The sequence below is a fragment of the Sciurus carolinensis genome, chromosome 15 (assembly GCF_902686445.1).
Source record: "Sciurus carolinensis chromosome 15, mSciCar1.2, whole genome shotgun sequence".
In the NCBI taxonomy this organism is placed as follows: domain Eukaryota; kingdom Metazoa; phylum Chordata; class Mammalia; order Rodentia; family Sciuridae; genus Sciurus; species Sciurus carolinensis.
The window spans coordinates 77147100-77291278 of NC_062227.1; the positions used below are offsets into that span (position 1 = coordinate 77147100).

General features: G+C 39.9%; 1 protein-coding gene and 1 long non-coding RNA gene across 4 annotated transcripts; one reads left to right on the forward strand and one right to left on the reverse strand.

The window, feature by feature from the left end:
- Positions 1-9063: 9063 nt before the first annotated feature.
- Neto1 (neuropilin and tolloid like 1) lies at positions 9064-114851 on the reverse strand. The gene is made up of 11 exons (XM_047526631.1): positions 114561-114851; positions 112573-112626; positions 112198-112335; positions 105556-105804; positions 48979-49020; positions 48733-48860; positions 38225-38453; positions 17072-17185; positions 12584-13139; positions 11541-11615; positions 9064-10692 (listed from the first exon to the last, which is right to left on the reverse strand). The coding sequence occupies exons 1-10, from the start codon at positions 114586-114588 to the stop codon at positions 11555-11557; spliced, it is 1599 nt and encodes a 532-aa protein (XP_047382587.1). The 5' UTR covers positions 114589-114851; the 3' UTR covers positions 9064-10692; positions 11541-11554.
- Positions 114852-115062: 211 nt separating this feature from the next.
- On the forward strand, positions 115063-119628 carry LOC124965613 (uncharacterized). Of its 3 annotated transcripts, XR_007105209.1 has the most exons (5): positions 115063-115306; positions 116049-116188; positions 116708-116875; positions 118410-118540; positions 119473-119628. It is a non-coding gene; the product is annotated as an uncharacterized LOC124965613 (long non-coding RNA). The 3 variants fall into 3 exon arrangements; XR_007105208.1 differs by having other exon boundaries at positions 116049-116875; XR_007105210.1 differs by having other exon boundaries at positions 116049-116870.
- Positions 119629-144179: the final 24551 nt, after the last annotated feature.

The following is a 144179-nucleotide window of genomic DNA, read 5'->3' on the forward strand; positions in this document are numbered from 1 at the left end:
CTTACAGAAATCACATGTCTTACAGAAGGTCACAAATTACCAGTGATTCAAAGGATACTGGTGATTGTGAGATGCAGGTGAATTCGGTAGGAACGTGGAATTAAATGTCACTACCTGGGTCCTTTCTTGGTGCATCAGTGCCAGCTTGACATCAGTGTGGTACAGGAGCTCTCCAAGTGCTGCATGAAGGGTAGTTTACACAAGGGGAGAAAGTCATGGAGTGTGGACATTTCCACTCAATTACAGACTGATGCTAGTATTTCTTTTTGGCTGATCTTGACCCATAAATTTATGAATTATAAATGAATTTATAAGTTACCATATGTAACTTAGGCAGACCAGGTACATCATGCTAAAAAGCATTCCATAGATAAAGACCTATCAGGAGTTCCAAAGAGTGTTTTCAAGGAGAAATGACTGTGGTCTTTCTTTTGTTTCTAGCGTGTCTTCTTTCTCTGTTCTAGCTGGGTAGAAGGGTGAGTTTCAGGTCAGAGGCTAATAATACTTGGTTTCTCACTCATTTGAACTCAGGAGGATGTGGATAACCAACAAGAAGCACTACAACTGAGTTCAAGACTGTGCATTCTGTGGCCACACTTTCAAGGTTAAAACACAGGCCTGTAATTTATTAGTCACATGATCTTGGGAATTCATGTGAATCTTGGACTTCACATTCTCATTTGTAAAACACAGCTAATAACTACAGCATTGTCCTGAGAAATAACTACATAAATATCTGTAAGGTCCTTGTTATTGTGCCTCACACAAACTGAACATCCAATAATTGGCATATGTGGAAAATTCTTCCTTGCAAGGCTGAGTGTTGCTGATTGTCTTTATTTTGAGATCAAGATTGTTTTTCTTTTTGTGCCTTCAGAATTAGCTAAATTTCATAGATTTTCTAAGAAAATAGGAATATGTACATATTAGTATTATGCAAGAATTCAAATTGGAGAAATGTCAAGAATCTTTTTTGTATAAAATGAGTTTAATCATAAGAAGTTATAGTCTCATCTGAGTAAGCTAGAAAAATGAATCTTTCCCCTTTATAATCATAGACTGTAGGAAATCACAATTTAAATAGACCACAGGCTGAGTCAGAATCATTCAACTCTATCAGCCACATCTGGTAGTCTCTCTGTTTGCCTAAGATAAAAATTTGATGGTGGCTGATTTTGAATAGATTAAAATTCTTATCACCAGGTGATTAGGTTTAAAGTCATTCCTTGTGTAAAACTGAGGTAGTATATTTTTAAATTTCCAAGCTCTGTGGCTGATTAGTTAGAATTTCAGTTATTAACCCTCCTCAGAAATGCTTTGAAACTTCTAATGCCAGGGTAGTCTCCAGGTTCTCCTAGAAGACAACAGCAGGTCCATAATTGGATGATCATTTAGAAAAGTATTTTGCTTTTATAGAATAAAGTCTAATTTAGAGGCACATACTAGTCACTGTGAATCACATCTGAATTAGGAAGTTATCTAAAGCTATGTAAGGAATATCAGTTGGAAAGATTCACTTCTTTCATGTCAAAGTCATGCCCTTGAAAAATTCCCACAAGAACTGGACACCCATTTATGGAAAGAGAATGTCTGCTCATTATAAACATGTATATTGTTGTAATATAAAACCAAATATCTCATGGTACAAAGCTAATAGTCCAGAAATAATCTAACCAAATCTTCTTTCTAGTGCAAACTTTAATTAGACAAAATTGTATGTTAAACAAAAGTATCTCAGGGAAGTATTTTTAAATGCTCTTATGAAGGAAAACAATTCCACTTAAAATCCATCCTAATCCTCCGGTCTGTAAGAAAGAGAGCACACAAGATATATCAACAGAGATATTTTAATAAATGGAATCCCGCACACATTGGAGGGCTGAAGAAAACCAACAAAACAAAAACAGAAAGAACTTGAAGGTAACACAGAGATAATAAGCTATAAAACACCTTAACCCCTTAGTCTGGAGGAAATAACAAAGGGGAAAGTTGCGCTCTGCATCCAGTCTCTCAAGCGGTGTCCTGCAGAGCAGGACTCGAGCCACCGAGGGGCGCTCTTGGTGCTGATGCTGCAGGTGCTGCTGCTGAGCTGCATCCACAGAAAGGCTCTGTGTTCTCACTGCCCTTCTGTCCCCTCTGTGACCAACCCCCTGATGAAAGGTCCTGAGGCATCCAAACCAGGATCAGGGAAACCTAACTGAGGTCAGCTGGTAAAAGAATCTGTGGAGTCCCAGCCCTAGTGGTTCAAAGCACAGGGAGTTCCGAGGTGAGATGGGACATCTGGCCACTTGGCACAGTCCTTTAAAAGATGCCTACATTCAAGAGACTAAAGAATAAGCACTGGTCTGATAGGTAGAAAATATCTGCATATTTTGTGAAATTCTCAACACAAGTGGGAGAAAATGTTTTGCTCTAGAAAAGGAGTTAGAAGAGGAAGCATTTTCTCCTGAAAACATGAACCCTCTAATATCCTCAATAAGTGTTAGACTTTTTGTAATGAATAATGATTATCCTTTCAGAAAATTAGGCAAATATATTATATGAAACATGTTGTCACAGGACACATCTTGGCAATAAGGATCAACTTAGAAAGTGTCTTTTAGAGACACTTATTCATAAATTTAGCTTATATGAGAAGATAAAAAGTCAGAATTCCCTATGAATTCTAAATATACTGAATTGATATGCACTTCAAGTAATTCAATGTAAATGTTAATCTAAATTTCTTATGCTTTAAATCTTGCCGATTTTTGCATTTTAGCTACAAGTTTTGTTTAGAAAGCATTTTAAAAAATTTTTAAAAAGGATTTATTATTTTATTTGTTAATTTAATTGTATGGGCTGCAGTGTAGTAAGTGTGATAAGTTAACACATGTACACAGTATGATGATAAAATCAATGTAGTTGACCTCTTCATATCACAATTTTTAAATTTTTGATTGACATGCAGTAATTGTATAGTGGGGAGCAATGTCCTATGTCAGCACACAGACACAATGAGTACTGATCAAATCAGAGTAATGAATGCTTCCATCTCCTTATCACTACTTTATCTTTGCAGCCTTTGAACTAGATTGTGAATACTAATCTTATTCAGATTTCCTCTTTGCTATGGCATTCTCTTTCATCCATCAAAACAATGGATGTGCACACCCCAAACCAGATGACTAGGAATGGAAAAATAAATAAGTTCAGATACAGTGTAAATTCATAGCCAACTGGTATCACTAATTAATCTAAGCCAGATGTCAGGATAGAGCTTCTGTGAAAAAGAAACCTAAATATTTAATTGTTCCACTCATTTCCCCATTTATCAGACACACATTGGCAGCCGACTGCGTGTGGAACAGCGTGCTTGTGCAGGATTGTGCAGATAGCTGGTCCCGGTGTGTGTCGGCGTCATTTCCATGCTGGATGGGGCATGGTCCTGTCTTGAAAATCCCTCAGAAATGGCGGCTAGCTGCTTTGTGTCTTTGGAAGGTGAGGTCTTTCCTTAATTGTTTAAACCCATGGGATGGCAGAAGCAGAAGGTGACATTCCGCCGGGAATGCCTGGTTCACAGGCGTACGGAGTCTGACGTGTGAGAGACACCTGCCCATGCCGCATACAGACTGGCAAAACAGGCAGGTGCCATTGCTGCCCCGCAGTCTCACATCTCATGCTGTTGGTTTCTGCACACCCTTTCTGGCTCTGAGGGAACTCCTTCATGAGCTTTAGCCTGCTGTTTTACAAATAAAGGTGAAACTCAGAGCCTTTGGCAACTTCTTAAAAGACACATACGTAGCATGAATTGCACCTAAAATTTGAATTTGAACCACTGGAAAGCATTTTCATGGTAGCATACCACACTTTTATATCAAAATCATGAAAACGAGAATGTGTTTTTCTGCATTGACGTGATATGTGAATTTATGTAAGACAAACTTTCTGTCTTTGGAAACCAGGATTTCCTTTCAAGTGTTGCTATCCTTCTGTGTACTTGATAACTAAGGTTTGGGGTTTATTTAAGAGGTTTGGGGTTTATTTAAGAGCTTTGGCATTCAATATCATTCTTTGAAGATGAACAGCACCCACACCCCAATAACAGGATGCAATAGAAAAACAGTGCAGGAAGTGGCATTCAGGTGAACTGAGAATCACTGGGCTCCAGAGGACTGCATTCCACTGGAGACAAAAGAAGCCAGAAGTTATTCTTCATCACTGCTCTCTATAGAGGAAATATTTGTTCCATGTCGATTAAAAAATAAAATGCACACAAGATTTAGGAAAAATGATTTATTTTTACAATGCATTATAGGGTATAAAAAATATCTTCCAGTGCATGATAATTTGATCCTCGTACACTCTAAGGTGGAAAGTGGAAAGAAGGTGCTATAATACATGTTTTACAGATGAGGAAACACAAAACTATGGGGTTAATATGCATGAGTATCAACTTCTCTCAGTGAAATGCACTGGGCTGAATATTGATGGACAGGTGTCACACATTGGGGAAGAATGTTGGCTGACTTGCAGTTGGTCAGCTTGGTTTCAGTGCTGGGTTCACCACTTATTGTACAACTTTCCTCACTTATCAAAACTTCCCTGTTTCCTCATTTGTACAATGATTTTAGACACAATAACAAATATTATTATTACTACTAATATTATTCATTGAATTACTAAGATGACCAAGGAAAAGATGACATGTAAGACACTCAGAATGGTGTTTGCTTGTGACACTCAATATGTTCACCAGTTAGTCAATCATAACCATGAAACAATAAAATAGAAATAAAAATAAATAGAAAAATCAGACAAATACTCTGTATTCCTACCCATTCATCATTAGTCTTTCTCATGTCTTTTTTCTCCATTGGTCTAATTTTCTATGGTTTTTTCCACTCGTCAACCAGTTTGGCAACAGTATCTTCAGAGGATTCATAAGCCACACTTTTTGAAAAACTTCAAAACAATCCATTTGAATAAAGGTTAAACTCCTTTGGCTAAGCACTCAACACAAGCAGAAAGCATGCTGTGAACTCCTACCTATTCTTCTAACTATATTTACCACCACCCTCCCATCTCCTCCTGTGTCCCAGCCAACTCAAATCAACGATCTTCCAAGACTACAGCTGCTCTCATTTCTCTGGGTGGAAATTCCTCCCTGCCTGCTGTTGGACGATGGTGGCGCTCTTTGAGACCCCCATAGAAGGCCATTCTACCATGCCCATCTCCATCCTCCTAGGAAGTTATTTGCCCTGTTTCTGCTACTGACTTCTTGATTGTAAAACATCATCTGTACTGTTTTCTCTTGGCAGTTACATAGGTTCTATCTTCTATAGAAGACTTTAGAGCAGGAACACAGGGATATATTTTTCAAGATGGCAACATGGAAAATGTTCCTTCTGTAGCTCCTTAAAGCCCCCTTCCTCCTGTCTGTCCTTGTCATTGTTTTCCCCACTCCCTTGTCTCCTTTGCTTTCTTTCCCCAAGTACCTAGGAAGAGGTCTGGCATAGACATTACTTCAACTCAAAAAAGTCTGGTCATATTGAGGCAAGTTTTAGAATAAAGAGTACAAACTTTGCAATGTGATATGAAAGAAATGTTTCATTTTAAATAATTTATATGTTTTGTTATCTGTCCATTTAAAAATTTATGTCAGTATTTGTGACTATTAAGAGAGAGACTGAAAACAATGTTTGAAAGAAGGAACCACTGTAAAATAGCATGCTTCCGTGGTTGGAGAGAAAAGGAGGACAAAAAGAGCAGGTTGAATGTACAATCACTGTGGATGGAAGGAATGAACTAGGGAGTAGGACTTTCTGGAAGGGGCGAATTGGGGAACAGGACCCTCTGGAAAGAGTGAATTAGGGAACAGGACCCTCTGGAAAACACTCAAGCCATTGGCAGAAGCCTGACACAGGTAAAGTTTACTCTTCCTACCCCTAGGAGTTAAAGACCTGGTAAGACCATTAACCTCCTTGAGAACACGCAAGGACATACAGAACCTGAGCAGCAGGGCACTAAGGAGTTGATAGGAGTGTCTGACATCGGCCACCTCTGCTTTTATGACACTGCTGGAATTATCTGAATAATACGATCAAGTTAGAGAAATGCATAGTACAATTCAAACATTCATTCCTAAGAAGAATTATGATAATTTTAAATTAACCAAGGGCCTTGGATTCATGGAACTGGGTTATTGATTTAAAAGATCTATGGCTATTTAAAAATATATCTTTATCTGCTAATTTATTCAATCTTTTAAAAGGGTGTGGGAAACAGTAACTACATAAGGAAGAGGTCAGTCATCTCCTCAAGTCCTCCATATTCCTTTATCTACTGAACAATTTCCTGGCTGGGCCTTTGTGTCATCCTGTGATGAACAGAAATGAGTCGATGGAGGAAAGTGTAGGTAGAGAGTGAACTATCAGTGGAACTAGACAGACTGAACTCACTTTCCAATCATGTCTTTTAGGATGCAGAGAACTCCACACATTCCACTTAGCTTTCCTCCAGAGTTGGAATCTGATGTCATTCGTTTGCATCCTGCAATGCACAAGTTTCATGATAAGCTGCTATCATTTATTTTGCTACCAAAACATCTGTGCACTGTTGGCCATTAATAAAGGGAATGGGAACCAGGATCATATTTCATAACTTTTTATTATATTCTGAGGCCAAAAAAAATCCATTCATTGATTTTGTTAAAATGCTATAAAATGTCAGGAAACCCTGGCATCCTAAAGGGAAAACGTAGAAAAAGTTAATGCAGTAAACTTAGTGAATTTTCAAGGGAAGTCAAAGGCCCAACTTTAAAACATTGATCTTCAATTCTGTTTATAGCCACATTTAGTTATCTAATCAAATCAAATTGTGGCAAATCAAGTATCTCATATGTGAATTTTGAAATCTGATGCATCAGCTGGCTTGTATGTAAAAACAGATGAAAAATAGGTTTCGAACTCAGCACACCAACCTTGAGGAGGAGAACAAAAATGGGCTTGAACTGAGGTACAGAACTTAACTCAAGACTTCACGGTGTTGCAACATGAGCATGACATGCCACCAAGATTTTGCAGTGAATCCAAACATAGCAGAACGGAGGGCTTTAACACACTAAGAGTGGGTTAACTTCAAGCATTATTGGAAAACATTTTGTTAATAAAACACTCAGAAATAGGAATGATCAACAAGTAAATAAAAATGTTCAACATCTCTAGCAATTAGAGAACTGCAAATGAAAACTACCTTGAGATTTCCTCTCTCTCCAGTCAGAATGGCAATTATCAGAATACAAGTACAACAAATGTTGGTGAGGATGTGGGGAAAAGGGAATGCTCACACATTGCTGGTGGGGCTGCAAATTGGTGCAACACCTCTGGAAAGCAGTAAGGAGATTCCTCAAAAAACTAGGGATGGAATCATTATTTGACCCAGTTATCTCACTCCTCAGCATATAGCCAAAGGATTTAAAATCAGCACACTATAGTGACATGGCCACATAATGTTCATAGCAGCACAGTTCACATTAACTAAGCAGTAGAAATAACTTAGATGCTCATCAACAGAAGAATGGATAAAGAAATTGTGGTAAATATACACAATGGAATGTTACTCAGCCATAAAGAAGGATGACTTTATGATATTTGCCAGTAACTTCATGGATCTGGAGACTATCATGCTAAGAGAAACAAGTCAATCCCAAAAAGCCAAAGGTCAAATGTTTTTGCTGATATGTAGATGCTAACACATAATAAAGGGGTGGGGAGGGAGAAGAGAAGTTCAGTGGATTAGACAAAGGGGAATGAAAGGAAGGAAGAGGAGATAGGAATAGGAAAGACAGTAGAATTAATCTAACATAATGTTCCTACATACACATATGAAAATATCTAAGTGAATCCCACTATCATGCCCACCCACAAGAATGGGGTCCTAATTAGATTAAGATATATTCCATGCTTGTATAATTTTATCAAAATGGATTCTACTGTCAGATATAACTAAGAAGAACCAATTTTAAAAAAATAAAAAAATAAAAGATAAAACACTCAGGTTAGCATATTTGAATTCACTTTATGAAAAAATATAATTGTTCATTAAAATAATTGATTTAAAAGTTTTGTAATGTCTTCTCCCTTACCTACAGGTGTCCCCATTTTTTTAATGTAGGCAAATGTTGAGATTCAGATGATGAGGTCTGAGGAAGCCATGAAACAGGAGTTTTTAATATAAAAAGAGATTTCAATAGTGCATTTTAAATAGGCACACATCCAGGGGTCTTCAAGGAACTTGCCCCAGCCTGGCTGGAACATTGCACCCCCAAGGTTCAGGACCAGGGACAGCGGAATGCCTGCAGGCCCCTGTCCTGCACAGTCATGTCTTCTTTCTGATGAGCTGGTGCTTATGTGCTGTCACACAACTTTAGCATCACCATGCTCGAGGCCCATTCTTCACCTGAAATATTTTTATTTTCCCATGGAGCTATTGTGTTCTAAATATATGCAAGTTATCCATCTACCATGAAATTCAATTTAGTTTGATGATAAAAAAATTGAAGTACCTATTAGTGGATTTCTGGTACAAATATCTGTTAAGCAGAGAATAAGCAGATCAGTAACATTCTGCACATTTAAAAAGAACTGGAGGGGACCGTCATCCTGTGAACAGCTCCAGGATGAGCAAACGGTAAATTGTTCACCTAATTTATTTTCCTGTTTTCATTGCTGTTATAAATAAAAAGTCTAGACATGTATATCATAGTGTTAAGATTAGTCACTCAAAGCAGAAGAGGACTTATGAAGATTCCTGAAGATCCAAAACTAGATAAAATATGGTTATTTATTTAAAAATAATCTTTGGTGCATCAACTTTGAAATAAGGGACATAAAAGCAAGTATGGTAATAAATAAATGCCATGAAAATTTTTTAAAAATGGTAAAATTTTATCACAAAGAATGGGTAACAAAATAGGTAAAATAATAAAAAAAATTATCATGTTCAATACATTTTTCTATTCACCAGTTTATCAAATTCAGGGAAGTGATTATTTTTGTCGTTTTTTCAATAAATACAAAGAATTCAGAATTGCCATATTCTTTGATTCTTCTATTATCCAATTATTATATTTTCCACTTACTTGTTTTTTTTAAACATATATGAAACGGACTTCCTAACAGGGACATGTGACATGATTTATCTGGGTGATTTGTGATGCCTGCCTGAGCTGCCAGGTCTGAATTGTGTAGACCAGATTGCTTTGCTATTTGAAGGTCAGAATCTTTTATGCTGGAGAATAAAGTAGTTTTGAAAATTTTGAAAGCAGATTTATAGTCATATTGGTTCTTAAAACTCATTTCCAAAGAATATGCATTTAATATTTTTAAAAGTTTCCACTGACTAAATCAAATATGGAATGTGCATACAATTCAGCAGTGGTTAAGTACATGATAGGGTTGACTTTATTTGTATAAAACACATCCTCATCACTAGCTTTTGAGTGTTATGTGTGTGAGGACAAGAAGGACTCAGTGATGCAGTTCAAGGGCATGAAGGGCCTACGTTTTTAAAGTGCATAAAATGACTTTCCTCTTGGAAAAGGAGAATGTAGTCCATAAAATTCTAGAAATCAAATATTTGGGCAAGTAAAACTCAATACAGAAGAATGTCTTATGCTCTGAAAGGTGGAAAGAACTGATATAAATAAGCCTGTCCTCCTGTAAGTCAGTTTTGATCAATGTAACAGAAGAAAACATTTCTCTTAACTCAAGTTAGGAAATTATTATACATTTTATATATCTTTATATAAAAACGTTACAAGTAGCAAGCATGTGACACAAAGAAATGGAAGAGTAACAGCAATATTTGAGAATGCATGCTTTTTACAATGTGTCTAATAAAGAGGATATTTTCCCAACTCAAATATCCAGTACTGACATGCAGGGTATTTCTCAAACTGTCAATTCAGTCATATTGCTAAGTGCCTAGTCAAAAACATCTCTATGGTAGGATATGAACGGTGAAATACCTGATTTCAAAAGCTGTTTTTGAAACTTGGTATCTCCCTTTGATATAAAACAAAAAGGAAAACAGGGGAATGTAGGATAGACAAAAAAAAAATGAAATTTTTCTTATTGCAATCTAGTAATTGGACTCATGACTTTTACTGTGTTTAATCATAATAAAACAATAGGCGTGTAGTCCATAAGACCTCTAGCTGGTGTTTCCATGGTCCACATTTCCACTTTCCTCTGTAGCATGTTCAAAACCACTCAGGAACGCACTATTCTCAAGAAGTCTATATAATGAAAACAATTACATGTAACCGAAGGTTCGTCCAAGGTTGTGTTTTCCACACATCACACAATGTACAATTACAGAACAAAGACAGAAACAACACAGAAACAAAAGTGAAACCCACAATAAAAATAAAGTTGGGATCGTCTTAATCAGGATCTAATTTCTTCTTCAAGTTTCCAGTAAATCTCAAAATGTATTTAAAAACTAAGGAGCACTTGGTGGCCAGCAACCAAATTACGAAATGAGCATATCATTGTGCAGCGGGGAGGTCTTGCCGAAGGAATAACAAATGTCTGTAATTCTTAAGTTTGGATAAAGGCAGTGGAATGAATTTAGAAATAGGTCCACTTTTCACAATTCACTATAGAATTTTCTTTTCACAGTCCCCATGTTTGTATAAATAGTTCTTTTCTGAAAATAAAACACAGTTAAAACATTTTCTCCCAATGAAAAATGCAAGCAAACATACGAATTTATCAAGGTAGTACAGAGCATGGAAATGCATTCATCTAATGCACAGAAATAGTGGATAAACTGGAAGAGTTCTAAGGAGACCAGTAGTTTAGCAAACTTAACTGGACATTGATAAAGACTTCTTCAAGTGTCAAAGATACAACCACTGTGATATCTGGTGACAGAATAGATGTGCACACAGACGACTTGCAATGATGGAACTTTTACATCATCAAGGATTCAAGTTTTAACTTACAAAATTGGAATGACATGCTGCATTTAATTTTGATGAGATGAGCTACACATTCATGCAAAAATAAGAGTACAAAAACGTCATGTGCGCCAGCAAATATTTAGTGTTTTGGTTATGAATAGAATATCACCAAGTTACATGAGTAGTTACTAGTTTTATATATTCACTCCAGTTTTCAATAAAAATAAATATGATATTTTTGTTTTGTAAAACTTGGGTTTCTTCTGGTATTCCTTTAAAGAAAGTTCCTTGCTTATAGTATCTTTACCTTAAAATATGTAAAATTATCAACATCCTTTTAAATATCACTTTAGGATCATGCTTGCTGGTAAGAAACCAAGGTTCATTTTAAAGTTAAATATTCTAAGAATCATTCCTCCATTAGCACTGTTATGTGATATCCATTATATTTCTAATTATGAAATGCCATGAAACACATAGCCCAAGAAATAATGAGTAAATGTCACATTCCTGAAAAACTGCAAGACAATTGCAACAAAACAAAACGAAACAGAATACAACAGAGTGGAAAGGAACCAAGGGTTTTGCTTACCTTGAGTTTTCTTTTTAGACCCTAGTTGTGTTGTATTCAGATTCATGTTTGCTCAGAGACCCAATGAGGCAGAACCTGGAATGTTATGGCTATTTCATTCAACAAAGTAATATTTGCACAAAAGTAAATATATGCATACTGCTATTCACTGAAAACCATTTCTAAAGCTTGTAAAACCCTGGAAGTGCTTGTTTTACATCAGCATGCAAAACATATTAAATCAACTAAAATATTTTAGATTTTGAGAATGTATAATGAATGGAGACAGTATGTCAATTTATAGAACAAACTAAATGCTAGAAAACATGCAAAACATGGCTTAAGTAGAATGGATGTGGGAATTTAAAATAATATTTTCTAATTTTAGGTTCTCTGTCTTCATAACTTTTGCTCCTCTTAGGACTGATAATAAAACACAGAATATTGTATGTAGTGTATGTATATAAAGAAAATGAATAAAATATTTCTACTCATTGCTACATTTAAACACAAATGTTTAGTATTTTAGCATATCATGCTATTGTGAGCAGTGTGTATTATAAGTATAATGAGATATATGCAAAAAAGTGTTTTCTTTTTCATAAAAATGTAAACATATTATATTGCAAAATGTATCATTTTTGCATTAAAATTATTCAACAAGATGAGTTAGCCATCTTGGTAAGGCAATAGTTTCCAGATATCATTTTATCTTAAAATATACGAATATTAAAGGGGGTAATCTTTGTGACCATGTGGAAATGAATCAGCAATATAAATCTGTTACTAATTAAAAGTCAGAATTTTTTCAAAAATAAATACACGTATAGAAATGCTCTGTCTTTGGTCTGTGCACACGCGTGTGTTCACACACGTGACATATCTTGGATGTGGGGGTTTCAACAGAGCATGGGCAGCCCTGGGAAGGCAGGAGGGGAGCTGCTGAGACCCTGGCTGAAGCCGTCACTCAGGGGGACTGAAATATGAAGACAAAGAAGCATGACACACTCTGAGAGGTTCAGTCCTCAGGTTACAGTGTCATCAAAAAATCAATAGATACTGACCGCTGGACGGCTTTGTCGTGTCTGGACAGCCTGTGGCTCGTGGTGGGCACCTCCTCAATCTCGTCGATGTCACAGGCGTCAGCGTCTTGGGAGTAGTTGTGTTTCATGACCAGGATGTTCCTTCTGCTCACGGGCGGGCCTAGGGGCTTGACGGGCTGTGCGGGCATGTCTGTCAGGATGGAAGCCTCCCTTGTGCTGAGGTTACTGCGGCTGCCTTTCGCGCTGGACAGCTGGGATCCACAGTGATGGTCGTGAATGCATTTGGAAGATGACCTCCGCAGTTTGTGGTAGTTCTCAAAGTCATCTGCCACATCTGCAAAGTCAGCAGCAGCTCCTGTCCCTCTGAGGGTGCACAACTCATAGTGCGGAGGCTCGAACACCTCCTGGAAAGCAGTCTGGTCAAAGTCTGACTTCCTGGGGACGTATTTTTTACGGGGCTGTTTGATCTGTACAATGACAGAAATGATAATAAGGATGATCACAATGCAAGAAGTCACGCCAATCACAGTCCCGCTGGTGTTGGTGAGCTGGTCCAGCAGGCTGGCTTTCCTCTTCTCTGCAGGTGGGAGAGGGCGGAGACAACAGACAGACAGGAGAGACAATCCACCACAAGTTAACAGCATGGTCAGAACACGTGTTGAAAACTTCAAAATCAAATAGGCTGAGCATCGCATTTTCACAAGCTTAACGCAGCAGAAGAAAATCTTTTAAATAAACAGAAGTTCTTACTTTTTAAAAGGTCCTAGCTTCTAGCCCTAAAGATAACCATCCCATTGCCCCGCATCTCCACAAGTGTGTACACGTGTGCATGTATGTATGCATATTCATACGCACATGTACACAGATATGTGGAAGAAATATGTACAAATTCAAAATAGCATAACAATGAGGAATGAACTGATAATTTTCCAAACTAGATTCTTCCTTCTCTTGGTGATAACGAACCTCGAAACTCCAGTCCTAGGAGCATGAATGTATCTGAATCATTCTGTATTTATGTATGGCAGGGACAACTAAAGTTAAAACAACAATAATATTCTGATACCAAAAGAAAATCCAGTTCACATTCAGGACAGACATTTTGGGGTGGTGGCATGAGGCTCCTGTGGACTCTTTCCCAAATTCAGTGATCATAACTGACCCAAATGGTGGCAAAGAGATGATGGTTTAAGTTCTGGTTCAGCCGAACGCTGCAAAACGTCTTGGTGGCATATGACAAACGAGATGCATTTCCTCCTACAGATCTGCTAGATTTCTTTAGGAACAGGGAGCTCCTGTGGCACTGAACCAGCACCTTCCACCCTCAAATCATCATCTCTCATTAGAGATGCTTCAGAGAGGCACATGGGAGTCCTATTCAGACCAGAGTACAGAGGAACGGAAATCACACTCTCTAAAGAAGGGGAAACAATGCAGAAAAATGAACAGTGTGAGAAAAGTGACCAGGACTCAAGCATGCTGACGTGACGGGGATTCAATGGGGAGGAGAGAGAAACCAGAGAAACACCCCGCCGTGAAGCATCTGCAAACTCCAGAAACTTGCTGAGAGATCTCATGTCCAGGCTCAACACAGTCCAAGCAGGACAAATGTAAGAGCACCACACGCAGACAAATAGTGTCGAAAATGTCACAAAGGTCAGATCAAATGTAGAAATGAGCAAGGGGAGACAAAGTCACATGGGAAAGGATCCCCAAGGGGCCACGACCCGATTCACCAGTGAGGCCAGCAGGTGGTGTGGGGACATACATAAAGTCCTGCAGACCAACCAAGGCTCCCCACAGCTAAACACTGCGGACCAAAACCCAGACAGCACAGGTACTTTAAAAAGTGAAATAAAGACATACCAGGTAAACAAAATGAAAAAGAATGTCAGTGCTAAGCTGGGCACAGGGCACAGGCCTGTACTCCCAACCGCTTGGGAGGCTGAAGTAGGAGGATTGCCGGTCCAAAGTCAGCATCAGCAAACGTGAGGCACTAAGCACCTCAGGGAGGCCCTGTCTCTAAACAAAATACAAACTAGGTCTGGGAATCTGGCTGGGTGGTTGAGTGCCCCTGAGTTCAATCCCTGATACCAAAAAAAAAAAAAAAAAGGAAGAAAGTCAATGCTAAAGGAGCTGCCTTAAAAACATAGTGATGGAGGTTCCTTGAGTTAAAAACATGTGACCTGAGACAACAACAAATCCACATGAAAAAATTAGACACAATGACTTAAATAGGAAAATTATACAGCAATAAAGGAAATGAAGGAAATAATGTTGGAAGTTCAGCTGCATATTTCACCCACATTCCTCAAATTGTTTTTTAAAAAGGCAAGGTTGTAGGACATATAATGGTATCGCTCAGTCTGTAACTTGCAGAAATGTAGTATATTTGGTGGTGATAGTAAACAGGGTTGGTAGGAACTCAACTGTTAGTGGAGTAAGGAGATTACACCAGAGGATAATAAGAATCTGTGGAAACAAATGAGGAGTCCAGAAGTATTAGGTCAGAGGAGTTGTACCACAAATTATGTTCACAGATACCTGCTGTCCTTCCTTCTCTCAAAGTGAGATATAAAATCATATGCATTAATAATTATTGCAATGAATTTAACATATATAGATGTAACATGTGAAAAATAGAAGCGAGGACAGAGCTGTACAGGAATACTTTCCATGTACCTCACTAGAATTGTTGGTATAAATCTGAAATATATCCTGAGAAATTAAGTATGTACTATAAACCCTGCAGCAACCACTAAGAAAATTAATCAATAGTACCTTGAAAAACTACTTAAAGTTAAAATGTGACTGTAGAATATATTAATTTATGTAAAAGAGAAAAATAAAAAATCTAAGAGGAGAAAACATGAGATATATGGAAAAGAAAAAATTATAATTGTGGATAAAAATCCAACTAGACCAACAGTATTGAAATGGGAATAGATTAAACAACTAAAGGAAAAGGCAGATATTGTTAAAGTGGATTAAAAAAATAAGTACCAACCGTGCATTTTAGAGAAAACAGTGCATTTTAGAGAAAATGCTTTATATTCAAAGACAGGGTCTGAGATCAAAAGGGCAGAGATACAACCCTGTGAAAGCCAGAGTGACTGTCCCAGTGGTGAAGTATATTTAAGACGAAATGGTCACTAAACACGACATCATTTTATAGTGGGAAAAGGGTCAGCCCATCATGGAGTCATGACAATTACAAACATCTACGGACCCCTCCACCAAGCTAAAAAATGCACATGTCAAAAGCTTTACAGAATCGAAGAGAAGAGCAGAGGATTTGAGCATGATACTTAGAGGACTGCATGCCTTCTTTTTTTAATAATGGACTAGACATGGGAGAAAATCAAAAGGACGAGAGAAGACTTGGACATCTCTGTCCTAATCCCGTGAGACACAGCAGTATCGCAGTCCCCAAAGTCAGCAATGCACATCCCTTTCAAGGGCACATGGAACATTCTTTGAGGCAAAACTGTAGGCTAAGCCCAAAACAGCAGAATTGATCAATTAGAAAGGATTGGAATGATAAGAAGTGCATTCTCCTTTCACAAGAGAATGAATCATAAATCCAAAGAAAGGTGTCCTCTGGAGAGAGTGGGTGTGGTCTTTCCTACTCTCGGGTCCAAGGCTCCTTACGGTTATGGCCACAAACCCACCTTGGGCAGAAGTCTGGTGGTGACTACTGCTCATCTCTGGTGCTGCATTAGGACTGGTCTGACAATACTTATCTTCTCATCTACTCACAATCGGACAATTATCACCAGCACCTCGTTGTCAAAGCACTTGATACTGGGCCTTTCTTTCTAATGGACCTGCCATTCTAAATGATTCAATGAAGCAACGGCTACTCAACACTTCGGCTTACAGAAAGTATTTTGGTAGATAACACTGAACTTTTCTAAGCATAATAGAATTGTTTGCCTGTTTATCTTCCTTTGATAATTGTTTAAGGAACCCGGTTTAAATAAGAAATCTTTGTGAATAGGCGAGAGATGGGCCAGGGACACTGGTTACTAGTTTCATTGGAAAGAAGGAAAAGCACTCTGGTAACAAAATTGAAGTGGAATTAGGTGACTGGAAGCAATTGAAAATACCAGTGCTCCTTCAACATATTTTATCACTAGAGCTCAAAGGGCAACGAAGACAAACTGGAATAAATGGGAGGTGTCATCATGGATTAAAGGGGTACCAGTTACGCTAGGGAGGAAATGCACTGTGCTGTGAGCTCCCATATCCTTTCCGTGGCTCTGCAGACTCTAACAAATGTCATTAATGGCCATCCCAGTATCAAATATCATCCGGTATACATGCATAAATTAGGAAATCTCTGGATACAGCACAAATCAAGGCAAAGAAAATTGCTTATAGTTGGTTATATAAAACACATGAAACTCACAGAAGCCACCATATGCTCTACTTTTAAGTCAGATGCATACAAACTTCCTTCCCACTTCGTAGGAAGGGGATATCACATATTTCAGGACCAATCATTACCTTTACAGTGATTTTCGTCCCAAGGATACACACAGTTTTGGAGTCCGTTGCAGACCAAGGTATTGTTAATGCACATGTTACTATGGCAGAAGAACGTGTTGCCTTCACAAGGAGCTAAAAACGAAAGAACAAGACAGAGAAAGAGAGCTGTATCTTAGCTCAGTCGTGAAGCACTCACACTGCAAATCTAAACACAAAAAGATCAGAAGGATAATTTGCCAACAAATCAAGGCAAAAAAAATCTGTTATGTGCTACTCAGAAGTGGGGCCGCAGCGGCCATTGTCTCTTGTGTGTTCCTCTGAGGGGCTCGGTTCATAAGATGGCATGACACCTCTGCCATCAATAGTGCCATCAGCAGAGGGGTTCTTGCTTGTTTTTAAGTCGTGCATTAGTTGAGCAAAACCTGTATGCTGACCACTTGCGTGAATTATTCTTTACAGTGGAATTCCACGTGTATGAAGTTAGTTTCATTAACCACAAAACCACTTAATTGCAATCCTAAAATATTTTGAAAAATGTGCATCAAATAATAATGAGGAAATATTAATAAATCCATCCCTGTAAAGTTACTAAGGCATATGAAAAAAAAAAACAAGTAGGTCATGGGTATTCAGAATCAAGAGAAAATTAATCCTGAGCAACATAAAAAATATATTAATTTAAATTTTATACACACACAAAATAATGACAAAATTAGCCCATTATGCAAGTATTTTACACATTCTAGTGACAGTGTATAATAACCATGGCCTCCAAATTACAATGCATATTTAGTCACTGTGAGGTATAATAGGAACTCCAAGAAAATGTGAATTACATGGAGGAGTAAGGCAAAATGATTTTAATGTTAAGAAAATGTTTCTTTCATGATTAGAATAATGGCATGTTTAAAACCATCTCTACAGTAACTTTGCATTGTAGATTATAGTAAACAGAGAATCCTTTAAAACAAACTTGTTTTCACCTCTAATCACTGCACACCTCAAAAGTTGTAATCTTAATTTTTAAATATAGTTCTGTAATTCTTATACAGATAGACATCCTAGAAAAATGTATGACACATACCAAATACACAATTTGTGATGATTAGTTAACCGAGCAGTAAAATTTTATTGCTTGATTTTGCTGTGATGGGGAGCAAACTCAGGGCCTCACGCTTGCGAGGCAAGTGCTCTACACTGATTTGTACCTGCAGCCCAGTAAAGATTTTTTAATGATCAAGATGATCTTAAAACTGCAGTCATACATAATATTTTTTTCATTTTCTAAATGATTGCATATGTTTTACAATGTAGCTTCCTTAGTGTATTTGAAAGATGATTCAAAATGGTCAGGAAAATATTTTGCATAAGGCAACTTGCTATATTTTAACACTTCTAGAGAAATTCTTAAAGGAAAGGCCTCAACTCCCAGGAGTCAAAAGAAAGACAAGGTTACCATGGACGTAGACACAGTGCCTCCTGCTGGCTTCTGGACCAGCCCCTCCCCACATAGATGGACTTAAGTTCTGGGTAAAGGGTGTAAAATATGTCATAGTCACTTGGAAAAAAATATGAAAGAATGGAGAATATAGTCATTGTGAAAAGAACAGTCTCATACCTGGCTTTGTATTGGATTAGTGACTTGTTAAGCACTATAAAAACCTGTTACAATGTAAAATTTAATAATCTAATACATTACTGCAAAAATCTGCTTTTTAGTATGAAACTAAATTTGAATTTCTGTAGCCAACCATAATTGTTTTTGCAGAACTGATATGGTCTGTTGAGAAAATAATGAATGATGTCGAAATCTATACACGAAGTATAAAGGAGTTGTCTGCAAACAGGTTCCAATAACTGCAAAATGGTTTTGTGAAAAGCATGACAATTCACTACAGTGATTTCAGAAGTATAGACATCCAGAATACCTGTACAAGGACATAAACATTTATTGATCTTCCATAAAGAATTAGAAATTATTATAATAATTATCAAATAGAATGGGTTAGTTTAACATTTCTAAATATATAAATTTAAGCAATATTATATTCTGGAATTAAGTGAAGCCCAATAGTACGTTGTTAAAAGCACTGAAATTTGAATTTCAAATAATCCATATTGATCTTACTTGTTTCTGTTACTTCTTAGTTGTGAAACTGTCGATTAATGTACTGAAACCAGTAACCAAATATTAGTGGTTTTACTGACATTCAATAGATTATCCAGGAATGCCAATAAATCACATTCCTGGTGCTTCTGGTCATTAAATAATTTTGCAGATGTGCCGGTTTAATTGGAAATCATCATCGCTCTGTTTTGCATTATTTTAGGTAATGTTTCATATCTTTTCTCCTTTAGTTTTGTTAATTTATAGATTTGCTGGGCAAATGACAAAAAAATATATATATATATACATATATATATGCTTATACTCACACAAACAAACACACACCAAAAATGCAATTACCTTTCATGGCTAAACACCAGATCTATAACACTGATGACTATGAACAAAAATAAATTTTGCCTTACAAATAGGAAAAATATAATTTTACATTGTTGTCTAAATATTGTGAGATGCTCGGTATACTTCTCTGATGAATATAAACAGGCAGTGGGTCCTTCAAGATTCTCATCTCTCTCCTGCTTAAGAACTCAAAGGGTACTTTCTGCTGACCAAATCAAGCTCACAGGAGTATTGGTCTCATGGGACTCTTAAGCATCTGCTGTGGGAACCCTAAAACTGCAGCCCCACTTCACAAGCAGAGAAAAAGAAACTGATTTGTTAAAATGCAGTGAAATAATCTAGTTGGCTAAGGGAATGACCTATGTATAAGATTCCATTGCTCCTGATTTAAATGACCCTTAAGAGAAAGTGCTCATCACGACATTGCCAAAGGAGTCTTCCCTCGCTGTCCTTGCCTCCCTCATGGATGGGCATGTGTGCATGGTGTAAAGTGTGCTATTGGGGCTGTCCTTTCCACTGTCACCTAAATAAAGCTCAGCCTGGGGTGGAAAGTCCTGACAACAGGACAGAGGCCGAGACTCGACCTGCAAGCACGGAAAATGCTTACGCTTTGGTTTTTCCTTGAGCAAAAGCAGGCTTCTTAGACTGAGCAGTGACGGCATGCCTGGAACCTGACGGCCAGTCTCAGCACTGCCTCTTTCAAACTCCTTGCTCTGGAGCTGGCTAAGGTTCCGTAACTCAGTTACCACACCCGCAAAACGGGGGAAGGTAATGCTGACCCAGGTGATTGCATTATGTCCAGCATACAGTGTGGCTACATAGATGCACACATGGGCATATTTGTGAACTGTTTGAGGAGAATATTGCACAGAGGCTGTGAGTCAGAGGCTCTGAGTCAAAATGTCTCATTCTGAAGCGTGGGCCCAGCACTCCTTAGTTATGTGACTGAACAAGCATAAGCTAATGTTTAAATTCCAATTTATATCTCTCTGATGGTGATAATCTTCACCATAGAGTCGACATGAGAATTAAATGTGATAACCCTCTGAACACCATAAAACATACTGTCACACTGAATATGATAAAGGTTAGCTATTTTTGAACTATTGTACTAAGAAACTTACCAAATATAAATAAAACTTTACATTGCTGAGGAGATGGATGATACAAAATTTAAGTGACTTAATAGTTAAGTGACTTAACTTGTAAAGTAGGGAATGTTATTCACAGACCCTGGCATGAGGATGAATAATTCAAAGATATGATCAGGGTGACCCTGAAACTAAGATGTGCTGGTTTAGTTATTTTTATATCCTGGAGGGTATATGTCTTTGCTACGATGCTGTCCAGCATTAAATACTATGACTGGATTCCAAAAGAGGAGCAGGAAACAGAATTTATGCCTATTAAATGACTTGAAAATTGTAAGTTTTAGCATGGGGTTATGCTACTTAGTGGCGGCAAGGTTTAACTGCTAAAGATGTTTACTTTTCATATTCCATCGTTAACAGTTTGACAAGACCATCAAAACAACTTGCATTCTGTAACATCAAACTGTAAGGCAGATATTCAAGTCTCACTTGGAAAGACATGATAAGCAATATTTAGAACGCATTTTGGCTTGTTGGCTCCAAAGTTTTCTCAAAGTGTTAAGTGATCCCACAGAACTGAAGCATGGTTGAAAGTGCCAATATTGTCTTACAATTGTAGTAACAAAATTGTTCAAAATTTTCAGAAATTGAATGCATACATCCAAATTTTATATTTATAGGTACTTTAACTGCAATTTCAATGTTTCGGTTTAAAATGTCTCCAGTGATTATTTATCCACACATTTCATAACAAGTTCTTTGGAAACACAAAATTTAGCGCAGCATTTGGCTCCAGAGGGGAAGAAGTGTATTGTAAGAAGGTGAGACCAGGAAATAGGGTTTGGATCTTTCTTAGAGTCAGCGGCAAACTGAAGGGTTCGGAGAAGTCATGCAGCAAAGAAACCTGTCCAACCTTGTTTAATGTTTAATCCAAGTAATTCTAATTTCACTTGCTCACCACATCATAGACAAAAGAAAAAAAAAGTTTTAAACTTTAGGTAGTATCACCCTTGTGTCCCCAAATCATAATGACAAAATCCTTCATTCTTAAGGAGATAGAGAATAGTCTGGGATATTATTAAGACATAAACCTGGGTGAAAAATAAGGGTATACTTTTGAAAAACTATAAAAACTCTTATACTCTTATAGAAGTTTTATAGAAAATGCGAAGTCAAAATGTGAGTAGTAGCTATTTCTAGAATTTACTCATCACACCATATTTAGCCCTTTTCAGAATTTTTGATATACACATATATACATATAATTAAAAGTATATGTATAAAGACATCCATGTAGTTTTATGATTGGAGAAAATCTCTTGAAAGTTTCATGAAAAGAATACCAAAGGTTAATCAAAAATATCAATTTTTCTCCTTCAGATATTTTAGTCTGCAAATGTTGTTTTCACATAACACCTGTGCTCTAAGAATAGCTGAAGAACTTAAAATGTATTTCATTGTTGCGTGGCTCTGGTTGTTTTTACTTTTATCCACCCCCCTCCACCACCACTTGGATTGTTTTTAAACTTCCACCTGTTCCCACCGTGACCACAAGGTGGCGCCCAGACACTAAATTTCAGAGGCAGTGTGTTCAGTCCATTAGGATTGCTAGACCAGGCTTGCACCTGTGACCAACCATGTTTAAACCCACATACCACTGACTCTTCAAAGAAAGAAACTATTTAGCAGGAGACAACAGAAAGAATTTTGAGCATACTTTAATTAAGAAGGAAGGGGAAAGAAAGCTGGGTAACCAACATACAAAATTAATTAAGGAAGTTTTACATAGTGTGTTAAATCAAGAATCATAAAACACTCATCCTAAAATGCCAAACTGATCATGAGCACGCCTTGTTTCCCGTGTTTGTCTGTTATGTTAGTAAGTACTGTTGTGAGTCCACAATTAAAGGGCTTTGTTTATAATTGATACTTGAATGCTGATGGCATTAAGGCTTATTCTATCTGGATTATTCCATTCTCTAATTTTAAAAGAAATCCAGAAATTCACTAAATAATATTCAAGAACTATTAAAACTAAAATTGAAGTAGAAGGGATAGATTTCTCTCTGAAACACTGATAGTTCAAATGCCTGTGTTTGTGACTAGTAAAACTATCTATTTGTAGATTAATTTAAAAACTCATAACGCTGCACCAAGAAAATCTGCAAGTGAAGGGGATATTTTGTATCATGGTCCTAAGACACCACTGATCATCTGAACAGGCACAAGGGCCCAGGGTCAGATGAGCCCCTGGCCACTCCTGCCCATTGCTCTTCCCACACATGGCTTCCCTCCTTTCCTGATCCCCTGAATTTCTGTCTTCTACCTGCCTGCCCACGTGGGCACAGCACACTCTCCACACACACACGCACACACCACAAGGCCACACTCACTGCCTTGGGTTCTTCTTCTGCTCCTTTTCTTTCTTCATTTTTCATTGTTTCCTCAATCGTAAGTTGAGTAGAAATTCTACAAACACATGGGGAAGCAGGACAGGAAGTCGTTTGGAGAACATTTGCATATCCTTGCTTTATTTCTGGGATTCACTTATTTTTTTTTCTTTTTTTAGTAATTGAGGATTGAACTCAGGGGCACTTTGCCACTGAGCTGCATCCCTAGCCCCCTTTATATGTTATTCTGAGACAAGTTCTCACTGAGTTCCTGAGGGCCTTTCTAGGTTGCTGAGACTTGCCTCCAACTTGTGATCCTCCTGCCTCAGCCTCCCGAGTCGCTGGGGATTAAAGGTGCCCCCACCGCACACGGCTGGGATCCACTTGGATCAGCTGTGTTTATTCAAACTTCCTGAACCTCAAGATGCTGTGTAGGCTATTGCTGTTTTTGGGTGAGAGGTATAAACAAAGCTTCCCAGTGTTTTAAACATGTCAGTGTCATATACAGCTAGGTAGTGAATTCACACTACATAGCAAAATCTCGCACACCCGAAACTCAATCCTATTTATTCACAGTAATTTTGATCCATTTAGGTGACAGGACGTGTCCCTCTGCCTTCTGAGGCCACTTTGCTGGTGTCTGCAGATGTCAGATTCCCAGAGCCACCTTGGGTCCCTTCTCTTCTCCCGCCTCGTCCTTTGTGTGATGTCCTCAGCTGCACTCTGGGCCCACGCCCTTGGCACTCGGCTCTGACTCATGTCTGAGAACCAGACTTGCCCTGAGCATCCAGATTCCTTCTTAGCATCTCCACTTGGAATTCCAGTTACCGCCCCGCACGGAGCAGGGTTCTGGGGCCACAGAAACTCATTACCCCCTGCTCCTCCCACCGCCCTCCCCACCTCGATTCTTCCCCACACAGACTTCCTGGGCATCATCAATCCAGGGTCGACCGTCAGTCATCCCTGTGGGCTGGGGATTTTCCGAGTCCTCTCTTCCCTGGATAGCCTGTGCCACTGGCCACCCCTCTTGCCTCAACCCCAAGCTCTCATTAGGATCTTCACTGCTGCCACTCAGCACGGCCACCTTAGGCCAGCGGGTCTGCACGGGGTCCCTGGAAGCCTTGCCAGACTCTACTCCACGCTGGGAGACCTCGGTCCTTGCCGACAGACTTACAATCCAAGCACCTCCTACCCCCTGGAGCACAGTGCTGTCCATCCTCAGGCCCCCGACTCTCCTCCACAGCTCAGACATCACCAGCTCAGGCAGGATGGAGGCACCTCGTCCCCGCTGCCCCACAGGGACCCCGGGTGGCTTCCTCCACAGCCCTTGCTAGGATCCGAGTTTTCCCTCTTTCATTAACTTACCTGGGCATTGTTTGCCTCCTCCGCTAAGACCAGACCACAACAACCCGTGCCGCTTCCTAGGCGCTTAATGTGCGCTTGCTGGCAGGCCCCGTATCGCAGCAGAAATGCTGCAAGCAGCACACTTTAAACAAAATGCCACCCTCTCACTAGATTTGACAATGGTTTTGATTTCTAAGGAATTTCAAGTTTTCTTGACAAATTGATGGAGGAAAATAACTGAAATATTAGAGACAGAAGTGGTAAGTAATCAACTCATTGTGGATTTTTCCAACACCAAAACCCCGGATGAAAAATGTACAACTGGGCTGGGGTTGTGGCTCAGGGGTAGAGGTCTAGTCTAGCATGTGTGAGGCCCTGGGTCCTGGAATCCTCAGCACCACATAAAAATAAAGTAAAGGTATTGTGTCCACCTACAATTAAAACAAAATATTAAGAAAAATGTACAACTTGCTTTAATTGTCACGTTTAAATGAGGTGTTCTCACTATAGAAGCAAAAATGCTAGAAATTATTAAGTATATTAGGCCCCACGTTGCCCCCAAAACCAATGTTCAGTTTTTTCCCCAAAACAAATGGAAAAATTTTCCCTGCCACCATATTTTAACCTTTGCCATGGCCCTCAGGTTGTGTAATTAGAAGAAATGACATTCTATTTGAAACATGCTGAGAAATTTGAGGTCAAAATGGATTTGTGCATCTTCTCTTCGCGTCCTGTATCAGTTTCACATTTGTTTGGAAAAATCGATATCTGTTTCCAAAATGCTGTCCTGCAATGTGACTAATCATCAAAAATATTCAGCATTTTCAAGTAAGAATATCTTAATCTCCTTTTATAATATGGGAAATTCTGTTCATGAACTGAATTTAATTTCACATACAATTATTAGATTCTTCCTCAACCATGTACTAAAACCGCATATTCCTGCTATTTTAAAATATATTATTTTAAGAAAATAGAAACACATCTTATGTGAAAATTATATTCTGCAGATAGAGACAATTTCTTTCCCGTCACATGGTGTGAACCACATCACGAGTTATCTTTTCCTTTTTCATTCCAAGAAATGACTGTATATTTTTATGCTATCGTTCCTGCCTTGGGTCAGCTGCACCATGATTTATTCCTTTTGTGCAATTAGATGCTGCAGTTACAATGAGGAGGATCCTGAATTGCTTTGAGTCTGCACTCGGATTATTAGCAGGCCGGGGACTCGAGGTCCAGGGTTTGTTTAGGTGGCTGTTTTATGCATGTAGGCAACGCTTGGTTTGTTTAGACACATGGTTCTTATAAAGGTACAATATTTGGTTTCATTGTTCAACATGCCAAGATCCAAAAGGGAACTTGCAGTAAATAGAGATGAGAGCCAAGCATCAACAGACCACAGAACCTGGAGTTTGTGATTCTGTATGCTAATGAATCAAGATAATAATTTTCTATCTCCATAGAGCAAACCTATCGTGTGTATTTTCAGTGACTGATATAAACTCAGTGGCTGCAGAACCAGACTCAGAGAGCTCATGCATATTATTCTGAGGGATCCCACCAAAAATGACAAGAACCCAGCTACCTTGATCTTGCGTATGGGGTGCCTTGCAGGACCACTCTAGAGCAGGCAGCATGGCCAGGGGATCTTCAGCAAAGGTCCCACACTGCTCAGCTCTTCAGGGAAGAAACACGGAGCCTACGTTATTTAAATTTAAATGAAGTAATTGTTTTCATCTAACAAATCACTTGGATGAATTGACTAGTTTTATGTATTTCATTAAACTATGTGTCTAAGCACATAAGCACATAGATCTTTTTTTTTTTTTTTTTTAGTAATTGGAGTGAAATGACAAAGTCAGTAAAAGTCCATCAAGAATAAGAAAAAGAGAGAAGAGAGAGGGAAAAGGAGGCTCTGGTTCCTGGCAGGTGATGCACTTCCAAAGCACTTTCCTTCCCTCAACAGCCTCATTGCATTTGGAAGTAAGAAGTGTTAACTATCAGTCTCAGTGTGCTGTGATCCTGCTCGCAGTAGACAGTAGTCGCCCCTCTGTTACCTCTTCCTCAGTTCCAGACACATGCATTTGAAACTTTACCCACTGCCGTGATGTGTCCACCATTTTCTGGAAAGGGAACAGAGCTCTAAAGTCTAGCAATCACATGTGACACAGGGGCAGATCTAACTGTGGCCCTGAGCGTATGCTCTTAAAGTTCTCGTCGTCCTATTACAGATTTTTTAAACAACAAACCATTTTTTAAAAATAAATATGTAGTTTTGATTTGCATTTCTCTTATTACTAGAGATGTTGAACATTTTTTCATATGTTTGTTAATTGCTTGTAGATCTTCTTCAGTAAAGTGTCTGTTCATTTCCTTAGCCCCTTTGTTGATTGGGTTATATGTATTCTTGGTGTAGAGTTTTTTGAGTTCTTTATAGATTCTGGAAATTAGTGCTCTATCTGAACTATGAGTGGCAAAGATTTTCTCCCACTCTGTAGGCTCTTTCTTCACATTGCTGATAGTCTCCTTTGCTGAGAGAAAGCTTTTTAGTTTGAATCTATCCCAGTTGTTGATTCTTGCTTTTATTTCTTGTGCTATGGGAGTCCTGTTAAGGAAGTCTGATCCTAAGCCAACAAGTTGAAGATTTGGACCTACTTTTTCTTCTATAAGTTGCAAGGTCTCTGGTCTGATTCCGAGGTCCTTGATCCATTTTGAGTTGAGTTTTGTGCAGGGTGAGAGATAGGGGTTTAATTTCATTCTGTTGCATATGGTTTTCCAGTTTTCCCAGCACCATTTGTTGAACAGGCTATCTTTTCTCCATTGCATATTTTTGGCCCCTTTGTCTAGTATGAGAAAATTGTATTTATTTGGGTTTGTGTCCATGTCCTCTATTCTGTACCATTGATCTACCTGCCTATTTTGGTGCCAATACCATGCCGTTTTTGTTACTATTGCTTTGTAGTAGAGTTGAAGATCTGGTATTGCGATACCCCTGCTTCACTCTTTCTGCCAAGGATTGCTTTAGCTATTCTGGGTTTCTTATTCTTCCAGATGAATTTCATGATTGCTTGCTCTATTTCTGTAAGGTATGTCATTGGGATTTTAATTGGAATTGCATTGAATCTGTATAGCACTTTTGGTAGTATGGCCATTTTGACAATATTAATTCTGCCTATCCAAGAGCATGGGAGATCTTTCCATCTTCTAAGGTTTTCTTCACTTTCTATCTTTCTTTAGTGTTCTGTGGTTCTCATTGTAGAGGTCTTTCACCTCTTTTGTGAGATGGATTCCCAAGTATTTTATTTTTTTCGAGGCTATTGTGAATGGGATAGTTTTCCTAATTTCTCTTTTACCCAATTAGAATGACTATTATCAAGAACACAAGCAACAATAGTTGTTGGTGAGGATGTGGAGGAAATGGTACACTCATACATTGCTGGTGGGGCTGCAAATTAGTGCAGCCACTCTGGAAAGCAGTATGGATATTCCTCAGAAAGCTTGGAATGGAACCACCATTTGACCCAGCTATTCCACTCCTTGGCCTATACCCAAAGGACTTAAAATCAGCATATTACAGAGATACAGCCACATCAATGTTCATTGCTGCTCAATTCACCATAGCCAGATTGTGGAACCAACCTAGATGCCCTTCAGTTGATGAATGGATAAAGAATCTGTGGTATACATATACAATGGATTATTACTCAGCCATGAAGAATGATAAAATTATGGCATTTGCAGGCAAATGGATGAAACTGGAGAATATCATGCTAAGTGAGATAAGCCAATCTCAAAAAACCAAAGGATGAATGATATCACTGATAAGTGGATGATGACACATAATGGGGGGTGAGAGGGGGGACAAGAATGGAGGAAGGAAGGACTGTATAGAGGGAAAAGAGGGATGGGAGGGGTGGGGGGGAAGGGAAAAAATAACAGAATGAAACAAACAACATTACCCTATGTAAATTTATGATTACACAAATGTGTACATTACTCCATGTACAAACAGAGAAACAACATGAATCCCATTTGTTTACAATAAAAAAAAAACACATATGCAATTTTGTTTTTGGAAAATGTTGACCTTAGTTTTAAACTTCTAAACACATATCCATTTTAAAATTTCCAAACATATATTCAATTCATATCAATATAAATTATATTTATCTTTGGGGCACATTTTCCTTTTGTAGATATTTCTGGAGTAATGAAATAATTAATTTTAAAATAATTCCTCTATCTAGATGAGAACTTCATAGTAAGTTATAAGGTGGACATGTGTTTAGATGCACCATTATCAATGAGCATGGTATACCAGCAGGCTTCAAGACAACCTAATTATGGTTTCCATAATTTCAGAAAAAGAACTCATCACTTAATAAAAGAAGAAAGAGTAGAAGAGAAATATCAAACTTCCTGTGGTAAGATGAGCAATGCTCTCCCTCAGGAAGTCCCCGTGCTCATTACCAGAGCCAGTGAAGTTACTGCGCCTGTCCAAACAGCCTTCACTGGTGAAATTAAGGCCTTCCAGGTGAAGACTTTTCTGGGTCATACAGGTGGCTCAGTGTGAGCAGTAGAGGGAGAGGGAGAGAGGAGGTGACGGGGACAGGGATGGTGCCACAGAGACAGAATGGCTGTGCTGTGGTCATGGAGAGGTGGCATGGACCAAGGAGACAGCCCAGGGAAAACACAAGGGACTTTCTTCCCCTCCAGCCCCTACAGAGATGTCAGCCCGTGGACAACACACTTCTGGCCCATGGAAACCCATTTGAGACTGCTGATCTCTGGAAGTGGCAGACAGTGAACGGAAGTGTTGTTTAAACAACTGGATGTGGGTTACTCCATTACAGGACAATAGGAAATGAACAGACCACGAACACCCAGGCTGGACGCTCTGGTGATCAGAGCGTTGACTGGCCAGCCTTCTGCAGAGGGGCAGCAGCAGCCAGAAATGCTAAAGTAAAAATGGACCTCCCCCGGGGGGACAGCTGCTGGCAACCAGGAGTCTCTGGCAACTCGTGTCCAGACTAGCTGTGAGATGTACCCAGGTGACATCTTCTAACTCTTTCCCTCCCTACAATGTGAAGATGGAGGCGAGGGTGTGCTCACTCCGTATCGAGTGGGAGGTCAGCGCTGCTGCTGCTGCTGGTATTCTCGGAGGTCACACACTCCAGGGCCCAACCTCAAACCCATCAGAGCCTCAGTTGAGTGTGTCTCAGAAGACAAGTGGAGGACGATTTCTACTGCAGCGAATTCAGAGTGATTTGTCAGTCTGAGATAATAGGTTATTAGATAATAGGTTATTAGATATGTCCTTAGCTATTGGCCTAACTAAAACTGTACTGATCACTTGTTTTCTGAAACCATAAGAGTATTAATGATCTCAACATAGAAAATAATATGTATGATCTTGTTTTCTCAGACTCAATGCATCCAACTAGAAAGTAGTATTTCTTGATTCATTTTTTTACTGAAACATACATATTCATTGCAAAAGCACAAAAACAAGAAAGAAAAAGAAACCATCATAACCTAAAACTAATAACTGTCGATATCTTAATTTTACTGTCCTCTACACACATGTTACATGTGTAGCAGACTCTACATACTACATATTTATCAGATATATGTTCAGTATATTGGTGATGATGACGTGTTGACTTCTCCTTTCTTGTAGCATCTTGTTTTAATAGTTTTAGGCCAGCCTTCACTTGCCACATCATCTTAATAATGAAGTCTGTGTTGCTCCCAGGACCACTTAGCCAAACCACTGTAGCAACTTCCATTTTTCCCCATTATTTTAAACACACCCATCACATGGTGTATACTCTTAGTGGTTGATATTTTAGAGGAAGAGGTGAGACCCCACTTGGTCCTCTCTCTGTTTTGTAATTCTGACACCTAGTTCTGCACTGCTGCTCAGGTACTTCCACTTTCCCACATATTTGTAGGAAATATGCATGTTTTCTTTCACCTTGCCCTGCCTTCTCCAATTGGGTATTCCATCACTTTGTTAAAAACACATGAAAAGGCAAGAGCATCATGATTTGACATAATTATATGCAATTTTGTTTCCTAGACAACTGGTCATTTTTTAAATAAATTTTCTTTATAAATTAATCTTTTACTTCATTTGCCTCATTCAATATGTATTCTTTAGAGACTAAAAATTTACTTCTTGCCTGAGATTTATCTTGCCAGTTTTTCTCCAATTTGTCTTTTCCTTAATAATTTTAACTACAATGTTTTCACATTAACATGTATTTTAAATTTTCTATATTTGAGTAGAGTGATACTTTCTCTCATTCATACTGTTTTTATGTCTATTTTAAGAAAACCTGACAAGATATGACACACATTCAGCAATTTCCCCAACATACTTTGTGTACAATTGAAGTTTAAATCTATCCATCTGGTATTTATGCTCATGTATGACATACATAAGTAAATATTTCCTACACCATTAAAGTGATCTTTATCTTATTAGGACACATCAATTCATAATTTTGATGTATTTAGACCTATTTCAAGATCAATTTACAACCTAGACTATATTATATTTGGTAACATTACATTCTTTAGTACATAAAATTTTCTTTATTTGGTGGAAAACAGAATAAATGCAATGCCTTTTGATCTTAGTAAGGACCCTGAAGTTGTAATTGTGTTTGGCTTCAATTTTTCTGGATGAAAAGCATTATTGTTGAATAAATATTATTTTTGTGAAATATTACACTGAAAAGATTCATATTTTTCCCCTCTTCTCTATTTGATTCTCTAAATAAAGAACTCTAAATTGAAAATGTGATTATTTATTTTTCCGTAACTAACACAGAGTCATCTTTTTCTGTTTTGTTCTGAGAGTGGTTGCAAAGATAAACTTGAGCAGATTATTGTCAGCACATTTGGTGCATATTCTCGAAGTATCACTGAACATGGTGCACCAGCACATTGACATTTTAAGTTATCATCTGTAAATTTTTTGTTTAAGAGCCATCAAATTTAGTTTATTGAGTTTTATGTAGTTATTTCAAAGTTAGAAATAAGCATTATCCAGGACAGAATGCCAACTTTGTAAACAAGGATCAGATGGAGGGCTATACCATGTTCTAGACAGGAAAAGAAATAAAACTAAATGCTGATATCATAATCCATCACCTACAGAAGAGCAAAGATCCAACTAGACAAGTGCTGAGAAAAACTCTCTGCTAGCAGGAATTCAGCTTTGTAGAATAAAAAGTTTTATTGGGTAATTACTAAAGTCAATGAGGAAGTGTGTGGTGGGAGGTGAAGAACAGAATACCAGATATAAATGAACATTCTGCACAGTGAGTCACACCCTTGCATTGAATTTGAATGAGTGTGGTTCAGTAGCACGTAAGGAAAAGCAACCACCTTATTCAGCTTTGTGTATCAACTTCTGGGTGCTCAATTGTTTACAGAGCAAATGTGAGTGGAAGAAGAGAAATAACACAATGAAAAATTACTGATGGTTAGGCTAAGAAGTTAATAGTAGTTGCTCGACTTTTAGGATCAACTGATGTTGGAGTAGTTATTTTTTCTTGTTTTTGTACAATTAAATCTTGCCACAGCTTACAAACTACCAAATTGAGATGTAGTAATATATTAATAATTAGTAATATATTAACATTTTTAAGTAATATGTTACAACTGGCACTTAGATCATTAAAAATCCACATCATTGCAATAGGAATTGGTTTCTATTACTGAGTCATAAAGTACCACAAAATTACTGTCTTAAAATAACACCCACTTGCTATCTTGCACTTGTGCATGTCAAATGTCTGGGTATGATTCAGGTGAGTTCTTCTTAGGGCTATGCACTTTAATGTCAAGCTCGGGTTGAGTTCTCAGGTAAGCATGGGAGCTTCTTTGATTCCATTTTGCTGGGGGAACTCGGTAGCTTAGGATTACAGGACAGAGGTCCCTGCTTTCTTGCTGACTGCCAACTGAAGGAAACCCCAAGCTCTTGAATACCACCAGTGACTCCCTGCCTCACGTTCTTCTATGTAATGTGGCAGTTTGTTCCTTCATGGCCAGCAGGAACAGGCAATGCAATGCACAGTCCCTCTGATTTCTTCATCTCTGGCTTTCAGAACTTCTTTTATTGGGAACATTTGGTTAGGCCGGACCCACCAGGATGGCTTCCTTTTAGATTAATGTAAAATCAGCTGATGAGGGACCTTAACTCCATGTGTAACATCACTTTTGTCATATAACATAACATGATCATGGAGAAATAACCCGTTACTTCCAGGGATTCTGTATCCAAGGGAAAGACTGTGAGGCTTGTACAACCAGGATTAGAAATGTTGGGGTTGTGAGAGAATTCCCATCATCCTTTCTACCAGTGCTCCATCATACATTTGCCTTTGCACAGGGTTTCCATGAATACCACTCTGTGATACATTGACTCAAAGCCCAAAATTTGATATAAAACCCCTCAGCTTGAGGTTGAAAACCTTATCATCTGAATCATCTAAACCCTGTGATGAGACTCCTGAGTGTAATCCCTGAGGATTCTGGACATTCAGAGTAAGTTTCTTTCCATGCATGGGCATAGGAAACTAAAGAGACAAGCTCTCTGGCCCCCAAAGTCCCAGCACATTTTGGTAGGCAGGCTTAGAATTCAAAAGGGAGAATGGAGGCAAAGAGGAATAACTAGGCTATCATTCTTTTGAAATCCATGAGGAGAAATGTTGATTTTTCTTGATTATGTTTTGAGTTCCAGGAATCATCCTCTGTAGCTCTGGGCTCTGCTGAGTTCTCTTATAAAAGGTAAAATGTATATGCAGCTGAATGGTTTTATCAGATTGCTTCATTTTAGGTTTCTGACAACCCTTTTCATTTGCCTCTCTGTCCCTTTCAATCTAAGTTGACAGTATTTTTGCTAAAATGGTTTTCTTAAGAAGCTTGTAGGCCTTGCTTGAGATTCAGTGCGTTTTGCTGCATTAAACGAAGCCACCCCTATACTACACCCCTATACCTACTTTGTAATGGTCCTTTCTCTGGGCTCCTGCTGTGAAGGCTGAAGGTGCCCTTCATCCTTCTGGAAGCCCCCTACTTTGATGTAGAGGCACAATTTAACCTCTTAAAAGCACAATTGTGTTGCTGAATACTGTGCTTTGATGCTTCCAATGTTTCAGCAAAGCTTGTACAGCCACAAATTCAGTCTCTTCTCTAAGTCACACTTTGAGCAAACAATTTACCACCATGGACAATGGGCGTTTTCAAAACCATTTCGTTCTAATTCCTTTTTTGCATAATCGCTCCTCCTTTGGTTTATCTCTCCCCTCTCACATGTACTATAAGCAGCAAGAAGAACTCAGGTGACACTGGACACCTCACTGGGCAATGACTTAGCTCTGCTGTCCGTGTTCTCCAGCTGGGTTTGCAGCATCCTTGCCAGACACTTTCCGGAGCACTATAGAACTGGGGTTCCCTTTCTCCGTTTCTGGTAACACACTCTGCACTGCTCTCTGGGCCCTGAAGACCCCGCCTGTCTGTCAAGGAGCCCGGGCTTCACCCCTCATGCTCCTGGAAACACCTCTGAGTGCTGGGGCTTGAACTGCTCTTACACCCGGTGTTCATTACCGCAGTGGCACTGGGACAAAATGTCATGAACCAGGCGACTCAGAATCCACAGAATTTCATTTCTCACAGAGCTGGGGGCTGGAAGTTCAAGATCCAGGTACTACAGATTTGGCCCCTGTGAGGTGAGGGCCTGTTCCCACTGACTCCTGTCTTCTCACTCCACCTCACATGGCAGAGGGCTTAGGGGTCTCCCTCAGGCTCTTTTGTCATGGGACCGTTCCCATTTCTAAGGGCTCCGACCTTGTGAAATGATCACCTCACGAAGGTCCCACCATCTCATACTCTCGCCTTGCGGGCGAGTGTCTCCACATACGAATTTTGAAGTGACAACAACTTGGACTAAATATCATTTATATTATTATTCATTATATTATATCATATTCAATTATATATTATATTTATATGTTATGTATACTTATACATGGTTTGTATGCTTATTGTATACACATGATTTGTTTACGTATTGCTATGGTTTGAATGTGGCTTGCCCTCCCCACCACAGGACTCAGGAATTAAACCCCAGTTTGAAGTAGGGACAGGGTGGAAATTGAGTGTGACTATGGATTTTAGAGGTGGAGTCTTTGAGAAAGGGTTAGGAGTAGATAAAGTCAGCAGGTTGGATTAAATCCTGGTGACTGTAGAAGAGGGGGCGAGACCAGAGGGTGGGCGTGCACACACACCAGCCTGTTTCTTGCCAGGCGATGCCCTTTGTGACCTGAGGCTCTGCCAGCACCAGATGCAGTGCAGACTTTGCTTCTCCAGAACTGTCAGTCACAAGTCTCTTCTCTTTACGACTTGTGCAATCTGTGGTTACTATGTTCCCAGCAAAAGAAAACAGGCTCACAGGCCTATCTTCACCAACGGCAAACACAATCACCATCCGTTAACAGTAAAAGCATAATTCAAACTTCTTTCTTGGCCATAATATTGAATAGAGCAATATAATCCATGGAATTTTCAATTTGCTCAGTAGAGGCCCCTTGCTTCCTCTGTAAGGATCCTTAAAATGATTCTGAACCACCCATCTCCAAGCTGAAGCACATCCTTCTTGTTTTGAAGTCTTCAACCTTACCAGGAATACCTCCATTTCAATGAATAAAGACCTAGTCTATACCCACACAGTTCATAACACCAGGATTCCATCTTTGGTATATATAAAGATAGAAGTTTGCACAACTTTAGCCAATGAAGAAGAAATGAGACATCATGATAAAAAACCATTGAAAACGCCCTCATCTGTTTAGCATGCTACGGCAACACGCCACAGCTCATCAACAACAGACGTGCTGCTCACAGTTCTGGGGGCATGGCGCCCAGGGCCAAGGCCCGCACAGACTGTGTCTGGCTAGTGCCCATTTCCTGGCTCACAACTGGAGCTCCTCACTGCGCCTGCAGAGCATGGACGAAGAAGTGAAGCAGCTGGGACCCTCCATCAGGGCACTAACCCCTTTCCCGAGGGGGTCTGCCCTCGTAACTGAAGAGTCTCCCGAACACCTAAAGCCTCACATCGGTGATCACATATCCAACATGCAAATTTGGGGGAAACGGATGGTCAGACCACAGTAGATAGCATGACACCAGGGGTGCAGGAAGTTGGGTGGAGGCTTATGGCTACCGTACGAGGTGATCAAGAGAACGTCATCTAATTCTCCTTGCCCAGAGTGGTCATTTATCCACCGCCAGGCACATCAAGGGTCAGGGTTCCTTTTTCCTTAGGCAGGCAGAACACAGTGGCTCACTCACTCATAAATCTGCCCACTGGAATGACTTCCAGAGACTATTTAACCTTTTAGAGTCAATGGACACATATGATACGCATGTGGTATGGTATAATTTGCCATTTCTTATGTATGTAGACTACTAAAGACTCATAAAATTTAATAATCTGTTGCAGAGTTCAAAGGGACCACAGATATTACCTATCTTTGTTCTGCTATCCAACAACTAGTAGACCAATCATGCTGGATGCAGGTGATGGTCCGTTTCCAGGCTGAGTCACTATGCATGGCCCCATCCTTCCCAGACACCCATCAGTTCTTCGAGCTCACAGCTCCTGTGCCCCAGGCACTTCCCCTCCAGCTGCACTCAGTAGCTCCCTGTGATCTTCCAACACTGCTCTTACCTCTGAGCACTAATTCGCATGGCCCAGCACACGTCTGTGGTAGTTATCACAGTCTGACCCACAACATAGAGTCTAAGATGAGCACGCCTTCTCTCTGGAGTCTATGACTCTGGTGGCTCCACATCTCTGTCAGCCTCTCCCGGTTGACTACTCTCCTCATGAAAACCCAGAAAAGACCTGACTGCACCTTTTCCATTTTAACCAGTGCAGCCTCCAGGAGCCCACATTTTGCACTACTACTGCTTTTCCTTAGTACACAGCTTAATGATTTTTGTTAACTACGACGGAAGTTTTGACTCACTGAGTTTAAATGAACCTTAGAAATCCTAAGAGTCGAGATTCCTCTATGCTTTTGTTCAGTTGATTTTCAAATATAACAGATTTTTCATTTATTCTTAATGCATTTTAAAGTACAGTTTTTATAAAAATTGCAGATTTTTCATATTTAAAGAGTCTAGAGTATGTCTATCATCTAATACATTAGTTTGCCTTCCATATTTCTGCCATTTAAATTAAATAATGCTTCTCAAATGCTGGTGTCCACAATGGGTAAGAATAGTGAATAAATACAGAACCCTGTGGAGTTGTTAAATCTAGCCAATCAACATATATATTATCTCACGTAGTTTTTGTAGTAAAACAATATTCACTACCAGCATTGCTCAAGAACAAGATACATTGCTATCAGCTAGAATTAACCTTATCACAATTCGTATATACTTCAAACCATCATGTTGCACATAATAAATATATAAAACTGTATCTGTCAATTTAAAGAAATAATGAAAATATTTATTAAATTTCAAAAAAATGGTTAAGAAGGCACATTTTCACGTGACTGTGTGTGTTATCACAGATACAAATAAAATAATTTAAAGTAGACATAATCCTAAAACCCCTCACTAAAAGCCTAATTAAGTTTGGTAGCGCAATATATAGCAAGATATCAAAACTGTTACCTCTAAGATAAATTAGTTCATATTGTGGTTCAGAAATGATTATATGTTTTTAAATACCTTACTGAAATAAAGATACACTAACTGTAACATGTTACTCAGCTCCTGAAGTGATAATGTGGTCATAACATGCTGTTGGAATCTTACATACCATTGGGAAGGATACTGATCAACTGGAGGATGGTACCAAGTTTTAAGGAGACTGAGTGACATTCAGTAGTTCTGATGTCATGAAATTCTCCAACTGGGCAATTAGTGGGAAATTTAAGGCCAAAATTACGTATTCATTATATAAAATAATTGTCTATACATTTGACACTTGTGAATTTTTTTAAAAAAATATTGAGACTGAGGATATAGCTTAGTGACAGAGCACTTGCCTATTTAATGTGAAGTGCTGGGTTGCAAAAAAAAGGAAAAAAATATACTATCCATTGTGCTTCTGACAATAATAAAAAAATCTGTGAAATTTCAAAAGTTTTTATGGTCTTTTTTATTTAGACAAAAGTGTGTATAGTTTTGAAATAGAAAGTTTTTATTCTTGAAAGCTGAATTTCTCAAGATTCTCATGTAAAACACGAAATGCTCAGTGTTTCTGAGATCTTACAAAAAAGTCTATTGATAGGATTCACTATTTGTTAGGATACAATTTTCTAACATTGCTGCAGTGGGTCACTTTGAATATCACTAGTGGTTTCATCGACTTCTCCGAAACTTTTTCTATTTACTGTCTTACCAAGCAATTCTCTCTCTTTCCATCCTTTAATTGTGACTCTGGAATCACAAACCTATTTGAAATAAATGGGACTGCAAGAGAAGCTTACTAAAGTGAACCTACCAAATATTTTTATGCAGCTTTTTAAGATTTAAACTCAGACTTCATCAGAAGCTGCTGCTTCAGTTCCGCATGCTTCGCAAGAGCTAAACCAAAGACAAACAAGATCCATCATTTCCCTGTTGCATAGTTCACTCTCACGACAAGGCCGTGATGCCACAGTAAGTCATCAGTGTAAAGTGTAACTCTCTTTGGCCAAGGAACGGAAATCTCAGTGATTTAGTCACTTCTTAGGGAACACCCTGCTGTGCTCAGACTGTGTGAAGAGAACACTATTAAGGGTCTATGAGACTAGCATGGTGTGACATGTTTGAAGGACAAACAGTCAAGTGCAGAGAATCTTACGTTCTTGAAAGGATGTGAACAGCATCTGGAACCGGCTGTTCCGACTGCCCTCGTCCGCCCACATACGGATCACGCCCAGCCCGGTGCGCAGCATCACGTCATTAGCCACCGTGCTACAGAACTTAGCTTTCAGATCCTCCACGGAACTGCTTCCATCATACACAGCCACGAAGTTTCGTTTGCATTCATTTGAATTCTGCATCTCATAGTCCAAGAACCGTAAGTAAATCTGTAAAATAAAGACAAAAACATTTTTTTCATTTTGAAATGTAGATCAGAAAGTACCAGAACTTCCTATCTCCTTTAGTCTCACAAGACAGTCTTGATTGCAATCAGTCTTATTATTTTCCTCCAGTGGAGAGCAAGAAGATGTACAAGTAAGAACAAATGGTGTTGAACATTTTTTTCAAATATTATTTCTTCTCTTTACTTAAACGTATCATTTTCCTTAACTGAGTATTTTTAGTCAAATTATCCTTATCTCTTTTCCTCACTTATTTGGAATCACTTAGTTTTGCAAACTTCTATACTTCTTTACTTTGGTTAGGAAAATGATTTTTAAATATTCCTGATGCATTCTTGTTAAAATTCCACAGCTTCCTTTTACTGGCAAAGACGATGGGGACAGAAATACTTTGTGTTAAATATTAAAGGAAAACAAAAATGGTTTCAAAGTTCTCTAATTTCAGTGAGTTGACATTATTTAAGACAAGTACTGCTTCATTTTTTAGGTGCAGTACACCAACAACTAAAAATGGCAAAGCTGGTCTATACCATTCTCACCCCACTCGTGTCAAAGTTTTTAGCTAAATCCACATAAATGAACGTTAAGTTAGCATTTAATGATTAAAAAGCACGTGTGACCAATGTTATGTTTTTAACACTCTCAACAATCCCATCAGTAGCTCCTATGCAATCCTATGCAGATGTGGAAACTCAGACTCCGGAGGTGTAAACTGGAAAGTAGTATTGAGGTTCCTCTCACATCCAGTCCGTCTTCTCCCATGTCACACTGCTTCAGACACACTGGTTCTGGATCTATAGACATTATTTGATTCCATACCAGCATTTATTCAGAATCACAAGCAACTAATTCGACCAGAGATAAGTCTATCAGAAAGTTCCTTGTTGGTTCCTCAGTCAATTCTGCAATCTCCACAGCCTGGCCTCTCGCTTGGACCCAGACAGCACGGAAGGCCTTGTGCATGCAATGGTGAGCATCAGGATGAAGGCCAGCGGTGCTATGTGTGCCCATCAAGTCATGACACCAAGACACAAGGTCACACTGCAGGGATTACACGAAGAAAGGCAAAGCATCGCTGAAAGCTTTGGCACGGTGAGAGGGCACCCGGAAGGTCCTGGAATGAAAGGCAACCTTACAAGCTCTCCCAAGGGCTTGGCTTCTGTTTTTTAACATGCTTGCCTGTAGGCTACTTCACCCTGAATGTGCTCCTCTTGATGTAGCATGGATATGAACCAAGACATGCATTAAGTTAAAAATACGGATCTTTCCTCCCTCCGCATGCATTTTATTATGTAACTTTATTATGTAAACACTGAATCTCATGATAACTTCCACCCGAATCTGACATGTTCACTCTCATTTTAAAATTTCAGTATCTCGATTAATAGAGATGAATCTTTTGTACTCAATGTTCTTGTCCATGAGGCACAGCCCCCGTTAAATTCACCTTCAAAAACCTGTTCTGTCCACCAACAGGTGACACTTGAATATGGTCTCCTACCCAGCCTGGATGTTTGCAAGGTACAGACCTTCCAGTCTACTCCCAAAGGTCAGGTTAGCCAGCTACATTTCTAAGTAATAAATCTAATATTCACATCTCCTCAGCCAAAATTTTGAGCTGTCATAAAATAAAAACATTTAAAAACCATATACTGGCAAATTTGCCCCCTTCTTATGTCCCCAATTTACACTTATCTGTTAAAATGTCATCCTATTTGTATATAATGTTAGTTTCACAACTGGCAGCACAACCTCTTCCAGTATCTTCCTAATTCTTCAGGGTCTAGTTCAATTCCTGCATGCCTGGTGAGGAATTTTCTGTGATGCCTACTCCCTAAACCTAGCAGAGTGTTCCTCAGCACCCTCTATGCTACATTATGATTTTGAATGTACTTTAACCTGAAGTTACAGGTGATACATTCCTTCTGCTAAACTATGTTCCCCTGAAAAGCTGGGGCAGTGCTTTATATTTTCATGCCCTAAGCATTCAATTGTGTTGTGCAAACACTAAATGCTGAACAAAAGTTTTGGAATCCACACAACACAACTTGGTCAATTTGTGTTAGTGTATGTGATAATATGGAACAATGAAGTCCACGATTATGTATAACTAAAATGTACCAATTAAAAAAGTTTAAGATGAGCCAGGTGACTTAATCCCAGTGACTCAGGAGACTGAGGCAGGAGGATCACAAGTTGCAAGCCAGGCTCAACAACTTAGCAAGGCCCTAAGCAACTTAGTGAGAGGTTCTCTCAAAACAAAAAATAAAAAAAGAGCTGGAGATGTGGCTCAGTGGTAAAGCACCCCTGGGTTCAAAGCTTGGTGCCAAACAAACAAACAAACAAAAAAAAAACCACGAAACAAAACAACAAAGCTAAAAGAGAAAAAGAAGTTTGAGAATGTGTGTACTTGCAAATGATTAAATAATTAGAAATCCTGTTTTCTATATCGACTTCATTTGTTCAACATTCATCAAATATAATCATCCTTTCATTACATAGTAGGAAATTATTTGAAATAATGCTCAAAGCAAGGCATGGTACAGATTGAAAGCATAGCACAGTATTTAAAACCGTGCTCCAGTCCTGCAGGAAGCTGGAAATGCATTTTGACATCCCCAGCGAGGACATCCTAACACAGCTTTGGAAGAACAAAGCAGAGACACATGAGGAATTGGATGGAAATGAGCACCAGCCGAGGACCCTGGAACTCAAGGCACGCTGCCCGGCAGCAAGGTTTCTGCATCTAGGCGATCGAAATGCTCAGACTGGTAGCCATCCCCAAGTTCCCAACTTCTGTGATGATGAGTTTGAATCAACTGCCATTGCCACAGCCACCTGAAAAGTACACGCCAAGAAAGCCTGCCTTGTCCTTGTGCCTGGGTTGTCACTTTATTTTAGTCCAGTAAGATTACAAATATTTGCTCACATAGTCCATTTGTCTTCTATCTTTCCAACATGATCGTAAGCTCCTGAAATATTCTGGAGAATTCTTGCGATGTCCCATTTAAGGAGGCATGTATCCAAAAAACCTGCATCCAGGTTGTCGCCAATCTCTTCCCTTCTTTGTCAAATATCCACACAGATTCTTTAAAAGAAGGGGTTTGTGTGTGTGTGTGTGTGTGTGTGTGTGTGTGTGTGTTTTGTTTCCCAGATGACCCTTCCTAGAAACCTGAAGCAAAGAAGGCAAAATAACTTGTACCAGATGAATAAGTAAAGCAATGCGGGGCCTTGAATAGGATGGAAATTCTCAACTGTGGTTTAAGATTCTTCTTGCCACAAGACCTTGCCCTCTTCTGACTAACGGTAAACACAACAAAGCGCAATAAAAATGTAAACTAAAGTTGAGGTATTCTTATAAGATAACAAAATTTTTAAATGAAACAAAAAGTTGAATAAATCCATCATAGTCTAAAATAGTATGCAATAAATCCAACATAGTTTATCAGCACTCATAAGAATACACAATTTCAACTGAAAAAACAAACTTACCACTCAGATGCACACCCATGGGGTAGTGAGGCAGTCTATTGTGCTCTGGGATGGGCGGTACAAAATAATCATTCTCTCAGTAGTTCTGAAAGCTATGGAAACTAAATAGAAGGAAGAAGCCCACTGAGGGCAAGACACTTGAAGTAACTGAAGGAAAAATTCTTAAGGAAATCATTTGACTAATTCAAGAAAAAACACACCTGATGTTTTCAGGACTAATGTGTCTGAACAATTACTTCAAGTTTCTTATACTCCTATAAAAACACATCTTGAAATTCTAATTTGTTATTAGGAAAAGAAGGTTTACAAGGTATGTTGATAGTGTACTTCTGACAGTGCACTGTTCTCTCAGTTCCCTAAGCAACAATAGACTCTTACTCTAACCATTAAGAAGAAAAATGAGTTTAGGAAAATTAAGAAACTTTTCAAAGTGACTGGGGCCCTTAAACAATGGTTGGTTTTAAAGTCAGCTCTGCTTGGCGTTTAGCTGCTCCTGATCTCACTATGTAAGCAGCCTTGCAGAAAACTTAAAAGAAGGCTCAAGATGCATATTCCAGAAAGATAGCTATACTCTTAAGGAAAACAAGCTGTAGTAAAAACAATAACCAAACAAAGATAAATAAGCAAGCAAAGCAAACCATTTCCATTTTCCTAAAGGGTCTAAGAAATACGTTGACTGTGCAAACATAAAAGAAATTCATAGATCGGAAATGTGTCTCTTCAAAATTGATATCTGTATTACAATTCTTTAAAAATAGGATGGTTTAAACAAGAATGCCACCTTAGTTAGAAAGTCAGTTTCTAACTGACTTTGGTTCCTGTGTTGTCACTGACAACACTGGAAATCTCCATATTTTCTGTGAAGTGACCGACTTGCATTTGTAAATGAAGTACAATGACTGCAGCGAAGTCCCTCCTATACTTAAAGGGCATTTTTAGTAAGTAGAACACTATTTAGAGAGGAAATGAACAATTAACATCACTAGATTTTATATAATCACTTCGGAAGCATTTTATGCTTTTTCTGAACTTCAATTTTTATATCATATAGAAGAAGAAATAAAACAAGCCAGTAGGGTATTGGCTGTTCCAGCCCAGAGCTGTCAGTGCAAAAGCTGAATTCCATCATCAGAAGAGGTGACTGTGCTTTTCCTCACTAGCCTTCATATAAGTCATATGAAATTCCGCCCTGTGTTATGATTGGAGTGACTGTCTCGTCAGTTTAGATCCGGTACCATAATAATGCCAAGGGAAAGAATTATTTAAGGTAGCAAATGATAGAAAACTCTTCAGTTACTTGGCTAAAGAAAAGAGAAAATGATAAACAGAATAATATATAACTCTTGTAAAATAGTCAGATTACAATCTCTTCTCAGTGAATCATTTTGATACATTCTTCTTTTTAATCAATCAAAAAGAGTTGGAGCTGACAAGATGATTTATTGAACAGGACATGGGAAACCAGAATATAAGCCATTTCTAGAAATATCTGTTTTCCAAATCACACTAATATGGAAGGCAGAGTCCTGTTTTTTACACAAAGCAAATAAATCTATCCAACAATTTAGTAAGTAACATATTGACAAACAAAATTTAATACCAACTGCTCAGCCTGCTCCTGCCCCTCATGGTCATAATGATGTGCAAACAATAAATATTGAGGTGATTATTCAAGACCTGTTGCAGCTCCTTTCTTTATAACATACGGAATTAAGTATTCCACAGTTTGAGAAATGCTGCATATGGTTTCAATAGTACTGGATAGTTTACAAATAAAACCATATTCTAAAAATCACATACCCAGGAATTCTGTGGTTACTGTTTTAATTGTGATGGACATGTCAGGTCTACAATCTCAGGTGGACTATCATGTGAATTAGGAGGGTAACTGCATCCCCTTTATTTCAAGAAGAAAACCAAAATATCATATTGTTTCCTGAAATGTGAAATACACACACCTCAAGCCCAAATCTTGGTATAATAATATTAAAGTAATTTTCATGTAAGCCTAGGGTCATGTCAAAATATTTGAAGTCCATCTGAGTTGCCATCTAAAATCTGATAATACAAAAATAATACTTCCTTAAAAACAAGTTGGGCCATAGCATTTTTGTTGGTAGTTATTTAACCAGTTAAAACTTTCACTTTGCCCAATTTTATTCTCATTTTGGAAATAATAAGGGCAGACACAATCTTCAGAACCATTATACTTATCATTGGAATCAATTACCAATTGATTACCATTAGTCTATTGCATTAATTTTTATTGCTCCATAACAAATTACCTCGAATTTAGCTGCTTAAACAATACCCATTTATTATGCCACAGTTCTATAGCTTAGAAGTGCACCAGGCTTGACTGTGTTTTTCTGAGGCTAAAAATCTCGTTTCTTGAAGGTCAGGAGGGAGGGCCTGTTTTCTGGATGGCTCTTTACCAGAGCCATCACCTTCCTCCTGGCGAAGATTCCTGGGTCACCTGGTTCTCTGGCTTCTCCATTGCCCACAACCAGAGAAAGCAACTTTTTTTTCAAGGGGTCACGTGATTCAATAATGCTAACCTGGACAATCTTCCTCTTGGTCAAAATCAACTGATTGGTAACCTTGATGGAATTGTCCAAATCCCCTTTGTCAGGCACTTTATCATAAGAGATATGGAATATTCTGTCATATTCACAGTCCCAGAATTGAGGATGGAAATCTTGGGTGCCCTCTTAAGATTCTGCCTCCAACATTTATGGTCATGATAAAGTAACTTTCACACAGCTTTAGTATGAAAGACTATACAGACTTATTGTATTTGTCAGGTTTTTATGGTTATTTGATTATTATTTGACTCAAAATATTTTTAATTAAGTAAAAATTAAAATTTATTTGAACTATTAAATGATGAATAAATAAGAAAAACTAGAATTTTATTTTCTAATAAAATTTTCACTGAATTAGTTACCTCTTCACTAAATTAGTTACCTCTTTAGTATGTCTTTTATAAGTCTTTTGACTCCATCTCCCTCTCCTGTCTCAGCAAACTTGATCATCTCCCCCAATAGTGTGCTTTTGTGATATTAGACTGTACCAGGAGTTAGGAGGTGTTGATCTCATGCCAGTTCTGTTACTAACTAGCCAAATATGTGAGCAAATCACTTATCATAGATTCGTGGGATTTGGTTTTGAGAGTTCTTTCGTATTATCTCTGCCAAAAACTTACTTGAGTTTTAATTAATATACAAAGTCCTTGCCAAACTCTGCTTGGATTCCTCCTCTGGAATCTCATTTGATCTCCATTATTAAAGCAAAAGCCTTCTCTTCATTGAATTAAAAGTCACATTTCTCTAGTTTCAAAAAGTCAAATAAATTGCAGTACATAAACCATGTAGATTGTCTATTCCTCTTCAGACGATAGTCCTTCAGATGTCTGAAGATTGCTAATATGTCCTTTCTTCTGGGTGCTCATCCATTTATTCTTTCCAAGAGTTTTAACTGAATGCCAAACTTCTGCTTGGCACTAGGGTACAACCGATGCCCAAGGTCGAGCCCTCCCAGAATTAAAGTTCCAACTGTTATCCATGATTTGATCTCCCTTCATCCCATTCTGCTTCTTTTTCTCTGGAGAAGATTCAGAACAGTAATGCCTTCTACCACCCTTGCTCCAGAATTTGTAAGTATGGGAGATATTTGCTCATGGAGGTGTATTCTACACATCACCTCTTCAATGACTTCCTCAGTAGCTGACTATCAATATTTTTTCTGGCTTTGGTTTTTCAAAATATAAGAAATCTGGACAGATTATATTCTAATTAAAGGGAATCATCTGTATCACTATTACTAAATAAAGGAGATGCCAGAAATTACATTTTCTATTTATCAGAACCTGAGAAGCAACATGTGATTCATTTAAACTTTAAAAGAATTCAAGTAAGCTATTTAGCACTTTCATTGTGCAATATGGTTCAGTCACCAGGTATCGCTGAATATTCACAGCAAGCCATTTTGAGTTTAACTTGTGCTTGATAGTTTATTCTCCTAAACTGCTAAGAGCTTCATAAAAATAGAAAGCCCACACAGGCAGTAATCTCCAGTTCTTGCTTTTCTCCACAGCATTCAAAGCCACTTCCTGTCCTCTAACCTTTAATTTAGCAGAGAAAACCTGTCACAATAGAGCCATCTTTGTCCAGCTCTGCAGGCGGCTTCCCCTTTGGGTCACAGAATGCCAACTTCTGTAACAGACAGGTACCCTCGGTATTGTTGTTCTGGGAGTGTACAAAAGACAGCCTATTTACCAGCTGGAAGACAGAGGTGCGTGTCTGCCCTCTCAGGGAAACCTTCCCTGTAAGTTGCACTGAGGAGCTGCTGGCTCAGGCGGGGAGGGCTGCTCACATACTTCCCACATGTGAAAACTCTTAAAAATCTTTCATTCATAGAGGTTAAGAAAAGTGGAAAGTACTTGATGTGAATCCATAAATTATATAAGAAATCCTAATAAAATGGACTCTAGCTCTCTGATAATCCATGTAGGTGTTTACGGCATTAAGGTACCAAGGTCTTTTAAGTGAATAAAATTTTAAAAAGAAGTAAATATTCTCTTCATAATGCAATTAACTCTTTCAGAGATTTTCTCAGATGCAAAGAGACCTGCATGTGTCAAAAGTGGAAGGTGGAAAGGGGTCTCTGGATTCCTGTAGCAGAAGTGTGGCAGAGTACTGGTCTCCTGTACAGACACACCTAGAGACCAGTCCAAGGGAGACTCAGGAGTCGTGCAGGACACAGTGTTTCCTGAAATGCCACTCAGAGGTGACTCTTGTTTTCCCTCAGCCTGAACGGTCCATTATAGATTCTACTGTATCTGTCCTTCCTGTTTCCATCTTTGTCTGCCAGCATCCAGGTCTCAGCCAGGGGGTCAGGTGGAGCACAGCTTCCTGCTCAGCTTCTGCTCCGTGTTGGTCCCTGTCCTGTCTTCTCCAGGAAACACTGGACTTCTAACACACTGTCTAATCACCTTGCTTCCCTGTTTCGCCCTTCTTCCACATCACTGAGGCACCTGCATGGAGCCCATGTTCTTTGCCAGGCCCACAGAGACCTTCAGCTTCCTGCTTCACTGCCCCTCCACAGAGGGGCTTCTTTAATTCATGGAAAAGTTCATTCTCTCATGATTCCATGACTTCCCAGTGTTCTTCCCTCTTCCTGAAGACCCACCCTCCTGCCTGCCTGACACACTGAGGCTCAGCTGAGACCGTGGTGCTACAGGTTCCCCCTTTGACCACCCTGCCAGGTGTATGTGGCCTCATCCCTCCTTCACTTATCCTTTCCTACACCTTGACGGCTGATCTTATGGCTTGGATGTTTTTTTACATATTTATCTGAGTAATAAACTGAAAACCAGAGGACAGATTTGGTATGCTTTGTTATTTCTCTATCATAGTGGCATTAGTGAAATAATTAACTGTTTCAAAATCAATAAATAGTCAAGCATGGATCTAGTCATCAGTAATTTTTTTGTAATGCTTTTCTGTGACAAGAACGAGAGGAAAAGGAGGAGAAAAGTAAATAATCAAAGCTTTGCACCTGTGGAAGCCACCCATTCCCAATATTTCTGAAGGTTGGTCTCTAAATAGGATGCACATGGTTGTCCTAAGGAAGTATGTCCTGAGTGACTGCAATTCTACAGTGTATTGCAAACACTCAAAAATAGGGTGATCAACATTGAAATTAGATTTTCTGCATCGTGAAAAAATTGTAAGATTTGGTAAGATTGACTACACATCTTCTCTTAACCACCACAAAGAGCCTAATAGGCGATTACAGAGAGTCTGTCCCTTTCCAATGGACACAAGCTCTGGAAGGAGGGTCCAGTCATTGACCTAACCAACTCCGTTTTTTTTCTCTCTGACTCCATTTGCCTTTCTAACCATTAAGTGGAAGGAATTACCCCATTATGGGACTGAGACTGCCCCCTAAGCTGGAGAAAACATCTCACCATGGGAACTGAATTGCCCCTCAAACAGAGCTTCACAGAACAGTCTTGAGATGATTATTAACCAGACCATGACCTGGCCAAGATGACGTACTTCACCAACTATGCAAATTCCCCAGTCATTCAAATCCCCAAACCTTGCCTTTTTTCACCTTTTCTACAAAGTGTTCAAGTTTCTGTCAGTCACTTGAAGACACATTGTGGTCACTGTCCTCTATATCTGTTCTTCTCACCTGGCCACACTGACCACAGCTCTTTCCCTGCCCTTCACCATTGCTAGTCTCTTTGATGGACATACTGTTATGCGTGGTTGAGCCTGTTCTCTTGGGACCACAGGGACTGAGCTTTCTCTGAGGGACTGTGGTCACCACTGTCCCAGCCTGGTCACACCTTGTATTTTATATACCAGAGACACATGGTTTTATAATCCTTGACCATTTCCTCCACTAGTCTAAGTTAAAGAATAAACTGCAGATAGCGACATCAAGAGCATAGCTGTAATACATAGAACCCGAGCTCATGCCTAATGCTTCAACCTAGTTTTCAGAGAGGCAAACTCACTTCAGTCTCTTGTCTCCGTTGGGTTATTAAGTGATTCCTTCATCACCTTCTCCATATTGTAAATTACGACACAGAAAGTTATATTGGATAAGGACAGATAGATTGCATTTCAAAAAACAAAATGAAACCATAGCTGTGAGGCACCCTGAAATGTATTCAGCATGTCCAGATGCCTCAAAGAGATGTTCACTCTAGACTATTCTCGAGTCGACCTTCAGGTCTGGGTTTCCTCTTAAGACTGACCTTGGATCGCGGAGGGGCTCGGATGTACCACTTGCAATCCACGGCCTCGCTGGCAGAAGCTTTGCCTTCCTTCAAAATTTGTATGGACTCCACAATTCCTTCAGGGCCGCCCATCTCAAACTCACATGCTAAATAATAAGATGCCAAACAAACACACAGAAATGGAGCTTGAATAATAAACCAAAAGTATATTTTATAGCAGAAAACAATGGCCTCTGAACATTATTAAATATCTATTTTACCAACCTGGTAAGGGTTTCAAAACTCCAAGGTCCTTAAAGTCAGGATCTTAAAAATTGAGAAAAAGACAATTAGTCCTATTCTGCATTTATTACTTACAAAAATGTTGAGTAATTTACCATCAAATCACCCAGGAATCAGCCTAAAAAAACATTGTAGGGGAAATTAAATAATAATATTAAAAAGTTCATGGTAATGTTGGGACAGAAATATTAAATTTACATAATGTTGCATTACTAAAGTACAAAAGAAGCCTTTAAAAAAATCTTCCAATGCCATTCATGCATCTAATCATGAAACAAATCTCACTTACTCTCTATTATGCCACAATCAGACAACAGACAATTTTGTAAGACATAGGCATAGGTAATTCAAGGTTTGGGTCAGCTGCATGACTCTACACAGGATCTTTTGTCTGATTCAAGCGATTCTATAAATTGTTGAAACACAATTCTCACCTGAAATATTGGAAGCACAAAGTTAAGACTTAAGATTCAGGGCTCCTCTCCTCTGGCAGCTGAGCTATCCTGTGTTCATCAAATCTTCATTTGGTGACACACTGGCTTTCAAAGTAATTCTCAGGGTTCTACTTTGTCAATTCAACATCCACCCTCTCTTCTTCCTCCCATCGGTCCCTGCCTGGCTCAGGCATCTGTCCTTCTACACTCATTTATGTGTCTCAGAGGACACTCACTTCATTGTGAGCCTCAGAAACACTCTCATTGCTATAAGTCAAAAAGATGGGTCTCATTCCCATTTCCAGGAATTGTTTTTAAGATAGGTTTGAAGCCAGGAAACACAAAGGTGAACCTGTGAAAGGACTTGTGAGAAAGTGTTCGTCACATAGAGACAAGATACGTACAGGTTTTGTGACTCACACTGTAGTCACTTTACTCAGGAACCGTTAAAAGCAATCAGTTTCAGTGGTCAACGTCTCAGGTGGAGAGGCGCCACGGGGAGAAAATGCTAACTGATGCTGAGCAGAATGGAAACATGAAAACTGGTCCTTCAGGATGTCACTGAGGCCTGTGTTAACCTATTCTGTCTTCTCGGGGCTTTTTGCTTTTGTGAAACAACACATGTCTTTATACCTCAGCCACATTGCAATGGATTTCCTTCCACATGTGGGTGGATGAAGATGTCAATGACTGTGATCTCCAGTTGGAGATACACAAAATGCAATGTAAAGATGGTGGTGAAACAACATGCTACTGGTATTACAGTATTATCTAACCCTGAAATCCTTCGACACTTGGAGATATTGTGGAAGGCATTGCTCAGAATGACCCAAGAATGCAATAGGAGAAGCCACCACTCTTTCTAGGTCTAGATACCAAGATCATGTGAGCTCAGTTGTACAACCGGATCTTAGTCTGCATCTTTTTGTTTCTGTGCTCACAGAGACACAAAACTTGTGAGGTATGTTTACAAGTGTTAGTTTGTGGTAGTTTACTGGTCTTTATTAAGCAATGTTCTCACTGTTGCTTGCTTTCTGTTTTGTCAAACAGTGATATGAACCAGTCTATCCACCCCTTAGTGTGGATCAGCTCCGCTACAGTCTAGTTATATCAACTACTTAAACACGCTTAATTACAGAGCACGTGGAATGGAATCAGATATTTGGAATCAAGAGACAAATTCTTTAAAAAATCAGATTACTTTGTATGACTATTTTGAAAAGCTGTTTTACTTTAGTGAGAAAAAAGAAAAGGAAAATAAATACCTGTAAGCGATTTCCATGAAAAGCACAGAAGTGAGGACATATAGATAATGTGAACCAAGAAATTCCCTGATAGAATTTTTTAATACCCTAATCGAGTGGGCATTTTGTTATTCTTTCAATACATATTCATTTGATATCTATCCTGTGCAAGAAAAGAATAAGTTTTCTAGAGAAATACTCCTGAGTGTTGACAGCATTGAGGATTTGGTTGGTATTAAAGAGACCCACTCATATTTTCCTTATTTTTAGATCAAGTTTGTCCACCACAGGTATCTAAACTTTTGGTATGCATTATATCCTTTTTTACTTTTTACTTTTTAGAATACTGTGTGATTGCATTCATTATTAATACTCATTATCCATTATGTTATTAGAACATTTCAGCTATACATGGCTGTTCCTCCGATTTTTGTGGAAACGTAGTCTGTATTCTATTTTCTAGTTTGAAGGCTAACATTTGTCATTTTTATAACTTATGCCAGACAATGTTGAGAGAAATGCCAGTTCTGGGAAATGGAAATTTATTTTTGTCTTTGTATTAATAGTGATAGTACTGATAGCTTTTTTTTTAAATGAGAAAAAATTTGTTTTTGCAATTCCATTTATACCACAATTATAGGTGGCTTATACGACTAGAAAAAATATTTTTGAAATTGCATAAATTCAATTTAAAAATATAAAGTATGATTGATTTTCCAAGTTGTTTGGGGGCAAGGGCAAGTTATTGTGGAGATGTACAATAAAGTTGGACTTAAAAACTAGCACTCCATTCCCTGGATATTTCTCCAAACCTATTTTCTGCAAAGCAACTTTTAAAAATGCAGTTCAATCATGGTTCCCACTGGTTTTCCATTTCCCTTAGAACAGGACCACACCTGTTTGTGTGATCTTGTCCATGACCACCCAGCCCCATGGTGCTGGGCCCTGTTCTTCACTTCCATTCACTCTGCCCATTTTGACACTCAAGGCTGTTCCACCCACAGTATTTAGAACTTGCTCTTTCTTCTGTCTTCAAGACTTCACCCAAGTTTTGTATAGCTGAGTGTTTTTCCTTCTCCAGCTGTCATCTCAGACACTGTATTCTCAGAAAGCTTTTCCTCGACATTTCTCTCTAAGCTAGCTATTCTTTTGTCCTCCATGCTAGCTCTCCAGCTAGCTATCTTTTGTCACCCCTATTCTTTTGTCCTCCATGGTTTTTAGTCCACTTTATATTTCCTTTGCTTTTGGATACTTTTTAACCAACCGTCTATTCCCACTAGCCAATAACAGAGTCAACTCTTTCAGGGAACTTCTCTCTCTTGATCCCCTCTCTGCTCAGGACCTGCAGCATGGCAGATGGACAATGAATATTACTGAATTTAACATCATTCTTTGTACATAGAAAAGTAGTTACTTGCCTCATGCTGATTTTCCTATACTTTTTTCTTTAAAGGCCAACTAACACTTTTCCAACTAAAAATGGGGAAGTCACTGAAATATCTTACAGGGTAAACTATTGCATGGCCTTGGCTGAGGAGCAGAGAGAGCTGTGAGGCAGACAAGGTCATCTGTAGCTGCCATTGCTGAATGCCTACTGGACAAAAAGTCAAAAACAAACAAAAAAACCCCAGGTCGCCACTCCCTCCCAACCAGATAATAATTCATGGACTGATGTTTTCGTTTAAATAAGAGAACAAAATTGATGTTTTCTCCAGCCTTAACTTTTGTCTAACAATGGATGGATGTACAGACACGGTTGAACTTCCTTATTTGACCTGTTGGGTCAGTGTCAGCACGGACCAATCACTGAAGATCATCTTTCATGTGAAGGCTGGACAGCAAATACGAGTTGGGCTAGAATGTTTAATTGCTGGCGAACCAAGTCTTCTGACTTTTACTAGAACTTCTGGGTTGACCTTTGCATTGATGGTGCAAAAACAATGGTGGGTCAAATTGCTGGTGTCCTAATAATGTAATGGGACACTAGCACCAATCCTGAGCAGCTTGTGTCTGTGGCACAGGTTCATGAATTTTCAGGGTGAGAAAAGATAAAATACTGTGTTTTAAATTCACTTTATGAAGCACAAAAAATTTTTAATATCTAAAGTCTTGAATTTATGTCTTAATTTTATGTAGTATGAAACATGGGTTATGAATAAGTCATGGTGCTGCAAGCTGCCTTGTACAATCGTTCATTCACAAAAAAGCACTTTCATAATTATTTTAATTGTGAACTGAATCGCTTGCTTTATTCATAGAGCATCATTTTTGCTTAAAAGACATAGTTATTCAGATTTGGATATCTGGCAGACATTTTCTTGAAAATGAATAAAACTAATCTGTTGACTTTTAAGAAAAACAACTGACAATATTTGTTGCCAATAATAAAATTCAAGTGAAGAAAATGTATTTGCCAATGTGCACTTGACAGCTTCTCAATACTTAGAACAATTTTATTAAATGAGATTGTCATTGATGTAAGCAGTATCAACAACAGTATCAACATTTGGAAGTTCTGCATCGCAGTGATCCAGAATCCGCCAAGGGGAATAATCTGACCTGACACAATCATGCATGGACAGAAGGACCATTTGAAGAGAAAAGTGTATTGGCTGGATTTTAATGGAACAAACACAAAATAATTCATTGATATTGTTGAATATTTCACGTTTCAACTAACCTTTATCACTTGCTGAGGTTTGGTATAGTATAAAACAATTACTGTTATTATCTGTAAGACTATTAAAATAATCTCCCCTTTACCAGTTAAATAGCTTTGTGAATTTGGATTTTATCTTCTTCTGCCAAAACAACATATCATGTCAGATTCAAGGCATAAGCAGATGTGTGAATCCAGGTATTCTCTAAAAAGTCAGACATTAAATTTTCAAAAATGTTCCAATCAACATTCTAATATTTATTAACATCTTTATAGTAATCAATTTAATAAAATATGCGGGGCATTTTAACACATAATGGATTTATTGGTGCAATTTTTAATAAATAGCTATCTAAAAGGTTCTGTTTATAATAAATAATAATATAATATAAATAATAATAAATAAACAATATAATAAATATTGAATAAGCCAGTTAGTCAAAGACTTTGGAGGCCTTGGATAGTGCTTAAGAGTGCAAAGGGCATTGAGACCAGCAAGGCTTCAGAACTTCAGCTCTCACAAACTCATCTCCATCATGTGCCTCTTCCTACAGAGCTGGGTTGCAATCCCTTAACTCAAGCCTACTGCACGCACTGATTTCACAATTCAAAGAAGTTTTCATACTGCTAGCCACAAGACAGAAGATAGATGAACTGTCTGCAAACTACTGGTGTGCTAATTGACTATGACTGAATCCCAGCAGAGGTATGTTCCTTTTATAAGTGGAAAAAACTTGGAGGCTTGACAACTTTATAAAAATTCAACTTGTTTTTACCTAAGATTTAAGTAGCTTCAATGCTCTTTCTAGAACATTGAACAAAACTGCATTTGTCTAGGAGTGTTTTTTTTTGGGGGGGGGGTTGTTTTTTAACTAGGTTGAAAGGAGGATCTTTTTAGTTTGGGCTCTTAAACCAAGAGTGCTACTCTGTCACGGAATCCGATGCTGCTCCTACAATACAACAGTTCATGCAAATGAAGCTGTCTGACTGGGCCCTGGAACTAGCTAGAACCTTCCCGATTCTTAGATATGTTTTCAATGCACAGGTCAACCGCCTGATGTGATAGACCTACGAGGCGTTAGTAAGTAATGTCCTCAACTGTCCACAGTCTCAGCTGGCCTGAGTCATGTGATTCATCTTTACTATCACTCCCCTTACCAATAAGCAGAAGTTGAAAGCAATGTTGGGTGAAATCCTTACTCTTTCCTGAGTTACCAATCTCCATTTGTTTGGCTGTGGGTTACTGAATAAAAATTTTAATGATCTTGAAAAGGTTACATATTTATCAAATAAATCACAAGGAAAATATGGAGGCACTAAAATTTTATTAGCATTATTTTAATCTTCTTAAAATGTTATGAAATAAAGTAGCATCAATATTTAATTGAAAAGAATTTATTGACTAGTCACAGGAAAATAAACCCAATATTTTACAGATATTAGTATTTATACTGTAAGAGAATGAAGATGTTAGAGTCAATTTATGGTTTTGAGGGCATTTGCCAATTTTGTTTCTAACTACAATCTCCTAGAAATTTTTGAAAATAGTAATGACTTTACACATGGTCAGATTTTATGAGGTACAATGTTTCTACAATATTCCATACAAATAGAAAGAATAAAAGCTTAAAATATATGTAATTAAAATGCTTTATTTTAGGATTTTAATTTCTGCTATTTTAATTTTGCAAGATTTGTGAAAATGGTTAACATTATCACAATAGTTAATATGTATGGGGTATTATTCTAATTACTTCAAATTCATTAATCCTTTATTCTGCGGCCTTATGAAATGAGGCATATAAAACACCATGCCTAGTTTCCATAAAGGGGACAGGCACAGAGTGATTGAACAGTAGCATAAGAACACAAAGCTAATGAGAGGTAAAGTCTGGAATCCGCGTCAGCCAGCCTAGCTCCAGAATTCATGCTGTCATTTCCTAGGTGAATTCATAAGACTAATTAATGACTTCATAGAGGATATCCCCGAATTTGTAAATAAACATGACTTTTGATAACAGACTTGCAAATGCTCACGATGCCCTTGATCTACTAGGCCTGTCTGGACATTCCACTCCTCTGCTTTCCGTTTTCCCTTGAATGGAAGTGCGATGACTTAAAACCATTTTATTTATAAAACTGATGAAATTAAATTTTTTGTCACGGTAAAAATAGGTTTGAGGATAATGTTAGAAGTAGGATTTAAAAATATGGTTATAATGTTTTAAAAATGTAAACAATCAAGATCCACAGAAGAAAGTAGGTATTTCCCATTTGTTCTACAAAGAACTGGACTCGACCTGTGTGGTAAGGGCGTGAGACCCGGGAGGTGCTGCTTTGGAGAACATGTGGTTATGCGTGCTTGGCGGTGGGGACAGCCGCGTGGCGGCTGAACTGCTGCTGATGGGGGGATCTGGGAGTAATTCTAGCAGAGACATCTCTGGGTCTACAGCAAATGTGGTCAGATTTACAACCTGCAGTAAATCCACAAAGAGCAATTACTTTATTTTGTATTTGATGGTAGCAATGAATGTGGGAAGTAGATGAAAGAGAAGAGCCCGGGGAACACGCTCAGTCCTCTAGTTTGAGTGAGCACACAGATTCCATGACTCAGGATGCTACTCAGCTCCCCACCCGTGACCTCATCCGAACCCTCTCTCATTCTTACATCTCTACCATCGCATTCTGGAGAGATTCCCTTTCCCACATGTCCCTGGGTTCCCTAATCACTACTACCTCACAGCAGTTAGCACATCACTTATTTTATCATCCACAAATTTTCAACCTACCTTCTGTCATCTACACCCTTTCAGAGTTTAAATCTGTGTAAGTCTATCTCATTTAAATAAAAAACAGAAGCTCCTTTCTTTAACTTTTTCCCCATGGTCTGCTCATTCTTGCCAGTCCACATTCAACTCTGATTAAATCACTTCCACATCTCCTACCCACATTTTTTGAAGCAATTATTTTAAATTTCGTTTTAGGTATTAGAGGTAAAAGATACAAAAGCAGTGTACAGAGAACGTGGAACACCCAAGCTTCAAGAGATGAGATGAGTACAGAGCATAATGTGATTTTTTTTTTTCTTCAAGATACTAATTTCATTTTCTTTGGAAGCCCTGCAGTCTGGGGAATTAACTTCATTGAAGCAGCTCTGACACTCAAACTAACAACACACTTCAATGACCAGCTCCCTATTTCCATTCCTATTTATCTGTTGGCAACTTGCCATAGTAGAGATTGTGTTTCACACTGAAGACTGAAAATTATTATTATTATTATTATTATTATTATTATTAATAATAATTTGTGGTACTGGGGATTGAATTCAGAGGCACTTGACCACTGAGTCACATCCCCAGCCCTATTTTTGTATTTTATTTAGAGAGAGGGTCTCACTGTGTTGCTTAGTGCCTAGCTTTTGTTGAGGCTGGCTTCAAACACATGATCCTCCTGCCTCAGCCTCCCAAGCCACTAGGATTACAGGTGTGCGTGGTGTTTGTAGTTTTTGAAGTCAGTTAACTAAATTTAAATATTGTTTTAAACACCAAATGTGAAAGATCTTGATGGCCTGGTAATAACATAGTTGCATAATCACATTATTTTAATAATCTAATATCCTTCAGCTCTAATTCTAGAAACAGCATCATTCTAGTATAAATTGAATACCCCAATGTTTAAACTGCTTTAAAGTATTTACTCTTTTCTTGAAGCATAGATGGAGTTGGTAATCATAGTTTCTCATTTTGAGCTTGTCTTTGTAATGTATTCATTGTGGACACAGATTTATATGTCATGACTTACTTCCTCTAGCTTAGCATAAAATTTGCTCATATATAGATTTTAAATACCAAAACTTACAGGGGAGAAATTTTTAAACCCTTTAAAATGTTATTGATATTTGCATGACTTGTATAATAGCTTTGTTGTTTTGTCATTTGATTCAGCTGTGATATATAGTTTTTTTCATGGTGCATATATTCATATTTTTAAATAAATTGAGAAAACATAATTATTTTGATAACATTGGTAACCAAAAGCTGGATTTTGCTTGGACTCACATTAAATAGGCTTTCACAAAGTTTACTTTTTGTAGATAGTCACTGGCAATGGTAGGATTACATGGGGAGCATATTTACTATACATAATAAAGAAAAAGCTTGTGTGAGAGAGAAGAAGAAATCATCAGAAGACCATAGAAGGGCAGAATGACAGACAGAAATCAAGACAACAACAAAAGCAGAAGCTTGATTGCTTTAAAAGGGGCACATGTATATTTGAAGTCGCTACCATGGAACAACTTTTCTCATTCTTTTTCCCTTTTCCTGTCCAAGGGCATCCAAGCAAGTTCTTGACTGACCTTTGGCAATATGTCTTCCCTCTTGATTCTCTCAAAATTCACACCTCCAGAGGTCACATGGAACCCTAAATAAAGGAACCGTCTTCTGAACCATCCTTTCACTAGAACTGGTCTAATGGGCATTTGGTGCTGGCCCGTCTGTGATACTGGCCAACGGGGAGTGACACACATTCGTGTCCTCTTTTTCTCAATTGTCCATATTCACCCCTGCCCCATCACGCCTCGGAATTCACTGATCAGCACAGGCGGAGAGGGGACGGCTGACCACACAGGGCTTTAGAGCTGAGGCTGCGGCAGCCATGCGGGACTGGGTCTGAGCTCGGCCAAGAAGAAGGAGAGCAGTGACCTTCCACGAGAGCAGCGAGGGTCCAGGAAGACCCGGCTGCACTGCTGTGGGACCAGCCAGCAGGCATGGCGCAGGCTGCGGAGAGGGCAGTGCTGCAGCTCCGACAGAGCTGGGAGTGGTGAGGCAGCTCAGGGGTGTGTGTGTGTGTGTGTGATGTGTGCGATGCCGCCACCCCACGCCATCCTCTACATCCTGCTGACGTCCCTATAACCCTGATAAGTTATGGAAACCAAGAATCAAAGCATTTTTTAGAGCAAGTTTTGTCTTCTCAATATTATTTTAAACCTAACTGTAAGCACCCCAAGGATGCCTTCTAGGTTACAGTGACATAAACACTAAGGCCACAATAAAGCTGTCACAGCCAGGCAAATGTAGACTCAAGGTTAAGTCTTTCCTGCTCCCAGGAGCTCTGATGAGCCTCAGTCCCTCCTAAATAGAGCTGGAGCTGCCTCTGATGGAAACGTCAGGAGCACCCGCTGCTGGTCCTGCCAGGCACTAGCGGCACACATGGGCAAGTGGGGCCATCATGGAACTGGGAGAGAAAACCAATGCAGGACGCCAAGCGCTGCCCCTGCCAATCGACCGGCAGAGGAGCATGCACGAGGCTCTCTTGATAAATCCTGGAGAAGCTCACGCAGTGCCAATAGCATGCATTTCTATCAGTCTGGACGAGGACAAAAGGTACCTCATTCTCTGTTTCAAAGTCCAGCAACCCTGGCTCTTTCTTTGTGGTGCTCAGATGGAACCCAGGGCCTCCTGCCCGCTAAGCACATGCTCAACACTGAGCTACTCCCTAGCTTTTTAAGGCAAAGCTTCTAATTTGGGTAAGAATCTTTACCAAGGTCAGAATCTTTGTGTTCCGTCCATCTCTCTGCTCTTCAAATCCACAAAACTCAGACACATGCCTGTTGCAAAAGCCACACTTGACATACTGATGTAGAAAGGTTAAAACTAGTAGGGCATAAATATGCCAAATGATGAGAAAAAAATATGTAACCAGATTATGTCAAGGAAATGGACATAAAAGCAAAACTGAAGTATACGATGGAAATTAAGTCAAATGCTTCACTTCCTAAAGAGCAATTCACCAGAAAGATTTAATATGCAGAACCCATATCTATCTAAGAACACTCACTTTGGGGTCTACCTTCTAAATCTTCAGCTGTCACTCTTGTAGAAGTCTGGGGTTTGAAATATCAACCTGGGTTGATACAAAGCAGAGCACTTGCAAATATCACCTAGGGAGCCAATGAGACCCACTGGCTACAGTATACAGTGCTATGTAAACGGAGCTTATCTGCTGGGTGTGTGCTTCAGAATTTGAATTCCTTTGTGATCGATGGATACAATAATCTCAGTTGAAACTATCTGAGATATGAATGCTTCTCTGTGGGCATCATTTACAAATCAAATGCCACTGTGGCCTCGCTGGCTATTTGGCATTCTGCACTTATTTTCATTAGGAAGCGTTTAACTTCTGGTTAACGAGGCATTCCCCGTACTTATTCAAGTGCCTGAGATTGTCTGGAGAATTATTGCAGGAAATTGGTAACATGGCTCTTACTGTCTCTTTACAGATATCCAAATAAGGCTAGATACCACTTTTCCTTTAACATAAAGCAACATATACTAGATATGAAAAGCCCTTCTGTGACTACTTAGCCCCAAACTTATACCCATATTGTGGATAATTGTAATACTAGGCTAATCAATGGATATGATGCGGTTTTTAAATCCTGGGTCTGATGTCACAGTTGGACAACGAGGGCCTTCCTTGATGCCTGTGTGTGATCTCCCGCAGCAGCAGATTTGCTTCCATTTAGGTTTAAAGGAAGTAAAAGACTGTCAGAGAATTCAGAGTCCTTCCACCTCCAGGTCTTGTGTTTCCTTTCATCTGCTGGTGCTTGTTTCCCAATTATTACGGTGAGAATGGGAGTCTGAGACTGGTATTTCTAATGGGTAGTTCACTGAAAAATAGAAGTGAAGCATTTGGGGGGGAAGCTAATGTTGGGCTTTGGATTGATAAAGTTTAGATTACCGTCCTTAATTCCCTTTGCCTTGGAGAAAAGATCATTTCTAGAATGTATGACTTCTGCCTTGGAAGACAAGAGTGAATAACAAAACCCAGAGCTTCAGGCAGAAATAGGTGGACAGGGTCACTCTGGCCCCCAAACCTGTCATCTCATAAGAATTGGAAGAGGTAAGAACATATCCTGTTATATCAAATACAACAGTAAATATGTACTAAAATAGAGGTCTCAGAATTTTGAAATATACTATACTATTTCTTCTCATTAGTAATTTTTTTAAAAAAGTATAATTTTGAAAACAGCATTGCATTATAAAAGAACTTTGAAATGGTTTATTGGCCCTTGGATTGCATTCTAAGACCCAGTTGTTTATTGAGACATATGCTTAATCTGTGGTCCTTATGCTCATTTCTCTGTCATTCAGATGCAAAACACCAAAGGTGATTTCTTCGTTAAGAGGTGTGAGAACAGTCCAAGATAGCCCCCAAATAATGGTGGAAAGTCACATGAATCAATACCATAATTTTTGTTTCTGTTCTATTAGCAGGAGAGAGTAGGTCTATCTTGTTTAGTCAGTAAGATTGATGAGATGTCTTCAGCTTCATTCCCTTAGTTTTTCATTTTTATCAATCATCAGCCTTCTGATTATCCATGCTAGAAACTTCAAAATCAAACTCACTGGATTCATTCCACACACTTTCCTTTCATCCGCAAGATACCAACAACTTTCAGTTACTCCTCACAAAACCTTCAGCACCTCCCTCATTGTCTGTACCATGTGGGCTTCTTAGTCCCAGCCATGGTCCTCCTAGGGCACTGGAATCCTAACCAAGCTGCTTGAACTCATGCCTTCCTCGGTCAGTGCCTGGCACCTGCCTTCCTGACTTCTGGATCTAAGCATCTCTCCCTGCCCACTCACGGTGACGCCTCCATCCGCTCTGGTGACCTGAACCCATGAGAAACCTCTGAGCACTCCTTCTGCCAATGATTCCCCTAGTTCTATTCCTGCTGAAGATTCCAAGGATAGCGTCCCTCGACTTGGAAACTCTCCTGATCCTATTTCCCAAGGAATTTGTTCACCAGTCACAATGCTAGCTGGAAAATCCTAACTGTTCTTTTCTGTAGCTCTTTTTCATGCTTTGCCATAAAAATCACCTTTCATTTATCTTGCTAATTTTAGTTTGCTAAACTTACACAGAATAAATGATAAAAAATATTTTATGGAACAATAAGAAAAGCAAGTTATCAATGAATCCATGAATTTGGTCCTGCAATTTGTGTTTTGATTTCTCGTGAGCTTCTCCTGGGTCTCCTAATTTACTATATGCTTCTGCTTCTGGCTAGAGGGCTCCCAGTTCAAGAGTGGGCAGAAACTGAGCGGGCAGACCTGAGTAGAAGAGTACTACAGAGAGCGCTGGTGTCCCGGGATGACGCAGCCTTCAGACTGTAGTTGCAACGGCAAGACTGACATCTTTGTGAGGACCCACAATAGGTGAAATTCGACTGGATGATGTTTCCATAGTGATAAATACTTAATGAAAGCAGGAGAAAAAATAAAGTTCATAAAAATATCAAAGAACTCGCCCAAAGTCAGAAAATCAGCAAGCCGGAGGCAGTCTCAGCACCTGCTCTGTTCGACTGCAAGGCTGTGCATGTGATCCAGCTCTACCCCTCAAGGCTCCGAAATGGGCAGCAGCTTCACACCCTGTCCAGCCTGACATGTCCATCTAATATTTATTCACCACTTCAAAACCAGGAACTCTAAAACGTAGGCTTCCATCTTTCCTCCACTGTTCCCCCCACTTTGGTCGATGCCATCAATGAGTTTGAAATTAGCCAAGCTTCCACCCACAGTGGCGTCTCGTTTTACTCTCTCTCACCTCACTGTCACGTCTCCTACTTCATTCAGGACTCAGGCATGCTCATTCTTCTCTTAGAAATCCTCTCCCTATGTGACTTTAAGACCTCTTTCCACTCCTATTCCTCTAGCGATACTTAGGGCAAATCAGTTGCTCCACTCAGTCTTCCTACTTCCAGACCCTGGGCTCTGCCATCCCGCCTCTCTGGAGCATGCTTTGATGCCACCCGCTCCTTCCGAAAGATTTTCTTGCTCCTGTATTGTGCTTGCAGAATAGAACTTGAAATTCTTAGAGACATTTTAAGACGAACCTTTCAAGACCCATCCTTGGAATTTCTCTTAGAGTCAACAACCAGCCAGAATTGGCTCCCTCGTTCCTCAGGTCTGACAAACCCTGTGCCACACAAATGTGTCTTTGGCTAAAGTGTCCTGGAGGGAATGCTCATCCCAGGCACACGTGTGTCGAGGTTGTGGCACTTTTAAAGCCCATCTCAAGTACCTTTCCCATCAGAGTCACCAGTACCTCCAGGCAGAAGGCCTTCTTCCGAAAGACTCCCAAGAAGCACAGTGCCAAGGACCATTCTCTCAGATCCGACCTGACCATTGGCCTGAATTTACAAGCTCGTGTTTGCTCTTTGCTGCACGGTGTGCTCACTCAGGACAAGACAAAGACTCTACTAAGAAAAACTTGAATTTTAACTCCACTCAACTTAACTGGCTTTATTTTACTCAGGAGATATTTCTACTTTAATACTGTTAGCTCCATAAAAGCCAAAATAGGAATTATAAACTGGTGAGTTTCCAGGATTCTTAACTCACTCATGAGAAAGATATTAAAGAATAAATAATTTATCACTAAATATCCTATTAGGAGGGCATTAATTCTCAGACATCAGTGTGCCCGCCTCCCTGGATGAGCGTGTCAGGGTTCAGCGTGGGCTACGAGCTCAGTGAGTCTCTCCCAGGAGGGCTGAATTAGGTGGCACCTTCACACCCAGTGTCAGGGGACACATTTTAGTGTTATGTAATTAAATCGCTTTGCAGTCCCTAGCACTTTTGTCTAAATACTCAAACGGGTTCAAAAGCAACTGTGAATGTTAGGATCAAGAGTATGACTAGCTTGAGGGAGGCCGTGAAATCCAGGCCGCTGTGAAGGCGTGTTAAGCTCTCTTCCTGGCCTCCACAATGAAGCGTGCATTTGTCATGTGGAGAGGGTTAGACACTGATTTCCTCCCTGTCTACCTGGAGGCAGTCTGGTCCTGGTGAAGGCTGACTCTAAAGTCAGGGTACCTGAGCCAGTGTTTGACTCAGCCCTTCCAGCAGCAGCCCGTGAGTGCCCGGTGAGTGCCCAACCCCCTGCAGTACTGCCACCTCGTCACGAAGGGGCTGATGACTGTCCTTCTGTCAGGGCACTGCCAGGGGACTCCACCGGCCAGTGCCTGTAGGAAATGATTCAGAGTAACTCCTAGCAATTTACAATAAACGGCATTTATCCATGTGATAGATCAGCTAACATGGTGTGTGCGTGCGCGTGTGTGTGAGCACCCATCACAGAATGCCAGACTTCATTAAATGATTACCTGGAAACTTGGCAACATCTTTGGAAGTCGACCTACTTTAATCTCCATTTGCACGTCAAAAACGTAAAGATTAAAAAGGTCCCTAGAGTCGCCAATGTCACAGAGCTTAGAAGTTCACCTCACTCAACATGACTCCGAATCCAAATTCTCAGTGGCCTGCCTGTGACGGCGCAGGCACTGTATCCCTCAGGAGTGGAGCTGTGCGCCTCAGAGGTAGAACACCACCTACCCCGGTTCTCTGGAGCTTAAGAAAAGCCCTTCAAGTAACACCACCTTTTCCAGGTTCTCTAGGTTGAGAACATTATTTCATAAAAGTCCCACACATTTAAAGACAAACTGAAAAATGCCTTTGAAATTCTCTCTACCAGTATTTAAAATAAAGACAAAATGAATATATATATACAACTAAATATGAATATACAAAATATATTCTATATATGTATACATACACACATATATACAATAATAAAATTCATTATGTATTTCTAGCCATATTAATTTTATAAAATTATTTTTAAGTAAAACTGAAAGTAGCAGACCTTAATTTCTATATCTAAAAAATAAGACATAAATTCCACTGTTAATAACAAGTGTAACACGGAAGTATTTCACTGACTTTTACTAAAGTCAAGGAAATCTAGATTTGATAAATATTAAAGTGAGTAGACAGTGGATCTGATTTTTTCCTGTGAAGAGTTCAGGACATACAAGAGTGGACACTGGTCCCTGACATGAGCAGTGCTCAGCACGCTTCCTGCCGTTACCCACAGGAGAGGCTGAAGAAGATCCCTGCTCCTGTGATTTGTCCCCGCTGTTGTTATATCCCCTGTGGTCTGGCATGGACCAGTGGGTGAGGGGATACATTGAGAATGGGCAGAACCAGTCCTGGGTCCTCTGAATGGCCAGACCAGCCCCAAGGGGATCCACACTGGGGCTTGACTCAAAGGACACTTTCCAGGGGAAGCCCTCGGTCTCCCGTGGAGTCACAGGATGCTCATTCTGCTGTACCACGTACACCAAGAAGACTGAGCAAGAGAAGACTCGACTCCTTGGGACACAGATTCAAATCCATGGCACTGCTTGCTGTTTGTTTTACTACCCCAGGTCAAAGTCTCTAGGAAAAGCATAAAGAAAGCACAAACCACAACAGCGAAAGCAAGTGCAGGGCTATTCATAAAGGCGTGTGGAAAAGGAGGGCTGAGTGTCGGAGAAGCAGAGATGAGGGTCTGTGGGAAAAGTTAGGGGTGAAGTGATAAACGAAGGACGATAGATAGTTCCTGATTGGTAGTGACTAGAACGCTACGACTCAGAACTCTGGAAGAGTCGGAAGCAGAGACAGAGCTGGTGAAAAAGAAATGTAGATGTGTAGCTAAACTGTGAAAAAAAGTTAATACTGTATTCATGGGCAGATTGACTTTGGTGATGGATACCCTGCCTCATCTCCACCTCATCAGAAAGCACTTGAGTTTCCTGTCCAAGACAACACACACCCAGACTCCATGTTTTACATCATCCAACTAAATGTCATTATTTTCTGATTCAAATATTCTTCCCAAACAAAACATTAAAAAATCTTCAAATCTAAATTCAAGTGTGTTAATTCAAAGTCCTGACATTCTGCTTCTGCACAATATTTTACTTCTACATGTTCTTTGTTATTAAAAATATAATTTTTATGTTTCCACAGTCCTTTAATTTGTCAAGTGTGTGTGAGTGTGTGTGTGTGTGTTTGTGTGTTTCCAGAAGTAGGGGTGACTTAAATCATTATAATTGAATGTGTAATTCAATTATACTTATAGCTTAAAATCATTTAATTGAATGTGTAATTACCAAAAGCAAAATCTGATCTCAGAATGTAAGACAAGCTGAGAAAAATGTAGCAATAGTTCTCCCAATTTATATATTTAAGGCAAACTTAGCTTCTTGAACAGGAACATCAAAACAGAAACACAAGTAATTCATATTCATGACTCACAGTAAGTTGCTTTAAAAAGGGGAAAGAGATTTTCCATATCTAAATCTTACATATGTTTCTATGAACAAAAATCTCAATAAACAAGTAAGCAAAAGCTATGAAATGGGATAGAAATTGCCAAAAACCTAGAATCCTATAAATCCTCATGCAAAACCTATTTAATGAGCATTGATAAAGTAATTCAATACCATGTTTTGTATCTCAATTTAGCAATTGATAAAAAATGAATACCAAGAATGAGAAACAGGAAAATGAAGTACGGCTATCAAGTTGGGATAGTAACAATTAATAACTACTTTCTGGAAGTCAGTTGACAACAGAAATAAAAGTGACTTTAGCCTCTGCTCTACCAATTCCAATTCTTAGGCTGTATCCTAGAGTAGTGAAACAACAGATGCAGAGATAGTTTAGGTACCATCTTCCTAACACTTGGTTTTAGGACCTTACATGCATGTGGCAGAAGACAAAGTCTAAGGGAGGCCAGAAGTCGAAAGGCAGACCCACCCTCCATGAATCTGGGGTCAGCAATGCACCACCTCTTCCGTGGGATGAACTGAGGGAGCCCACTTCCCACCCTGCTCTCAGAGGAAAATATAAACAAAGAAGGAAAACAGGAAATACGCCTTGCTGCTGAGCAGTGCAGGATAAGAATTTGTATGAGGAATTTCAAGGAAACTTTTTCATGTTAGTAAATTTTCAGCCCAAATAAACATTACCTGTATTATCAAAATACCTTAGACCATATATTTAAGTCCCAAGGGTCATGGATGGGTAGAGTTTTGGTTTAAAGCAAATGCACCTATTCTCTTCAAGAACCTAACTTTATTCCCAGCAGTTCTCACAATTTTCTCAAAAGCATAAGATTGTTTATATTGAAAAGTAAACCACAGAGGAGCATCAGACCTGGAGGAGAAACAGTGAAAACCCAGCAGACTGGCCTTTGAGGGCTCCAGGTAAGACAACTGCCAATTACAGGTGATATAATCACTATGTTCATAGTGTTTGAAGAAATTACAAACGAGATTAATAGTATCTGCAGGAAAGAGGAAACCATCAAAAAAAAATCCTATCATTTAAAAAAATCAGGTCGGTTGGTAAATCACAATAACTGAAATTACCAACTCAATGCTTTGACAGCAGATTAAAATGAATGCACTGGAAGTCATCAGAAGAAATTCTCCATGAATAGTGCAAAGAGATAAAGTGAGGAAAACAGAAGTTAAAAGACAAGACAGAGTGAGGGAGGAATGATGGTCTTATCAGATATCTGGGAAAAGAAAGAGAGAAAATAGGGGGCATGAGATATAAAAAGAGAATGGTTGAGTTTTCAAACTGTTGAGAAAGGGGAAATCCAGAGAAAAAGCAGTGGATTTCTCTCAAGGAGCAGTGGATGGATACCTGAGTTCCCTAGGTTCCAGAAGACTCTGGACTGATCATTCAGCTGAGAGAAAGCAGGTGCCACTCTGGACTTCAGCACTTGAGCTAACCCATTGCAAGAATGAAACAAAGATGGTTTCAGGTTACACGTGCAGGGTCTGTTTTCCAATGAGGAAATTTCTGAAGGAGGTAGTTCAGGCAGAAGCAAGAGACACCAGGAGCCCATTCATAGATGCAACGGGGAGTAGAGAATATGCACAAATGGCCACTGGATGAATCAGTCAGAAATAGTACAATTCATAACGCATGAAGGAGGAGAAGGTAAGGTGAGATACAAAAGTTTTAAGTTTCTTTTGTTTTCCAAAGAAAATATCAAGGCAGACTTTGTAGAGATAATTGCATGTTGTGATGTCTTGGAATAATGCTATTCGGAGAGAAAAAGGGTGACTTAATTTCAGAGGTAAATAGAGGTAGAAAGTGTATAAGAAAACAATCAAAAGAAACCAGGAAAAAAAAAAAACACGAATAAAAGAAGGAATATGAAGGATGAAAGAGCATGACTGATCTCAACCCAGACGTTTGAATAAAAAAGAGGAGCTAAATGCACCCCTGAAAAACAAAGATTGGAAGATTGGGTGAGAGCAACACAGACTAGCAAGTTTCAGAATTGCAAAAGACCGAATCAGAGAGACCTGAAGTGCCCATTGTCATAAGGGTAAAAGATCATCTTAAGAAAAAACATTACTAGGTACAAACTGAGCTACTTCAAAACTGCAAAAGATTGAATTCTACCTGAGGAGATAGGTTTTTAATCGTATGTGAACTTAATTACTTAGCAACAGTTATTATTGTATCAATGAAATATTTCTGGAATTGAAGAGAAATAAAAATACAACCTCCAGGACAGATTTTGTCACAGGCAAAAACAAAAATAATTCTACTTACTGCAACAATTACTATGAAAATACTGCATACACAATTTGCTCGACGCTGCTAAGGTCAGACTTGCAGGGCTATTTTCAGTCTGGAGCCCAGGAGTTGAAGGGCAGAAGTGCTCAGCTTTCTCCAGCAGCATCTATCTGGGGGATCTACTTTTTGATTATTCATGTCAATATAACTGGAATCCCTGCACGAAGGACAGTAAAACGAACGGCTGCTTCACACCATGCACCAAACCCAGAGCCAGACAGGTGGCAGATACAGTAGTAAGCAAATCATAACAGCCCCACAGTTTTGGTAAGAGGAGACTTCTGAAGTAGCAAAATGAAAGATAAAATAGCACCAAATTAACATCAGAACTTCTCATCTTCCAAAGACCGTGAGGAGCGTGACAGGTGAGCCCCTGGCTGCAAGAAGCCATCAGCAGGCAGGCTGAGGACATGAGTGAGGAAGGCCGCCGTCCAGCACGGGTGCTCCTCACAGAGGACAGCCAGGTCTGCGGAATGTGACACAAGCCCACACGTGACTGTGATCATACGTGACGGCATGAAGCAGCCAACAGAGCAGGGAGACTGAAGCCCCAGGCTTCATGAAAGCAGGGACAGGGAGCCTCTCACCCACCCCGAACGCAGGGGACACACTGTCTACTTTCTTTAGGAGCCATGGGTAGGGTTTGGGGCCAGAAGCTCTTGGGAAAACTCCCAGTCATGGTTGGAGAACAGGTAAGAGAATCTTCTGGAATCCAGCACAAGCAGCGGTGTTATTTGCCTGGGTAACAAGGAAGAAAGGACATGTGCTTAAGGAACTTGTACGTTTTACTCAGATTTCCAGGCAAATACTAAAAGTGACAAGTGATTTATCTTAGGAGATAATGGTAAGGTGCAGATAGAAGTCAACCCAAGAAATTTTCATGAGAGTCAAGAGAAACCTTTTCTACCTGAGACTTCTTCGAAGGACTCCACTAGGCGCAGCTCAGGGAGGCTCAGTGACTACGGGTGGGTGCCAGCCACAGCATGCTGCAGGAGGACAAAGACCTGGAATGTGAGGCGTCACACAGGACACCACAAGGTGTGGAAGACTCAGACCAGGTTTGAGTCAAGGGACAGAGATTATTCAAATTGCAAGAGGCCTAGATATATTTTTGCATCCATAAGAAGTGAGGAACATATTTCACATTAGGGCTATGTAACTTAAACAATTCAAATTTATAAGCTCCTCTAAATCATTTTGGAGAGACTTATTGAATATTCCCTTAATGTTTATTTAATTTACATCTGGACAGTGAAAGATAAATGAGTTTTACTTTTTATGTTTCGGAAAAGACCAACAGTAAATGTGTATAGATTACATCCTAAGAGTATGTTTCCAAAGTTTCAACTCACTGCAATGTGCCCCAATTTAGAACTGCTGAAGGAGGACATCCACACCTTGAAAATATGTCCAATTAGAAAACAAATCAACCACAGGAAACACTGCCGCACTCTCCTTTGCTATTGTTACCTAGCCACAGGACAGGATTCTGCCCTCCACCAAGCCCATCCAGCTCTCTCCTCCTGCACAGCTGCCTCTTTGCCGCAGCTTTAAAAAAGAGTAGGATGGCATTTTGGTCAATTTTATGCACCACCTTGACTGAGCCGCTGGGGTCACCCCACCTTTGGCCTGAGGTTCCCGTGGATGTGTCTGTGAGGGTGTTTCTGGAGGAGATTAACATCTGAACTAGTAGACAGAAAATCAGATGGCCCTCTCCAGTGAGCTGAGCTCATCCAAGCAATGCAAGACCTGAATAGAGCCAAATGAATACGAGGGGCACCTGCTGTTTGATTGCTTGAGCTAGCACCCGGCTTCTCCAGACATTGGACTCAGACTGAACGACTGGATTTTATTGGGTCTTAAGTTAGCCAGCTTTTGTACTAGAATATACCACTGACTTTTCTCGGTCTCTAGCTTTCAGACTGAAGATCTTGGGACCTCTTAGCTTCTAAAATTGTGAGATGTAATTGTGCACACCAATTCCCTGTGATAAATCCTAATACAGGTAGATATATAATCTCCTGTTGAGAACCCTAACATAGATGGCACAGTGGCCTCCAGGATCTGCCCCTGCAGATCTCTTCTGCTCACCTGTTGCCTGGGTAACGGCCCTACATTCCCCTTCAGCTTCCTGATCTGGGAGTGGCTTTTCCTGTCTGACACATCACATCCTGTTCTTTCCTCGTGCCCTGTCTTAGGTCTCCTGGAGCTCAGTCTCTGTCTGATACGTTTCTTTCCTTACCCTGAATGTCCTCTTCTTCATATAAATAAAGTGTAGGAATTATCTCCTGAGGTCGTGCAGTTGTTAGTAAGCCCTTTCTATGTGCCATGCCCTATGATGGAAATTTTGACACTGATGATCTCAATCTTCAAAATAATACGTGTCGCAAAATTTGCTGCCATTCTAATTTTTTTTAGGGGGGTGGCTGGGGATCGAACCCAGGGCCTTGTGCTTACAAGACAAGCACTCTACCGACCGAGCCATCTCCCCAGCCATGCCATTCTAATTTTTTAACGTTGAAAGATAGGAGACATTAAGTGATTCAGAAAACTGATGAAATGGCAAAGATGGACTCAGAGTGCAGTTAAACTTATTCTGAAGCCCATGCTCTGCTATTCAAGTGTCCTTTCAAAATTGAACGTGAAGGAATTGCACCAGGCAAGGGAGGAGCGAGCGTGGGCCACGCCTCGCTGCTCGGTGGCACATGGCACGCCCTTCCTCTTTACTTCCTGTTAGCGCTCCCAACTTTCTCCAGAAAGTGGGCGTGGCGAGCAGAGAAGCTCATGGCATCTCTGCAGGATCTGGTGAGCCAGGGGCATTCCCAAGACAGCTCTAGAGGCAGCAGGGAGGGTTCTTGAAAACCCAGCTCTGACTTCTCCTCATAGCAGGAAGGGAATCTGAGTGTGACCCGTAGATATCAGAGGACAGAAATTATCTGGGACTTGACTAAGACTCCATTTTGGAGGCTGGAGAGAGTGGGAGGAGGTGGTCACAAGAGGGAGAGCTGACAAGAAAGTGGGCAGGTGGTTGAGGCTAGGGCTGACTGCCGTGGGCTTACCAAGCCAGGCGCTGCAGAATGTCCACGGTGCCACCTGGGAGAGCAAGCACTGGGCACAGTAAACCTCAGGTGAGACTACAAGGGCAGCACAGGAGAAGGATGGCCCAGCCAGGAACACCACTGCCCCAGCCACCTCCCAGGACTGGCGTGGCAGAGCAGGAACAGGAGCATTGCAGAGGGGGCGTCCCAAGAACTCACTTGACTGAACTCAAATCTGACTTCCAAAAAAGAAAAGAAAGAAAATTCACTGTATAAGACTAATTTTTCTACTTCCAAGTGAAACAGCAAGCTCAGAGTCAAGAAAATTATTTTAGGTATAAAAGAGAATGCCATTATTTTATCCATGAGTTTTTGTGCACCTTGTACCTGTAAAATGTAATAATTGCACCACTGTTATCAAAACAGCATGGACTGTCATAAGAATCAAAGCTGGAAACACAGCTTTGGGGAGACACTGTTCCGTAAACTTATTTATAAATTATTAAATTTGCATATATAATCACATTGCCGTAAGAACAAGAACACAACAGTAGCAGTTGCAATAAATTCTCCAATTCCCTCCAAAAGAGACAAGCAGAAAGGAGGAGGGACTATTTATATGGTGCATATTTGTCTTGTACTCAAATATATTAAGCATAAAGAACAGTGTGAGTGTTTACGAAGCAGACTGCTATCTGAGCCTCAAAGGGGTGGGAGTACAGGGAACCTGAGGGGTTTTAAATTTTTCTTCACACATTTCTGTACTTTGGGGCTTCTTAAGAGTGTACATCACTTTCACATTAGATGCATAATGGGGCTGGGGAGATAGCTCAATCGGTAGAGTGCTTGCCTTGCAAGCACAAGGTCCTGGGTTCCATCCCCAGCACCCCCCCAAAAAGAAAAACAACAGATGCATAACACAAAAAGCTTCCTGTGTCTCCTCTCCCAGCAGACTTAATGCTTTGTAAGTTTTGGATAATGAGTAAGCAATGTTTTTTTTTTTAAGTTTATAATTTCATGGCCTTAATACTGTGGTAATAAGAGATTGTACAAGAACATCTAAAAAGTCATTCTGTCGTAGTGAAGAATGTGAAATGGGAAGTTAACCAGGATTAAGGTGGAAGAGGTGCAGCGTTGCTCTTCTGCAAGGGATTGGGCAGGGTCAGAGAGGGCCTCTGAGATACAGGGATGCCTTCAGGCATCAGAGAGACGGGGAGACCACGCTGAGGATGAGCAGAGGAAGGTGTCCCAGGAAGAGTAGTTCAAAGACCTCGAGGCTGGTCAGTGACCAGGCATCCTGAGGCCAGAGTGGCCTGGAGAGTGTGAGAGGGGCTTTCCCGAAGACGAGAGTGTGGGGAAGAGAGGGTCATGAGAGCAGGGGCTCACACATGGGACCTGTTCCTCCTGATTCTGTAAAACTCATTAGCTAAAAGCAGTTTCGCATTATTTTTTGAGCAGATTTTTTTTTTTTTAAGTCAGGGAAAGAATAGATTTTGATCAAGAATACTCTGCGACATGAAAAGGCATGAAATCCGACTCTCGGTGTCCATCACTAGTTTTGCTGGGATGCACCCAGAGTCACCCATTCCTGCTTTGCTGCTGCTCTGGTAGAGCTGAGTGGGGCCACAGAAGGTGCTGCCAAAGGGAAAACGTTGACCACCTGGCCTTTCCAGAGAAGTCTGACAACCCTAATGCACGCATCCTGGGCAGTGCCTGGCCCCACGTCTGCCCCTGGGGGGTTTGTGGAGGAGTGACTTGCATTTTGAAACCGTCATGCTGACGGCATGGGGACGTGTTCTGCTGAGCTGGGCTTGACTTGACTACAATTTCACGTGCGAATCCTAGCACTGTGTTCTAAAGTGCTAATGTTTGCTTATCCAGAAATCTTGAATAGATGGTGAAAATGGAGTTTTTGCTTGTCTGTTTGTTTCACTGTCAGGAAATACAGTTCTCAAGTCCTCACTCACATTCTGTGGGTACTCGTCAAATCCTTCTTAAAGAGCTACTACACTCAAGCTGGAACTTGGCTGCTGGTTACTTCATTCCTAATTATCTTTCCGTGGCAGTCTACTGTTAATATGGTTCTCTTCTTGTAAAATTTTTGTGAGCCTGAATCTTAGAATTATGACCTCGATTAGAACTTGTAATTATCTGGCCATGGTGCTTGGCACATGTGAGCTAGAGCTCCTTTCCAGACCATAAACAATGTCCTGGGGAATCCTCACGGCTGCTGAGGCTGTCAGCACAGGAGGACAACTCACAGGCAACTCATTTCAGTTTTTGAGACTGGGGCAGCAACTCGAATTACCATAAAGGAGATGTAGGATTAAACCTTAAAATTTCTCTTCATTTTAGAAAAATAGAAAGAGAAATTTGTCACATGTTCCTGTGGAGGCTCTAAGTCACAGATTCACAGTCAACCTAGACAGGGAAAGAGATCCTAAATGAAGGGAGATAAAATCACCTGTCACAATTCAGGACACAATGTTGCCATATGAGACCATCTAGGACTAATCCTGAGGAAGACAGCGCAAGAGGCAAGGGAGAAGTTCAGAGGGCAAAGCAAACCCCGGGCGGGGGCTTCTGGGGATTTCCCCGTCACCTGCTGGTCCCCACCTGCCCAAAGCACAGCAGCTGTGGGCTTCCTCTTCCTTCTGGAGTCATTTGGGGATTTTATTGATTTTTCCTAAACATTGATTTATTTTATTTAACTTTTCAAATATATCAACAAAACCATTTATATTTACTTTCCCCTTTTGTACTCTACTGAACTCACATGTTCTAATTTCACTCGTATTTATTCTTGCCTTGTTTATTTCATGATCCATCTTTAGATTGTTTTCGAAAAGTTATGCTTCCTTTAATATTCTAACTTGTTTTGTTTCCTTAACTTCTGTCCTAATCTTCATGTTTCTCAAACTTCTATTTTTTAAAAAATTAATCTTGTTATTTTCTCCTCGAGATAATGCTTGAATCTTAAAATATTTGTTTACATTTTAATAATTGTTTCTAAATTCTAACAGCTACTTTGAGAGTGAGTCAAAAGAGTTTTATACAAATCTTTGTTAATATTTTCATTAGCATAAGATTTTTTTTTTCATACCAGGGATTGAACTCCGGGGCACTAGACCACTGAGCCACATCCCCAGCCCTATTTTGTATTTTATTTAGAGACAGGGTCTCACTGAATTGCTTAGCACCTCACTTTTGCTGAGGCTGGCTTTGAACTCGAGATTCTCCTGCCTCAGCCTCCTGAGTCACTGGGATTACAACTACAGGCATGTGCCACCATTTCTGGCATTAGTATAAGTTTGTATTATATCATTTTTATCCTGGTTTCAAACACTCAGGAGTTTTACAATCTTTTCATTGATCCTATGTAATTAGATGAAATGTAATTTAAATAACTATTACTTTAATAAGTATTCGTATTTCTGTGATGTATGGTAACATTTTGCAAATACTTTGTGTTATTGAAAATCATTTATGTGCTTTATTGATGCAGACTTGTAAGTTTTATTACATCGAAAATCCATTTCCTTTCTCAGGTCATTTATATGCTGATTTTGAGTAAAACACTGACTATACTTAAGTGACAAATAATTCAGGTCCCTTGTGGTTTGACTTTCTTTTAAATATCTTCTTTCAATTAATAAATTTAAAGGCAACTTTTTCATCACTTAACAACTTGTTATTTTATTTGAAATTTTTCTTGCACTATTACACAATTACTCCTTTCATTATATTAATGACTTTCCCAATGTTCCAATTCATCTGATATTAACTCTTTTCTTTTTCTTTTTCTTTTCTTTTCTTTTTATGGTGCTGGAGACTGAACTCAGGGGTGCTCCACCACTGAGGTACATCCCCAGTCTTTTATTTTTATTTATTATTTTTTGCAGTGCTGGGATGAAACCCATAGCCTCTCACACTCTAAGGCAAGCACTGTACCACTGATCTACACCCCCATCCCTTATGTTATTATTATTACTATTATTATTTTAAATTTTGAGAACATTCTCACTAATTTGCAGAGGTTGATCTCAAAGTTATGATCCTGCTGCCTCAGCCTCTTCTGTTACTGTGGTTATAGGTATGCACCATCTTGTCTGGCTGGTCTCAATTTGATTTTACTTGCAAAAGCTTTCTTTTAGTCAATGCTTTTCCATCTCTTTATATTTCTTAATTGTCAACCTTCTTGTGCATGTGTATGTGAATTTAATTTTAGGCATGTTTTTATAAGTACTAGGTTGCTGGGTTTTCCCCTTAATCTAATCTATTTCTCATGTATTTTGTAAGTAGTAAATTTACTCTGTGAATAGTTATTCATCATTTTTACCCTCAAACTCTGTGCTTTCCTCAGAGAATCCTTTTTCTTTTCATTTTTTTCTCTATTCCTGCCTTCGTTGATTAAGAGGTGTGTGTATTCTCCTTTCCTCTGTTGGCTGTAGACTGTATGTGGATGTAGGCTGTATTTCTACACATCTGTAGGCTGACCGGTCTGGTCCCTGACTTGCCTGAGTTCAGTGAGAACAGAGCACTCACACATGATGGGCCACCTGAGAAGGTATGTTGTAATGGACAGTCAGTAAGGGATAAAAGCAGCCAGGATGCAGGGCACTGGGGAGTTGCCTTGGGCAGATGTGGCCTCCTCTGCATGTCCCCACAGACACCGCAGCTGCAGGTCCTTAGAAATCATCCCACCCTGGGTACTATGCCACAGGGACCATGGGACACGCTGGGCTCAAGCAGTGAAGGACACCCTGTTTCTAGGAGACTGCGACAGCCTGATGTCCTGACCAGTCCCTCCTGGTCTCAGATGTTTCATCTCCATCACATTCTACAGTAAATTTTGAGACCTACAAGTGAAAGGAACAGAAGAACTGGGGTGGTCCCAGACCACCCAGAGAGCTGTCTGGCAATCGACAGTGGTTTTTCTCAATTTCAGATTGACAATATAAAGGTAACATTTTAACATCTATAAATGTTCCATCCTAAGTTCACAGAATTGTATGTTTCCTGTATTTTTTTTCTGTTTGATCCATTCAAAGTAAATTAATTCTTTGCAAGTAAAGAATTCTTTGCAAGTAAAGACATTCGTTTTTATAAAACGAATGTCTAGGAATTCTGAGAAGCACACCACACACACACACACACACACACACACACACACACATGCTTCCCCAGCAACAGTCCCTTGACAAGCCTCCTTGTTCTCACTAGCTGCAGGAAGACACCCCAGACTCAGACACCTGTATATCCATGAGCTGAGCATCCTCATACTAGGCTGGAGGGACCCTGAAGTAGCTGGGAGAGAAACACATGGAATCCAAGGCAGAGTCAAATCCAAAGCAGGAGGAAGTTTGGAGAGCAGGGAATTGGCCTAAAGGGACAGCTGCTCTGATGCCTAATGGAACACTTCTCTGGAGCAGGTGCAGTGGCGCATGCCTGTCATTCCAGAGACTCAGCAGGCTGAGGCAAGCGGGCTGCAAGTTCAAGTTCATCCTCAGCAACTTAGTGAGACCTTGTCTCAAAATTTAAAAAATAAATAAATAAAAATAAAAAGGCTGGGGAAGTAACTTAGTAGTAAAACACTCCTGGGCTCAATCCCTGGTATGCAAAAACAAAAACAAGCAAACAAACAGAAGAAGCAAAGACAGTTCTCTGGGAATTTTGAACTTTGGAAAGAACCCAAAAGTGAAGCTGTTTGGAGATATTTTTCTGTACCAAAATTTTTTAAGGATATTGAGGTAGCATTGATGAGAAATTATCATTTGCTGCTGGAAGACAATAAGCAGAGGTGGAATAAGCCATCTTTGGAGAAAAGTTCCCCAAAATTAGTCTGCATAACAGCAGTAGCTTAAAAGAATAAAAAAAGAGCTTATGAAAGGCCAAGTAATATCACAACAAAAGTATACCACAGACTCTGAGGTGGGCAGTGATCAAATATAGGATACCTCCTGGAATAAATGCAAAATTTTGGGAAAAAAAGATTTTGCAAAATTAAATATACAGTAAGAAACTATAAAAATATGTTAAATGTAATTACCATACAAACATTTATGAATAATATAATTAAAGATTTGTGACATTTAAGTAATAGCAAGTACACATTTTTCAGAACTGAAGAAAAATATAAAGTCAATGACATAATGTTCTTCACACACAAAAAAATAAAAATACATTCATACCTAGACACATAGCAATGGACTTGCTAAACATGGAAGATGAAGGTAAAATCTTGAAGGAACAGAGGGGTAAGTCAAGGAAAGGAAACGTCGGAATGCTTGCAGATGCTTCAACAGCAAAAACAAGCCAGCAGACAGTTGAGTATCTCCCAAAGCTGAGGAAAATCACCTGTCAAGTTGAAATTGTGCAGGCTGAAGGGGAAATGAAGACACTTAGGGACTAAGTGGCTATTGAAAGATTTTATCTCCAAGAAACCAGTCCTAAAGGACATTTTAAGAATGTAACACAGAGTCAAAATGATTTGAAAATTCACTAATGGAGACCAGTGACCCAATAAGATGAAAGTAAAGAACACTCATGATTCTCTGATCACAACACAGAAGTTAGAAGTTAGTCACAAAAATACATGAATTTCACTTAGAAAATGAAAAATAAAATCATTATATTTAAAATGTTTCAAAAATTGCAAAGACTTAAAACTGAATGGTAGTCAGATATTAGATAAGAGCTTTAAAAATCAAGGTATACCATGTACCTTATTCACAAAACATAAAAAAAGTAGTAACTTCCTTCAAGGATTCTACAAACAGGATAAAATAACAATGGTGATTACCCGTTTATTATTATTATTATTATTATTAATTATTATTCTCAACTTTTTGTGGATGAATAAGGGGCTGAAAATGTCCAGGACATTCCTTCTTGTTATTAAATCTCATGATGGCATTATTTATAGTCACTATCATTCTGATTGTCACTGTAGGCTCACAACTGCAGCACCTTCACCCTGAAATGCTTGTGAAATTTTAAGTATATATTTTAACACCCAAGTTCTACTTTAGCTGCTAAATTCTCTTTAAACTAGATGTTTCCTTTTTCAAATAAAATACATTATTTGCTCCATTGCCAAAACACAGTCTGAAAGAGTATAGTGTAATAAAGACCAGAGAGGAGTTGTAGGGATGCACACCAGGCTAGGGAGGCAGTTCTCCAGCTGAGGGAGAAGCAGTGCTCCCTTGGTGCTCCAGGCTGAGGGGCTGAGACAGCGCTGGCCTCGCTGCCACATCACAGCACACTGGTGTGGCCCAGAGGCAACACGCTCAGAGATAAGCAGGAACATGGTCTCGTTCTAGTATAGGATGAAACTGTACCACCCTGGGATTAGCTCAGGGAGGCAAAGATACTTCTGAACATATTTCCAGGCATATCTATAGAGGGGAAATGATAAAATTCACCCAAGCACAGAGAGAATCCTAATTATGCACATGAGGCTAAAGAGAAGGTGATTTGGAGGAGATCACAGTATCTCTGAGATTGCCTCAGTTCTGTTCCCAGTGGTACACATGGGGCTGAAATTGAAAAATGCTCCAATTCCGATTGTTTTATCATCACAGAGTATGGTAGGTTGTCCACAAGGACGGGATCACAGCAGCACAGGTGGAGAGGAGAACTCACAAGAGACAAGAGCAGCAGTGCCACATAGGTGCAGGCTTGGAGAGAGGGCCATGCTGCTGGACTGGAGGCTGGAGAACACATTCAGCACCATGGACAGAGTCCAAGCCCCATGCTGCCCTGGCAGGTGGATCTGAATTTTCACATCAGTGGTGCCACGTGTGTTTCAGAGAGTCACTGCCGCAGCCCCTTTGTTGGCCACTCCAGCAAGTGCACCCCAGGAAGAAGTAAAAAATAATCACAAATATAAGGGCCGAAAATTGTCTCACAATTCCTCAACCAGCAGAAGTATGGCATAAGATGCCCAGAATTTTGAAGGAGCAGTCCTTGATTTGGCAGAAGCATGGATGGGTAAGGGGTGGAAATCTCCAGGTAGAGGCAAAGCAAAAGAAAAGCTGTTTTAAGGCTTGTTCCTATCACAAAATTCTTTTCACAAACAAGGTTCTTGAAAGATTTTTCTATGCTTATAGGCTGCAGCTGTTCAGTTTTTATTCACCATTTAGTCCTCTACAATCTGAATTCTGATCTTACCTCAGTAGGAAAATTGTACTTGATAGGGTTATCAGTTATTCCTTATAAATGCAAAATCTATTTGACAATGGGATTCCACCTTGCACATCATCTACTGGTTTGACTTAAGTCTGTCTTCCCATCGAGTCCGAGACCCCAACCCCTGACACTCGGTTCCTTTTGGGCTGCCAGTTCTGCATTTCAGGGATTATTTTAGGCTCCTCAAACAGAAGCCTGCCTCATCCCTTGCCAGCACACCTACTCAAATGTTCTGTCTTTATCTTTCTTGATATTTCTTTGCTGAGCAAAGTCATCACACCCGTGATTTTTAACACCACCTCCACGCCAGTGACTAACACATCTGAGTCCACAGACCAGACCTCTCTCATAATTTCAACTTTATTCAACAAGTGGAGCCACAACAATGAATTAGAAGGATCTATTTCTTCCCCGGAATTACACTGTGGTCTGTCAGATAATAAAAGATACTGGGTTACTTTGCTTCTATATTTCAGAAGTACCTCAGACCACAGATGTTCCAGCATAACTCACTGTCTCTGCCTCACACACAACCAGGCAGAATGTGCCACAAATTTCAACGTTTACATAGATCTTGAAGATGTTTCTCCCTGATCGCATCCAGTGGGGCCTCTGGTGCTTATATTAATTCACCTTAGCATATTTTGCACCTTCTCAATTCATCAACAATTCCCATCCATTCCAATTTACCTTCCATCTTATGATCCAATGGTGTTTATGTCTTAAATGTGATTATTTTCATGCATAAAGCATTTTGCTGGCTTTCATTGTTTCAAGACTAAGTTATACAGCATACCGAACACTGATACTAATTTGGGTAACATTTTCAAGATATCTCTCATCATGTGTCCATTCATAGCCTTTATTTTAGCTAAACATAGTCACTGACAATGTTTCTGGTGGAAAAGCTGCAGTAGTATTTCTATCTTTGAGCACTGTGGTCCTCAGCCTAGAAGGTCCTTTTTTGCCTCTGATCTAGTGAGGTCTTCTAAGTGCTTAAAAGTGTTGTTGATTGTGTAACTTAATATGTGCTAAAGGACTATAGGTCTCCTAAAAATGGCCTACTTACCTCTATTATGCCATATCATGTTGTACTACCTAAATCCCTGAGTGGGAGACAGGGAGGTCTGATCTTCATTTGTTGCCTCTAGGGTCTGATACACGAGTAAAAGAATAACTGATAGATGAACTAGATATCTGTGTGTGTGTGTGTGTGTGTGTGTGTGTGTGTGTCTGTGTGTGTGTATGTGTGTGTGTTGGGATGGGGACTGAACCCAGGGCTAGAAAACAAGGTATCTTTAAAATCCCTGCTGGTTCTTCAATTTCCTAACTCTAATTTCCTAAGAATTAAAATAAAGGCTTAGTTCCTTAAATTTGTTAACAATTCTTTCACAAGCATTCTAGAAATTTGAATATAACTCAAAATATTTTAGGAGAAAAGATTGTTTGCAAAAGTTAATAAGTCTCAGGCCTGTAATTAAAATAATTTGCATCTTACTCATAAGTATCAAATTTCTTTGGGGGCAATATAAACACTTCATATTTTATTTACTGACATTTACCATTCAGGAAGAGCCACTTCTAAATTATACTGCAAAAGAATTATGAAATAGCCAAGTAGTCTTCTTTAGAATTTTATTAACCCATAAACTGCAATAAGCAGATCTTACAACTCTGTCCCTTGAGCTTCTAGGTGACATCTGGCAGCTGAGCTTTATAAGCCCAGTTACACAACAGCTTCTGGATTCTCAGTGTCATCCAAGGGATTGATGTGTGACTAGACTCTTTGAATACATTCTGCGGGCTGCTCTCATTTATACAGGCTGCTAGTAATGGATATACTGGAGTGAGGCTCATTATAATTCAGTTTTTAACATAAAACATCAGAGTGTTGGGGTTTATATGCATATTTTCATGTCTCTTGTAGTGTGATAAAAGGTGTTTCTATGTTTTTACTAGCAAGTGATTCTTTTCTTATTCTTTTTATGTATGATTTATAATTCTTATATATTGAAACTTGAATGAATTGAACAGGGTTACAAACCCTCTTAAAAAGACTCCTGTCACTTAAGGATAGGGATGCATTCTGGGAAATGCAACATTAGGTGGTTTTGTCTTGGTTCAAATTTCAGAGAATACTTACACAATCTAAGATAGCTACAATATCACTAAGTACCTCAACTCTTGGGAACACCATCATGCATGTAGTCTGTTATTGAAATCTTATGGTGCAATGCATGACCATAGTTTGAAAACCATTTGATGAAAATAGTTAACATTACTTTTTAAAATTTTCAAAGTATTTTTCTCCATTTCCTCAGTCATCAATCTATAATCATTAACTACATACTGCTTCCAAAATACTAATGATATACAATGTACAAAACAAAGTCTCAGAATCAGAGCAGTAAACTATTTAGCTACAAACAGTAAAATACCTACCTAAAATGTTAACACACCAACATGAAACTAAATAATAAAAAAAATATATACTATCTACTGGGCATCAGTCTACAGAAGAGTAGGAGATAGAGTGTAAATATAGAAAGCCAATTGCAGGTGGAGGATTTGGAGAAGCAATACTGTAATGGAGAAGTAGCAGATATTTTTGCCAGGATAAAATGCCAGGGGAGCTGTGCTTTTGATAATGGTAGGATCTGAAAAAAAATATGTGGCAAAGGATGGTGAAAGGCTTTTCACAAGGAAAAATGCTGCTGCCCTCATATTTACCCTCCCCCACCACTGTGTCCTAGATGACTAGGACAGCTACCACGTAATCTTGATTGATAGATTCCAAAGAAGGAAGCACAAGCCAAGCCAATCATTCCACTGAATAATCAATCAAAATAAGGGACTGGCAGGTTGCATATAGCGTATGGCTAAAGGCAGCCACAGAACTTTTTTCTGCCCTGGAGACAGATCTAACTATGCTTCATGTTCAAATGCTCTGAAGATTCAGATATTTACACTGAATCCAGAGACTCATAAAATGATAGCACCACAGGATTATTAAAAAACATGTGCCATGTAATGTACCCCCAAATTTGCATGCAAATCTTGTCACAGTAAATCAGTCAGTTTGATCCCGTCCTTTCCAAGTCATAGGTGGTAGATCTGAAGGTTCCCTTGCACCTCATGTGAAGGGATGGATCATGATTTTGACCAAACTCCCTGAGGAGAGATATTCCACCTGAACCACTAGTTATATGTTGGTGTAGTGCAAGCTTTAAAACAGTAATTGAAAGGATCTGAGTATGTGTCACTTTATGCTGGACCCACAACATTTAGTTCCAACTATTGCCACATATGTAGGGTCTGCTAGACAGTAACATATAAACATCAATGAAACATCATGTTTCCTGAATATATATACACCCTACACAAAAATTTGCTCCATAATTCATGTGGTCTTGAATTACAGCGATAGTTCCAGAACTGATGACAATTTTAGCATACTATGGAAGTGGCTTTTCCAAAGTTTTTCATGTATTTGGCCCTTACCTAAGAAAAATGGGCACACAAATTTAGTTGCATTCTAAGCTTCCAGACAGTTCAACAAAACTACACATTTGTGAACCATATTTAAAGACAATATGTATACAAAGTACCCAAATGCTTTGTAGTCCTCAATGGGCCTAGAACTCAAATCCAATATTAGGAACTTTGATACATATCAAAACAAACTACCAAGATGTGAATCTACAGTTTTTCATTGCTGTGCTGATCGAGACATGGATAAGCTCTGACTCTTAAAATTAAACCTTACTCCTCCTGCAGATCCTACCTGAAGGTTAATTTTTAAGAAAATTTCCCTGACCTCAAGATTAGATTCTTTTGTTATATTTCTCTGCTTTTTCTATCATGACACGCAAATATTATTTGAATGGCTTAAGGATGCATTTGTCACTGAACTTTAAGCTCTATTGTCTTCATTCCTATCTGTCCCTATTTAGAACAGTGCTTGCAACCTAGTAACTCTCAAGGAAAATTTGTTTAGGAACAAATTCTTGCCCCATTACTGTCTCTACTAATCCCCAACCTTATATCATTCCTGACCTCAGCCACAGTTCCACCTCATTGCTCATACTCTTTCCCCATCATCTCAGGTTCTCAGGACTGGGGTGAGAACCAGGGACAGGGTGCAGCCTGTGGTAGGCAGGAAATAGATACCATGCACATATCTTCCAACTTTTAAAAACTGAAGATGAATTGCTTCTTTGGGTGTCTCCTAAAATGGTCTCCACTTCAAAATAACTGTGCAAAATTAAAAACTCAAAATATCCCTGTACTAAAATAGCTGCTTCAGCTTCCCCATACAAAACATTATCTCTCTTATCGATGGTTTAATGGTTTTCTCTTTTAAAATATAATTTCTCAGTGATGATTTCCACCTGTATGACATTACTATGTTAAAATGCATAGGTTCATAGTGAATATAATATTCTAACATCCAATTCTTCAAGAGTCAGGTATGTTTTCATTTAGAAATTTGTTTTATTATGTAAAGAAAAACTGGGTTTGGTTACTCACATTATTGTCTTGGCAGAATGTCTGCTGAAAATCAAAGTCACAGTGTTTAGAACTTCTAACAAATTGTGTATACAAGATTTCAATATTTCAAGGAAATAAAACACATACATATTAGTGCACTATAAAATATTTATTATTATATTGTTAAAGGAGTTTCAACTACTTCAAGAATGACATAAGTTATCACTATGGTGGTACAAATATTGACAGAAATAATTTTATGAATAACAAACCTATAATTTAATCTATCACTTTTAGAAAGAAAGGGAAGACATTAAATAGAAAGGAGCTTTGGAGCCAGACAACCCAAAAGTACTAAAGAGAACAGAAAACATCTCATTAATATTCACAAAAGCAAAACAAAACACCGGAAAAACATGTTTGGATCCAAATCTCAATTCCATTTTTAATTCTGTGGTATCATTAAAAGTTAATTAACTTTTCTGAGTATTAATTACTTTATGAGTAATATAGACCTAATAAAAATAATCTAGTAGTCAACTTCACAACAGTGTTGTTTATTCAGATCATAATGATGTTAGGGTTACAGAAAATGTGTGTTTTATAATTTGTTTGTGTATTTTTTGGTACTTGAATCATTTCCAACTTAGTAAATAAGGGAATAATATATTATCTTCCATTTTTACTGTTCAGTTGTTTGAACAAAAATATGTTAAATATATGGTAATTCCCAGTTACTGACAATAAGAAAATAAAGCCCAATTTCTGGACTGAAGAACCCAAAATATATGGGGCAGGGATATATTCTAATTACTGGCTTGTTTGAGTGCTTCCAAACTGGTCTCCACTGACATTGTTAGGAAGACCATGGGAATCAGAAATACTTTAAGAGGAGATGTTGAGGCAGGGACTCCGGGGAGAGGAACTTCATCAGAGTTTCAAAGGAGCTGGAATTCCCCACATAAGAGAGAACTCCATCGAAAACTTTCTAGATGGAGCAAAGAACATTTTCATTGTACAAACCATGGTGTCCTAGGTATCCTGTATGTGGGTCAAGATGGATTTGGATGAAAGTTCTAGCACCATAGTATCTGGAGACAAGAAGGTGGAAAGGAGGGAGATCACGAAATGTCCTGTGTCCTGCCAAAGAATTACATTTCCCCAGGAGGCAAAGAGATGTGAATGAAGAATTCATTAGACCAGTATCATGACGAGGTGTGAATTTCAGGAAGCCCACTCCATCAGATGTTTGGGGAACATGGAGAAGAAATTCAGAAGTAGCAACACAAGTGAAGAATCTGTTCTAGAGACGTGGGTAAGACATTAGGAGTGCCTGCAGTGAGTGCCGGAGAAAGGCCAGGCAGAGATGCACGGGAAGCATTTTGAAGACTGTGGGGTGGAGAGGGAAGAAGGAGGCAGCTGCCTGCCTGGAGGCTGGGGCAGGTGGCATCATTAGGACAAACAAGAAGAGAAGACGGAAGGCCAACTGCCTGTCAAAGAAGTGCTGATAATTTCCACTTGAAGAGGAAATGCAAGTGAGAGCAGCAGTGGGAGAGAAAGCCATGGGTGGGAAGGGGTGACACGCGAAGCCCCGTCTTCCACGTGCTGACGCTGCGGCTGATGCTGGCAACACCAGCGTGACTCACAGTTGCTTCCTTGGAAATCTCACAGTTCAGCAGAAAACTACATAAACATGATTACGAGGCACCGGGAGAGGAACGTGTGTTACAGAGCCCAGAGGGAGGGTCAGCCAGGAAGGGGACTGGGGACAGCGTGGAGACAATGCATCAGAAATAGGCAAGAACCACCATGGCTGCCTTGCTGGAGCACGGGTCTTCCTGCAGCCCGCAGGGTGCCAGGCTGCACAGGCTGCGCCTCTATCCAGAGCACCCCGGCTCGGCCAGTCTCTGTCCATCCCTCAGCCTTCCACTCAGCTGACTTCCCTCAGCCTCTCCACCTCAACACAAAGTGTCTTCTCATGACTCAATCCTATCCATGACCTAGGTCAGCCCCCACCCCACGACAAACTCTCTCCATAGCATGCTCCTCTTATCCTTTATCCCACTGACTTACAGCAACCACACATTGTCAGTGACCTCAATGTCATTGAATATCTGCAACTAGATATTTAAGGGCCTAGAGACTAAGGTCCACATTTGTCTGCAATATCACTGTGTTCCCAGGACCCAGTACAGCAGACCCGTACCCAGAGCAAATGTGCAGTATTTATTTGATTAATAAATCCACAAATAAATGAGCAAATTGATAAAGACACTTCAGGCAAGAGGAACAAGACAAAAGCATGAGGGAAAGGCTATGTCAGAGGGAGACTGGGGTAGGAAGGTTGGATGTGGGAAGGGGATCCGATGCGAAGGATCCTGATTGCCATAAGAAAGAGGACACAGGCTACCGAGTTGCTTGAGCCAGGCATGGGCAGAATCAGAGTTTCTTTTCTGTAACTCTCAACAACCTCAATTAGATAATCGGAGAACAGACTCCTGCATTTGGCCAGGTGAGGCATGTGGAGGGCCAGAGAGGATGTAAGGCTGGAGTGGTGGAGAAGAGGAAAAGCACAAGATTCATGAGGCAGATTCACCAGGACATGATGGTATTGGGCAGTATCTAAAAGGGCACAGAAGGAGACTTGGGCTTGGGGTGTTTTTCAGGATACCATGCTCCTTTCAGGAAATGGAGTTAACTTGATGAGTTCAAATTTGGCCATGATAAAAAACTACCTGGAGTACATCTGAGGAACACCAATACACAGCTCTGACTGCAGAAAGTTCAGTAAGATGATGAGAAAATACCAAGTGGTCTGAGTTTAAGAATCAACAACCCATTCATCAGCAAAGTATAAATGTAGTCAAAGTACTGTTCGCCCTTACTGTGCAGACACTTGTTACTGAATCTGGTTTATCACTTTAATTTCCATAGGAAGCACCACGTAGAAGTTAAGAGCCAGTGTTTAGTGTCAGACTAAATCCCCTCTCACCCCATGACAAGTGTCCTTCTGAGGGACCTACAGAGGGAAGGGCACCAGGCTGCCTTTCCTCCTCTGGCTCCCCTTTCCCGCTCACCTTCTACAGCTCCTTGGCTGGAGGAGAGGCAAGTATCCAGGCTCAGCAGGTGACCCCTGCAGCTCCCTCTGACTTTCCACACCTACACTACGAGACACCGCTATCTACACAACTCTCAGCACAGGACACAGCTGTGTCAGCACTTTGGCTACTTCTCCCACACCCATTCTTTCTGGCTCATGTCTTGAGACAACTCTTTGACACCACTGGTCTTTATTTCCCTGATGGGCCATCACAATGGGAATCCAGAGGACTTCAGCTGGGACCACTGTGACACAGGACACTTGCACTTCCTTGCTCCACCAAGATGGGGAGAACAGGCTTGGCCTGCAGCTCCCTCGTGTGACTTCAGCCACCTCAGGCTGCTCTGTCCAGACTCCAGGCTCTGACCTGCTTAAAGCACGAGGCAGGTGGCCTTCTAGCCTTAGGCACAGGTATCCCCAAGTCGGCTGGTGGCCTGTTCCAGAGCCTCTTGGTGCTAACAGTTTCTTGCCCACCACTCCTACAGGAGCCCAGGATGTCTAGCCTGGCTCTCAGAGACCTAAGCCAGGATAAAAATTATTCTACTCAAAGACATTGTGAATTTTCAGGATTCCAATTAATAAAAGCTACTGGGAAACTGAGGGTGAAATGTGAGGCCTGGCTGCACCATTTGCCTGTCTGTAGGCTTCCGGGATTGTTCTCACCACCTGTTTCCTCAACTGTAAACTTTTGATTAAAATTTTGAGGCAACAGGAGAGATTACATCCAGTAATGTTCATGACAATGCTTAAGCTTTTAGGTTTTTTTAGGGATGAAAGGGGACAGAGCATAAGGACATAAATAGATTTGGCCTATTATCATTTCTTTCCTACAGCTCCACTCAGTGCTCACGACCACATGGCCTTTAACAAATTTAAACTTCTATTACTGCCAAGTCAAAAGAAGCCAAATGGGGAAAACGATCAATATTTTCTTATTCCAAGCTATTGTTAAGAACTGCATATCAAGGGGACATTCTGAATATATGAAATGAAAAGTCTAAATCTGCTGTCTGCCAATTTGAATAAAAAGAGATGGTGTGGACTTTAGAGCCAGAAAGAGATGGTTTGAATGTGAGCTCCCCCAGTTATTAGTCACATCAGTGTGCACCAGACATTCAATGCTCCAAAATTCAAATGACTCATCTATAATACAGGGACACAGCGAAAACAGTATAATTTCATTTTGAAAAATCAAGTGATCAATGTTTCTAAAAGCGGTTTTAATGGGATAGTAAATGATTCCACAATTTCAGAATGTCAGAGCTGAAGAGTTTGGATGCTATCTAGCCCTATGCAGCCCTTTTACAAATGGGGGCCTCAGTGGGTGAAGGACTTTGCTGTGGTCACATGTCAAGTGCTTAGTCCAGCGCCTGTCTGTAGGGACTATGATGTTATGCAAGTGCCTTGAAGGTGAATAACTCTCCTATTTTGGTAGAACTCCTCAAATACCTTTAAAATGCCTAATTATTTTAGTTCTTGTCACAACAAAGGTACAAACTCTCCCTAAGGTATAGCGTGTAAATACAGCAATACTATCCGCATGAAAGGATACAAAACAGGGACAGGTTGACTTTTTCTGTGGTTCAAATATTCAAGCATATTCACTGAAGGCTATTATAAGTTATTTTTGTTTTTAGTTTAGCTTAAGCCCTCTGAATTTGCCAAGATTACACTTCTCCTGAGGGGTTCTTGCTGCAGGGCTTTGTTTTCATACATTCACTTCCTCGCAGGAGGCGGGTCCTGATGGACATCCAATGGGTCAAAGCACACACTCTGTGAGCTGAAGGCTTTGCCTTTAGCTCTGAAGTCAAGTCATCCCTGTCTCTCCACAGTCCCGCTGCCTAGAAGCATGGACTCCATGTTTCATTCCTTTGAAATCAGAGTGAGTGTTGGTCCCCGTGCTTCACCATTTACAGTGTAAAGGGTCCCAGCTGGGACAAATACAATTCCTCATCAGGTAAAATTCCTCCTCAGTGGGGACTGGCTTAGAGGGCCCTTCTCTGGCGAGGACACTAGCTCAGAATGAGCGTCTGCAGGCTGCAGTGCCGGAAAAGTTCTAGGTGAATGCTGCTGAGGGGAGGCGGGGTGAGCACACAAGCAGAATTGGAAAGTGCAAAACCAGAGGTGTTGGGGGTAATCAAATCCCTTCCTCCACCTTTGCCTGGGCCTAGTTTGCCTTCCTGTTCACAGGAAGATGGAAGATGTCAGAAGCTCTCATTCTTGGTCTAGCAACTTCCAGCTGCTCTCTGCAGGCAGTTGTTTGTCCTAGACTTAGAATCCATCATACTTAATACCAGAGTGTGAGAAGCGCAAGCAAGCACACCAGCTAGACTGTGGCATGGCAGTCAAGCATCTCAGATCCCCGGGATCATTCCTACATTGTTACAAGCAACGGGGGAGCAATAGCCGAGGATGATTTATAAAGCTCTCGGGAAGTCTGTTAGTGGCCCAGAGAAAACTTCCACATGCGATGCATCATCCAACCCGTTAAGAGAGCTGAGCTTGTTCTCACGCAAATTCTGAGATTTAAAACAAATAAGTAAATAAAGAAAAGAAGGAGGAGCTTGGAAATTACGTTCTTCAATTTAACCAACAGGACGATGGCTAATTTAAGTTTTTAAAGTAGGGTGAGTTTCCTGGTGAAGCCATTGTCTGTGGTTGGGATCTTACTGGATATAACTGTACATGTACGGTGAAGGAATCTCAGGAGACCTGTTGCAGAGCCAATGAAGGGTGCCCTCCATGTGGTCCATGCCGCTAGCTCCCCTGGGGAGTCCTCATACCTCACACTGTCCCAGGCCCTATATCCTCGCCTGCAGCAGCACAAGCCTGAGAAGCAGCAATGGCCATGTGACTGTGGCCAGCCTTCAGTGATAGTCCTTCTGCCTTCGTCTGTTGTTTTGGTTTTTCAAGGAGATGGCAGAGCTTTGAGAGATATTCTTCCAAATATTTAGGAAAGTTGCTTTTGAACATTTGAACTAACTACTTAAACCAAGTCCTTGAAAAATCTTTAGCAAAACTTGTACCGGGGATGAAGAACTCAGCTTCTATACTCGCACTTCGGGTATGGAGGGTGAAAGGGCTGAGACCAGTCTGTGACGTCCCAGAGGAGGGGCGGAGCTGCAGAGGAGCCACGCGAGCAGGTTACACAGACATTATTCAATCCTTGAAAAACTGGGTCAAACGGTTATTATAGGAAGCACTTGGCAGACATGTTGAGCTGAGAAAGGCTGTTTGCTTTAATTAATAGCAAGATGGTATCCTAAGTGCTTGCATTCACTTACGCCTTTCTTCCCAGGTCTGTGTTCACTTAACCTCTAACCACACCAGAGGCTTCAGCCTGGTCTTTTCTGCTCTGAAGCTGGGTTTTCTTTTACTGTGTCACATGGCACTCCCCCCTGCTGCCACCTGCTAAACCAAGGGTGGCAGCATTTGGACATTCGTAGTCAAGGAAGGGTGGTTTAGAGAAAATATATTTAGCTTTTTCTGAAATCTAACAGAAACATAAATATGACCATTTCACGTAGCAAGCCATCAAAAAAAAAACATACACAGGAAGAGCAGATGAAAAGCTGGGTCCAGTGGCATTTTATCAACCACTGTTGCCCCTGGAGCTCCTGTGTTAATGCAGGGTACTCAGAGGTGGACACCTACTTAGAATGGACTGAACGGGGAGTAACCATGGGCTGGTGGGGCACAGCTGGGAAGGTGGGTCCCTGGGAGCCAGCCCTGGGAGGGTACGTCTTCCCTGCTGCCCCTTGCTCTCTATGCTTCTTGGAGGTCATGAACAGAACAACCCCTTCGCCCTACCCTTCTGCCTTGATGTCCCACTTCACCGTGGGCCCAGATCCATGGTGTCATCCCACCATAAACAACTCTGAAACTCTGAGTCAAAATGATCCTTTCCTTCTAAGTTGTTCTTGTCAGGTAATTTGGTCACAATGATGAGAAACTGACTAACATACTTACTTACTGGGGAGGGTAAGGTAGGAGGGTCACAACTTCCAGGTCAATCCCAGCAACCTAGAAAGACCCTACCTCAAGTTTAAAAATAAAAAGAACTAGGGATATAGCCCAGTAGTAGAGCAACCCTGCCTTCAATCAGCAGACTGGGGGAGAATGTGTTGTGAGAGGGAGGGAAGGTAGTTGTACTATATGTGCAACTTTGCTATAGGTGTAATACTGTTTCAAAATTAATTTTTAAAATACATAGAAATGTAGAGTAGTGCCTTGTGGATGAAGATATTCAAACTGAAGAAGGCTGAAGTCCTTTATTATTTCAGCATTTGGAATTGTTATTCACTTCTTTTTCCTACTAACTGATAACATTGATCGAATTAATGATCATTGTCCAATGTCAAGTACACATCATAATATATCTGAAAACATGGGTTTGAAATTGATTCATAACAGTAATATTATTACTGATATTAATTACTAATATGATGCCCAAGGAAAAGCAATAATATCACAATTAATATTTTAGAATTCTGAGGGAAATTTTTGATTGAATAACATGGACAAATGTTCCTATTGTATGAAAGATATCAGAGCACAAAGAAAAGGAAGATTCTAGAATTGTTGAAAACATCTGAAAGCACCCAGTAAAATCACAGAGGGCAATAATAATCAGGGTCTATGAGTTTTAAACTGAAACAAATAGGTATTTATGTGTTGAATATGGGATGCAATATCTAGACACATACCCCTTTTGTGTCCAAATCTCAGTTTTGCTTGGAGGATGAACTTGTGTACATCATTTAAACATTCTAAGTATCCTTTTAAAATGAAAAATAAAGGTTGAAAATAATATAATACTTCATAGGTGGGCTATAAAAATCAAATGAGATAATGTGTGCAAAGTGCTTAGAACAATGCCTGGCATAAAATAGAATTCAATAACTCATTATTTTTATTAAGATGAATTTCTTATAATGGGATTTTTGGAAAGCAGGAATCACTGCCTAATTGTATCATATTTCATCTGAATTAATTTTGAATGACTGCATTTATCACATATTATTCTGCAGGATCATTTTACAGGGAATCTTGAGAGACAGTATGCTATCTAATAAACAAAACCAAATATCTGTGATAAAAAAGAAGTTATTTTTCATATGTAGGTTATATATATATCAGAATATTTTCCAAAATATTTCCCCATCTAAATAGCAGCCAATAGAAGGCATTGTTATTTTACAGTGTTAACATGTGCATTTTCAACTAGTGTAAATTCCAATAGAGAGAATCAAGAAACATACAGTAGTAAATAAAGTAAGCACTGTCTGAATGACAAGAAAATGAAGCAATGAACAAAAGCAGTGTCTCTTTTCTATTATTCCCTCTCATCTTTTATAAACTGGACCAAATATCTAATACTATAAGAAACCCGAAGTTATCCCAGTAATAGTCATCTGATATTTTAAAAACAAGGTATAGAAACAATAGGGTCATTCCTGAAAAGAAGCATGGCAAAGCTACACAAGAAGAAAAATTAACTACTAACCACTAAACAGCATCTTTCTAAATGAGCTGGTCACTTATTACACATGATCACTCATGTCCACCCTTGCCCCTTTCAGCAATATCCCGAGGAAGTTCCTTTTCCAGTGACCAGCCCCAGGATAGCAGTCCTCTCCAAATATGTGGGAAAACTCTCTACGTATGGAAATCCTCCGAGCTTGGCACAGAACAAAAACTCTTCCCTCAACTTAAAAACTAAAACTTTTTGTTGTTAGGATCTACCTATTTCCCAAGGAAAAACTGGCATCAATTAGTAGCCAGTGGTCTAAAGTGGTCTAAGAGGGAAAAGGCTAAGAGGGAGCTACTGCAGAGCTCTGAAAAACATGTTTGTATTCTATTTTGCTTAGATAAGTGCATTGGCTCAAGTTCAGTGATATTCTATTTTAATATGTGGATACCAGAGACAGTTGCAGTTTTCCACTTAGTTCCTGATAAGCTCCTGCCTTTCCCTGGCCACTGGTCTCTGCTTCAGCCCTGGAAGACTGACATCCACACTCAGCACCTGGCTGTCTCTGGCAGCATGCTTTGTTCTCCAACGTGAGTTTGACATGACCACCCGCCACGTCCTAGCTACTCCTCCTCCTCTTTCTCTGCACGTACATTTCAGTCCTTACTAAATGTCACCTACTCCAGATTAGTTCTTTCAGCCCCTGCCATAGACACTACTTTAGTACTGGTTCTCACCCTTTCTTACCTGCGTTGCTCTAATTGTATTTTAACTGTGTTCTTCTCCTGTGCTTTTGTTCTCTGAACTCAATCCATCATGCACATTCTGAACAATTACTCCTGCAGTGAAAGTCTCAAATATTATTATTCAATTAAAAATATTAGTAAATTTCCCACTTCTGAAGTTATGTGTGAAACACTGTCATGTCTTACAGAGCCCTTAATCATCTCAATCAGGTTATTACTTCACTCTTGACTTCTTCTCTTTCAAGGTCATATGATTACTTTCCCAATGGTCTTCACTTCCTATTTTATATCCCACCAGTTAGCAATTCTTTTCATAGCTGATGTTCTGTTCATTCTATCCTCTCTGATTAGTTAACTTAACCCGTTCATTTCTCCATTCATTGCCCCATTCAGGGGTCCATCTAAGCACCCTTCTGCAAGCTCCAGTCACTGCTGAACAGGGATGAGGCACTGGGAATTTAATAGGTTCATCGAAGTCCCTCCTTTAAGAAGCTCAATGTCAGTGGTGGGAAAGCGTGTTTCACTGTAATGCTTCCGAGGGCATGGTGGAGCATGGCTGAGTGAGCACAGGGGCACACCTCACACCCTGAGGATGTAGTGAGGGCTGTGTGGGGCAGAGCCACTGAGGCGCAGCTCTCAGGTCATTTCAGGAGATAGCCCTCTTCTCAAAGTGCACTTGGTACTGTGCACACACCCCACAGCACCCACCAAGTCAGGTCTAAACATTCATATATTCAAACACACCGTGAGGTCCTCGAGAGTAGATACTCAATCTCAACAGAGTTCTCATCTAGCAAGAGTGCAAACTCCACACAGTGACCTTCCTCTGCTGTTGAATGAACCTATGAAACAGTGAATCAGGGGTGAGATGTGGTCACATATGACCACATGCAAAGTAGTTCCAGTAACTTGGCTATATATACCACTAGGTAGCAAAATCTGTGTACATGTGATGTCGTAAGAATGAATGTTTGAGAGATTAATTTCTGCTACCCAAAGTCACAAAGCAAGAAAGTGAGCCAGAAATGGAACCCTGATAATCTGACATTTTAGTCCATGATTAATTATGTTTCATGAAACCATGACTCATATGTATTATGATACAAACATATGCATGATATGAAAGTATGTGGCATGATACATGGGTTTATCCACAAATGAAAAACTGAAGAACTATACAAATAGATCACAGCAATCATTTGTCATACTGTCAATATCCTCTGAAAGGAAATGAGCATCATACAGTATATTTTTAAGGCAAAACCTAAAAATTTCTTAGTGAACATGTATTATAAATTAACAGCCACAAGTGATTGGTAAATTTTTCTATGCTGAGGAAATAAAAGTCATACTAACTATAACTAGAAATCACTGAGAAGCATGGTCCTTTTGGCCATAAAAGTATATTTCATCCATAGACAGAGAACATCCTTCCCAACCACATTTTTATAATCATTTTATAGAAAGTGTGACTTTGCAGTATTACTTTGTGATCTAGAATAGAATATGTAAGTTGCTGTTAGAACAAAAAACTCTTTCTAATTCAAGCTACACAGTGAAAAGTCTAGCGCAATGAACGTAAATGTCAGCACTGGCATTTGGAACAGGAAACTAAATACCCTGTTTATTCATGTAATCGCTACATCCCGCCTGTACTGCAGGAACGTAGAGAGTTCCAACATAAATGCTGCCTTTTTTTTTTTTTTTTTTTTTACAAAATGTGGGTGCACACCAGAAACACACACACAAAAAAATGGTGCTAGCAGAATCAGGAGATGAAATGCAGACACGGAGCCCAGAGAAGGAGCAAGTGGGAGGTCGTGGGAGACACAGGGCTTGCAGTTGTCAAGGAAAGAGGTGTGCCTCCCTGCTGAGGGACGCAGGAGCACAGCAAGACCTAGGAGGGCTCAGCATGAGATGGGCAGAATGGAAATGGAATCCAAGCCACAACACAGCTGTGGACAGAGAATGATCTCAGTGGAATTTTGAAAAATAATCATTTTCTTTTCATTTAAAACTGAGATGCATATATTAAGAGTGATTATTAAAAGAAGGCAAAGTACAGATGCAAAGAATGTCAGGAAGAATCTTCCCCACAGTTAGACAATTATTTACAACAACAGATCTCTGCAAGGCCAAGTCATTTTCATGCTCACGGAAACTCTGTTTCAGATGTTACCTGTCATCGTCATGGCAACCCTCTTCTGTGCTTTCCTCCTTCCTCAGCTCAGCCACTGACTATTCTACAAATTCTATTTTGTTTGCCCGCCAAAACTGCCAGAGGAAGAAAGCATTCCTTTCGGACCTTGCCCACAAGCATAATGGAGATATTACTGACTGCCGAATCACACCTGTTAAGCTAGGCTTCTCTCTGAATCACTTACAGAAACTCTTGGAACTTTGAAGTGCAGATTTCTGAAGACTCATTCCCAGGGAATAGAAGAATCTTCTGATTTGGGTTATGATCAATAGGGAACAGAATAGAAGTGGCATATTTATGACTAATACGTCTTCCTACTTGAAAAAGTCAACTTCAATTCTTTTGGGGACATGTGCTTGTTGATTATGAGCAGTCCTACAATATTACAGTCACCCTGTAATTTTTGCGGTAGTCTAGTTGAAGCAAGGTGTCTGAAAGTAGTCAAAAAAGGGAAGATGCCATAAGGACACACTGAAGCAGAATTTCAAGCAAGTCAGCGTAGCTGTGCAATGGTGGGAAGTTGGCCAACTGAGCCAGCAAGAACGACAGCCCAGTTTCTTTAGCAGCAAATGCATCAGGCAGATATGCCGTGAAGAGGCAGAGGCTTCAAGGGTGCCAGGTTCTACAAATAGCTATTATTGCCACAAACAAAAATACCACCATCCTATGCACATCTTTGGAAAGAATTGTAAGTTATCTTTCATACATATTTATGCATAAAAATGGAATTCATATAAAATCAAATGACATAAGACAAATATATATGTGTGTGTATATATATAATCTAGGTATAAATTATTAATTTTTGTAGAAAAATTCCACCAGAAGGACTGCAAATCTTGCATTTGGAACAAATGTCTTCACAATCTGATCTGATAGATTCCAATTATGATGTTGCTTTTTCCACAAATTCTTACATCACTTGTTAACTTTCTATACCACTTCCCAGATTCTAACATATATTTCAAAAATTTGGTTGCAGGCTATGTTAGTTTTCTTTTGCTCCTGCAACAAATTATCACAACAATAGTGACTTTAAATGATATAAATGCATTATTTTACAGTGCTTAGGGTCAGAAATCCAGAAAAGGTCCCACTGGATTCAATCAGGTGCCGGCAGAGGTATGTCCCCTTCTTGAGGTTCAAGAGGAGCATCTATCTTCTGTCTTTGTGAACTGCAAGATGCTGCCCACATTCCTTGGCTCATGGGTCCTTCCACTGTCAAAGCCAACAACAGCCTTGGGCTTTCTCATGCTGGGTTGCTCTGCCTCCCTATTCCATCCTGAAGGACCCTTCCATCCAATGAATACCTTACTTTTCCCCTTCCCCATGTAGTGCAACATATTGCTAGGGTCCAGACTTCAGGAAATAGACATCTTTTGGGGTCAGTATTCTTCCCATCACAGGTAGACTTCTGGCCCACCAAGACTCACATCCCATCCACATGCAGAACATACTCCTCCCTTTCAAGGTGCCCCAGAGTATCAACCCATTACAGCATCAACTCAAAGTCTAATTCCTATCAAGCGGAAGCTTCACAAGCATCGACATCATCTAAATCCTGAATGGGAATTTAGGTAAGACCCACCTGGAGGCACAATTTTGCTCCATTTCTTTAACCATGAAACTCAAGAAATATGTTACCTGTTCCCCAAACAATGGTGGGCAGGTGTAGAATAACATTAACATTTATAGACATTCTTGCTCAAAAAGCCACCCCACACCAAAAAAAAAAAAAAAAAAAAAAAAAAAAAGGGAAAAAATTTACCAGTCTCAAGCAATTTTGAAATCCAGTTGACAGATTTCACTTGGTTTCAATGCCTCGGCACTACTCTCTGCCCTTCTGCTCTGTCTTCTGAACTCAAAGCACTGCCCTCTGGGCTTGGGGTTGGGTCTCCAGAGTCAGCAGTCAGTCTATGTTTGCTACGAGATCTAGCAGATGCTTGCCTCTAAGTATTTACAAAAGCATGTTTCTTGCTGGTAGATATTTGGGGGTCTGGTAATCTTTCTTTTATTCTTTTGCTGTCTCATTTCATTTAAAATGGCAATGCTTTTGCCAATATAACATTCTCAAGAACTATGGGTCTCCCATGTATGTCAGGGGATTCACTCCATTAAACACAAGCTTCTTTCACAGGTCTTCCTTAGATGATACCATAACTCCTTTTGACTTCTGCTGAAATGACCGAAGATACTCCTAAATCACATACTCGGTCATTTCAGAGAGCCTTTTGTGAGACTGACTACTCGATCTTCGACCTTTCTAGGAGTTAGCAAAAGGTCCTCCAGCTCAGTATTTGCTCTATAACATGCTTTTCCAATCCCATCCAAAGATCCCCTAGATATTAATTGACAGGAAATTTCTATAACTAAGTAAGTTAATTCATTGAAAGTTCTGCTTTCCACACGACTCCAAGATATAATCCTGCCAATCTTTCTGCCTCAATAGAACAAGGATTCCCTCTTTCTGGGTTTCCAAATCCATGCTCCCTATTCCCCGCTGAGCCTTCGCCAGCAGCATCCGTAACTTTCACATTTCTGCCAACAGCCTGGTTATGATGTTTGAGGAGTTCTTTAAGGCATGGATGTTTTCTCTGCCATACTCCTCAGTTCCTCAGGAGTCCCCACTGGGAGAGCTAGTGACATCCATATTTCTTCTACTAGTCCTTTAAACACAATATGAACCCTTTTCTAACATGCTTCTCAAGATTCTTCCATCTTTTGCCCACTGCCCAATTGCAAAACCATCCCCACATTTTTAAGATAGTTTTTATAGCAAAAGTCCACTTTTAAGGACTAAAATTGTTTCCTACTTCTGCTGTCAAAAACTTAGTGGCTTTAAGCAATGCAAACTTATCATCTTATGCTTCTGGGTGTCAGAAGTCTGAAATGAGTCCCATCGGATTAAAATGAAGGTGTCAACTGTGTTCCTTTCTGGAAGTTTTAAGGAAGAATACCTTCTTTGCATTTCTCAGTTTCTAGGAACTTCTGGGTTCCTTAGCTTCTCCCACCTCATCCATCTTTAAAGCCAGTTGCAGTCCTATATTGTACCATGTGATCCTGATTCTTTTGCCACCTCTGTCCATATTGAAGGTGCCTTGTGATCACATTGGGTCCTACCTCAAAATCCAGGATAATCTCCCTAGACTAAAGTCAGCCGAGAAGCATCCTTCATCCCTTCTGCTGCAGTGATTTCCCTTTGCTGTGTAGCGTAACGTATTCACAGACAGCAGAGCTGAGGACGTGGACATATGAAGCAGGCTTCACGTGTCCTCTAAGAGACTAAATTGTCTCCAGGGAAGCCTAGAGTCATGCACACACTCTATTTCTGCAGTGTAGCTCAGGGAACCAGTAAATATTTGGTGAGTAAATATAAGCAGCAAATACAGCCTAGTAAAAATCAAGTTATTTTATGTATTCATTTTAAAAACAGTCATGTATGTTGTACTTCAGTAGTCATAATGACATACAAATTCTAAAATAGGAAATAATTTTGGTTAAGAAAAATAATACTGAGTTTTCTGACAATTTCTTGACTTACTTTATATGCAACTAAATTAACAATAAGCCTCAATTTATCTGCAAATTGTTATAAAAGGAAATGTTTAAAAGAATGAACATCGATCTTTTCTTATAAAAACATATATGGTAGTAATGTTATTTTTTATAATTTCAAAAAATATTCCTTGAATAGGAAATGTTAAGTTTCTGAAAGAAGAATATTGAATCATGAAACCTTGTAACTAGACACACCAAGAAATATGAGGATTAAAAACAGGGAGAGAGCATTCACATTATTTCTCTGTTTTGTTTCTATCAAGTGTCTTAAATGTTCCTCTTGCTCAAATGATGCACTTTCTCATGAGGGCAATGTAAATGAAGAGTGTGTGTTGGTCCTGAGATGTGGGATTGGATGCACAGGTGACCCTAGGGTGGTTTAAGGCATGGCTGCCACTGGTCTTAAAAGCATCTTGCTGTAAATTAGTAAACAGAGTCATTTCTGCATGCAGCCCTGTTCCCAGTGGTCTGAATGCACTTTCTCTGAACATGTCCATCTCTCTCCCTCAATTTAGTGTCCTTAAGGTGCACAGCCAGATATAGCAATCCTGGATAGAGGGGTAGGGAGTAAGATAATTAGAAGTGACTGATACCACAAGAAGAAAGACAAAGATGCATGTGTCTTAGGGAGTGAAAAAGTTGTAGTAGATTTGGAGCAAGTAACGATAGCATTCCCCCGGAATATTTAACATGTGAGCCACAGTGTCAACTAAAGACATGCTGCTCCAACAAAAGACCAGATGTTAGTGAAGGACAGGAAAGGAAGCAGGCTCAGATGGGCTTAGAAGCAGGTAGAGGGAGGCAGGGACAGACCTTGTTTCTTTGGTCACTGCAAACTGAAAGACCTTTCTGACAAAATGGGAAAGGTGGATTTTAAATTCATATACCAGTCAGTGGTGAAATGTGGATGATGTAGTATTATACCTTAATTAAATTTCTTAATATAACTGTACTAAAAGCACTTGCAAAATGTGATGTAATTAAAGCCATAATCTCCACCCTTTGTAGAAGGTGCTTCAGCACAGTGTTACATAATGGATAAGCCAGTAGCAGGTCAACATCTGCACAGAGTTCATGAACCCAGACAAATGCTCTCTCTAGACCTCTAGCCTCTTTATTTCTGAACTGCGAGGGTTCCATGAGATGATCTCCTGGGTCTCTTGGCAATCTGACCAAGATACACATCTACAATGGAATCTGATGGGGGAGACTGTGTTGGGGATGCTGGCAATTAGTCACTAAATAAAGATGAACACCCCTGGACATTTTCCTCCACCTCTCCAGGAAACAAGATGAGGAGGGCGCCCTTGTGTAGGGGAACTGCTTACCAATCTTCCTTTTTCTTGCTATTGCTTTCAATATTCTGTGCACAGATGGGAGCTAATCCTGGAATTTTTCTCTCCCACTCTCAGCTTCTCTCCTGAACACCCACCTAGACAAAACAGCATTCTGTGTCTGTCTTTATTCCTCATCCCTCTGCCTGAGCCTGCTGCTCTGTGATGGGGTCAGCCAAGACCTGACCAGGTAAGGGCAAGTAGGGATGGAGGAGATCACCTCATGTGAGAGTCTCTGGTGCCTATTAAATGGTCCCAATTTTTTAATTCAAGTTTTTAATTTCATTTCTTGAAAAATATGCCTTAAGAGGAAATGGGATTTGACTCCTTACACCTTGCATTTGACAGCTTTCGCTGTGGCTGAAATGAGAATATTTTGGAACCAACAGTGTAAAATAATAGTTTAAAAGAGGACACATAGTAGCCTACATTTATTTGCTCTTGTTTCTACATGAAAAATAAGTCAAAGTTCTCCTTTTAACCTTAGCTTTTAAAACCTTCCTTTCTGCCATCTTTCAGTGCAAAATTCAAACGAGACTTTAGATACTGAAAAAAATCAATAACTAGACGTTTTTATTTCTTTGTCACCAGAATGGATATCAGAACTTTGACTATTTCAGTAAGAAAATTTAGATACTTTCAAAATGGTTAAGAGTACGTGCATTCACATCTCTGAGACAAAGAGCAAAACCACTGCTCTACGTAATTAAAAGAACACCAAATCCATGACATTTTACCTAAATAATGTATTTCATCTACTATGCATAGAAATCTTTTTTAAATGCTCAATTTAAATCCCCACACCGCAGCGTACTCTTCCATCTCCTTTGAAGTCAATCGGCATGCGGTGTGAGCGGAGGCTCGAATTGGCTAGAATGTCCCTAACAGACTTTGAGCACCTCAGATGAAAGCTGCTATTTAAGTACAAAGTATCATAATAATTTCTATGTATTTAAGGACTTCACTCACATCAATGGCAGTGCTTGACTCAGCCTCACCTATTTGGTACTTTGAGCCCTAATCCTTAAGTGAAATTTAACCAGTAGGATGTGTGTAACTTTGTTTTGTAAAAATAGTACAGAAAAAAAATACCATCAAAAGTGGAAGAGTCCAAAAATGGCCCATTCCATAAATTTCCCATTCCTGTGTCTGTAAATAGCAGAAAATCTCTTCATTAGAAAATAAAAGGCTAACAAAAGCCTTCTGTTGCTAGAGTTTGGGAAGGTCACCACCCACCCCTTGCCCCCAGGGACAGCACCTGGGTGTTTGCCTTACTGCTGACCATTAAGCCCCGGGTGATGCCCCTGGAACAGAAGGTAGAGCACAGACCACGTTCTCCTCTCAGACTGTTTTCTAGAGGTCAAGAAAATGGAGTAGAGAAGGCAGCTGGTTGTAGGAAAGTATTATTGTCTACTCAGAACTCATTTGTAGATTGAATAAGAAAAATGTGGAATATGGAGAAACACACCTCCCTTTCTAAGAATTCACATTGAAATTATCAACTGTAGTATTTTCCATTTTAAAATCATTTTGATCTTAGATAATTTATTAAAAGATATAATACCAAAAATATAAAATCCTTTCTAAAAATGCAAGCATTATTATTATTATCAGGACACTTGAGTCCAATTTGACTGTGTCTCCACCCAGTCCCTAAAGTCCTCCTCCCTCCTCACCTCATGCCATGCCCTGCCTGGGGCGACCGTTGCTGTGGGCTTGGGGTGCACCATTCCAGTATGATTCAAGCACTTATGAAGTATTTTCTAGTTATGCATTATACTCTAATAGATTGATTTAAATATTTTAAAAGAAGGCCTCTCATTATATGAGAGAGCAATGAATGTCTGTGACAAGGAGCACTTTCATTGTGACAAGGAGCACTTTCATGTGTTTCATGTTTTCTTGTTGAATTATCTGTGAGTTATCAGATTTCCCATCCTGTAACTTTTTGGCACGTCCAGTGACCGTGAACTTATCCTTCTTCTTGGGATTGGGGCAGTGTTTGCTGAGGTGCCCTCACAACACAGGAAGTGGGGGTGTCCTTCATTCACCATCTGTTAATTGCATCCTAGGGCTCTGGGCCCCATGACCTTCATTAAGCCCTCCCATGTCCTTTGCAGACCCCAGACCATGAACTAGGTGACTTTCTCTTCAATCTCCCAATCCTTATGCACGCTACACTACAATCCTAGGTGATTCATCATGGCACTGTGGCCCTGGACAAGACTCAGATAAAAAAATAACCATTAGCGAAATAAAGAATAAAGAATCATCAAAACATGTCAGGAGAAACAGAAATCCTTTCTTTCGGACTGTGTCCATGGCATTTCTCTGGCTCTGACTTCCTACCCTCCAAGTCCACATATGACCTCCAGTTGGTTGGTGCCCAGATGTCACTGGGAATTCAGAAGCACAGGTAACAGGAACAGCCACAAGCCAGGATGAAAAGACCATTATTTTAAAGTTCAGTAAAAAGAAAATCAGGCATTCATATTTTGGGAAACAGAAACAATTTGGAGATAAGGGTTACCACAAATTAGCATGCTGGTCAGGCACAATGGAAGCAGGAAACAGGATAGGAGTCTGAGACCTAAGGCACCATTAGAAAAATTGATCCCTGCTATGGTGGTAAACGGTCAGGAACCTTAGCACAGTTCTCTTAAGTATGCACATTATATAACTAAGTATCAAAATTTGAATTGCACACTTATGATTTAATCTGATTATAATCTGGCTAAATATGTATGTTTGCAGGAAGGAAAAATTAGGTGTGTGATTCTAAAAAATATTTTGAAAGTGTACATATATATGTATACATGCATATAGATGTATATATGTGTATATATTTAGTACATATACATATGTGTATAACAATCTATCCATATACATATATATATATCTATACACACATATATATGTTCATTTTCTTATCTCGGCAAATGAAACTCATTCCTAAGAAACAGCTTTTCTCTCAACGTGCTGATATCAACTTTCTGAGATTCTGTTTGAAATTCAGATTACAGACTGTGGTAAATTTATGAAAATAATGAAGACCACCTGGTCTCTCTGCTGTTATTTCTGCCTTGACATATTTTATGAGGTGTTTTATGCTATCAGAAATAACTATAATCCCCACCCTGATATCTGGGCTCATTTATATTACCAAAAAGTGACATGACGCAAATATTGGTTTTTCCTACTGACTACCCCCCTAAACAGAGCAAGGGGTTTTAATATGAAAAAAACATATGAGACACTTGTTTGTCTTTCAATAACCTATGCCAAGTTGCCTTTCCTTTTAAAGAACACAAAATCAAGTTAATTTACAAAATTAATAGCTACTAATGGTTGAAGTCTTAAACTCAAGAAATTCATTCACATGTGCGGAATGACTTGTCTTTCAAACAATTCTGTGAGATCATCAATACTGTCTTTTTATCAAAATTTAAAATATCTAAGGATAGAATATTAGGGATTGTGTCCAAGGTTACTGCATGAAATGGAAAAGAAAGGAAAAATAATAACAGAAGCCAGGTCTGGAAGTCAGATGTGGCTCCTAACCAGAGATTCCGGCCGTGGTAGTCTGGCAACTCCAGCAACACTGCACAGTCTGAGCACTATGCCAACGTGAGCAAGTCTCCCCTCAAGCTTCCCTCGTCACCCCAGGTCACGCCACCAAGTACGCACGAAGCCAAAAGGGCAACTAAAGTCTGGTGACACCAGACACCGTGGCTACTCCGTGCCCACTTCCTGTATCAACAACTAGGCGGCTTCTGCCGCACTGGCTCTTCAGGGAACCAGCTGGACATGGTCAAGCCACTCAGGCCACAGCCGTGGGCCCTGCAGTGTCATCTCTGTCTGTCAGGGACGAGTTGCAAGGTCCTGTCATCCCACATACACCACGAGCAGGGTTCCCTGCCAGCTTTACTCCAGATCGTCTGAAGGAAACAGAAGCTAGGCCCGTCCTTAACTCACTCTAATTTTCTGGGATCATCTCCTGGAGGCTTCTGGCAACAAAATCCTCCCTGCTAGAGATGAAGCATGAGGCTCCAGAGAAACCCAGCGGAGAATGATGACTGGCTGACAAAATGGTCACTGGAAACCCGGAAGCCCTGGCCAGCAGTGTGAGGGCAGCAGTCTTACTCCATCGGGTGGAGCTGGAGCCAGGACGGTGTGGCCATGTGACAAAGGGGCTGACTGATCCTGCCTCTACAAAACCAGCCTTAAACCCTGGACATGCTCACGGTCACCAACCCAGAATGAACACACAACTTACGAAGGCTCTTTGGTGCCACCTGTCACTATCTTTACATTCGGAGTAACTCAAAATAATCAGCTGTGAAAACAATGCATACGTTTCCCTTTCCAGCTCTTGGGCCAACAAGAATAATAACAATGTGCATATCTTTTGGGAACAAGTCACGTTAATTTGAATGTGGCATATGAAAGACTTGTGATTTCTGTGAGTAGTCCTGTGTCAACAAAGCATAATTAAAACCACAATCCTATAGTGATACTGTCAAATAATCTCAATGCTTAAGGTCGAGTCATGACACAGTTATCATCTGATTTAATATACCATGATATCATAATGAAAGTTATCATGAATCACCTTACATTAATTATTTTTAAAAATTTAATTCTTTATGCAACAAAACACTGTTTGTGTGTTACCTCTGCCACATGTAAATTTCAACAAATTTTGTATGTACTCCAGAGCCTTCTTTTGTCTAATATGACCTAACTGAAACATAGTGGACAAAGTGAAAAAAATCTTTAATCATATATAAACAAGGTGCTCTGCATAATTTGAACCATTTTCCACTTAAAAAATAGCTTCGTTTCCTCAAATCTCAATTGATGAATGTGTGGTGCTCTTGCAGGTTAAAAATGTGCTAACCCATTTTTATTGTAAAGGAGGATAACACTTAATAAAGAGAGCCAGACTACATCAGAGATTGTTTTAAATATTAACAGGTTAAAAGGAAAATTGACACAGACTGCATAATTTTATAATTGCACATGATACCTGCCAGACCTTGCAAGTGGATATCTGGCTGCCAAAGGCCTGTTTTCTTTTCATCAAAACTCTAAGGAATTTGCATTTCTAAAACAGACATTAAACTGCTTTAGACTGGAATGCATTTGCTTTGGAAAATGGTAATTTTTAGAACAAATAACCTTTTTCATTCAAGTTCTCCAAAAAACCATTTTAATGAATACTTTTTATAATACTATGATTAGCTTTTCAAGTTTATTGGAATCCTATGTATATTTAGTTTCTTTATTATGGAATGTCTCTCAAATTACACGTTTCATAAGTTCATTAAATCAATTGTGTTGCTAGGTGACCATTTGGACTTCTGAGTCATTACACTTTATCTCTAGGGTAGGTTAAGTTTGAGAAAATTTTCTTTTCCTTTCAGAATGTATAAAGTGTAAAGAAAGAGTATTGTAGGTTTGGTTTAAAATAGAACTCAAATATTCTTTGGAAAATTATAACATCTTTCAAAAGTTTTGTACTATGAAGATAGAAAATGAGTAAGGAAAAAGATATAGATAGGTAGAAGAAAAAAAGAAAAAAATCAACTCCTACTTACCAGGTGTGAAATTGTATCGAGCTGAAAATCCCATAGACTCCAGCTCTCCATCAGCAAAAAATTTAATCCACAGAAATCTTCCACTGGATTTTATTACGGGTGGATTTTGTTGTCCACAGAAACGGCCAATTATTGGAGAAAAGCCAAAAGGTCCATCTCGAACTTCAATATGATCAAATTTGCACTCCCAAGACGGTTCAATAGAGTATTTCTCATCAAAGTAAAGTTCAATGCACTGTCTTGGGGCAGCTGTAAAAAAGAAAGATTGTATCTAGAAGGCCATTTTTTAAATCATTTAGGTTGACTTTTCTGATTCTATTTTGGGTTTTATCTGTTATATCTTTTATCGAACTCTGAAGATGATATGCATGGAAATACAAAGAAAGCAGAGGATACTCAGTATTGTAAGGGGTATTTTCATGAAAATGCTTGAGGGGGTAGTCCTCAAAACTGATGATGTTGCACAAAATATTGCTTTGATATAAAACAACCATTTTGATGTCTAACACAGAACCAACACATCCCTGCAGTATTTTTGTGAAAGGCTAGCATCTCAGATGTGGAAGGGAGAGGGGCATTGTTCTCTTTTCTCGTATTTCTGTAGTACTCAGGTTTAAGGTCAGACACGACCTGAGAAGAGTTCAGCATGGAGTTATACAAGAGTTCAGGTGAAGAGATGCCATGCAGGAATCTCAGTTAGATCCAAATGCAAACACTGTTAGGAACAGTTTTCTAGAACACTGATTTGACCCTACCCCTTTCGGTTTAAACTTCAGCAGGTCTGGCACCTGCAGGACAATGACCAGCACTGGGCATAGGAGACACCTTGAGGACTTCCTCCTTCGAGGGTCTCACTAACTCACAGACAGCCCAAACTCAGGCCACCTCAAACATGTTATATTTTGTCAGATGACGTGCCCTTCAGGCAAACATGTATTTTTCCACTTTCTTGCATATCTAATAGACCCAAATTTTAACTCATCTCTTTTTAGGAAGACCTTATTTAAAGGAGAACCTCCTCTTTGACTCTGCTCATGAGAGACAAGGACCATATCTTATTTATCTTTTTCCTTTTCGGCACCATATCGCACAGTATCTGTCATTGAGGATTTCCAAGAGAGTCTTTGTGAGTGAACTCTGAATGAACTATCTCCATACGTGTTTTCACAGCTCTCTAAAAGATCCTGGGAGAGGCCCATGGGGCTGTGACCGCATATAGCGCCACAGGAATTCACTTGCTAATGTCCCTCCATTCTTCGCTTGTCATGTCCCAAACAGTCCAAAACTCTGTCCTACAGGGTGTTCCAGAGAGGCCATTCATTGGTGGACCTGCTAGGAGCTGGTGACCAGCTGCTGCCCCTGCTCCCAGGGTACATCCTCACTACTTGCCCCTCCAAAAGCTTGAAGGCAGTGAATCTGCACAGCAGGCTGTGCTGTCCCTGTGGTCAGCAAACCATGCTGAATGGCTGTTTTCCACACTCCGCAGATTCTTAAATGTGTATTCATATCACCCTGGTGACATAAAAATTAAACTCTTGTATACATGGATGCCAAAAATGTATATAGAATTGAGATACGTGATGACTTGGAAAATAAAGTAAAATCTTACTGTTCTCCAAGTACAAATTTAAAATCAATAGGTAAAAGGTCAGTTCATGTAAAAAGATTATTTTGTGAATCACTCTTAATCCTTATGAATATTTCTGACTTATTAGACATTGAAAAAATACTTATTACTTGTATAAAAATCAGGCATAATGTTATCTGACATTAATATACATCACAAAGTTCCATAGACATAATATCCAAGATAATGACAGATTTGAAGGAGTTTCCATTAATATTTTGAAATCTCCAAATTTGAAAATATCCTAAGAAGTTACTTTGAAAACCAAGTAGTAGTCTGAAAGCAAGATGGCAGATGACTAAGAAACTGAACCTGTTTACCCATTTAGCACTATATACACCATTTGCATGTGTTACCTTTCTGCAGAAGAGGTGTTCTTGTCTCCTCTTTGATAAGTCTTAAGAGGAACTCAACTATTTCAAGACCTACACGATTCTTTTAGTGGAAAATAATGTAGTGTTAGGGCAAGAGGAGCAGTGAGCAGCCAGGTGCTCAGAGCTGTCTGCACGTCTTCTCTCAACACACACCCACCTGTTGTCCTCACTAGGAAACATGTGACTATTTGACATAAGTTTATTTTTTTTTTTACCATCATCACTGTCACGTAAGTTCTGTCCAACATGGAGAAGCAAACCACTCCATTTTCCTTCAGGAAATAGACCATCACTCTGGCTTTTAGTAGACTACATTGTATGTGGGAAATTTGGTTTTCTTTTTCCAGTATGTTAAAATTACCTACATATACCCACATATGAAAATGCCACTAACCAAGTTTTAGTATGTAGTAAAATAACTTTTAAAGATAAGTATACCAGCCGGGCATGGTTGCATATGCCTGTAATCTCCACAATTTGAGAGGTTAAGGCAGAAGGAATGCAAGTTTGAGGTCAGCCTGGGAAACTTAGTAAGACTCTCAGCAACATTTAGATAGACTCTCTAAAAATTAAAAAAAGAGAAAGGAAGGAAGGAAGGAAGGAAGAAAGAAAGGAAGGAGGGAAGGAAGGAAGGAAAGAAGAATAGGAAAGAAAGAGAACTGGGGAATATATCTTAGTGGTAAAGTTTCCCTGGCTTCAATATCCAGAACTTCCTTGCCTACTCCCAGAAGTATACCAGATAGTTCTTGCAGATTTAAAAATGAGTAATTATGGCACAAGAAAACCAATTCAAGCTCTCTACGTCCAACTCCTTAAACATGCATTTTCTTCACCTTCAAAATGCTCACTTCACAGCTGAGACTCACATTTTCCCAAAACTGCCTTTAATGTGAAACAGGCTGCTTTCTGAGAAGACTCAAACTCTCTGAGCGCCTCTGAACATGCTATGCACTACGGATGCTTTACTCTGACTAGTGCCCATATGTACAGCATATTTCCTCTAATTTGTGGAAGTTTTGAGACCACCTGAAATCCACAAGGGGTTCTCCTTTCTGTGACTGAGACATCCCCTGTATTCATAATCACAACCTGTCTTACCTCAAGAAACTCACCACTTACTTACCCTTCTTTCTCTTGTATTTAAAGTATTCCCAGTTACCTGGGAGGTTGAGGCAGAAAATTTGTAATTTCAAAGCCAGCCTGGATAACTTAATGAGATCTTAATTGAAAATTAACAAAAGGTTGGGAATAGAACTCAATGATAGAGCACTTGCCCAGCACGTGGGAGGCCCTGGGTTCAATCCCCAGTATCAGCAGAAAAAAAAAAAAAAAAAATGTACCTTTACTCCTGCGGAATAGGTTATTATTTTAGAACTAAATTTAGACAACTTTTTCCATTAAGAGAAGAAAAGGCAAAGAAAAAAAGAGAGAGATTGCCTGTCCTCCACTGATCCCGCTGTCCGCAGACACACCCGCCCTTGCTCTTGCATGCACCAGACCTTGGTTCCCACCCACGGTGTCAAAAGGAGCATCCTAAAGCTCAGGCACACTCTAATTGCTTCCTGCAGGGTACACTTCCGCCTTCACCCTATGTCCCTTGTCATAACAAATGGCACTCTGGTAACTCCCTGCTTCTTGAAACTCCACCCCTGGCAGCGGCCGTGATGTTCTTCACCTGACTCTCCTGCCACCCCTGGGTTTCTCTCTGCCCTGTCCGTCCTGAAGATGACCTGCATCTTCTCTTCTCTCATTTCAGGCCAGCACACTGGAGGCCACTGGTACCTCACAGAAGGCCCTCGGGGGCTCCACCTAAGACCAGCTAAGTTAGGACTCACAGGCAAGGGCCCTGCCATCTACAGATTTTACAAGAGTTGAAAAATAGTGCTTCAAATATTTTGGGTGGTTTTATTCATACTGCTAACTTCAGTAACAATCTTTATGCTTATGTCCTATAAATAGGCACTGTTAGCACAGATCTCTCCACTGAGCTCAAGATCCATATATCCGATGTCTTCATAAGATAGCTCCATAAACGCCAAAATGGAACACATTATTTTCCCTTTAAACCCTCTTTTCCACCTGCATTTTTTCCTGGCATGACATTTCACCTCATAAACCACCAAGCAAAATATCTTGGAATGGCCCAGGGACTCTCTCTTCTCACACCTCACACCCATTCTTGATTCTGTGTCCCAAATACTTCTCATTTCCTCCTTTTACTCCATGACCAATTCCTTTCTTTCGTTCAGGTTTTCACTACGATGTGCTTGGTCCTGTACAGCAGTGTCTTAGTTTAAATTCTTTCTCCTCAGTGTCTTCCTCACTAAAAATCTTAGCTCGTTACTTCTCTACATTAATCATTCCATGGTACTCATTGTATATAACTCAAAATCCATACTTCCATGGCTGTGACAGATGGAATTCCAGGTTCTGCTTTCCTGAGACCATTGTCTCCGTCATCTTTGCTCCTACATAGAAACCCTAGGTGCTCCCAACCTACCGCACCTCGAATGCTGGCATATGAAGCTTTGTGTACAGGATGATTACCTCCTGAATATTCTTTAAAATTGAAAGTTGGCATTTTTCCTGACAGTCTTGTCTTTCATCTTCCTATTCCAACCATCCTGTGCTAATCCCCTAGCCCCATTAGATTGTTAAGTGAAAGGAGTATAGTACTTTGGCCACATTGTAAGCGTCTTAATGCAAATAGTATGTCTTTCTTTCAGTGCTCTCTATACTCTACCTCGAAGAGCAGATGTTCAATGTTACTTAAATAAGTATACAGAAAGAGTCTAGGTACTCTAGGGTTGAACCAAGGTCCTGCATATGGCAAGTTCTCTACCACTTAACTACAGGCCTAGAATTTTTTTTTTTTTTTTTTTTTTAAATTTTGAGGCAGGGTCTCATTAAGTTTTCCAGGCTGGCCTTGTAGCCTTGAACTTGCAGTCCTCCTGCCTCAGCCTTCAGAGTCACTGGGATAGAAGCAACATGATTGTTAAAGAGGTTCTATTCAATTCTTCACTTTAGATTTGTTCTTGACATAACTACAAATGAATGAGAATTTGTACATACTATTAAGGTCAAGTTTAGCAATACTTTCTGTTTTCAAATAATAGTAAACATGAAAATGCAATTAACATGCAAAGATTTGTTTCTGAATTAATATTTTGAAATAAGAAATTTTAAGGTGATTTCATTCTTTTTAATAATTCAGCATTTAAAATAATGTTGTTTTAGAAAACAAATATTGTTCTATGAAATAAAGTAGTATATTTAACTTATCTCTGCCTTATTAGTAAAATAAGGACAAGAAATATACTTCTTATAACACGTTTTGACGTGTTCTTACAAAGTTTGTAATCTATGTTATTTGTTACATAAGTAGATCATAGATATGTGGTAGTAATTTGACAAAAAGAACAACTAGTTTCAGGCCAGAACCTCCATAATTAAATTTCCTTTTCTATCAATCAAAACTGCAAGATCTCTGATTTTTTTGTTTGTTTTATTCTTTTAATATTAGTTTAATGTTTCTCCTTTCTGCATAATGCCATTTATTTGCAAAAAGTTCCCCTTTAAGGATGGAATGGGAAAGGAAAACATTCTGAACTCAAAATTATGACAAGAAAAAAATAACCAATTTTTTTCATCTTTTTTCTTTGCATTGGTAAAGGAGGTTGAACCCAGGGCTTCATGAATGCTCGACAGGCGTACTGTCACTGAGCTACCTGAATATTATCTGACCACAAGGATATTATCTAAATAAAGACTCTTAAAATCATTTAAGCAGAAGACTTTTTCTTTTGAAGCATCAATCAAAGAACCATCTCTCTAGTTCAAACCTGGATACCAAGTATGCATACCTTTTCACTAAAGCAGCTTCCTCCGTCTATGTGTGTGGAGGGGTGTCATAAGTTTTATATGTTTTGGCACTGATCTTTAAAGTATTGAAACCCATCACTTGATGAAATATTCATATATTTTTAAAAGCTATGTTTAACACAGAAGTGTCTCAAGGTTAGCAGAAATGGGATAAGTTCAAAGACAGATGAGTCTCTTTTTTCAGTAGTATTTATCCTTCAATCTAGAGAAAGAATGATGGAAGAAATCTTCATAAATTAGAACCCTGACATTCACTTAAAAATGTGATGTTAATTGTTAGCACAAAATAAGGTGATTGCCATTCAGTTTAGTGTTTCTAAAACATAAGAATAGATATATCTTTGACTTCAAGGTTTTTGTTGCTTTATACCTCATATAAGAAAATAGCAAATGTATAGGTTATTCTAATAATTGTTAACCTAAAAAATACTGGTTTTTGAAAACATTACACATTAGGTAACTCTATACCAACCATAATCCATTCTGTTACTTTGGAATTCTAAATCAATTCAATCAGCTGCAGAATAAGCTCTTACATTGTTGACTTGTTTTTATTTCCCAGAATTTGCTTGTTCATAACCCATTGCTAATAATTTCAGTAATTAGCCTTATTCCAGATTTGCAGTTGCTTCGCTCAAAGATATTTATGTCCATCATCTCCAAAATCAATTTTTCTAATGTCTATGTGCTTATTGCCCATCCAAAACCCTGAGAAGTCCAGGTTCTGGCTTGTGCTCCTGGCTCTGGCCCACTCCTTACCTTCTATGATGTAGATGCACTCCCGGTCCGGGGGGTACTTGCTGGGGTAGTTGGGAGAGGTGAAGACACCTCCCTCTGCATGTTTCGTCCAAGTTCCACACTGCACTGACTTCTGCGTTTCTGAGGTGGTTTGTTTTTCTGTGGCATAAATAAATAAATAAAGCCATCATCCAATTTTTTATAATACTAAAAATAGAGAGAACACTCTTATAATATCCATTAGTAAATTAATTTTGAAATGCTCTCTTAGCTAAAACCAATCAATTATACACACTATAAAATGTTCAAATATTCTGGAATATTAAAGAATGGGGAACACAGGAAAATGCAAAATAATTAGAGTTGATCCACTAGCATTTTTTCATGGAAACATACCTGTTCCTTTCTTGGTTGCCCCAGACAAATGGAGGATGATTAAACTTGCTGCAACTGCAACAGGAAAGAGAAATTAGGAAGAGGTCATATACACCAAAATGATCAAATCTTATAAGAGCACATAACCAAATTTAAGAATAAAATGATACCAAAGTGGAGTAGTTTTATATTATTAAGAGTTACAAGTTGATTCAGAAATTTGGGAAAAACCAATCTAAAATGTACAAAGGAAAAACTTGGGAATACCTAAAAGAAGTAATGCATGCTTAGAATGGATGAGACCCAAGCTCCTAGGGTCAAAGCATATTTCAAAATTAAGAGGTAACATTACATTTTACTAATGTCACACAAGTTACAGTGAGATATCAAGACCCAGACTTTGTGAAAGATTTTGCTAGCCTCTCTAAAGGAAGAGAGAGAGAGCGACAGCAGGTAAAAGGAGAGAGGGGAAAAGAAGAGGAAGAGCTCATGACTGATCCTAACACGTTGCCAATGTGGCTATGGTTTAGAACATAAACACTTAGCTAATTCTATGAAGCATGGCAGGAGGAAGATCAAGTCAAACAGATGAGCATGGATTGGAGGCATTAAGCAGCATTATAAAAAGGTCTTACAAAAATGTATGGAACCACCAAGTAACACTGTCCCAAGCACTTTTTGGGCTATGAGATTTATAATCTATGAATAGTTTATTGAGTCAGTTGTTTTGTACCAGAGATACTGGTCTGTAATTTAACTGCAAATCTGCAACACCATTTTAACCTGAACTTCTGTTTTACTTCTCTACTCTTGATTGGCTCAACATAAAACTTACAAGATGTTAAAGTCATCTAGTCGTCATAATCTCTAATTTTTCTTTACTAATTTCTTTTTATTTATTTTGATGCTGAATTACATAAAAGGTCTACATTCTCACATTTCCACTTAAAATGAATTTAGGGGAGGAAGGGTATAATTCACAATAATTTCCTAAAATAAAATTCAGTACAGGAGCTTAGAAATTATGCCTAAACATTACTCCAAGAAAATCATCTGGGCCTTGATATCAATGTTTGAGAAGCCGTCAATTGTATTGCTTTATATTCCAACAATGTGATGATCTTTACTGTAGATAAAAACATTGGTGATTGCCTTTGTGTCATTGTTTTGTGTATTTAAGTTGCATAAAAAAATAAAAATCACCTTAGTTCGCCATGATTCTGCACACACACCACCACCACCACCACCACCACCACACAGAGGCATCTGGTACACATTCAGGTACACATCTGGTATTTTTCTTACTCTGCTTTCGGTGTTTTCATGGAATCACACTACTGAAAGCAAAGCCGGTCTCTTAACTGCGTGGCACAGGATTAACACTATAATCCTGGCTTTATCATGTGAAATTGCCACCACAATTTTGCATTGCCTTTACTGAACGACTTTTGATGTCGATTCCCTCCACTTCCTCCCGCCCCACACTGCACGCTTCCCCATACTCTAAAGCAGCTTTAGGTCTACTGGACTGAAGAGAGTTGAGATTGGCACTCGCCCCAAACCCTGGGTTCAAGCGCGCCTTAGATTGCCTGTGGGACTGGGAGTCTGAGCTGCGGAACACCAGGAAGAGGAGTATTTCTCCTGGTCCCACCAAGTATAAACCCTGCTCCCTAGCCCTTTCCACCTGCGCCCTCTCTGGGGCCGCGGCCGCTCCCGCACGTGCCCCTGTCTGAACTGCACACTCTTCTGGACCCCGGAGGTTCCTGCCCTCGGAGAACCTGCCTTTCCTGGCCCACTCTGAGGTCGAGCGACGCCTGACTGTGCGCCGCCCCCACTCCCGGCTCTATAATGCTGCAATACAGAAAGTTTACATCTGCCCCAGACTCGCGGGGACTGCGGGGTCCAGCCGGAGCGCGGCGGCGGGGCTTTTCCCCTGCGCGTTCGGCGGGGAGGAGGGAAGGGGAGGAATGGCTCCGGGGAGCCGGCCGGGCGGCGGGAAAGGTACTCACTGTGAAACAAACTGCGTCCATAGATCATGTCTGTTCCTTACACCAGAGGCTCCGATCTCCACTAATTCCATTTAGAGACGGGAAGACTTCAGTGGTGGGGGAGAGGATGGAGTCCAGAGATTTTAAAAACGCAAGCCAAGAACAGAATCCTGGGGGGAAAGCGCGAGAGAGAGGCAAGGAGGAGATGGAGCCCACACAGCAGCCAGACCCGAGTCGGTCGGTCTTCCGCCCCTGGCTCGCTCTCGCGCTCGCTCGCTCGCTCACCGCCGCGAAGCCAGCATCCCCACCATGACGCTCGCCTCACACCCGGGCGCGGATCGCCACCATCAGCACCGCCGCCAGCAGCACCCTCCTCCTTTGCATCATCGCCGCCGCCGCAGCTGTCAGAAGGACGCGGCGGGCAGTCGGCGCGCGGGCGGCGGCGGGCGCGGGGCGAGCCCCGGGGCGCCCGGAGCCGGGGCCGGGCCGGGGCCGGGCGGCGGGCGGAGCGAGGCGGGGGCCGGTCCCGACCGACGGCAGCGACGGAGCGGGCGGCGGCGGCGGCGACGGGGGCTCGCTCAGTCCCCAGTCTCATACACCACGAGCAGCAGGTCGGAGCAGCCTCCCAGGGAGGATGTCCAGCAGCAGTCCTCCTCTCTCCAGCCCTTGGGGATCTTCCGCTGAGGCATTGAAGACTGGAGGAAGGGGTCCGTCATCGGCTCGCCGGGCTCCGCGCCACCTCTGCGATCTTGCGGAAAGAGGAGCGGGTGGGTGGGCGTCTGGGAGGAGGGCTTGAGGGTGGTGGAGGGGAACGGGGGTGGCTAAGGGGGGCGGGGAAGGGAGGGAGGAGAAAGGAGCAGGAAGATGGCAGAGTTACCAAGTGGGCGCCTTAGTCACAGCCCTGGGCTACAGGACCCTCCAGGAAGCCCGAGACAGGGGTGGAACTGAGCAGCTCCGCGCGGCCGGCGCCCCCAGGGCTGGTGCGCGGCGGAATGAGGCGGCGGCGGCGACAGCAAGGACATCACAGCCCTTTGGATCCTGGGGGGAGGGAGGGGGAGGGGGAGAAGACCAGACTGGGATCAGTCGCTCTTCTAGTCTGGCTAGAAGGGGCGAGAAAGGCGCGGGCAAATCCCTAGCTGTATCTCGGGGATGGATACAAGGCGTGGAAGGGGGAGGGACCGTCATGTGAGAGTCACCTTTGGGGTTCGGTTTTGCTCTCTTTAACGGTCTTCAATCGCGGTGCGTTGGCCTCCCACCCCTCGGATTCCGTCTGTCCAGGGGGCGTGGGAGCTCTCTAGCCTTGTCACCCCTAGGGTGAAGGCTTCAGCGTCTACTCCCTTTAGTCGGGGAGATGAGACCTGGGCTCTGGAGGAATGGGCAAGCTGGAAAAGTTTCGCCTTTAATCACCGGGCCAGAGACCGTGGCTGCGCCTGTCAAACTGCTCCTACAAAGACGCAGGCTCTTGCTATTTACCTTTCCCTACTCTAAATATTCAAAACCCATCCCCAGGTAAACGGATCACCCCACCCAGCCCCAACACACACAAGCAGCAGCGCTCGTGGGCCGTTCAACTCTGAAAGGAGTTGCTGAAGAAACAGCACCGGAAGAGCCCGGCGTGTGAAAGGAGAATAAATGAACACCGAGGAATGGTAAACAGGGGCAGCAGCGCGGGGCTGGCGCGCGGGTGCGGGGAGTCCCTCCCAGGACGCTGCCGCAGCACCTCCTCCCCTCCCAGAGGCGTCCCGCCCTCCCAGGCCTCTGCGGACTGCTCGCCGGAGCACAGTTGCGCCAGCCAGACCTCCAGCACAGAGGCGGTCCAAGCCCTGCTACTGCCCTTGCGGCCCCGGACCCTGCGCCTCCGGCTTCACAGCCCCGACTGCACTCCAGTCAGGGAGGATGGCGACGAGGCGCTGGGGGTGGGGAAAAATCAGGGAGGCCGGCAGCCGACCCACGCTGTGCTGCGAAGACTGGGGTCTCCATTAAAGGCCAAGAGGAAGGAAGGGTCTTAAGAGAGGCTGGAGAGCGCTCCAGGCTGGGGTGCTGCTGCTGCCGGCTCCCGGCCGCCACGTCCCTGCACCTGCTGCTGCGGCCTGGGACGCCCACGTGCGTGCGTGGGTGCGGGCGGGGTGTGGGTGCTCCGCGCGCTCCTGCCACATTTTCCCCATCAGAGCGCCGAGAGAAGGTGGAGGTCTCCTACCAAGACGCTGGGATGAGGGGCAATGAGATGACCCCCAAGTCCAGAGGGGATCCCCAGAACCGAACGCAACCTTCAAGACTCCAGCTACCAAGCTGTTGGTTCCTCGATCTCCAGGAAGCTGCAACTCCTTAATGGTGGGGTAAAGTGACCAAGTGGAGCGGGTGTCCAACCATTTAATGAAAGGCGGGCCGTTGTGGAAGGGAGGGAGCGAAGAGAGAGAGAGAGACAGAGAGAGAGAGAGAGAGCGCGCGCGAGAGCTCTAAAGAGCGGGAGTGAGGAGAGGGGAGGAGGAAGGGAGAGATGATGATGATGATGATGATGATGATGATGATGGGCATGGTGATGGGCGGGGGGACTGCGCGCGCCCACAGAGTTCCACCTCCACCTGAACCTGAGGCCTGAGAGAGGAGCTACCAGCTCAAGAAAAGGGAAAGGGTCCAGAGGTTGGATGGAAGGCCGGTGGGTTTCTGCCCACCTATGCACTGGTAAAGGGTGGAGTGCAGGCCAGCCGCGGTCCCGCTGGAGCCCTGCGACTCGTGCGATTCTACAGCCAGCGCGCGGGAGGGGAGCTGGGAGCCGGAGGTGGGAGTGGAGTTGAGGCCAGACCCTGTGGAAGCAAAACCCGCCGGTCTGTCCGCCAACCGCTCCTGAGGGCTGAATAACTGACAAAGAATGCCTAGGAAATGTTGCCTTGGATCCGGGTCACCTACGGAGGAGCCGGGTGGGGCTCTTGTAAAATGGCCAGTGCCGCGAGATGATACCCGAATATTGAATCTTTCTTAGGATTGGAAGGTCATTAGTTTTCCTATCCAAAATATGCCTGCCTTCGAAAATGATAAGACTCTGCAAAGGAACAGTGGCAACATTTTAAATGATTTTAAGGAAATGTATTGCATTTCTCAATCACAACTGAGGTATTAAAACTTAGTTTTATGCTAAATTCCCACCTCTTCCTTCCTCTTTGCCCGAATCAGTTTCTCAAGACATAGATTTTGTAATTCAACACTGGAGGTGGCCTGAACAAATTTTCTGGAGAGGTGGTCCTTGTAGCAGAAGGGGAATCAGGTAACTCAGGAAAGAAATCCCAGAGAGCCAGGAAAGGACTCTAAAACTTGACCATGCCCCTCTTTGAAGTCAAATCCTCATATAGTAGCCTCTCAGGTCCTTAGGGCCCTGTACTCTCTCTCCGTCCTGCATAGTTCCTGAGACTGAGGAGTTACACTGGCAATTTAGCCTCAGTGCTGAGGACCTGAGTGTGCACCTCCTGGATTCCATTTAGCAAGGAGGTGCACTGAGGGACTCCATCACCAGAACTGAGCCATAGCAGATGCGGAGGATTTTGCTCTGCTCCCCTAGTCCTCCCAGGCTTCAGGTGCAATTTTTTCCTTGTTAATTCCTCTCCCTTTTCTTTAATCACATATGCACAAATAATTTTAACCCTCCTCTACCCGCTGCTTGCTTGACAGACTGCCTTCTCATTCTTGAGTCCCAGGGTCCCGCCTTGCTGAGTAATGCTACCTCCCTAACAGGCCACACAGGACTTTTCTTTCTGAGAGAAAACAACATGTGGGAAAAGTTCCACTTCTCCAAGGAAAAGTTATGCACACTTATGGTCAAATTACAACAGGTGGTTATTTTGAAAGGGACAGCTAATAAGGTCATATCTTTTCAAGGTTAAACATGGTGCCCAAGAAGAGGGTGCGTTCCATGAAGTACCATGGAAGATAATGCAGAATTAAAGCTTCTTGGCCCCAATTAAGGGTCATTGGTTTCCTCTTATCTTGCAACTTCAAAACAATGGCAGGTAAGACAGACTTCCAAAATGCTGAGTGGATTGGTGGAGACACCCTTTCAGTTCAAATGCATGACTCCTTAACTATGTGCAGGCAGCTCTTTGTAGGAAGCAAAGAATCTCTGGGTCCACTGGGACTCCTTCCTGCAGCATTAGCCACCTCTTTAAGGCTGACTTTCTGTTGCTAAAAGAGAAGATGGTACGAAAAACTGAAATGAAATAGTGCTTTGGACACATCCACATTATGCTAATATTTCTAAGTAACATTTTCATTTCTTTTCACAGCTATGAATTGTAGAGGTTTGTTTTTTCCTGTTTTATTCACTCATCAACATACAAGCCATAATATTAGGTTTTCAAAAATTTATTTCTAAATAATTTTCTGCCAAATAGTGCAGTATTCTTGAAAATTATGTGCAATACTTAAAGATGAAACTGGTTTTCAGGAATATTGATAAACAATTTCTCTTCAACCATCTGTAGGTGTATCCTGACAGATGAGAAGACTTCACAAAATACAAGACGTGTCAAAATCTTTGAAATTTTCCATTTAAACCAAACAGAATATTTTATGATCATGACTAGGGAAATATAAAATTTGGTTTTCTTAGGAGTACAAACATTTTGAATAGCACAAGGATATCAGCCCCTGGTGGGAAAGAACTTTCGCAGTGCTTCCTCAGTCAGCCAATATTTAATCAGCAGCTTCCGATAAAGTTATTATCCACGTTGTTTCACATGTGACCTTCGTGATCCAGGGGCAATATATTTTTGTCTCTATTTGGGGAAAATACAAGGTAGAGAAAGTAATTCTACTATCTACTAATCTATGCTGATTTTAGAAATATTTTTATTTTTGTTGATATTTGACAGTCTTATAAAAATGACTTCAAAATATTTTTGCAATCACCAGATTAATTAACAACTTGCATTTTATATATCAGAATAAACCAAAGGAAGATGTATGAAGACATATCCCAAGGTTGAAAGTCGAAAATCTCCGTGAAAGTACAAGTATCAAATGACAACATTCATTCACGCCTACTTTTCAGAGAAAATATGTTTCCATCCTAGATGACAAAGAGATTTAACCATACTTAGAAAATGTAAGTTAAACTGCAAAGTAAATCTACGCATTCTATGCCTAAATATCTATTAATGAATACAGACCAAATATTACTTAAAATTGCTAACTCAAATATGTGAATGTAACTTATGGGTTGGATGATTTTTGTCCTCTTAATTATATGAATTAATAGCATCCCATAAATTTACTAACCATCACTATTTAGTGCATGTAATGTGCTTTGATTTGTTGTTATGTGGATAAGGAGAATAATAAAAGCCAAGATTTGCTTGTTGATAAGTACCCTGGATGTTACAGTGGGACATGACTCACCTCTGACTCAGGAAATCATTGGAGAACAGAAATAAGTTTTGGCGTATGAAAGTAGTGATGAATGACAAAAATGCTTTTTAAAAGATAATAACAAAGTATTATTCTTTCTTTGAGTGTCCATTCTCTTATAATCGATACAACAGAAGAAAATGTCTTAAAATATTTTCAATGACATTTGCAAAACAACCCCTCCAAAAAAAAGAGGAGAGAAAGAATCAAAGAAGTATGAAATACATGAAATAACTCTGTTTAGCCCTGTTCCTAATTTTAGGGTAGACCAAGCTACAAAGTAATGCAATTTCAATAAGTGGTAATGTAACAGAAGTTTTGCCAAGCAGCTAGGATTATGATAATTTCAAAAACCAAGGGAAAATATCATTATGTTTTAAGTAAATTATCCATTACAATAATAGTCTTCAAAACAATTTTCTAATTGACATTCACAGCTCTTTTATCAATACAGTTCTCTGGGACCTAGAAGGATTTATTATAGTTATTACTAGGCTATCTACAACTCATGACTTCTGTCACAATTGCATTTCATCTAAAATGATGCCTTCTAATGGAATGAAATAAAATAGTGGGTTACTGGAAAGGACGGAAAACCATACATTCCAAGGGGCTCTGAGAGCTGTCTCAACACAGTCCTCTGAGCAGGCTGGATCTTTGTTAATGGAACTGACAAGGAAGTAAAGGGAGAATGATTTTATACATGCATGGGATACGAATTCAAATATTTTATTTAAAAATGCTTTTTTGTTTTCTTCTTGGAGATAATGAAATGGGAGACATGCAAAAGCATAAGAACAGAGGCGAGGATATGGGAACCGAGTTAACATCTGAATTAAGATCAGAAATGAATATGTTCAAATGATTTTAATAATTTATAATTGGAAAATACAACAGAGTTCTTTTGAGCCAAAGAATACAAGATAATGCTTTTGAATAATGTCTTTTATTGAGTTCAATTCTGGATAATCTGTGCTTCCCTGAGAATCCCTGATTGGCCGACAGTTGACCAAAGTTGCTAAATGCCAGCAGGGTATTAATCAGAACAAGCAACTAGCGCACTTCAGTCCCTCCATGCTCACCCGATCCCTGCTGCCAGGGACGAAGCAGCTACAGTACTGCCACTTTGCCCTTCCATCTGTACTAAGGTACAGTCTTAGATCTATATTAACACTCTGATACTAATTTTCACCACTTAGGACGTAGAATGTAGTTAAAGTGTGTTCGGGCTTAGTGCCTGGTCTCCATATGCATTTCAATCAGCAATCCTCAATCTTGTAATTTTAAGAATGAAGGAATTAAGGCCAAAACAAGTGCAGCAAATTCTACAATGTCACATTATTTGCAACATATCTGATAGAACCCCAGACCTTCTAACTCTGGGGAAAAAAAAAATTGCTGTTCAGTTTGAAGATTTTATTTGACTTCAATGAAAGTCATAATTATTTGCATTTTACTACATACTTACTTCTAGCCAGAGTGTATAAACCTCAGAATCGTTGCTGGATGTAGCAAGTGTCCATGATACTTAGTACAAAAAGAGCAATCCAAAGAACAACTAAGGAAAATGATGAGTACAATGTGAAAAACAGTCAAGGTACCAGAAACTCCTTGATAGAAAGTAAAAATAAGGGATGTATTAGTATTCATGATTGATCTTGTCTGTGATATATACCAAGTTCTCTAGGCTTAGGTATCTATCAGCATTACTGAATTAACACTTAAAAATCTGACTTGATGATATAGAAATAAGTGGAAATATAAGTATAGACCTGGACATTGAAAGTAGTATAGGTACCTAAGTAGCTGTAGGTATAGCTATTGGTATTAACTCTAGATATAGAGCCTCTTTGGGCAGCAGAGGAGAGTGTGTACTGGGGAGGGCTCAGGCGATTAGTGAGCATTTGCTTGCATGGAGAAGGCTAAGTGCTATGAGCACAAGATCTCAGAAGGAAAGCTTTGCAATAATGCCATCATCTCCTGCTCATATTGCTTTTGTGTTTCTGTCAATACAGTTTCCCCCAAATTTTGTGGGTTTCCTATAGATCTAATTGAGTGTCTGTCTTTAGAGGCAAATTATATTCACAAAAATTTTAAAAGTAGCTCCCTACCTGTCTTGGGTCAAAAACCAGGAGCAGTGGAAAACTGTCAACAAGAATGTTGGCTACCCTATACTCCTGTTAAGAGATTGTGAGGTTTGCCTTAAGATTCTTGATTTTTTTTTCTGAATTTTTAATCCACATTCTCATAGTTGCAAATTTGAGCTGGACTTAATTGTGAAGCCCAGTTCCATGGGTCAGTCCCCATACATGGCTTTTAGTTTGAATCTGTTTCTTAATCTTGAGAGTATTTTGCTTTCTGAAAACACTGAAAATGGCATGTTTTAGATCCAGATGCTTTACTTCCCCCCTAAATGCTGCTTGAAAGCTGATCAATTTAATCCTTACTTGTTCTGTCTAGTTGCACTTTATCATAGATGACTAAAAGAAATATTTGAGCACTCAGGCTCCTAAAGCTTTTTAGTCACATTCAACGTATCATTATGTATATTTCTTTTTTTCCACATCGCTGTAGGTGACAATTTTGCTGAACTTTCGTCTGTTCTACAGCACGCGTCAGCTTACCTCCTGCTCACATTTGCACTCTCTTTTCTGCTCCCACTAACTGTCACTTTAAGGTTCCTTAAGGTGGATGTAGCAAGTGTCTTCTTCTCTGGGTCTCCACCAGTGCCTCTTGTTTTAGCTTTCACTACTTTTTACTTTGCACTACTGGGTACCATTATGTTCCAGGAACACACATACTTCTGTGTAATGAACTTCCCCAAGATTTTGTCTTACAGTAGTCACCAGTGTGGAAGGGTGGCTTCTTTCTGCCCCGTGTGCTACCAGCTGGATGGACCAGGTGGAGGGCCAACTTCCAGAAAAGCTGCCTCACCCAAGTGTCTGGGACTTGGTGCCCCTTTCTGTCTGACACCTGCTCCATCTCCTGCTCTCCCACTCCCCATAATGATGTCTCCTCCTCTGGTGTCTTTCAAATGGCTTGGCTTCTCACTGCATGGGAGTGTTGGATTGGTCACACTTCTCACAGTGGTTTTGACTTGACAGTAACAGGCAACAGAAGCTGCAAGGCCAGTGGACATGCCCTCCTGAAACTGGCACAAGATCACTCTTGTCATGTTCAGCTGATTGAAACAGCCTTGAGTCCCACTCAGACTCAAGGGGATGAAATAGGATCTGCCTTTCAATACTAGAAGGACATGGTCACAGTGTAGGAAAGTATGAAGATTTTGAGGTATTTTTTAACCCATTCTTGAAAAATATATTTTGCTACCCATGTCCCTTTGCCACCCCTGGGCTGGAAGCATAAGGTGAGTGTTAACTGAATGTGATATCAAGGGACAGCATGGTGTGGCCATGTTGTAGAGCAGTTGCAATAGTGGGGAGAACTTATTAGCCTTCCGTTATTCCACATCCAGTCCTTCATGGTTTGAGAAATTCCAAAGGAAATTGGAAGCCCTGGATCTTGGGACAGGGATATGGTGAGTTGGGGAGGAGGGAGTGACTAAATCAAGAAGACAACAGAGGTTGCATCCTTGAGGCACACACCAAACTCGTCCCCGAAACTGAAGTGGAGAAAACCCAGGTAATGCTTTGTTTACATAGTTGTTGAGTTCTTCACATAGCGTCACATCCAAGGCAGCTGCTAATCCCAAGGGACCGACAAATTATTTAACAGTTATACAAATACTCTGAAAGGAAAGCCACACATAATACTCAAACAAGCTCAGGAAAAAAAAGACTCACCAAAATGAGAACATATCAAAAACCTGAAGAAGTTACAAACGTGCAGAAAAACATTTTCAAACATGGTTGCAATAATCCCTTCCTCCCTCTCTAAATGTTCCTTTAAAATATGACCTTCCCACCCCTCCTGATATGTTGGAGTTGCAGCTCGTTACCTAAATCTGTGCTTATCCCTGTGGCTAATTTTGACCCACGAGAGATTAACAAACACAGTGCATGCAGAGGCTCGCCAGTGTCGAGATTTTCATTGCTGTTTGAGGAACCTGGCACAGCCCGTGAGAGGGCCGTGTCAGCAGAGCCCCCTCAACCAGCTAACTCTCTGCAGAGCCTTTCAGTGAGATAATCTCAGACTGTCTAGCACTAGAAGAGTCACCAAGTATTGCCGGGGAGAAGTGAATTCAGGTGTCAGCAGCCAGAACATGACCAGCTGAACTGAGGTCAAATTGCTTAACCCCAAAAATCATAAACAAGAAATTAATTATTATTTTAAGTCATTATATTTTGGATTAGTTATTTTATGGCAACACTTAACTGATAGAGACAGAAAATACATTAGAAATATTAGGTATAATGATGATTACTGTCGAAATACACATTAGAAACTAAAGAGTGGTTTGGAATGAGCAAAGGTGAAGTACTTTCCTAGAAGGCATCAGAAAAAAAAAAATAAAGAAAATTAGTATGAATGGTTATGTTCCTGAGAAAACAGCTACAAACCTTAATTTCAAGGTCTCTCTCTGATTCATTGTAAGCCATTATTTTCTTTCTGAAGTTTCAAGGAGATCTTTCAGGGGTTGATTAGTATGTTTTTATTAGCTTGTTATTACTTCAGTAAGTATCAATCATCCATTTGGAGTCACAGAAATATTCCCTCCTATAAAACATCTTGTCGATATTTATATTTTGTCCCCAGCACCTGCTATCCCAGGCTGGCACCTGAGGATTGATTCCAGGGTCTTGCTGATGATGATGACTGTCCTTCATATCATTAGGACTTCCAGTAGGGACATGTTGAACCTTGAACCTTGCCACTGGTCTGTAATTAGTGAAAGGACACGAGGAACTGAGTTTAAGTCACAGCGATTCTGTCATCTCTTCTTAATGATCATTCCCATCTATCTGAGCAAATACCAGAGTGTGAGGGTGAAGCACCAGCCCTCCTGTCTCACACTGAGTACACTGCCCACTGTGTTCACACCAGTGTCTCCTTTGTCCCATGAGACAATTTAATTTTCAGATATAAGTGAGGCATTCCTTGTGAAATTTAGATGGCTATCATGGTGACTCTACCTGAATCCTTACATCCAATCTGAGAATTTGTTTCAACCCTTAAAATGGGAACTTTGTGATGTTTCAGCTTTAGAAGCCTAAAGCTTATTGGAATGATTCCCAAGAAAGTGCAGAGACATTCATAAATGTAATATTTGAGTATATAATATATTATCTGAGTAAATATGTGGTCATGACAATTGTCTTAGTGAGTAGATATTATTTTATTTTATTTCTGCCTAATTATTTTTCAAATGACACTGTCCTCCAGGGAAAAACAAAGATCTTATACAAAGTCTTCGTGAGCTTTGTTTCTGTTTACAAGAAGATTCCATATTGATAAACAGAGTAGATTTGCAAGGGAGTAAGGGAGAGGGGTCAGGCGGATCCATGAAGAGTCAATATGCAGTGCTAGAGTAAATCTTCCTACACAGCCACAGAGCATGGGTACAGTCAGGGCCAACTAACCAGGTAGTAGTACACAGGTCATGCCCCTCTGCAAAAATGAAAGTATTGCTTCCTGATAATGCTCCTCCGCTGGAAAGAGATGATAGATGAACAAATTTAGGTGAAAGACAGATAGATAGATAGACAGATAATGAATAGGCTTGGTCAAAATACATTATCTTATTGTTGTCTAGAATTTACTTTTAAGTATGTTTCTATTCATCTTTTTGAAATTATTTTCCTTTCTTTAGGAAACTTGTATTTTCAAGATGGAACACATTGTTCTTGTTACCCTTAGCAATACGAATTTTTTATAAAATATTCTTAGTATATACCTTTGACTCATATTCTTTAATTTTAGGCACACAACTCAGGACTCATAAGTATATACATATGGAGAGAGGTGCTTGGGAGAAAATCTGCTCTTCTGGAATACTGAATACAAAATTAAAGTCTGTCACAGCAAGCAGAACTTGGAGAAGAGAAATGCAAGATGAGATATAGCTTTTAAAATCATTATTAAAATACAATGTGTGCATTTTATTTAGAGAATGAAAATGTGCCTTTGGTGTACCTTGAATTCTGATGTACTTTAGTAAGCTACTGAGATATCTTGAAAATAGACATTATGTGGGGCACTCAAAACTCATTCAGCTTTTGTCTTCTTGATAAAATTATTTAATAATAATTACATTTATGTTCTGTATTCTAGAACTACCTGAAAGTCTGAAATTTACTGATTCCTCCTAAAATTACCATTCCCAATAAAATTCAGCATCAGTTTTTCTATGCATGTGGTGTCAGTTAATTTATATAATGGCACATCTTTAACTGGAGAGAAAATTTTCAGTTGTCTGATTGCCCTGTAGAATATGAATTTGTCAGTAGCTCTCTCAAGCAATCTTTTTAAAGAAGACTTAAGAGAATATCAGAGAAAAAGAGACTGCGTGAATTCAGGTTTGACTGTTCTTCGTTGTGGAAAACTTCATATGATAAAGAAAGCTAGGGCACACAAACACACACAGGATCTTGCACATTATCAATGAAATAGAATATACTATGTAAGTGGAGTCAAGTACAGATCAATTTATTTTTTCCTTCCTTGACTCATCCTGAAGTTCAACAAATGGATCGCAATATGCTCCCAGAGGGGTCTCGGGTGGAGAGCTTGGGACAAGACTTGCTTTTAGAAGAGTTTGTCAGGGTGCCAGTTTTCAAGGATCATCTCTTATCTGATTACATGTTTCTATAACTTTTGAAGTTTTATGAATTTCCCAATTCTTAGCCATTCATTGCCCAGTTCAAGGACATATAACAAATCACTTAAGAATGATAAAATGAAACAAAGGTATTTTAAGTGATCTGAATGGCTTAGTAATCTACCTTAATGGGGGATTGCAATTCTTGGTAAATTATATATTATAAAAGGCATTGGTGTGCTCTTTTTTAATAAAGATTATTTCCATCAAATTATAGCTGAATTGATGTTGGCTTTCTTCTAAATTGCAAAATTAGGTGTCCATCAGATTTTAGAAAAGATGTTCACAGGATGTGCACATTTTTGATAAGTTTTATTTTTGAAAATTATTATATCTACTCTTACCCTCCCACTGAAAACTCAGGCTAAGCATATAATTCTATACTGGTAACTGTCTCATCAGAGAATTGACTTTTCCCATTACAGATTTGATCCCTGTTGTTGCTGATGATTCTGGCGCCATCCTGATTCCTAAAACTGTGTATGCTTTGCTTTCCCTCTGTGGTGACTCTTGGGGCTCTTTCAATGTCATTTATAGTGCACGCACTCAACATGTACCTTTCAGTCTGGAAACTTCTTTTAACTCTGGAGATAGAAAGAAAAAACAGAAAAGCAGAAGGAAAGGTGACCCCCAAATTGGTTGATGCTATGTGTCTTGTTTTTGCCCATCTGTTTTTCTAAATTTTCTATAATTAATGTATTCAGTGTGATGATGGAAAACTCAAAAGTAGTAATAAGAAAAAGAAATCTGCTTTTAAAACCCTGCCTGCAGCAGTTTCTGGTATCGCATCCCAACGCAAGGTCCTGTCTCTTACCATAGGTCTGATGTTATCAATGAGGAAAGTGGTGGGCATAGGCTCCTAGCATGGAGGTCTCCCTCCTCTCTCCTTAGCAATAACTGAAACATACCCATAGGTCTAAATCCACCTGTGACCAGGGGAGGAGAATGCAGGTGTCTGGTTAAGCAATCAGCGATTTCTCACTCGCCATTTATGGTAGGAATGCAGGGGGTGGGTCAGTACCTACCACATGCTGCTTCCCATTCTGTTTAACGAGTGACAAGTTCCACTTGGCTACCCCATTTCTTCTATGCCATTGCATATTGGGTGTTTTGGGTGCAGATAATTTGTTTGGCTTCCCTTATCAAAATGCTCTATAAATAGTAATTCTGGACTTGTAAGGTGGACTATACATGACCACAAGATCCTGGGCTTTAAACTACAGAACTAAAAAGATGAGAAGGTGGGGATTTTGTAAAGAATGAGAGCATTCATTGTAGAACTGTGTTGTAATGAACTGCAGGATGGAGGGTAGGAACCGGTGCTGTGTACTCAGGGAAAGTGCAGATGGTCTGGTCACTGGCAGCTGCTGTAGCATCATTAATTGCTCACTTTGACTTCAGCAATTCAAACCTGATTTTGTGAAGGTAATCCATCATTTCTGCACTCAGATTCAGTTCAGTGTTTAAATTGATGATGGTGGCACTTTAACCACTGCTAATGAAAGTTTGGACGGGTGTGTGTGGTTTCTCTAGAAAAATTGTACCTTGACCTTGGAAAGAAAAGCTGGAAGTAGGAGGCTTACTTTCTTTTGTCTGTGACTGTCTTCTGACCCTTCCACTATTGTGGTTGTGTCTCAGTAACGTTGCTGTTCTCTTGCAATCCTGAGTCTGAAGATGCTGTGCACACTCCAAGGAAGAAGGGAGAAGCTCAGACTTGCAGACCCGAGAACTCAGAGTCCCAGCATCGTGCCTGAAGCCTGCCCTGTCTTTGAACTTCTTGTTATAAAAAGCATACATTTCTTTCTGACTGAGGTCAGGATTATCTGGGTACAAATGAAATCTTCAAAACCATCAGCTGGTGAATGTGTAAAGAAAATGTGGTACGTATATGCAATGGAATACAATTTGGCAGTAACCAAGGCTGAAATTCTGTCATTTACAACACAGGTGGAAATGGAGATCATCATGTTATGTGACATAAGCCAGGCACAGAAAGATGAGCACCACACGGTCTCACACATGTGAGGAATCTGGAAAGTGCATCTCATAGATCTTGAGAATAGAACGGTGGTCACCAGAGGCTGGGGAGGGGGAAGGGGTAAGCTCTGGTGTGCGATTGCACACAGGGCGATCATGCGTGACAAAAATGTACTGTACATTTTCAAAAGCCAGAAGAAAGGATTTTGAAGGATTTTTTCCTACCTTGGATATCTTTTTACCCATCCCCTGCAAGCTTGTTTTTTTGTTTGTTTGCTTTGTTTTGTTTTGTTTTGTTTTTACTATTTTTCTTTATTTTACACTGGTGCATTATAGTTGCACATAATGATGGGATTTGTTTTTACATATTTGTACATGCACACAACATAACAATTTAATTTGGCCAACATTATTTCCTAATATTTCCACTGAAGAAATTATAAGTGTTATATTTGAGGAGCTAGATGTGTTTAGCCTAGTCTAAACATAACACAATATATGTGCATCAAAACATCCTGTTACCCCATTAATATGGTACAATTTTATGTAGAAGTTAAAAATAAATTTAATTTTTTAAAAAATATAGCTCTCTCAAAGAAAAATTAACAATTCTCTAATGACTCAGTCTTTTTGGCTTCTACCATTTATCTGAACAAAATCCAAAACCTATTTCTTGGCATTCATTTTGTCAATGTTCAAATATGCCAGCTAGAATAAAGCTATAATAAATCAACAATATCACCAAAATGAATCACTTGAAGCAGGGAAGCATTCTTTTTAAACAATATACAGTTAAAATTTTATTTTATTAACCTAAAATCAATACAGAAATAGTTCTCAATTAATTACAAATATGGACATGGCAGCATCAAAGAGTCATGATTTTTATTTTTCCAGATAAAGGAAACCAGGATAAAAGTAGGGATAGTTGATCTAAAATTCATATTTTAATAGAAAAATACATTGCCTATAGATCAATCTAGACTGAAATTTACTTTACTGAAATAGTGGAAAACATATTTCTAAAGAGCATACATGCAGACATTGTGGCCACATATGTGCAGAAGTAAATTCTCTTTAACTATAATTTATGAAAATAAATTAACAAAAACTCTTTGTAGAAATTTAATAATATTTTGATGATATTGGCAGCCTATGGAAACACCTATATAACTCATTTAAAGTTGTTAAAGACATTAACAAGAGATATTCAGTTATTTAAAAGACAACTTATTTGCTTAATTTCTATTTTGAATGCCCATATCAGTAAAAATCAAACCTATAAAATCCTACACTCCAAACAGGAATGCAAGGTTAGTTTAATCTTCAAACCGTAGTTTAATCTTCAGACTGATCAGTGAAATTAACAGAAAAAGGAAGAAAATGATATAAACATTGTAAGAGATGTCTAAAATGACTTTAGCAAACTTCAATGGCTACCCTTGGCAAAAGCAGGTTAGGAGCAAAGTGGACCTTCTTGTCCATCAGTAATGACAATATAGGGAAACCAGACCCAATGGATAGCTGCTTCAGCTCATTGCTACTAAATCAATATTGTGCTGACAGGACTAACCAAAGGTAAACGTGAAAAAATGCAAAACAGTGCAAAATAAAACTACGAACATTTGATGACAATATGATTGCATATGGAAAAATTCCAGAAGTATCTACCCATAAATTAAGATGATTAAAGAGTCAGTGACACAGGATTACTATCTATAAAATTCACCAGAAACGTTTTTATCCTTACTAGTAAGTAGCAGCAATACAAGCTTATGTACTTGAACACACACATGCAGTAAAAGATTTTACTATCATCAAAAATGTCAAAAACTCCAAAAATATGCAAGACCTTTGCATAGAAAGCGTCACAATACTCTTGAGGGAATATTAAAAAGACTTTAAAAATTGGAAGAACTAACTTGTAAAGATGTTAATTGAAACTAACACATTGATTTAAAACTTAAATGAAATCCTTTTTAAAATCTCAAATATTTTTGGATGACCGTAAACTGATTTTTAAAATTTAAATAGAAATTTTAAAAGCAGGAAAATCTGAGGCTCTTGGAGGAAGAGGAAGGAAGCGGGAGGATGATCTCTTGACCGTGGAGACTTAGGAATTCCATGATACAGTGTGATTCCAGTGCAGGAAGAGAGGTATGTCAGCGGAGTGAGTAGGAGGGATCAGAAGCAGATGGATGCACTTGATGGACACTTGACTGATTTTGAAGGTGACAATGTAAACAGAAAGGAATAGAGAGTCTTTCAAAAAGTGATGGTGATAATTCATGTTGAAAACCTCATGCATATATGGAAATTGATCACAGGTGACATTAGAACTATTTTGAGAAAAAAGCAATGAGGCTTCTTAGAAGGTGAAATGGAAGAATACTTTTTAAGATTCAAAAACCAAAGACCAAGTATTTTCTCTGATAAATGGATGATGATCCATAATGGGGGTGGGTAGGGAAGAAGGGAGGAACTTTGGCTTGTGCAGAGGGGAGTGAGGGGAGGGAAGGGGTGTGGGAATGGGAAGGAAGGCGGAATGAGATGGAAATTACTGCCCTATGTGTATGTATGACTACTTCCCCGGCCTGACTCTGCACCATGTACAGCCAGAGGAATGTGAAGTTGTGCTCCGTTTGTGTACAAGGGGTCAAAATCCATTCTACTGTTATGTATAACTAATTAGAACAATTTTTTTTAAAAAAGACTCACATTTTTTAAACTCTACAAACAAAAAACTACTAATAAAGGAAAATAATTTGCAAAATTTTTTTTAGTAAAATAAAATGCTTTTGACTGAAATAACATTTTTAACCCAAATTTGGGACACTAAAAGGAGAACAAGGCACAGAGTTGCAGAAGTTATTTGTGAACTCTATAACTTCTCAAACTAAACAGACAAAAAGAGAAATAGGACAAAAAGGACTCACAGATTTACAGAGGGACTTCAACAAACAAGTATCCAGATAAACAGTAACTTATGGAAAATTGCTCAACTCTATTAGTCATTAAGGAAAAGAAAATAAAAATTATAATGAGGTTGATTTATTTTGCTTAGCATGATAGTCTCCAACTCCATCCACTTACTGGCAAATGCCATAATTTCATTTTTCTCTACGGATGAGTAATACTCCATTGTGTGTATATACCACATTTTCTTTATTCATTCTTCAGTTGAAGGGCATCTAGTTGGTTCCATAGTTTAGCTATTGTGAGATGAGCTGCTATAAACATTGATGTGGCTGCAGCACTGTAACATGCTGATTTTAAGTCCTTTGTGTGTGAATGGAGAGTGGGATGACTGTGTCAAATGGTGGTTCCATTACAAGTTTATATTGCTTTCCATAATAGTTGCTCCAATAGTTACATTCCCACCAACAATGTATGAGTGTGCCCTTTCCCTCCACATCCTCACCAATATTTGTTGTTGATTGTATTCTTGATAATTACCATTCTGACTGGAGTAAGATGAAATCTTAGAGTAGTTTTGATTTGCATTTCTCTAATTGCTAGATGTTGAATATTTTTTTCATGTATTTGTTGATCAATTGTATTTCTTCTTCTGTGATGTGTCCATCCAGTTCCTTAGCCCATTTATTGATTGGGTTATATGGTTTTGTTTGTTTGTTTGTTTGTTTGTTTGTTTTTTGGTGTTAAGGTCTGGTCTTTGAGTTCTTTATATATCCTGGAGATCAGTGTTCTATCTGAGGTGCATGGGGTAAAGATTTCCTCTCATTCTATAAGCTCTCTCTTCACATTATTGCTTGTTTTCTTTGCTGAGAAGAAGTTTCTTAGTTTGAATCCATTCCATTTATTGATTCTTGATTTTACTTCTTGCACTTTAGGTGTCTTGTTAAGGAGGTCAGATCCTAGCCTGACATGGTAGAGATTTGGGCCTACTTTTTCTTCTGTGAGACACAGAGTCTCTGTTCTAGTGCCTAAGTCTTTGATCCACTTGGAGTTGGGTTTCATGCAGGGTGAGAGCTAGGGGTTTAATTTCATTTTGTTACACGTGGTTTTCCAATTTTCCCAGCCTCTTCACATTCACTACAAGAGCTAAAATTTAAAGGATTGCTGGTACCATGCATGTATTGTGATGAATTGTGTAAACAAATACATGCACTGATTTGGCTGAGTATATTGATACAATGTCTTTGGAAAGCACTTTGGCCTTATCCAGAGATAGAAAACATGCATACATATGAGCTAGCAATTCCATCACTGTGCATGTATCCAATAGAAATGCATGCATTAGAACAGAGTTGCAAGGTCAAGAATGTTCATGGTAGCATCTTCTATGTTAGTCTAATCTTCCCATCAGTAGTGGAATGAATAGACAAATTGAATAAAAGAGAGAGCTCAGAAATAAACCCACGATTATACAGTCAGTTGATCTTTGACATAGGTGCCAAGAATAAACAATAGGGAAAGAACCTGTGCTGGGAGAAAACATGTGCTGGGAGAACTGAATATCCACATGCAAAAGAATGAAATTGGAGCCTTGTTACACCATACATGGAAACAACTCAAAATGGATTAAATGTTTAAACAAAAACCCTGAAAGTGTAGAACTCCTAGAAGAAAACAGAGTGGGAAAGTTTCCTAACATTCATCGATGATGCTAAAAATCACAAGGAACACAAACAAAAATAGATAAGTAAAGCTACACCAAACCAAAACAAAAACCCAAATCCCACCTTTACGTAGCAAAGGAAACAGAGTGAAGAGGCAAATCATGTGCTTAATGAGGTGTTGATATCCGATACACAAAAGGGATTCCTACTGCAAAGTAGCATGTTGTCGTCATCACGGCCCAAGGTACTGTTTTCAAGTATTAAAGATCCTTTTTCCAAAGAAACCACACAGATGACCAACAGGTATATGAAAAGATTCTCAAAACCACTAATCACTGGGGAACTGTAAATCGAAAGCACAAGATAACAACAGTACAACTGTTAAAATAGCTGCTATCAAACAAGTAGGTAAACAAAAAGACAAATGCTGTGGAGAAATTAGGACTCTTTCTGAAGTGTGAAAGCAAAACACAATCACTGTGGGAGTTAGGATGGGGGTTGCTCAAGAAAATACAGAGCTATCATAGCAATTTCCCTGCTGAGTACTTATTCAAAATAAGGAAAACAGGATCTTTTTTTAATTTTTATTTTTACAGACTGCATTTTGATTCATTGTACACAAATGGGGTACAACTTTTCATTTCTGTGGTTGTAAACAATGTAGATTCACACCGTTCATGTAATCATACATGTACATAAGGTAATAATGTCTGTCTCAATCCAGTATCTTTCCTTTCCCCACCACGTCCAACCCCTTTTCCCTCTACACAATCCAAAGTTCCTGCATTCTTCTCTTGCCCACTGCCACCCCCCCCTCATTATGTATGATCATCCAATTATCAGAGAAAACATTCGTCCTTTGGTTTTGGGCTTGGCTTATTTAACTTAGCATGATATTTTCCAATTCCATCCATTTACCAGAAAATGCCATAAGTTTATTCTTCTTTATGGCTGAGTAATATTCCACTGTGTATACCACAGTTTCTTTACCCATTCATCAATTGAAGGGCATCTAGGTTGGTTCCATAATCTAACTATTGTGAATTGAGAAGCCATAATCATTGATGTGGTCACATTACTGTAGTATGCTAATTTTAAGACCTTTGGGTATAAACTGAGAAGTGGGATAACTGAGTCAAATTGTGGGTCCATTCTAAGTTTTCTGAGGAATCTCCATACTGCTTTCCAGAGTGGCTGTCCAATCTACAACTCCATCATCAATGTATGAGTGTGCCTTTTCCCCCACATCCACGCCGACACCTGTTATTGCTTGTTTTCTTAATAATAGCTATTCTAATTGTAGTTAGATGAAATCTTAGGTGGTTTTGGTTTGTATTTCTCTAATAACTAGAGATTATAAGCCCCTCGAAAACAGGATCTTGAAAAGAAAAAAAATTCCCAATAATTGAACTTCTAGATGAAATTGCCTATAGTTCTATTCCTGAATGTTCAATTTTCTGTCTGTAGGTTCTAATCAGCAAAAGTGCTTCTATTTTACTTGAATGACAGGTGGTATCTCTTAAGAGTTTTGACTTGCACTTCTCTCATAAGTGACCTAGTGAATCTATTCATACACCTGCTAACCATTGTTAGATCCTCTTTTGAAAAGTGCCTTTTCATGTTCTTTGCCCACCTTTTAATTGGACTTTATTTTGCAAACTCAGTCCTAGGAAAGGCTTATGTATTCTGGATGTTAACCCTTTATTAGAAGAATAGCTGGCCATAATGTCTCCCCTTCTTTAGGCTGTCTCTTTTCTGTGGATTGTTTCCTTTGTTATACACAGCTTTTTAGTTAGATATGCTTCCACATTTCTGTTTTTTATTTCTAATCATTTACAAACTGCAATATATACCACTTATGATAATGATATACCCTTTTTGAGTCACATATATCCATGCTTAAAGTATTTAGTAATTATTTGAAGCCAGGGATTCTTCTAAGCACTTCACATGTCTTAACATATAAAAATAATAAATTTCAAGAGTTATGTGCATTTTATGTCTATTTTCCCTGTAGAAAAACTTGGTCAAAGTGAGTCTGATTTACCAAGGAGATTATTCAAATGTAGGCAGTTTTACTGCAAAATTTATATATTTAAATATTAGATCATGTCACCTCTCCAAAGTGTTATCACTTGCTTAATTGAACGACTGATTAATGTGTGCCTGAATTAATAGCTAATCAATGAACAGTGTATGATATAATAATAAAATATGAAAGTTAGAGGTAATGTATATGTCTTAAAATTTCATACACTCGATTACTAAAATCACCATTTAGAAATATTTTGGGAATAAGAAATAATATTGGAAAATTAAATTCACCAAAATGGTCTTTAGATATTTAAGAATGACATTTTATTATTTAAGAGAATAAAATATCATCTCTATGTCTGGGTTATTGATAAATAATTACTTTATTTTGTAAGAAAATCTGAATGTCTGGGTTATTGATAAATAATTACTTTATTTTGTAAGAAAATCTGATAAGATAACATAACTCATTTTTTTTGCGGTGCTGGGGATTGAACCCAGGGCCTTGTGCGTGCGAGGCAGGCGCTCTACCAACTGAGCTATCTCCCCAGCCCAGCATTTTTAATTATAGTATTAGCCTAAAACCTCCCCACAGCAATGACAAGCATTCTCATATAAACCGTGATAAAGGCACATTTCCTAGGGATGACTAGAGACAGTTTCATAGGTACTTTGAACATGGACGGACAAGCTGAAGGCTGAGTCAGTGTGCTGGTGAAGACTGGCTGCTGATGAAACCAAGGCACTGTTAAAATCACTCAAAATTTTCAGTAGGTTGAAAATATGTCATTATTGTTTAAGCCAAGTTTTACTTCTTAATATAAACATTATATATATATATGTGTGTGTGTGTGTGTGTGTGTGTGTATATATAAACATAGTTTTTTCCTAATATACACTAAAATTTAGAATCTGATTTTACAGTTTTAAAAATAGTATCTAGGTTTATAAGTATTAAAATTTGACATTGAATAGTGAAACATTTTTAAAACACTGACACCTTGTAGAGGAAACCATAACCCCCAGAGGCACACACACGATGTGTTAGAAACCAAACATCACATGCATTACTTGCAGGCAGGCTTCACGTTGCCCTTCATACCTTCTCATTTTAAAATATCTGTTTCAAGAATTATTTAATAGCAAAACGTTTGTTAGGAATAGACTCATTGCCACAGGTGGTGGGTTGCAGAGACTTGCTGGGAGAGGAGCCAGGTGCCTGCAGAGGCAGAACAGGTGGAGGAGAAGGAGGTGGAGCCCACCAGTGGCGGTCGCTCATCAGGAAGGGGCAGGTGGCAGCAAGCTGCGAGCGGCACCCTCCCCTCTTCCTTCCTTCAAGTTCACGCAAGCTGTGTGCTCCTCTTTAGAACATCACGCCCTCCTATTTTAACATGCAAGGTTGTTCGTTTTATTTGTGTACCATGTACTAAATCCTACAATGCTCGAGAGAAGCGGAGGGTTTAATTTCATTGACTTTAGTTTTTCCCTGTCACAGTTGCCTAAGGATGACTTCTAAGATCCGGTGAGAAGGTGAATGACAGGTCTGTGTGTTTATTTCGTCTGGTAAGTGAGAGAAGTCATGCCTGGACTGCATAACCAAGTGGCTCGAATCCCATTTGTTCATCCCATATTCTGTGCTCAATTGGTGACCCACAGTGTCAAAACTTGGATTGTAGAAACTTTGGGAGAACTTGGCATGAGTCTAACACAATGAGGAAAGTGGCCAAACTATTTGTGTTTATATTTTGTTAGAAAAATAAAGGAAAATTGAAAAATCTACTCCAGGTATTGAAAACTTCATATAAATCTTAGCTTGAAAGATTTTGATTCTAGAGTTAGAGACTACTACAGATACATTGAGCTTATCCTGAAAAAAATTAATTTTATCCCCAAAATACATAAACATGGCTAAATGCAAAATAATTCTGAAATCTTTTTAATGAAAAACGATCCCCCGTCTTCTCTTCTCCTTTGTCTCTTTTCCTGGGGTCAATGGAATCTTCATCCTCTCACCTTTTCTTTTGGTAACCACGTCAGTATGTTGCAGTGGGACAGACAGCAATCTTGATTTCTCTAAGTTGGACACCTCCTGTTCACTTCTTGCTATGATGGTCAGGAATTCAGCTATCTCCCGGCACACATCCCTCCCCATCCATCCTTTGGGTGTGGTGTGTACAGCTGGAGGATCCTGTTGGCCACACTCACTGTAAAGTCCACCGGTGTTTCCTGTATATTGTGACTGCACTCCTTTCAGTTTTTTTCTGTCTCTTTTCAGTGGAGTTTCTGACTTTCTTACTGCATTGTCCTCTTGCAGCACAACTGTTGATGGGTTTTGAAGTGGCAGGTATTCTAAGAACGGCTGTTTTCCTGAAGAGCTCTGAGTGTTTTGTCCTTTGGCTCCAGATTGACCCAGACACCTTCTCAGCTGTCAATCCTGAGCTTTTCATTCTCCCACCTGCTTCTCGAGGGTCTACTCTGGGTCCCAGTCCTTTGGGGTGATGGGCATCAGGCCTTTGCAGTCTAAGCATCTCTCTCCTCCCTTGCTGTGCCCAGGACTCATCCTGAGACCACTTTACCCCACTCTCCAATAATGAGGTTTATGTGGGATTCAACCAACCTTCAAGAATCAAGGTGGACTCTTGAGGTTCAAGCTCTTTATTCTATGACTCCTCTTATTCCAGTTTTGCCCGCAGAGTCACTTTAGTCCAGGAGAGTCAGGCCTTAGACTACTGGCTGTTTTGTGTGGGGTGGGGGCAAAGGGGAGAATTCTGTTCCAGAAAAAGGAGGTTAAGACCTTGTTGTGTCTCCATGTGTTCCCTTTCCTAGAGCTCAGAATAAGATGGGATCAGTCTACAAGCCAGGAGAGAGAGGAGAGGAGAGGAAGAGGGAAGGCAATTGGAGGACAGAATTGTTTGAGAATACAACTAAAATGCTCCTAAATTTTAACACCACACAAATGAAGATAGCAGACTTGCCTAATTTTGATAGTAATGGTGATGATGACCATGATTTGCATATTATGGTTTATATTTGGTTTCTGTTAGTGTTACCAAGACCTTATTGATACTGCAGATCTAAACTTAGTTGGTTTAATTCTCTATTTTGCTAGAAAACCTTTTCATGTAATTTTTTGAGACCAAGTTGTAGAGGGAAGGGCTTTTCTGAGTTCTTTCATGTCTTGAAACTCCTTTACTGATTCTTCATTTAATTTATAGTTTGGTGTGATATAAAATTCTGGATTGAAAATAATTTTCCTCAACATGCTGAAAGCATTTAGAGTATGATATGAATAATAAGAAAAAATGAATTATGAGTCTCTTGTGAAGTTTCACTGCATTTCTAAAGATGTTGAAAATGTCCAAATTCTCCCTGAATTTCTCAAATGTGATGAAAATATACCATGTACAGTTGGGTTTTATCTGTTTTTCCAACAACCTAAGTGTGTGCCTCAAGGTAGGGCCTTCCTCATGTATTTGTCAACAATTTGCTGAATATTTTTAAGGATAAGGTTAGTAAAAGAGAGGAAAGTCTGGTCATATCGAGGAGTCCGTTTTGTTCCAGGCTGATTGCCTTATTTGTTCCAGAATGGAAAGCAACTATCCATAAGTGTACTAAGTGACTGCAACTTTCCAGAATGTGGATTGTTCTCCTGTGAGGACGTTGAATTTCCCTGGGGATGACACCTGCGGTTATGTACCTGGGGAATGGGAAGGAGAATAGATTCCAGGCATGCAAAATTTTGTGCATGAAGATGGTGTGCGCAGTCCACAACCACGCACTGACTTGTGGTGATTCTCTTCCCAGCCTCCATGAGTGTACACCTGTCTGCTTACCTTGAATCCAGCACTAAGTGAGGTTGGAAGGCCAGAGTCGCTTAACGATGTTGGAGAGAAGGAAGTAGATGCTCGGGCTCAGGTGTTGATGTGCTCTGTGAGGATGGAAGTCTTGCAGACACTTGAGCCACAAAGGAGCTTGGAGGGCGCCATTAGCTCTCACTGAATGGACTGACCTGGAGGCAGAAGCACCAGGATCTCAAGCGTTTAGTTTGGACTTTCTTCTTCAAGCCAAGCTATTGATTACAGTGGTGACATCATGATTAGGCAAACTGATAGCACTGGGGACACAAAAACCCCTGAAGTATAGAGGCCAGCTGGGTGGAAGGTCAGAACTATCATGGTGGATTGAATGGTAGCAACCAAAAGTGCTGATCTCCTGAATGTTATGCAGAATACAGACAAAGGGGAACATGGGAGTCCTAAGGACAGGTAGACAGGAAACCACAGAGCAGTACTGGGCTTGTACCCCACAAGAAATCAGGGGAGACATGACTAGGATGCTGAAAGCAGCAACCAAAACATCTCAAAATCATTGCTCTACCTCTGGAACTGAACTTGTTTTCTGAACTGGAATCCATGGACAGCAGGGAAGGGTATGTCCCCAAAAGGAAGGACGCCAAAATGTTCCCCCAGCTAGTATACTTAGTGACAATTCTCCAGTTTCTAATTCACACATTTCTTCTTTGGGTGAATGCTGGTTTGCTGGGGCTGCTGAACAAAATAAAATAAAATAAACAAACAAAAAAAACACAACCTGGATGATGTAAAGAGAAATTTATTGTCCCATGGTTATGGAATGTGGAAGTCTGAAATCAAACAGTTAGGGTGCTTGTTTCACTTTGAGGGTTTGTGAGGAGACCCTGCCCGGACCTCCCCCGCCCCTGTGGTTGCTGTCAATCAGCCTTCCAGGACCTTCCCCTTGACATGGGCTTCTCTTTGTGTGTTTCTGTGCCTGAATTTCCAAATGCCCTTTTCATAAGGACATAATTACACTGAGTTATGACCCACCTATTCCAGTTAACTTCATCTTAACTAATTATGCCTGCAAAGGACCAGTCTCTAGGTGGGTCTCCCAGGTACTGGGGTTAGGGTTTCTGCATACTGGCTCTGGGAGGACACAGTCACCAAACCATGGTGGTGAGGGTGAGGACTGTTGCGTGCCAACCCATGTTGATGTTAGACTCTGAAGATCCTGAGCATGATCATGAAGCATGTATGAGCCAGGTGACAAGGGTCCTCACTGGGAAGGGCTGAGCAGAAGTCTGGGACACTGCTCCTATCTCAGCCTAGATGGTGCACAGAAACAGCACCACACAGGGGTGTGGTGGAACTCAGCCCCAAAAACATCAAGCGTGAGCAGACCTTTGTAATGTCAAAGAGCCAAGAAAGGTCTTCACATTCAATAGTCAAAGACGTGACTCTCACTGAGTCAGAGCGGCCAACGCTCTCAGGCCACTGGTGTGCACATCTCTTGTCTACCTTAGGCCCAGGTCAAGCCCAGAGCTTGACTCATTGCATCTCCCTCTTCCTGCCAACGCCTGACTCTCCAGATGGCTCCCAGTGACATCACACACTGACGTGAGGCCTGGACTCGAGTCACACAGCTCCCTATTCCTGCTGTGTTTTGGTGGAGCCATCGCCTGCCAAGCTTGTCCTTGAAAGGACGAGACTTCTGCACATACAGAAGGCTTCCTGCGGCCAGCAAGTGTGGAGCATCTTAGACCTTGCCTTTCCCTCTGTTCTGCTAGTCATGATTCAATACCAGTGAATTGCCTTTCATGCCCTGGGGCAATGTCCTGCTTCACAGTGGCCCACACCCATGGAAAAGCTGGCCTTGACCTCAGAGAAGGGCTGCCGCTGACCTTGATCGGGGTTGCCCTGGGGCATGCCCCTTTTCCTTTCTTCTTAAACATCTGTGGAGTCTTGCTCCGCAGCATTGAGTGCTGGTGATTTTTTGGTATGTCTGTTTGAACTGAAGAAAATATAGTTCATAAATCATATGGTTTAAAAAGTGCCCGGGTTTTTGTTTTGTTTTGTTTCAGCTTTTCGTTTTTAAAGCCAAATTCATAAGAATGGACTGGTAATGGGTTTGAGAAAGCAGCAGGCCCAAAGCTGCCCTGTGGTCTGAGCCGTAACTATGTGACTAAAGGCCATCAGCTGCAGCAGGCAGGGTCCCCAGGACTGTCTGCGACTTACAGACTCTGTGAGACTGCACAGCTGCTCCTTGGGGTTGTGTCAGCCAGAGGAGGACTTAATTTGAGAAGAACATTTTATTCTATTCCTATTCATTGCTTTTTCTAATGTGTTCTTTATTTTGACCAAACCACGGTCTCTCAGTTTAGGATAAGCTAAACAAGCAGATCCACTCCATATTATATAATTCTAATTAAATGCAGTTAATTGAAAAACCTAACCAAGTTTTTTATTTGGCAGATTTTATTACTAGAGCATTTAATTAAGTAGAATGTCCAAGGGATATTGATGATAGTATTTGGTTTTAAATTGAGAACACAATCTCTTTCCCCCGTGAGAATGAAAGCAGCACGTATAGAGGCCGTATTTCTTTTTCATTAAAAAACAAGCACATCTAGTCTATTTGTGAAATGTTTCAGTGCAACAGATGACTGGCAGACTGGAGTTGGTAGCCTCCAAAGTCGAGAGATGACTTATGCAGGCACAGGTAGAAGTTCCAGGAAGATCGGCCCATTCAATTATTCAACACAACCCCCAAGCTTAAGATGGGTCCACCAGCTAGTGAATATGCACGTGAACAACGGAAGTCAAAGGCTCCACAGAAGTCCTCAGCAACTGGCTTTTGGGCAAAGACGTTCTTTTCCTGTTTTTGCCACTTTTTGTGCTTGCCTCTCTAATGAAAGACTTAACTAAAACAAGCAGAAGATCTGCAGCGTGCTCTGCCTTTCTTTTGAAAGGTACCCAGCACTCTTTGCAGACCCCGCTTGCTTTATTCCCACAGCTTCCTGTCTTCTGGTCCCACAGTGTTGCAAGTGAGAGGCCAGGGACTTTTTTCCGGTCACCCCTTTCAGTGCAGACGGTAGGGCCTGGGAAAGAGGAGGGCCAACATCTCCACACGCAAGGGACTGAAGAGGAAGGCAGAGCAGAGATGGAGATACAGAGGGGAGGGAAGGCCCGCCCTTGACAAGAGCTGCCAGAATGTTCAGCTACGAAGTCACAGTGTGTCTCCAAGGGTGCAAGAATCTAAGAACTCTCAATTGTCAAGCATTTTTGGACCAAGAAATGGCTGCTTCATGGTTGCAAAAATAAAAACAAGATTAGACATTTGTAATAAGGTAAAATCAACCACGCTAAGAATTACCTTGCTTCTCTTTCCTTCCTTGACTAGAACACCTAGAAAGTGCAGCGTTATTACTCATGCTTAGTATCGTGATTTCCTGCTCACGAGTTCGTGTTTTATATGGTTTGATAGTAAAATAAAAATTGCTGTATCCGAGAGTATATTCAGTGAAAATTATACTCTTTCAGCCTATTATAAAGTTACCCTTTAGTGTGCTACAAATAAAGAGGCGATAGGGAGTTTCATGCGGTAGCTATGGAAACGGTGTAAGCTTAAAAACAATAGTAAATGTTAGCAGAACATGCAGCAAATCTATCTTCAAACACAGTGGCCACTTTACAACTTCCCAAGATTTTGCCACAAATGCTACTTGAAAAATATTAACTAAATTCAATAGTCTTAGATTAATACCAAAGTACCAAGTGCACATGGGACCTTGACATGTATTTATGAACATTACAACACAGATTTTGACTGAAACCAAGAATTATTGAAATTGATGTAGTTATTTTAGACATTTCGAAATGCATCGATTATATCTCACAGCCGCATCTCCTAAGAGGTGCAGTAGTTGTAAACATGTTTGCTCTAGCGGGAACTCTCAGTAGCCCACCGGGTAAGCTCAGGATTAAGTCACTTGAGTCTATATTGTTATGAATGGATTGTGCAATGAAAGTGTTCTCTAAAATATTTAGAATATTTAGACAGTATTTCACACAGTGTGGAACCTCAAGTGTTTGTATAGCTTTTGTGACTTGAGCACAAAAGATGAGGAATTCTTAATAGGATAGGAAGTACTTGTTTGGTTCTTAAGTAGTTTCATGAAACTACTAATTCTGTAAACTTTTTGTATCATGGTGTTACTTGTAGAAAGATGGGAGAAGAAAACTTGTAATCAATAATATTTTAAGTTCTGATCTAAATATAATTTAGCAACATAAACTCAATGTTAAAGTGAGGTCATATATATCACTCAAGTTCACAAATTGTTCCGGTTCAGGCTCTATGTTTAGGTGCACACTATGCCCCTGTCCATACTAATTACAATCCAGTTTCCTCAATATAGCCATGTTTCTCAAAATAAACAGCAAGTTGCTTTATCTATTATTTTTCTATAAGCCAAATATTATGTTAATTTTATAAAGCAGTGTAGCAGTTGCTTCTGAGATTCAGAAGAAAATTCTGTTTTCATTGATATAACTACAGCTCAGTGGAAGAGCACTTGCCTAGCACAGGTGAGACACTGGGTTTGAACCTCAGCACAACATAAAACAAAATAAATAAAGGCTAAATTCCTTAAAAAATATGTAAATACTAAAGAATTGCTATTCACTACTAATACACTTACCAAGAGTCCCTTTGGTCATGAGAAAGTCTTTTAAAAAGTTTATTATTGCTTTAAATTTATTTATCTAATCAGCCTCAAGGATAAATGCCTCTAGTCAAAGAGAACAATGGAAGAAGTACAGGAAAATCTGGAAGGAGCAAAGGAAGCCACCATGCAACTGAGATGCATGTTGAAGAGAGTATGGTGGTAGAACTGTGTCCTCCAAGCTCATGTCCACCTGGAAGCAGAAAGTTGAGCTCATGTAGAACAAGGGTCTATGCAGAGGTCCTTGGAGTAAGGTCTGGAGACGAGATGACCCTTGAGTGGAGCCTTGACTCAGTGGCGTGTGTCCTTAGAGGATACTGTAAAGAGGAATAGAGACACGGAGGGGCAGCCAT

Bases quoted from the DNA above. Each gene is read 5' to 3' on its own strand.
- Neto1 (XM_047526631.1), bottom strand. From the start codon at position 114,588: ATGATCTATGGACGCAGTTTGTTTCACA. The intron at 112,336-112,572 runs GTATGTTTCCAT...TTTATGCCACAG, and splicing joins GGCAACCAAGAAAGGAACAG to AAAAACAAACCACCTCAGAA. The intron at 17,186-38,224 runs GTAAGATTCTCT...TTTCGTTTTTAG, and splicing joins GTTCACATCCTTTCAAGAAC to CTCCTTGTGAAGGCAACACG.